This window comes from Pleurodeles waltl, chromosome 1_2 (genome assembly GCF_031143425.1).
Source record: "Pleurodeles waltl isolate 20211129_DDA chromosome 1_2, aPleWal1.hap1.20221129, whole genome shotgun sequence".
In the NCBI taxonomy this organism is placed as follows: domain Eukaryota; kingdom Metazoa; phylum Chordata; class Amphibia; order Caudata; family Salamandridae; genus Pleurodeles; species Pleurodeles waltl.
Window position 1 is genome coordinate 1,070,715,043 of NC_090437.1, and position 144,179 is coordinate 1,070,859,221.

Sequence of the window (144,179 nt, forward strand, 5' to 3'; positions counted from 1 at the left end):
CACTCTACAGTGTTTGCACTACTTTTCTAACTGTTTACTTGCCTGCTCTTGGTTTGTGTGTATATTTTGTGTATTTTACTTACTTCCTAAGGGAGTATATCCCCTGAGATATTTTTGGCACATTGTCACTAAAATAAAGTACCTTTATTTTTGTTAACTCTGAGGATTGTGATTCTTATGATATAGTGCTATATGATACAAGTGGTATAGTAGGAGCTTTGCATGTCTCCTAGTTCAGCCTAAGCTGCTCTGCTATTGCTAGCTCTATCAGCCTAAGCTGATAGAACTCTACTAATCTACTAATAAGGGATAACTGGACCTGGCACAAGGTGTAAGTACCATCAGGTGCCCACTTTAAGCCAGGCCAGCTTCCTACACCGGGCCCTTTTGGCAGGTTCATCCCATGACTTTTTGCCTCCTTCCTCCTATTTTTTCCTACCTCTCGCTGTTGGCACTGGAACTCTGAGCACTTTATCACTGCTGATCAGTGCTAAAGTGGAGGTGCTCTCCCTTCTAAAGTTGGTATGATTGGCTTATACCTAATTGTCATATTTAATGTACCTGTAAGTCCCTGGCATAGTAGTATCTCTATACCCATGGCACGTAAATTAAATGCTACTAGTGGGCCTGCACCGCTGCATATGCAACCCACTGAAGTAGCCTTTCAAACCTCTCTCAGGGACCTGGCATCTAAATTTAGTTGCTTGGCCCAGAACTCCCATTTTACTACATTTAAGTCACCCCTAAGTTAGGCCCTAGCTAGCACTATGGGCAGGGTGCAATGTATGTAGAAGGCAGAACATGTGCCTAGTAGCGTGGCCTGTCCTGGTAGTGACAAACAGCCTAATTGGTTTCTCACTGCTGTGCGTGTTGCCTTCTCATCGGATTGCACTGGAAATGCCCTGCCTTATGTCTAGGGGATATTGTCTGATTTATGAGGGGTAGTGTAGGCATGTTTAGTATGGTTGTAATGGTTGTAAGAAATGCTGCTTACTGGTGTAGGTGGATTTTTTATTACTATTACAGAAATGTCACTTAGAAAGTGAGCACTTATCTGTGCTTATGACTCTGGTGTTTTGCAGCTTGACTCTAATCCACGTCTGGGCAGAGTGACATTTGGGCTTTGTGCATACTTTTCAGACTGCCTGTACACAGGGAGGGTGGAGGTGTCAGAGAGGTGCATCTGCATACTGAATAGTCTTCCTGGACTGAGAGAAGGGAGAGGCAGAGCACACTTGCATTTGTAAAGGCCTGGCCTCACACAAAAGGGTTGTTTACCCCAAACTGATGTTTAGCGCCTATGCTGGAGGAGAGAGGAGGCACTTCCAGAACCAGTTGTAACTGGTTGGAACCTCCTCCCCTTCTTTGTTAACACACTGTAAAACTGAGTAAAAGTACAGGGGATTTTTCCCCACAATTTGGTGACATCTTGGAACTGGACACAGAATGCTGCTGGAGGGACTCACCAGGAACCGCCTTGGCCTGCTGCTGCTGTGCTGACCTGTGACCTGCTTGATCACGTGGAAGAACTCCCAACTGCCTGCATTCACCTTCTGCTGGTCTGCCGCTGGGCCCTGCCACCCTGTTTTTCCTTTGTACTGTTGGCCCCTGGCCCCTGCAACTGCCTGTGGTGGCCCTGGATGAGTGCTGTTTGTGCTTTTTATGGATATGGGCATAGCGCCTGGAAAAGTGCTCTGCCTGCAGCCTGACCGCGTCCGAGACAAGCTTCATCTGGTGGCCCCAGGGCAAGGGGAGAAGGAGGAAGCAAATAAGGTATTGAGGTACCCCCAGGGGACTGAGTCGCTGTAAAAAGTGCCCCCAGGGTACAAGCAGGCAACCATTCCTGGTGCCTTGCACTCCTGCGGCTGAGCCGCTGCAGAAAAGGAGAAGGGCAGGAGAGAACTGTGTCTTCCTCCGGCCCGAAGGATCAGGCCGGATCAAGAATGGGTGCCGCCACGAGTGCAATTCAGGCATCTTCCCTTGGAAGGTGCTAAAGCCTCAGTTTGGCTTGCAGACTGGGGAGAGAGGCCTTATCGGAGGCCTCTTCCTTTTCCCATAGTGTTGTGCTGGCTTTGGCACCCCCTTCTGGAGGGCCAGTTGTGGGCAGGGGGCCCCCAGAGATCGTGGACCCCAAGAGGGGCCCATTTTAAAACAGGAGGGGGTGCGTGCCACTCCTCCTCCCCCCAAATTATCGCAAGTATCCCGTTTTGCACAGTGGAGCGTAGGTTGCCCCCTTTGTTACCTTCATGGCACTGTAGGAGCCTAGCACACCGGAACACAGGTACTTTTTTATGGACGTACTTGTTTCTTATGTTCCTGATAAGGATATCGTGGAGTGATATGTTTTCCTGGTTCTCTGATGATGTGCCATATATGATTGCAGATGTTTCTTTTATTGCCATTCCCTGCTGATATGACTTTCCATATGTTTTATAATGTTCCTGATATGGGCCTTTTTGATATTTCTACGACCAGTGCATTTATTTAGTAATGTGATTCCTGAATACTACTTAGGTTACAGAATAATAAGTAACCTGTGTGTTATGTGTGACTACTGCTGGTTCTGCAGAATAACTATTGGGTGATGTTCTGACAACTGCTTGAGTAGCAGGGTATTACTGACATGTGTTTGGTCTAATAATTGTGTTGTGTACAATACAGTTTAAGTTTATATAACTTGGTGTTGTGTTTCCTTTGTGGCGGGGATAGTGCATCAAGCGTGTTGTGTGTGTTGTGAAAATGCTTTACACATTGCCTCTGGAATAGGCTTGTGCCAAGCTACCAAGGCGGGTGAGCAGGAGTTATCATGGACTTGTAACTCCCTTGCCCTAACTAGAGTGGGTGGGTTCTGCCTGGCTTAGGTGCATACCATAGCCAACCAGAAATCCCATTTCTAACAGGGGGTGTATATGTTGCAGCAGGTTATCTGAGTGTTCCATATAAATGTTGCTGTCTTAGCAACCTTGAACCTAACCCTTTTGAAATAGGCAAAATTAAAATATCTAAGTAATGCACCACCAAGAGCCGATCCGGAGTTCATCTGGCACATTTGCAGGTATCAACACTTCCTTCCATATGTGTTGGCACAGGTGTGTACATTTTGATCAAATAATTCCAAAATGTATATATATGCATGACATATTTGTAAAAGTTCTTCGTACAAGTACCATTCCATTGCTGGAGTCTTGGCAATGTACATCCAGTCCATTCAGTGGCAGAAAATACAAAAGGAACTTATAGTTTTTTTATCTTTATTTTTGGGGTGGAGTTGTTGATATGAATGGGATGCCATGGACGAAGTGGTCCATGTTTAAGGCTGAAGTGAAAAGAAGGGAGTGGGGTAGCTAGAATCCCATTTTCTTCTATTCTACCATCTCAAAGCAGGCGGTCTCCCCACCACAGTCAGCTCAACAAGATAGTACGGGCCAGATGTATGAAAGCTTTTTGCATTCACAAACGGTGCGAATGACCGTTTGCGAATGCAAAAAGCCATTTCAGAATGTATGAAAGGAATTCTAAACGCAATTTTCAGGACTCGCTAAAATAGCGATTCCTTAAAATTGCGACCCTGTTAAGAGAGTCGCAAATTGCCACTCTCTAAATAAGAAATCACAAATAAGGACTCCTTATTTTGATTTCTAAGCACATGTAAGAAGCAATTCCTAAATGCGATTTGGGCATTTAGGAATCGCTATTTACCACCAGGTTGAACCTGGTGGTAACCATGTGCAAATTTTAAAAATGCAGTTAAAATGCATTTTTTAAATTTACATCTAAAACACACATGTCCTTTTGGCATGTGTGCACCTTACATGTTGCAAAAAATTATTTTGGGGTGCAGCAGAGGGGGTCTTAGGCCCCCAGCACCCTGGGGTTTTGCATTTCCCAAATTGCGAGCTTTTGGTTAAGAAATCGCAATTTTGGAAATGCAAAAAATTCACAGATATGGGCCTACAGGCCCATAGGTGCGAATGGGGCTGGTATCGCAATTTGCGATTCGATAATAGCATTTGCGATTTTTAAGAAATCGCTATTACTGATTCGCATTTTGCGAATCAGAAATAGCGATTTCTTAAAAATCGCTATTTCCGACTCGCAAAAGGCCTCCTTGATACATTTGGCCCTATATCTTTATGTGGAATGTGGTTCTCTTGTCTGCTCCACCCTCTGACAGCTGCTATTCCCCAGCCTCCATCAAGGCAGTTGGCAAAAAGTTGGTAGTGTTGGCGAGATTCTGGCAGCCTTTAGTTCAGCAAACCGCCAACATTGTAATTTGTCTGGCAGACCACCTAGTCATCGGTCGTGGTTTCTGATGCCGCCGTGGTGGCAAGACTGCCAAACTCGTAATTAGGCCATATGCATCTGACTATATGTTGCTACATAACTGCCCCGTATTATGATTTGAAGTTGGGGATAGACCAAACCCCTCTGTCTTATGTAGTTTAAAAAAATCTGATCACTTTGCATGGTTTCTGGTAATTCCATTTAAGATGACTGATTACAGATTCTACCTTTTTTGAAAAATTCCTTGGGAACCAGTAACAGAATTGATAGAAACTGATACAAAAACTTGCCCAATATAAATATTTTTACAATGTTACATTTATCTACCATTGTTAAGGGTAGTCTCTCCCAGTTAGTCAACTTCTAAATACCTTCTTTAAACAGACATCCATAGTTCATAATTTATTCCTTTTAGTTTTTCAACCTTTTTAGTTATTCTTATACTTAAACAAGCTATTTCCTTGACAATGCAAAATAAATTCTTATATTCAGCGAAAATAATAATACTTTGAGTTTTATAAGCATTTAGTTTGGGCCTTGATGCATAGCCAAGTTACTCTGTGATGTTTTGAAATATTTTAACAGTTTTCAAAACTTTTGAGGAGTATATTGCTACATCATCTACATAAGCAGAAACCTTAAAATGTACCCCTTTTAGTACCACAGATTCTGGATTTTGATTGCTTTTTCATATATCTTATACAGTATTCAGCTACAACTAAAGAACAAATAGAAGTGGAGAAATCAGACACTCCTGCTGAGTACGATGAGTAATATTTTTATGTTGTGAGATCACGATCATCTCTATAATTCTAGCCTTAGATATTATTTATAATACCTGTACATGCTATATAACTTTTGGAGAATTGTATGTGATCCCTAACAGCCCATAGGAATCTCTAAGAAACATGATCAAATGATTTCTCAGCAGGTAATAAAATCATGGCAACAAGATATTGAAGGCAATGTCAATGTCAAGCATAACTAATGCCTTGCTGATATGTTCTGTGGTGTCCTGCTATATTTTTGCATCTGCAATGATCAAAGAATTTAGTTTATATGGGAAACGTTAATTTGCCAGACAGTTTTTCATTAAAAATATTGCTTTCCATAAAGATGGTATTCCATGTGCCTTCATTTATCCAGGCAGCAATCTTGACAGTTAAGGGGGCTAGATTATGTGACAATGTTTTATAAAATTCCAGGTGTAAACCATCTTCCCAAGCAGCTTTTCCCAGATGGTAGTGACTTCATCAATGGTCACCCATTATTCAATTCTTTCTACATATAACTATGTAACTTTGGCAATTGGCTCTCTCACATGTTTAGATAAAGAGTATTATGTTAGCATTGATGGTCATAATTTTAATTATTTTTCGTAGCCTATCTTAAAGAGCACAGGTGTCTTATCAGGTTCTTTATTCATACTGCTCTGTTCACCCTTTATTTCCAGTATCATGCTTGAATACTTTTCTAATCTGATTTTATGTGAAAGAAGTTGACCTATAGACTCCCCATATTCTAGATAATTTCCTATCTGTAATAGAGCTGCTGAATTTTTTCAAATTTCCCCTCACAATTCTTCTCTTAATAGGATATACTGTTGATGGATCATTTCTATACATTTGTAGTTTTTTCCTCTGTATGTCCTGCTGTATTTTATAGCAGCACTTTGGATAGGTCAAATTTTAATGTAGGCCATTTAGGTGCCCCAAACTATATTTAGAGCAGCAGTGTGGTTTTTAATATCCCAAAGTTCTATTATGAAGTGTGGCATGATTCCTTGGTACACAAGATCACTCAAAGGTGATCGTTTAAATGACAATGAAAAAGGTCTGATGGACTAATTTTAATTCTTGACTCCTAAGGGACCCCTCCTCCTTTGTGAATGTGGGTGTAAACACTTTTTAAACACAGGCAACGGTTTCATTTTTGTTTTCGTAATGCATCCTATTTTCCTTTATTGAAAAAGCAATCACAGCACCATGGTCTGTTGACCCAAGAAGGCCACCATCCCTGTGATTGTTGCAATTCACAATGGGTCACAAATTGTGACCTATCTCATCAATATTGATGGAGCAGGTCCAGTTGCAACCCACTGCAAATCTCTAAATGTACCTGAGGGACATTAGTACATCGCAGTTCATGATTTCATAATTAAGAATCAAAAAGATTCACAATTATGAAATCATAAACCAGAATTTTTGTACATTGGCCCCAAATATCTACCAAGCTGAATACTATACATATCGTTTTAACTGTTTTTTTCTCTATTCATTTGCTGAGGTGAATTGGTTTTTGCAGTATTTATTTTGCATTCCATAATACAGATGAAATTAGCCAATGAAATGACATCCCACCAACCTAATTAATGCCAATGTGCGGTCATCTCGTACACTGAAGTCATCATTATTGGCCCTTCCATCGAACAAATATTTATTATTGTATGTTTTATTTGGATTTGGTTGACTGCCCACCTACCATGTACATCTGCTTTAGACCGCAGTACAGTATATTAACCATTGTACCAATCCTTCACAAGGGTAAACTTACACCTCTTTGGAAGTTTACTAGTTTTTTTCTAATCACAAACTACAAATTAGTAGGAAGTTTAAGACTGCGGACACTCTGCAGTTTGGGTGCAGGACTCAGCACATAAAACAATAGGACTAAAAAAAGTGTATGTTACTAAAAAAGTGCAGTTTGTGTCGAGCACTTCATGTTTGCAACTGAGAAATGTGTTTCTTTCATAGTGCTTTCATATTGTGTCCCTTTATTATCTCTTTAATGCATGGTCACGGTCAAACCATACTACTAATAGAGTGAATGTGTACCATCAGTTACAAATTCATACTACTACTCTTAGAAAGCGCACAGTTAATTTTCAAGTTGTGCCGTTTACACCATTAATATGTTCTCATTTTCAATACGCGCTGGGTAGTAAGTGAGTAGAGCAACATTCAGTCCTTTTGTTGTATGGACAGTTACTGTCATGTCCTCTGTCTTTATAATTGCTTTTCTAAAGATGTCTAGGAAGACAAAATAGGAAACAAATGGTCCACAATTAACACAAATACCATTTGTCTAGATAATAATTGGGTTCAGATATTATTTTTACACGGTTGTGTCTGCATCAAGCACTGTCACAAGAGTCTAAACTACATTGTTATTGTACATCAGGTATTTTCAATTGCAATTTTTTGCCCCTGCAGGTGCAATCAGTGGTGGCCACCACAAATCTCAATGGGAAGGTGCGGGGGGCCAAGGGGACGGTAGAAAGAACAAAAAAATAAGACACCTACCTTCCGGCGCTGCCGGCTCCTGCCACTTCACTCGTCGCTCCTCTTGTGTGGTTCCAGCATTCACTGTGACACCAGCACAGGCTCCTCAGCAATCCTGCCACTGCTTTAATGCTAAAGCTAGCTTGAGAGCAGCATCAGGATTGGTCTAAGTGGCAGTGACTGACACTCAGCCCTGGGGTCTGTGCTGTTTCTGCAGCCTGGAGATGGAGAAACCTAAGTGCGCATATGTGTTTGAGTGGCCTGAGACAGCAGTCTGTACTCTGTACTCCTTCCCCTTCCCACCTCCCGTGACCCTGGCCGGCCCCTCCCTGTATTGCTGGCTGAACCAGCAGATGAAAAATGAAACAATAGTGGATTTAGCGTTTCATTTTTCATCTCCTGGCTCTTGGACAGAGTGGTGGTGTTCCTCCACCATTGCGGAGGAGCAGTCCCTGGGTTCAATGCCATCTTGGATATAAGGGGCCCCCAGAAGGCAGTAATTTCATTGTCAATATTTCACTGCTCTACAGATTCAAGATGTTGACGCAATTTTCTTTAGAAAAAAGAATAAGTCAAGGATGTTGCTTCATCTTGCCAAGAATAAAAACAAACACTGCATATATTTTTAGGAGTTTGACACCGTTAAAAGTTGCAGCAGTAGGTGTTAGATCCTTAACTACTGTAGCCCATGCAATAGCATAGCACTGCTTTGCCAGGTCTTGTCACTTAACAGTAATCTCTTAGCGAACCATAACATAATATGCAGTATTTAATCTAAGGATCAGACTCAATGCTGTAGGTGTGCTATAATGATAATTTCTAAAAATTCTGCAGATTGTAATATAGCAGATAATGGTTACAGCTAAGCGATACCCGTAGTTTGTGCTTAGAAAAAACATAGCAAATTACGGAGAAACTCATGTTAGGGGCCTTCAAATTATATGTTTTAGATTGAGTTCTATTTATGACGCCTAGCTCATAGCAAAACCCGTTTGCGTATGCTCAGTTTGCACCTCTGAACATGCATGAACATGCATAAAGATAAACAAACTCGTCTCAATGTCAGGAACAAAAACAGACCACACTTCTAGAACGAAATAATAACCGTGGATGACAAACACTTCTTCTGGATATATGCTCTTAGGCCATGCAAATATTGTGTAAAGGGAATTGTTTGGTGCTAACACTCAATTATATGTTTGAAATTCAAAACGATGAAAACGAATGGTGCCCACTGTAGTGCAGCCGAAAACTTGTTTTGCAATAATATTCAGCGGAAAGTTAATTTGTTTTCATCCATTACCTGAGGTATTGTAAATTAAATGGATGCAGTATTGAACCATAGCCACATTAACTTAAGTAAATCATTCTGGCTGCATTAGAAACAAAGAACTAAGCCATAAATGAGTGTGCATGAAATGCGTTCGTTTTGATGTAGATGTTTCTTAAGAGCTTCAATTTTTTTTTGCTAATTGAGAATTCCAAGATGTGAAAAGTCGATAGTGTTGATAAAGCGAAAGCACATTCTTTGCTATTATGCTTTTAGTATTCTCGGTAATTTCCTAAATCAACATTTAAAGCGACCTACTCATCATAATTGAGCAAATTAGCTTTCACTAAATGATAATCTGTCCAGAGACAGAAATAGCATTTAGTGCACTACAGGGCTTTCTGCTCTTAGCTGTTGTTTCTGAGATGCTCTCTGATAATACACTGCAGCCTCTTGAAAATTAATTCAGTACGTTCTTACATTAAGAGTTTGCGCACAGGAAAAACTCTACCTCGTGCTATATTTATTATACCGAGAAATACCAGTATTCTAAAAACGAAAGTGTGTGAGCAAATCTATTTCAATAGTCAGTAAACTCGCATGCTGAAGAATAGTATGAGTGGAACAAGGGCTGGCAGTGTAGTTATGCGTGTCCTTTTTTATGGGAAAAGCAAGGCTCAACTGTTCATCCTTAAAAGTATGTATTGTTGCACATTACACACTAATCAGATTCTGGATACTGTCTATCGATTGTTAAGGCACTCGGGGGCTGATCTAGAGTTTGGCAGAGCGAGTACTCCATCGAAAGGAAACATAGCATCCTCTCCTTTCAACTCATGGTCTAATTAAGAGGCAGGTAAACCAGAAGTACATCAAGCCCGAACCTGCTCTGGCTCCTTCTCTGGCATACTCGCCGTCAGACATCAGTGATCTGACTACCAATCTACATTGGACTTTCCATGGTGAGGAGGTCATTCGACCCACATTTGTTTTTCAAAAACAAATTCTTGATTTGCCTGTTTTAGAAAAAAACAAAAACTGTACTACATTTTAAAGGATGGCCATCATGTTTGATGGAGCTGTCTGTAAAACTATATTGAACCTATGAACGTTGGGTGTTGGCAGAGAACTGCAGGTTTGGCGAGTGAAGGTCTCTCACGATGAGAGGGCATGTCTCCCGCCATCTTGATGGAGTACCGCATGTCTGCCAAACATAAAATCAGCACCATAGTTCGTTCCACAGCAACTCAACAATTGACTTGGTGGTTATTTACAGACCTGTATCATAAAATCAGATTGTCATACCACAGGTCTATGTTGGCATCAAAATACTAAGTGTGATTTGGTGAGCATTTTTGAAGTTCTATGGAAATGCGAAGAGAGAAGAACTTAATTGTACATTGTTACTTATTACATAGTCAACTATCATTTGGAGCATTTGTACTTTGCCTACTGCATTATATTAACTCCATAGCCTTTTCACAGTCTTTCTTTTAACCGACGTGTACAAGGGACATTTGGCCATCCCTGCTCTCCCATCTTGATTATAGAGTCCTTTACTGCGCCCTCTACTTCACAACAATGAAGGGCATCACTCAATGTTGACTTGAGGGGCTTGTTTTGTCGTTTTCCTTACTCATGATTGATCTTTTATTGCTAAATACAATTTGGGAATTTATCATCTTGGAATTCATTTTGCATTCTAGAGTATTTCATAACCCTCCGCAGGCAAGCTTTGGCAGAAACACAATCAAGATCAGACAGGGGCAGAAAATAGGCTTGGGCACCAAGATAAGCTCGCCCTTATTAGTAAAGTAGATATATAAGCATGCAACAATTTTTGCACATTGGAGTAGTTTTGAACGTCTAAAGACATGCTGTATAAATGTTTTGCAAGGTGATGACAACTTCATGCAATTGTATTTTAAATATAGTGGAAATCAACAGAAAATAATGGCACAGAAGACATAAAGGCCCACAAACAGCCAGAATCCTGGTTCACACACTGAACTTAGAGCAGCCCATAGGGTACTGCATGATTGCCAACAGTCCAGTCTGACCCTGACCGCAATTCATGAGATTAGGCAATCCAATTTAGATCAAAATATCTAGACTCACTCTGTCCTTTGATCTCCCATAAGTAGAGGTGTGGCCATCTCTTCTTTTCAGGCAGACTAACTGTGGCTGGACTCAAACCAGTGACAAGGATATTTGGCTGTTTACTTCAGCTGAGTCCTGGCACCCATGAGTTGATTAGGGTCTGAGAGTAGGCTTACATGCAACACATTTTATTTTTACCCAATCCTTGGTCTGTAGTAGTTCATGCTATACAAGATTATAGACACAGACGATGATTTGCAACAGGATTTTGGTCACAGAACACTGATGTATGTCAAACCAAATTGGTACTCGATAGGGGTGCCTATGATACCACTTTCCAATTATCAAATCTGTATGGTGTTGGAACCCCATTTTTGAGTGAATAAACGTTTACTGACTTCTAAAATGAGATTAGTATATTCACAAAGGCCTTTTTGCAGTCCCAAACTATGAATAGGAGTGTTTGTGAATGTAAAATGCTTTGTGACCACATATTTCTTTCATGCAACTATTGATTCACATGTGCATATATTGGACTCAAAATTATAGTGAAGCAGAGCAAGCTTTAAAGCTTTACATTTTTAGTGGCTGTTTTGTAAGAGCCTTTTCTGCAAGGCAAATTCTCATTTATTGAGCCTCTGCAATACCCTGGCATTAACATACAAAATATATAGCAAACCAGCATTATTGACTTTCAGGGACCATGTTATGCCATATTATGCATGATGCCCTTGGGGCTCAATGGCATGAGTGCACAAATCTGGAAATGGATCTCTCTTCCCTCTTCAGAGTGGATTTCGGTTGCTGCCTGCAGAGAGAAACACAGGGCAGCTTCTGAGCAACCATTCTATATTTCACCAAGTGCAGTGCACCAGGGCAGAGCAGGTTTGCGGCTGCCCTTAAGGCAATGCATTAATCATATTACAGCACACTTTCTCTTTTTGCGGTCGGTGCCCCCACATAACCCCTTAACTGCTGAGATGCCCCCCCCCCCAGTGCTCAGCCCTCTTTGGGGTAGGTCACACTTAGGACTCTATAACTTTGATTCCACATGAGGTATCCACTTGAAATTTGTGTCTTTTTTCCAACATCCTTGGGATTGTAATGGTACCCAGGATATGTGAGTTCCCTTTTGGCAGACCAAGAAGATAGGCAAAACATAACTACATTTTGAGTTTTTAGGTAACAGTAGGGAAAAAGTGCTTCATACAAAAGTGTTTGTTTTTTTCCTTAAAATGGCATCGATGAAGGGTTTGCTGTCCTAAACTTACCATCCTCCCAGCTTTCAGGAACATGCAGAGCATTTTTCAAAGAGGTAGTTAATTTTTCCTATATTTTTTGTGCTCTCAACCTACTTGCAGTTTGTAGTGGAAACCAATGTGAATCCATGGGTGAACGTTCAAAGCTGTAGATTTCTTAAACGTACACAAAAAGCACAAATTCAGCAGGAGAACATATTTGTAGATCATCAAAGTTTTCCCAAAGAAGCTAAGAGTCAGATTAATTGGTTGTGTCGCTTTTGCATCACACAATACAGTGCAAGCATGATGTAATGCTTAAATGTGATTTATAAAGCCATGCATGACCACCTTGCATTGCCCTGCGTGGCTTGATAAATCCAGAGTAATGCAATACAGCACAAATAGCTGCATTGCTTTACTCTGCCCCAGGGAGGCATTCCATGTGTGGTGCATTGTCGCTCCTCCACAACACTCATGGATTTTTATGTATTCCCAGATTTACCATAAGTGGTAGAGCTAGGAATACACCAAAATGGCTACACCTCCCGTGGTGAGGAGTAACAAGGAGAAATATGTATTTGTAGGATCTCTAAGAACCCAAGGTAGCCAGAGCCAACAACTGAACTCCACTGTACAATTGTTTTTCATTGGTTACTGAGTGTAGGCCAATTAATAAGGTGAAATATGTAGAGTGAAAAATGGGTACCAAGGAACCCTATGCTCTTCTGAAACAGGCACAGAATATGGACTTTAGGAGCAGTGGTTATTTGTACATCTTTGAATTTGTTGGTAACTATAGTAGCATATGGTTTAGGATGTATTTTTAAAAATGTTATCTTTCTTACTTACTCTCTTACATTTAGAAGGCACAAATGCAATGAGATCCAATTGGTGATAACAAATGTTCTACTATACTATGCTCCCACAAGTATTCTGTTAAAAATGTACGCTTACTTGTGTGGGTGGGCCTAGTGCCCACCACAAAAAACATCCCATAGCACAACATGGATGCATCACATTTATGTACTGAAAATGTACCCTTTTTTAACAATGTGGGTAGCTGTGGATTTTGGGCCCTAGCTTGGCATGTAAAAAAAACCTAGCACATTTTCACAAATAAGGCACATGGGGTATCTAGGGTGGGGTAACTTGTGTGGCTCTCACCAGGTTTTATTTCCCAGAATCGTTTGCAAACCTCAAACTTTGACTAAAAACACATTTTCCTCACATTTCTGTGATGGAAAGTTATGGAATCTGTGGGGAGCCATAAACTTCCTTCTACTCAGCATTCCTCGAAGTCTCCCAAAAAAATGATACCTGACCTAACTGGGTAGGTTTAGGGATCCCAAAAAGAAATGTCCCAAAACGCAACTCGGATACATCAAATTTTTCCACTCAAAACTGGCTCTTTTTTGCAAAGTGGGTCACAGTGGATTTTAGGCCCTGGCTGAGCTGGCACATAGGAATACATTGTCCACTTACACTTATTGCAAACTGGACACCTAGGGGAATCCAGGGTGGAGTGACATGCGTGGCTGTCACCAGAATTTGTTTTACTCAGAATCCTTTGCAACCCTCAAACTTTTACAAAAACACATTTTCTCCACATTTCTGTGATGGTAAGTTCTGGAACTGTGGGGAGCCACAAACGTCCTTCCATCCAGTACTCCCTCAAGTCTTTAGATAAAAATAGTACCTCACTAGTGTGGGTTGGAACAGTGCCCACGACAGGAACTATCCCAAAAATGCAACATGGATACATCACATTTTCCCACTCAATACTGGCTCTTTTTTGCAAAGTGGGTTTCTATGGATTTTAGGCCATAGCTAAGACAACACCTAGCAACTTGCACATTTTTGAAAACTAGACACCTGGGAGAATCCAGCGTGAAATGACTTGCATTTCTCACACTAGGTTTTTGTTTTACCCAGAATCCCTTGCACACCCACACTTTGACAAAAAACTAATTTTCCTCACATTTCTGTGATGGAAACCCCTGGAATCTGCAAGCAGCCACACATTTCCTTCCACCCAGCATTCCCTAAGTCTCCTGATAAAAATGGTGTCTCAGTTGTCTGGGTAGGCATAGTGGCTGCAGCAGGAAAGGGCCCAAAACACAACTTGAGCACATCACATTTTTACACTGAAAATGGCCCTTTATTTTAATATGTGTAGCCGTGGATTTTGGACCGTAGCTCAGCCGGCCCCCAGGCAAACATAAACATGTTTTAAAACTAGACAAGCAGGGTAGTCAAGAGGTGTGTGACTTGTTTGGCTCTCACCAGGTAACTTTACCTATAAGCTTTTGCAAACATTTATCTCTTGATATTTATATCTTCACATTTTGCTTTAACATAGCGGCAGATAATTACTTCTGCTTATTTAAAGCTCACCAGGAAGGGGTGGCATCCAGATTGCTGTAGTGGTCCCACCTAAAAATATTTTTTGTCTACTTAATCATATCTGGATTTCTATGAGTAGTTATATTTACATGTGTTTTAAACCTTTAAATCACTGTCTCTTTGCTAAGATTGAGCTATATAAGTACATACATACATACGTATACATAAACTAAGAAAAATGACTCCTCTTTTTGGATCAAATCTGTTTATTGGTATTTAACATACATGAACCAAATACAAAGGTCTGTACCTACATCCAGTTCAGTCGGAAAAATATCACAGTATCCCTTGCCACATATGTCAGAGGGCGGCCCATCAGTGAATATTGGTTGACATAGTTAGACGTACTTCCTCCACCCAACCGCCCTCCCCTAGGGGCCTATAGCCGTGGCATAGATGACATGACAGTCCGGTCCAAGGCAGAGCTGAAAAACGAAAAACAGACAAGAACACAAATGCATAACTGTGCTTCCCTGTGACACCTCCCAGAGTACCACTCCCCCGTCCTGGCCCCTTTGTTTAAAACCTCCGGCCCCGGCCCTCTCCTCTCTTCACCGGCCAAACCCTTTCATCAGGTATCTTGAATCAGCCCCAGGACCTTTAAGTATGCCGGGCAAGTCAGTTTGTTAAATTCCGTGGACAAAATCTGAATGGACAGTCTCCATAGAGTACAGATGTCTCCCGCCCGCTGCCTGGACGCCAGAGTTAATTTCTCCATTGCCAGGATGAACCAAAGCTTGTGCAGCCAAAAGGTATAAGTCGGCAGCCTGTCTGAGCCCCAGAGAGCTAGGATCGCCTGCAGCGCAGCATTAAAGGCCAGGGCCATCTGCCGCCCTCTCTGCGAACGAAGAGGGAAGATGAGAGGGTTGGGAAAGCCCAAAATTACATATGACGGCAATCTAGGAATCTCTGTCTGGAATACTCTGTCTATATTGTCTAGGATGCCCTTCCAGTATCTCTTTAACTTGGTGCAGTGCCAAAGTAGGTGTATAAGTGTTGCTGCACCCCCTCCAGCAAAGGCCAGACTCAGAGGGGTCCCATGCATTCACGCTTGTCGGGGTATAGTACCAATAGGTAGCCAGCTTATATGCCGTCTCTGTCCCTGACGTGTTGTAAGCAGTGTGATGCGCTCTATAATGGATACTTTCCCATTCTTCCTCTGCCAGCTTCCTCCCCAACTCTACCTCCCATCCCCTCTGCCCCTTGGACTTAGTCGCCGCTCTACCCTCCAGCAGAAGTCTGTACAATTCCGATATCGCCCGCTTGTCATCTTTCTTTACCAGAAGCCATTTCTCAAACGGTGTAAGCGGTCTGTCTATCAAAGGCTGATTCACCAGCAGAAGGGCCCAATGCCGAACCTGATAGTACATCAGCCTATCTGCCTCCGTCAGCCCGTACGTCTCCCTCATCTGGTCAAAAGAGATTACTCCGCCGCATTGAATATGCTCCCTACCCTATTTCAGCCCCCTTCATGCCAGCAGCGAAAATGCTCCATCTGTAGACCTGGGACAAAGTCGGGATTCTCACAGATCGGTGACATAGGAGATGGGAATGTCGTCAGACCATGTTTCTTTGCAACCGCATCCCACACCCGGAGTGTCACGCCTGTAATCGGAGAAGAATAAAGCCCTGGTGCCTACGCCGAAGCCAGGGCTCCTTCCAAATATGAAACCCAGCGACCGCCTGGTCCATAAAACACCAGTGCTTTTCAGTGAGCGGTCGACTCCACTCCAGCAGAAAGCGCAGCTGAGCGGCTTGGAAATTCCTCAGCAGGCAAGGGACCGCCAGTCATCCCTCCTCCTTAGGACGGTACAAGGTGCTCCCCAGAATCTGCACTGGTTTCCCATCCCATATAAATTTCAGGATCGCTGACTAGAGTGTTGCTATAGTGTGTGGCGGGGGACTCAGAGGGAGCGTTTGAAACACATAAAGTATGCACGGCAATACTGTCATCTTCACCGCAGAGACTCTGCCGAACCAGGAGAGCTTCTGTTTCCCCCATTTCCCTAGGTCCTGCAAAATCTCCAGAGATGGGGAAGAATAGTTCAGGCTAGATGCCCTTGCCACGAAGTTGCCAATTCAATGACCAGGTAAGGTTCATGTGACGCTGACCAAATAAAGGGATAGCGAGACCTTAGACTCTCCTCATGCTCTGGGAGGATTGACAAACTTAACACTTGCGACTTCTGCATATTCACTTTAAACCCAGAGACCCCGCTAAAACGTGCTAAAGGCTTCCATGAGGGCCGGCAGCAAGACCATGGGATCCGCCAGAGTGAGAATCACATAATCCGCATACAAACTAATGAGGTGATAATCTCCCCCAAATTTGACACCGGAGATGTGGGGATCATCGCAAAGGCGCTGAGCGAGAGGCTCCATGTAAAGCGCAAACAACAGAGGGGAGAGCGGACACCCCTGTCGTGTCCCCCGACCTATTGGAAACGGCAATGACAGAGTCCCATTTACTCGGACAGCAGCCTTAGGTGCATGGTAGATGCATTGAATCAAGGACCTAAACTCCGGACCCACCCCAAAGCGCTCCAGTACCTGGAAAAGACAGGGCCAATGTACTCTATTAAACGCTGCCTCCGCGTCAATGGAGAGGAGGAGCGCCTCTCAATGAGATTTGTTCGTTTTATCAATTAAGTGTAAGAGCTGCTTCGTATTGTCCCCCCACTGTCGGTGGGTTATGAAGGCCGTCTGATCCGAGTCCAGACATAAAGGGATTAAGGCGCTGCGCCAGGATGCCTGTAAACACTTTGGGGTCTATATTTAGAAGCGAGATGGGCCGGTATGAGCCACATTCTTCCGGGTTCTTCCCCGGCTTATGAATGACCGTGATGGTGGCCTCCAACATGCTGGGCGTGAGGGTTCCGGTCACCAGAAAGGAGTTAAAGAGCCGTGCCAGGAGAGGAGCCATCTCTGGGCAGAAAGTTTTATAGAAAAGCACGGTGAAGCCGTCCGGGCCAGGCGACTTCCCAACCTTCAGGCAGGAAATCGCTGCGATCACCTCCTTTAACTTTATGGGCTGGTCCAGGGCAGTCGCATCCCGCTCACGGAGCGGGACGATATGACATTCCGCGAGATAGGTGGTAGGGTCCGCGTCATTCCCCGTGTCTGCTGCAGACAACTCTCTATAAAAATCAGCAAACACCTCAGCCATTTGTCTGTCCATTCGCACCTCACCCCGAGAAGGGGAGCGCACCATCTTTATAGCCGTGGCCGAGTGCTGGGCCCTCAGATGGTGGGCAAGGAGTTTCCCACAGCGATTACGCCCTATATAATATTTATGTTTAAGTCGAACTACTGCATACTCTGCCCTGTCCCAATCCAGCCGTTTCAGCTGATGACGCACCCTCTCCAACTCCCTCCACACTCTGGGAGCGCCAGTATGCTTATGGGAGCGTTCTAAAGCCACCACTTTCTGTTCTAACACCGCCCTCTGCTCTCTGCTAGCTTTATTTTCTTGGGCCGAGAGCAATATCAGCTCTCCACGGACTACTACTTTGAGTGCCTCCCAAAGTGTCTCTGGGCTAGTCCTCCCATTGTCATTCTGACTTAGGTAGTGAAGGATCGCGCATTGCAGCGTCTCCTCCGCCACCCGGTTCTGCAGTATAGTATCTCTAAAGGTCCTGCCCGGGGTCCCTACTTGCCCCCCCATCAAGACGGGCCACCAACGTAATGGGGGCATAATCTGTCAGAGCTCGGGGCTCAATTGCAGTCTCCCTGATTCGGGAAGTAAACTCTGAGGAGGCTAAGAAGAAGTCTATACACGTATACGTCTTGAAGGAGGCCGAATAGAATGAGTAGTCCCTGAGCGTCGGATGCGCCCTCCTCCAGACGTCCTCTAGTTCACAATCAGCCAGCCACTGTCACCCTGCCAGAGTCAGCGCCCCTGTCTGCCCATATCGGTGCCCAGAACAATCCAACTCATTGTCCATAACCAGATTGAAGTCCCCCCCCTACAAGAATAGCCATGTCCGGTGTAGTAAGCCTTGGGGATATGGCCTGCCTCATGAATGTTTCTTGCTGTGCGTTAGGGGCATATAATGTGGCAATAGTGAAGTGGAATGTTTCAACACGCACCCTAATGGCCAGGAACCTACCCTTGATCTCATGTATCTTAGTGACTACCTCCCCAGGAAAGGCCCTCGATATTAGTATTGCCACCCCAGCATGCTTCGTAGGAGCAGAGGACCAAAACTTGCAGGGGAACCACCTCAAGCGCATACGATATGTATCCTTAGACAATAAGTGTGTCTCCTGTAGGAGGCAGATATGGCTCTCAGACCTCTCGAGGGTGGAAAGGATCGCCAACCCCTTTGCTGGACTATTAAGCCCCCGGACATTAAGGCTTAGACATTTAAGCGACATGCGTAATTAAGCGGGTCGCGCCACCTAGGCAGTAACCCTCACCCAGGGACAGGAGACGAGGACGGTCCGGGGGTGGCCTGCACCCATAGTAACAGTGATCAAGACCGTAGCACATAGGAATTTCGGGGGAAGCACAACAAAATAAAACAAGGGCGCACAACAGGTGCATATCTAAACACACAAGTCCTCTATCACACGTCCAAAAAGAGGCAAAATCCAGACATGGGTCGGCAACACCTCACAAGGTCGTCACTTGGTATCCAGCTACCCCACCACCCGGGCCAGTCTCCAGCAGCTTCTCTACTTGTTCTAAGAATGACCCCAGACCACTGCAGCAACACTCGGGTGCTATCTGCTTTTAGGCACTGGTCCCAGCTGCAAGACTGCTCAGTACAAATTGTCTCTCCAGTGCTTGTTCGGTCGAGGATCGCCTCGGTTGCTTCCTCTTTCTTTCGCGGGCGGTCCTCGGCAGCGGCCTCTTCGCGCGGCCCAGCGCCCCTCTCCGTCTCCTCCAAATGTAGGATCCTGCGTGCCTCCTGCAATGATTTCACCTGATGCAGTTGGTCCCCCCAACGAAAAACAAGGCGGAAGGGGTGACCCCTGGTGTAAGCCGTCAAATTCGCCTGGAGGTGCTCCGTAATGGGCTTAAGTTCTCTTCGCCTCTGCAATGTCCTCAGCAAGAGGGCCTGGAATAGCTGAAGCATGTTCCCTCTGAACTGGACCTGAGAGATGTTTTGCTTTCTCTGCAGAATGCTTTCTTTAGTCATCTAGTTATGAACACACGCTAAGATATCAGGAGGGTGCTCCCTTGTTCTTCCCATCCGGCCCGCTCTGTGGACCCGATCCAAGGTGATCTCTTGCGTATCTTCTGGGCCCAGGATGGAGCGGAACAGAGGCGTAACAAACCCTCTAATATCCTCTCCTTCCACCCCGGTCAAAGCTCCCCTGATGCATATGTTATACCGTCTAGAAAGGTTTTCTAAGTCCTCTGTTGCCATCTGTAGGAGTTCCTGTTGCTCATGAAGACGTATGACCTCCTGTTGCAGTTGTTCTACTTCTTCCCCCTGGGAGATCTCTCTGTCCTCGACATTTGCCACCCTTTCCCCTAACAATGTAATGTCCGCACGTAGCTCCCTCATCTCCTGGGAGACATCTCTCCGAAGCTCCTGCAGGTCCATCCTAAGCAAGTCAAACAAGGAGGTGAAAAAACCCTTCTTGACTGGGGCCCCACCATCGTCCTCTGCCTCACCCCGGTCCTCAGGCCCCTTCGCCATAACGGCCCCCTCAGCAGGCTTGCCTTGCGCTGGGTGAGATCTTGTCAACATCTCCCTCACTGACTGGTCCCTTTTCGGCTTAGAGGACTCCATCAGAATTCAGCTCACCAGCCGGCACAGGGACCAGCCCAGCACCAATCACTGTCCACACTGCTGCCCAGCAATCCAGTTCTCACAGAATCAGTACCTCTCACTGGAGCAGCCCGCTCTCGCCCCCTCTGCACTCGTTCCAGCCCGGGAAGAACTACCGTTCCCCTTCCTCTTCTCCTTCGGGCCGAAATGGTAGGGCACTTTCTGTTGTAGGGCTCCACCAAGGCCCAGCTCCGTCGAGCACTGTGCCGGCCTGCTCTCCCCGTGGGCCGATTGTCCCGCCAAGCCGAGGGCCCACCCTCACTCCTGCACTCCGCGGGGCCCTCGCACCTCAGAGTCCAGGGGGGGCCAGGGGAACTCCGTCGCCCCCTCCATAGCTCACTGGGGGTCCCACTTTCGCCCCTTGGGCATCAGACGGCCTCCACAGGCCCAGGGAAGACCGAGGCCACGTGTTGCCTTTTTTGGTTGCGGCCCCCCTCGGCCCCGTACCTCCACGGCCGACAGCCGCCGCCGGCACCTGCTGGCCGCCATGCAGAGTTGAGCCTTAATGTGCTCCACACCCTGCCTCCGTCCATGAGGCCGCTCCGCGCCCGCTAACCGCGAGTGCACCCCGGGCCCAGAGAGGCTCCCGCCCGGCGCCCCCCGGGCCTCCGCATGCCCGTCCGCCCGCTCTTTTCAGCCCCCAAGTCTTCCTGGCGCTCCCCGATCCTCGGGGCGCCCTCGCTGGTGTTGGCCCGGGACCGCTGAGTAGCTGCAGAGGCCCGGTAGGCAGAGCTCGCAAACACGCGTCTGCTCACGCCACCATCTTGGCCACGCTCCCAAACTGACTCCTCTTTTGCATGGTGAACCCCATTTTTGTGGACTGATGCTGCTGGTTTTGGAACTCTGCTCTCTGGTATACTTCTTTAGAGTCCCTAGTGCATGTGTTCTGACCCCCAAAACATAGCAAAATTGGCCAATTCCCATTTAGCATATTTAACTTTCCAGTAACACCACAGAGCACAGTGTAAGAAAATACAGCAATGGCATAAAAATGTAAATGTCATGTGAAGTGCAGTATCTATTGCGCCCTTCAATAAGCTGATAAGGAAAATATGCCTTATGCCTACATATGTAGCCTGACTCTTTCAGCTTTAAACCTGCAGGCAGACATGTCAAAATATACTATTTGACAGACGGGTAGCCTTATTGGGAAATATTAGGAAAGTAATTCCTAAGTAGGTATCTAGCCCTCAAGGTAGGGTGATTTGTATTAAAACATTGAACAAGTCAGATTTTTATGTTAAATGAATCTACAGTGATTAGCCCCCAAAAACATGTTTCATTGTAAGGGTTGTACCCTGCTCTATAAATGAAAAAGCTGCCTTACAGTTTATATGTTAAATCTGTATTTTTGCGTTTGGAATAACCTACATAGACAGTTAAACATTGTATTGATATTAATAAAAAATCATATAATGGTGAAGTCAGGGCTTTGATAAATATACAGGAAAAGTAACCTTTAAAAAGTTACAGCTTCCCTGTCTGAAGTCCCTGCATTGACTTTTCCAAAGCTTAGCCTATCAGCGCTGCTTTGATTAAGATTGCTTTTAGCTCAGAGACAATAGCTTGGGTCTGCCAGGATGTCATGGTTGAGGAATATAACCAAGCTTGACCAAATCAGTTTACAATTGTCCAGGAACTTCACTAACTTAAAAGGGACTAGGAGAGACCTGCACTTTTAAACTTTTTGATAAGAGAAGACTCAAGGAGAGGGGTCTTTAAATCCGAAACAGACTGGAACCTTCTGGCTTTAGTTTCAGTAGTTGCAAGATCTAGCTCCAGATTTAGTTTACAGTGGTTGAGTGGAATAAGATGGCTGATTACCTTTAGCATATATCGAGGTTTGCCATAAGGTCCCTCTAGGGATGTTGAGATTTAGCCATGGTGGATTTTAGTGAAAACTTTGCACTGTGGGAGAATTTGTATTGAGGCAAACAGAATGTGCTGCAAAAAAGTGAGAAGGTTTGACCTTGGAAATATCGTGCCCATTAGCCAGGGAGTAACCAGGACTGGGCCTCACCCACTGGCTGGTGAATTGAACAAAAGTAGCACCTCATCCCCCGTGCCTCAGAACTCTTTTGAGATCTGTAGCATAAAAGAGGAAGACTGTACCTGCTATGTGTAACCCAAGAGGATACCAGAAGGGCTGGACCTGCTCCCATTTGATTGGGGACTAAGAAATGGCCTCCAAGGATCAGTTTGCTAACTTATTGTGGGTCTAGTGTTTTTTTTCCCCGAGAGACTAGTAGACCACTTACAACAATAACTGGACTGGACCTTGCTCATGCCTGCTGCTGATTTGTGTTCCTAGCCATTAAGGGGCATATTTAAGAGCTTCAAGTGCCACTTGAGTGTCAATGTAAGTGACACTCTAGTGTGCTAACCTCTGCTCCATATTTACAAAGAGGTGTAATGCCACTTTTTGTGCTTTGGTACTTCTATATGTGTTGAATTCTGCAGCACACACAGATATGCTAAATCGGCATTAGTGATTGTTTATGTGCAGAAAGGGACACCTTCCCACACATGAACAATCACACCCTTCAACACAGACATCCTTGCACGATGGTGCAGCTAAATTTAGCACCAGTGCAGGGGACAACACAGGGGTGCGCGGTATTCAATTAAATATGATGCACCCCTGCGTTGTGAAAATGAAAGAGCGCAGCGCTGCCAATTGTGACGCAGTGTCACACTCTCATTTTGCTATTAATTTCACTGAGGTCCTGGCAGACTTAAAAAAAACTGTTGGACTTCCAAGATCCAATATCTCTGGAACTTTAGCAACAACTCACATCAAAGGTGTCCAAGTGTTTTACAACTGTGTTGGACAAAGCTTCAGGTTTTGCCACTGGAGGATTTTGAATTTGAAGGTAACAAACTTGCCTGACAAGAGGACTTTGGCTGCGGTAAAACTGGGAATTCTCCTGCACTAATGTTTTCTGACAAAGCCAGAAACTTTAGCAGGATGTAATCCAGCAGCTACATTGCTTCAAGAGGCCTTTGGCAAAAACAGTCTTTAACCTTGCCCTGAAGGAGGGTTTTGACTTTCAGAAAAAAGATGGATTTCCCGTTTGCTGCATTATGATCACTGTAGGAAAGTGGGGCCAGATGTAGCAAACGTTTGCGACTCGCAAACGGGCCGATTCGCAATTTGCGACAGTGCAAATTCGGAAATGGGATGCAAAAAGCCCATTTCCGACTCGCAAAAAGCGATGGGACCCATTTGCGAGTCGCATCCGTTGCGACCCCGTTTTGCGACCCGCAAATTGCGACTCACATTTTGCGACTCGCAACCAATATGCAATTGCAAGTCGCAAATTGCGACTAGTCGCAAAAAGCCCAGTTTGCATGTCGCATTTACCACTAACTCAGAGCAGGTGGTAACCATTACCAAAGTATAAAAGGAGACCCAGAAGGCATCTGGGTTACTCAAGATGGCGGACATATACCTGATAGCAGTGAGGAGGAGAGTCTACGCAGCCCAGCAGAGGAGGAGGAGGGGCCACAGACAGGAGAAGATATATAGAACCAGGCAGACCCTTTTCCAGCAAACTGAAGAGGATATCTATGATAAATACCGCCTTAGCAGCGCAGCCATTCTAGAATTAATAGATTTACTAAAACCACAGCTAGAACACAAGACTCTGCGTGGCTGCGCCATCCCTACTCATGTGCAAGTACTATGTGCACTGCACCTCTTGGCCTCAGGGAGCTATCAGGGGGTCATTGCCGTGGCAGGTGGGGTATCCCAAAGTGCAGTGTCAAGGTTCCTCAGGGCCTTCCTAGATGCCTTAGTCACGCACAGGTCTCACTTCATATACTTACCAAGGAATGAGGCAGAAATTAACAGCACCAAGCTGGACTTTTACCGCATTGCCCACTTCCCCCATGTCATTGGATGTGTAGATGGGACACACATTCAAATATGCCCCCCTGCTAATCTGGAACATATTTTCCGCAACAGAAAGTGTACCCACTCACTCAACATACAGGTTGTTTGTGATGCCCATTACGTCATCACGGACATCGTTGCTAAGTTTCCAGGCAGTACCCATGACTCATACATTTTTAGGCATAGTGGGATACATCAACGCCTGGAACGTGGGGAATTTGGAGACGGATACCTCCTAGGTAGAGCCAGACACTTGCAGACATACACACAGGTCACTGTGCACGACTATCTGGACTTACTAACAGTGTACTTTTGTGCCCAACAGGTGACAGTGCATATGCTCTCAGGCCTTGGTTTATGACTCCGTTTTTAACACCAAGTAATGAATCTGAGAGGCAATACAACAGAGCGCATAAGAGGTACAGGAACCTGATAGAGCGGACCTTCGGACTCCTGAAGGCAAGATTCAGATGCCTCCACCGCAGTGTAGGCGCCCTCCAATACACCCCCATTACCGCATTCAAAATTGTGGTCGCATGCGCCATCCTCCACAACATTGCCACCCGACGTGGGCTACCTCTCACCCCTGCAGAGCCAGATCCTGATGAGGAAGAGCAAGAACAACCACATCGCCATCATGGGGATAGGAGTCTAGCTAATCAAGGCAGACTGAGACGGGAACACATTGCAACGCAATATTTTGGACGGTACGTGTAAACTCCCACCATACTCACCCATTAACCAAACACTCCTTTAGTTAAGTGGAAGAAAAATAACTGTTTTAATAATATAATGAATGAACTATATACAAGATGAATTTGTCCATGGGCAGGGAAATGCCAACCAGTCATGTGGCACATTAACGCCATGTGCCACATTTATTTCTCCGGGCTGTTCTCTAGCTTCTCCTGCCCCTCCTGCCAGCCTGGCTGGTCCCTGCTGCGTCCATGGTGCTCTGCCTCCCACTCCTTAGCACCCTACTGTCAGTAGCAGATACACTGCTCACTGTGGAGCCCTCCTCACTATCTTGGGGTGTTTCCCCTGTGGCCCTCGACATCTCCCGTGTCTCCATTAGTTCTATTATATGTGTGAGACGTCCCAGGCCCCTGGCAACATCCCCAGCAAAATGGCCCATCTCTATTTGCAGGCCAACTGTCCTCCTCGACAGGCCTGTTGTGTTGATGGCTAGCCTGCCGATCGATGTGGCCATCCTGTCCAGTCTTAGCATAATCTGGCGATCTCTGCGCCGCCCAGCCTCTGCCTGGCCCAGCAGTCCGGCCGCCAGTTCCCTGATGGCAGAGGCAATGTCCCCAATGTTATGGCACATCAGGTCCAGGCGTCTGTTGAGGTGCTGCATGCTTGCATGGTTGTGTCTTACAAAGCGGTGCAGCACCCCACTAATCCTGCCCAATATTGTGTTCTGCAGGCGCTGACCCCGCAGCAGATGTGCCTCAGTGCTGGTTGGAGGAAGTATCCGGGATCCAGACGCTCTTGCCCTGCGACGCCTGCGCTGTGGTGGCTGCCCTGTGCTCCCACCTGTATCCTCCCTGGCTGTTGCTGGGGCAGCTCCTGGCGTTGTTGTTGCAGCAGGCGTTACCACTGCAGGAATGCTGCTGACTGTGCATGTGGGGGTGCTGGCGGGTCCTGGGGTGTCCTCCTGGGCCTGGGTGCTTGGGGTGTAGGGGGTGTCTTGCTGGAGACCTGTGGGACATGGGGAACACACTGTCAGTGTCTAGTATCTATTGCACAATTCCTAATAAACATTTGCCTATGAACTGCCTATTGGACTACATTTCCCATAATGCATCATTCTGGCTTTTTCTACCCTGAAATGGAGCTATTTTGGTTGTGCATGCACCTGTGTACATGGTGGGTGGGGTATGACATTGATAGGGGTACAGGCATGTCACATGGTACTCACCGGTTGATGTGCTGGGCTCTGAGGTGTCCAGGTCCCCAAATCCACACACTGCCTCCGGCTCAAAGGTTTCCTCAATCATGTCTTCAAGGGGTGTGGGTGGTGGCACAGATGATGGTCCCCCTCCAGTGCCTCTCATCTCCCGGAGCCTTTCTGCCATCCTCTCCTTGGTCCGGGAGCGGAGGTCATACCACCTCTTCCTTATGTCCTCAATTGTCCTGTGGCTCACACCCAGGGAATTAATTTTCTCTTGCATTTCCTGCCAGATTTTCTTTTTGGTGGCCTCAGGAACAGTGTGGGCTGCTCTCCCAAAGAGCTCATCATGGTGCTGACAACATTCTTCGGTCAGCACCTCAAGCTCCCTCTCAGAGAATTTCATTTTCCTTTTTCGGGGGGTTCCCTCCATGGCTGCTGCTGCTTGTTCAGTGTGAAGACTGGCAGTTATAAAAGGGTGTGGTCCTGCCTCCTCCCAGGTGTATTTGTTAACTTCCTGGCTGTGATGTCATCATCATGTGCCAGGAAGTGTTTCCAGAGTGTTCTGGTGTGCTTTCTGGAGTGTTCTGCTGCACCTGCAAGCAATTTTGAGGGTACTCGCAATTTGCGACACCCACTCGCTAATTGCGAGTTCGTTTTTTGCACACTCGCAAACAGCGACCTCGCAATCTGCGGATTTGCACACAGCGTTGCGAGTCCGGCTGCGAGTCGCTAAATCGGACCGGTTATTTTCCTGGCATACCAAATTGCGAGTCGCATTTTGCGAGTCGCATTGACTCGCAAAATGCGACTCGCAATTTTTATTTTTCCTACATCTGGCCCGTGATCTTTTTGCCCTGGTCATCCCTAAATGTTTTGGACAGACACTGGTGGTTACTGACTCTTGGCTCTGCCCTGGGTACTGCTAACCGGTCCCTGGGCAAGTGCTCTGTGTAAAATGGATTATGCAAATTAGGCTAATTATAATTGGCTGTATCAACCTACCTATAAGTCCCTAGTATATGCTACGGCATGTAGGTTTAGGGACCCCAGCATAGATAGAACACCCATTGGTGCACTGCGCTGGTGTCCAGTGTCATTTTAAAGTCAGGCCTGCCTTGCTGGCTGCTTTTAAGTTAAAGTTAACCTCAAATTCACCTTTAGAATTAAAAGTCCTAAGCTACCTTATTTTTACATATACGTCACTCCTAAGTTGTGCCCTAGATGTCCCTAGTGTTAGACGCAGTGTAACTATAAGCAAGACTTTATAAAAGATGTGTTATAAGCCTTTTTTGGGGAAAAATAGCTAAATTTGTTTTTCCTCATTGTAGTGAATGGGCTCCATAAGCTAACATGGGGAGACTTTATTTTAAAATAATAAAGTCCTATTTTCCATAGAAAGGAGCTACATATGGCATGTTTATTATCAAATTAAAAGTTAAAAGTTATAATACATCCAACAACTTGCCGCTGTTGAATTTAATAGAACGTGTACCTAGAAAAAGTTTTAGAAGTTATCAGTTTCAGCTCTGTAGTGCCCTTCTCTGATTGATCAGCTTCCTTTATGAGGTGTGAAGTGGTCTGGGCTGACACAAAGGTAGCATCTTGTGAGAGGAGATCTGACTCAGCAGATGGTAAAACAGGATGGGGAGAGCAGCCAGACTGGTCTTTAAAGGAGGGAAGGACATTTGGGACTGCAACTATAGCTCCCCTTATTCCTGCAAACTTAGACAGCCATGTGCCCCTGATTAGATTGGGAGAGGGTTGGAAAGGGTTGTGCCAAGGGAAACGTAGTAGCCACACCAGTGTGTGGGCTCAGCCAGACTTAACCACTGAGATTGAATTTTTGCCATCTGGGATTTTTGGAGAATGCTGCTCCCTGGAATTGAGTTTTGCCACACTTCCGAGGAATTGGTCACTCAAGAGGGTGGTGGCCCACACTTGATTGGACAGAGGCCCCCGGCTTTCCACCCAGAAGGAAGAATAAAACTGGCAGAACTGCCCCCATCTCAGATCCTTATAATGAACAATACAAGAAGAAGGAGTGCCCTGCTGGACCCCTGTCCTTCACTTGAGCACTGCACTCTGAAGGACTGCTGCAGTTGCACACTTGGGTTTCACCACTATAAGGACTTTGTTTGTCTTCTACTGCTTCAAGAAGGGACTCCCTATTTGCTACAGGAAGAAAGTAGCTGATCAGAGTGCCCTGCATCAAGCCCTGAAGAAACTGACCAGCTGACCAATGGTCATTTTTGGATGTGAGCCAGGTGCATTCTGGGGGTCGGAGCCCTAACCCTCAAAGAACATTTTCTTGCTTCTTGAACCTTAGTGTGAGTTGTGGGCTCCTGAAGGACCTTTAATGACCTTCGGAAAGAAGAAACTGAAGTTTGAAGAAGTTTGCAGCAACTTTAGAAAAAAGCTCCATAAGTGGTCCGACCCGATGTCATGAGTCAAGCTGGCTTAGGTCGACCGCGACCCAGCCTGACTTGCACGTTCATCCCACTGAAAAGCTCCAGAGCCCCAGGCTTCCAGCATTTCACTGGGGGCTCGTAGGAAGGCAATCCGATGACATCAAATCGAAACCAGCTTGCTGTGGTGGGTCATCTGACTTCGTTGCGAAAAAGCTCCAAAACTGTTTCCAAGTCAGAATGTACAGTGTTGACAGAGATTTGGCTTCAATTTCAAGTTTGTCCCGGGTGAAGATTTCTGTCATGAAAAAGCAAACATGGAATCCTTTACCAAGGTCTCCTGCAACACGTATCTGAAGAGGGCTCCAAGGAGGTCAGATTCAACTTGTGACTTCATCCCAGTCCAGAAAAATCTTCAAGAAAGAGACTACTAAGTCTAAAGGTAAAAATTTAACCGAGGACTTCCGCTTAATGTAGGCAAGCAGAGCTCCATTGCGGTCTGCCTCAGATTTTTACTTTGCCCCGGTTGATTGCAACTAGATGTTCGGATTAGCGCTTTTAGTTTATATGCTCTAAAAAACAGTTAGGAGCATATTTATACTCAATTTGCATCTTTTTTGATGCAAATTCAGTGCAAATCTAACTCCATATTTATATTTTGGCGTTAGACCTGTTTAGCTTCAAAATATTGGAGTTTGGACCAGTTTTTAGACGCATGAACCTGCTGTGCAACAATGGGATGCAAGGTAGGTGTTCCTATTCAAAAAATGGTTCTAACCCCATAGCCCTATATTTATACCCCATGCTAAAATGACACACAAGTGGGAGGAAGGGCTAAATAATGGTGCAAAACTTGCTTTGCCTCATTATTTAACGCCGGGGTCAGACCTGGAGCTAGGGGATCTGTGGACCCATTTCTATGGTTGAACACCATGGAATGGATCCACAGGTACCCTCTTCAAGCCCCAGGAATACCCCACACACACCAGAGGGACACCGGAGGATGGGGGACCCCATCCCAGGTAAGTAGGGTAAGTATAGGTAAGTATTTTTTTTTTACTTCAAGTGCCATCGGGGGCCCAACTTGGGCCCCCTGCATGGCACAGGGTGCAATGGCCAATCCCAGGGGACACAGGTCCCCTGTGCTGACCATTGGGGTGGTGGGCAGGACAGGTCATGTGGTATGGATGGTTTTGCATCAAGAGATGACGCTAGGCTGGTTAGAGGCATTTTTTTTTGCCTCTAACCAGCCTAGCATCATTTTTTTGGTACAAAACCTGCTTCCTCCATTCCGCCACCCCAACCCCACCAAAAGTAATTTTCCCAGATGCTAGCCCACCCTTTGCGCTGGCTTACGGGATTCCATAAAGTTGGTGCCCAGCTGGCATCCTGGAATAACGCAAGCCGATGCTATACTTTTTGAGGCAAAACTGCATGTGTTCAGTTTTATGTAAAAAAGTATAAATATGGCCCTAATCTTTACAAATTCATATCTCCGGGTCCCTTTATCGATTTTTTGTCATTTTAGTGTCATTTTAAAGATAAGAATATGATCTGGATTTGGATTTTTATTGTGTTTTGTGTTTTAATTATTTACTGTTTTGTGATTTTTAAATGCTTTGCACAACTGTCTCCTAAGTTAAGCCTAGCTGCTCATTGCCAAACTACCAAGGGTTTAGCTGCCATTAATTTATTGAGAACTGACTGGACCTACTGGGGTGTTAGTGACCTATCGCCAAGTGTAGGTACTTACCTGCCCTTACCAATAATCCACTTTCCAATAATCCCAATATACCCTATGGGAATTTTAATACAGAGGACAGGATGCCTGTTACATTTGTGACATATGAACCCGTTTGCCAAACTCTAAATCAGGCCCTACAGTATCCATTCTGCACTACCTTGCAGTTGGCCTGAAATTGCGTCTAGGTCCAGAGAAATGTGATATCTGGTGGACGCCTTTTTTGTTCTTGCTGCTTTGTGCCTTTTACACTTTAAAAATTCAGATCTCCACCCCTGTTGGATTTTTGTCATTTTAATATCATTATTTATTATTTATTTTTCTCAATTTGTAGAAATTTGGTGTGTGTTTTTGTTGAGTTTTGTGTTGACCTTTTGACTATTTCACTCTGGCTAAATCCTTTGCAAATTTTCCTAAGCTAAGCCTGTCTACTCTGTGCAATAGTTACCAGGGACTGAGTGCAGGTTTAAGTTATTGAAACTGTCTTTAACCCCTTCGCTGCCAGGCCTTTTCCCCCTCCTGTGCCGGGCCTTTTTTTGCCTATTTGGGGCAGTTCGCGCTTAGGCCCTCATAACTTTTTGTCCACATAAGCTAACCAAGCCAAATTTGCGTCCTTTTTTCCCAACATCCTAGGGATTCTAGAGGTACCCAGACTTTGTGGGTTCCCTTGAAGGAGGCCAAGAAATTGGCCAAAATACAGTGAAAATTTCGTTTTTTTCAAAAAAATTGGAAAAAGTGGCTGCAGAAAAAGGCTTGTGGTTTTTCCCCTGAAAATGGCATCAACAAAGGGTTTGCGGTGCTAAACTCAGCAGCTTCCCAGCTTTCAGGAACAGGCAGACTTGAATCAGAAAACCCAATCAATTTTTCAACACAATTTTGGCATTTTACTGGGGCATACCCCATTTTTGCAGTTTTTTGTGCTTTCAGCCTCCTTCCAGTCAGTGACAGAAATGGGCATGAAACCAATGCTGGATCCCAGAAACCTAAACATTTCTGAAAAGTAGACAAAATTCTGAATTCAGCAAGGGGTCATTTGTGTAGATCCTACAAGGGTTTCCTACAGAAAATAACAACTGAAAAAGAAAAATATTGAAATTGAGGTGAAAAAAACATAAATGTTTCTCTACGTTTTACTCTGTAACTTTTCTCTGCAATGTCAGATTATCGAAAGCAATATACCGTTACGTCTGCTGGACTCCTCTGGTTGCGGGGATATATAGGGCTTGTAGGTTCATCAAGAACCCAAGGAACCCAGAGCCAATAAATGAGCTGCACCCTGACGTGCGTTTTCAATCTATACCGGGTATAAAGCAATTCATTTGCTGAAATATAAAGAGTAAAAAATTGCTATCAAGAAAAACTTTGTATTTCCAAAAAGGGCACAAGATAAGGTGTCGAGGAGCAGTGGTTATTTGCACATATCTGAATTCCGGGGTGACCAAACTAGCATGTGAATAACAGGGCATTTCTCAAATAGATGTCTTTTTTACACACTCTCCTATATTTGGAAGGAAAAAATGTAGAGAAAGACAAGGGGCAATAACACTTGTTTTGCTAATCTATGTTCCCCCAAGTCTCCCGATAAAAAAGATACCTCACTTGTGTGGGTAGGCCTAGCGCCCGCGACAGGAAACGCCCCAAAGCGCAACGTGGACACATCCAAATTTTTGGAAGAAAACAGAGGTGTTTTTTGCGAAGTGCCTACCTGTAGATTTTGGCCTCTAGCTCAGCCGGCACCTATGGAAACCTACCAAACCTGTGCATTTCTGAAAACTAAAGACCTAGGGGAATCCAAGGAGGGGTGACTTGCGGGGCTCGGACCAGGTTCTGTTACCCAGAATCCTTTGCAAACCTCAAAATTTGGCTAAAAAAACACATGTCCCTCACATTTCTGTGGCAGAAAGTTCTGGAATCTGAGAGGAGCTACAAATTTCCTTCCACCCAGCGTTCCCCCAAGTCTCCCGATAAAAATGATACCTCACTTGCGTGGGTAGGCCTAGCGCCGGCGACAGGAAACACCCCAAAGCGCAACGTGGACACATCCTAAATTTTGGAAAAAAACAGAGGTGTTTTTTGGGAAGTGCCTACCTGTAGATTTTGGCCTCTAGCTCAGCCGGCACCTAGGGAAACCTACCAAACCTGTGCATTTCTGAAAACTAGAGACCTAGGGGAATCCAAGGAGGGGTGACTTGCGGGGCTCGGACCAGGTTCTATTACCCAGAATCCTTTGCAAACCTCAAAATTTGGCTAAAAAAACACATGTCCCTCACACTTTTGTGGCAGAAAGTTCTGGAATCTGAGAGGAGCTACAAATTTCCTTCCACCCAGCGTTCCCCCAAGTCTCCCGATAAAAATGATACCTCACTTGCGTGGGTAGGCCTAGCGCCGGAGACAGGAAACACCCCAAAGCGCAACTTGGACACATCCTAAATTTTGGAAAAAAACAGAGGTGTTTTTTGCGAAGTGCCTACCTGTAGATTTTGGCCTCTAGCTCAGCCGGCACCTAGGGAAACCTACCAAACCTGTGCATTTCTGAAAACTAGAGACCTAGGGGAATCCAAGGAGGGGTGACTTGCGGGGCTCGGACCAGGTTCTGTTACCCAGAATCCTTTGCAAACCTCAAAATTTGGCTAAAAAAACACATGTCCCTCACATTTCTGTGGCAGAAAGTTCTGGAATCTGAGAGGAGCTACAAATTTCCTTCCACCCAGCGTTCCCCCAAGTCTCCCGATAAAAATGACACCTCACTTGCGTGGGTAGGCCTAGCGCCGGCGACAGGAAACACCCCAAAGCGCAACGTGGACACATCCTAAATTTTGGAAAAAAACAGAGGTGTTTTTAGCGAAGTGCCTACCTGTAGATTTTGGCCTCTAGCTCAGCCGGCACCTAGGGAAACCTACCACACCTGTGTATTTCTGAAAACTAGAGACCTAGGGGAATCCAAGGAGGGGTGACTTGCGGGGCTCGGACCAGGTTCTGTTACCCAGAATCCTTTGCAAACCTCAAAATTTGGCTAAAAAAACACATGTCCCTCACATTTCTGTGGCAGAAAGTTCTGGAATCTGAGAGGAGCTACAAATTTCCTTCCACCCAGCGTTCCCCCAAGTCTCCCGATAAAAATGATACCTCACTTGCGTGGGTAGGCCTAGCGCCGGCGACAGGAAACACCCCAAAGCGCAACGTGGACACATCCTAAATTTTGGAAAAAAACAGAGGTGTTTTTTGCGAAGTGCCTACCTGTAGATTTTGGCCTCTAGCTCAGCCGGCACCTAGGGAAACCTACCAAACCTGTGTATTTCTGAAAACTACAGACCTAGGGGAATCCAAGGAGGGGTGACTTGCGGGGCTCGGACCAGGTTCTATTACCCAGAATCCTTTGCAAACCTCAAAATTTGGCTAAAAAAACACATGTCCCTCACATTTTTGTGGCAGAAAGTTCTGGAATCTGAGAGGAGCTACAAATTTCCTTCCACCCAGCGTTCCCCCAAGTCTCTCGATAAAAATGATACCTCACTTGCATGGGTAGGCCTAGCGCCGGAGACAGGAAACACCCCAAAGCGCAACGTGGACACATCCTAAATTTTGGAAAAAAACAGAGGTGTTTTTTGCGAAGTGCCTACCTGTAGATTTTGGCCTCTAGCTCAGCCGGCACCTAGGGAAACCTACCAAACCTGCGCATTTCTGAAAACTAGAGACCTAGGGGAATCCAAGGAGGGGTGACTTGCGGGGCTCGGACCAGGTTCTGTTACCCAGAATCCTTTGCAAACCTCAAAATTTGGCTAAAAAAACACATGTCCCTCACATTTCTGTGGCAGAAAGTTCTGGAATCTGAGAGGAGCTACAAATTTCCTTCCACCCAGCGTTCCCCCAAGTCTCCCGATAAAAATGACACCTCACTTGCGTGGGTAGGCCTAGCGCCGGCGACAGGAAACACCCCAAAGCGCAACGTGGACACATCCTAAATTTTGGAAAAAAACAGAGGTGTTTTTTGCGAAGTGCCTACCTGTAGATTTTGGCCTCTAGCTCAGCCGGCACCTAGGGAAACCTACCAAACCTGTGCATTTCTGAAAACTAGAGACCTAGGGGAATCCAAGGAGGGGTGACTTGCGGGGCTCGGACCAGGTTCTATTACCCAGAATCCTTTGCAAACCTCAAAATTTGGCTAAAAAAACACATGTCCCTCACACTTTTGTGGCAGAAAGTTCTAAAATCTGAGAGGAGCTACAAATTTCCTTCCACCCAGCGTTCCCCCAAGTCTCCCGATAAAAATGATACCTCACTTGCATGGGTAGGCCTAGCGCCGGAGACAGGAAACACCCCAAAGCGCAACTTGGACACATCCTAAATTTTGGAAAAAAACAGAGGTGTTTTTTGCGAAGTGCCTACCTGTAGATTTTGGCCTCTAGCTCAGCCGGCACCTAGGGAAACCTACCAAACCTGTGCATTTCTGAAAACTAGAGACCTAGGGGAATCCAAGGAGGGGTGACTTGCGGGGCTCGGACCAGGTTCTGTTACCCAGAATCCTTTGCAAACCTCAAAATTTGGCTAAAAAAACACATGTCCCTCACATTTCTGTGGCAGAAAGTTCTGGAATCTGAGAGGAGCTACAAATTTCCTTCCACCCAGCGTTCCCCCAAGTCTCCCGATAAAAATGACACCTCACTTGCGTGGGTAGGCCTAGCGCCGGCGACAGGAAACACCCCAAAGCGCAACGTGGACACATCCTAAATTTTGGAAAAAAACTGAGGTGTTTTTTGCGAAGTGCCTACCTGTAGATTTTGGCCTCTAGCTCAGCCGGCACCTAGGGAAACCTACCAAACCTGTGCATTTCTGAAAACTAGAGACCTAGGGGAATCCAAGGAGGGGTGACTTGCGGGGCTCGGACCAGGTTCTGTTACCCAGAATCCTTTGCAAACCTAAAAATTTGGCTAAAAAAACACATGTCCCTCACATTTCTGTGGCAGAAAGTTCTGGAATCTGAGAGGAGCTACAAATTTCCTTCCACCCAGCGTTCCCCCAAGTCTCCCGATAAAAATGATACCTCACTTGTGTGGGTAGGCCTAGCGCCGGCGACAGGAAACACCCCAAAGCGCAACGTGGACACATCCTAAATTTTGGAAAAAAACAGAGGTGTTTTTTGCGAAGTGCCTACCTGTAGATTTTGGCCTCTAGCTCAGCCGGCACCTAGGGAAACCTACCAAACCTGTGCATTTCTGAAAACTAGAGACCTAGGGGAATCCAAGGAGGGGTGACTTGCGGGGCTCGGACCAGGTTCTGTTACCCAGAATCCTTTGCAAACCTCAAAATTTGGCTAAAAAAACACATGTCCCTCACATTTTTGTGGCAGAAAGTTCTGGAATCTGAGAGGAGCTACAAATTTCCTTCCACCCAGCGTTCCCCCACGTCTCCCGATAAAAATGATACCTCACTTGTGTGGGTAGGCCTAGCGCCCGCAACAGGAAACACCCCAAAGCGCAACGTGGACACATCACAGAAAACAGACCTGTTTTTAGCAAAGTGCCTACCTGTAGATTTTGGCCTGTAGCTCAGCCGCCACCTAGGGAAACCTACCAAACCTGTGCATTTCTGAAAACTAGAGACCTAGGGGAATCCAAGATGGGGTGACTTGTGTGGCTCGGACCAGGTTCTGTTACCCAGAATCCTTTGCAAACCTCAAAATTTGGCTAAAAAAACACATGTTCCTCACATTTCTGTGGCAGAAAGTTCTACAATCTGAGAGGAGCCACAAATTTCCTTCCACCCAGCGTTCCCCCACGTCTCCCGATAAAAATGATACCTCACTTGTGTGGGTAGGCCTAGCGCTCGCGACAGGAAATGGCCCAAAACACAACGTGGACACATCACATTTTTTCATAGAAAACAGTGCCTACGTGTGGATTTTGGCCTCTAGCTCAGCCGGCACCTGGGGAAACCTAGCAAACCAGCGCATTTTTGAAAACTAGAGACCTAGGGGAATCCAAGATGGGGTGATTTGCGGGGCTCTGACCAGGTTCTGTTACCCAGAATTCTTTGCAAACATCAAAATCTGGCTAAAAAACACTTTTTCCTCTCATTTCGGTGACAGAAAGTTCTGGAATCTGAGAGGAGCCACAAATTTCCTTCCACCCAGCGTTCCCCTAAGTCTCTCCATAAAAATGGTACCTCACTTGTGTGGGTAGGCCTAGCGCCCACAAAAGGAAATGGCCCAAAACACAACATATTTTTTCACAGAAAACAGAGGTGTTTTTTGCAAAGTGCCTACCTCGGGATTTTGGCCTCTAGCTCAGTCGGCCCCGGGGGGGGGGGGGGGGGGGGGGAAATGCCCTAAAATAAATTTGACCCCCCACCCCCCCAAACCCCCCCTGCCCAGGTGCGACCCTTGCCTACGGGGTCGCTACCCCTGCGTGACATTGGCGCCAAAAAACAAATTCCCGGTGCCTAGTGGTTTCTGCCCCCTTGGGGGCAGATTGACCTAAAATCGACCAATCTGCCCCCAAGGGGGGCAGAAATGGTCTAAACACAGTTTGCCCCCCAGGGGAGCGACCCTTGCCTGATGGGTCGCTCCCCATCTCTAAAAAAACAAACATACAAAAAAAAAAAACACACAAAAAAAATTTGCCCTGGCGCCTAGAGGTTTCTGCCCCCCCCTGGTGGCAGATCGGCCTAATAATAGGCTGATCTGCCACCAGGGGGGGCAGAAATGGCCTAAAATAAATTTGCCCCCTGAACATCCACCCCCACCCCCGGAGCGACCCTTGCCTACGGGGTCGCTCCCCCTGCGTGACATTGGCGCCAAAAAACAAATCCCCGGTGCCTAGTGGTTTCTGCCCCCTTGGGGCAGATTGACCTAAAATCTACCAATCTGCCCCCAAGGGGGGCAGAAATGGTCTAAACACAATTGCCCCCCAGGGGTGCGACCCTTGCCTGATGGGTCGCTCCCCATCTCTAAAAAAAACCAAACAAACAAAAAAAAAAACACAAAAAAAAAATTTGCCCTGGCAACAAGAGGTTTCTGCCCCCCCCGGGGGCAGATCGGCCTAATAATAGGCCGATCTGCCCCCAGGGGGGGCAGAAATGGCCTAAAATAAATTTCCCCCCCGAACACCCCCCCCCCGGAGCGACCCTTGCCTACGGGGTCGCTCCCCCTGCGTGACATTGGCGCCAAAAAACAAATCCCCGGTGCCTAGTGGTTTCTGCCCCCTTGGGGCAGATTGACCTAAAATCGACCAATCTGCCCCCAAGGGGGGCAGAAATGGTCTAAACACAATTTGCCCCCCAGGGGAGCGACCCTTGCCTGATGGGTCGCTCCCCATCTCTAACAAAAACCAAACAAACAAAAAAAAAAAAAAAATTTTTTTTTGCCCTGGCAACAAGAGGTTTCTGCCTCCCCAGGGGGCAGATCGGCCTAAAATAAATTTGCCCCCTGAACCCCCACCCCCCCCCCCCGGAGCTACCATTGCCTACGGGGTCGCTCCCCCTGCGTGACATTGGCGTCAAAAAACAAATCCCAGATTGTCCTAAAATCGACCAATCTGCCCCCAAGGGGGGCAGAAATGGGCTAAACACAATTTGCCCCACAGGGGAGCGACCCTTGCCTGATGGGTCGCTCCCCTTCTGTAAAAAAAACACCAAACCAATAAATAAAACACAAAAAAAAAATTTGCCCTGGCGTCTAGAGGTTTCTGCCCCCCCTGGGGGTAGACCGGCCTAATACCAATAGGCCGATCTGCCCCCAGGGGGGGCAGAGATGGCCTAAAATAATTTTGCCCCCCCACCCCTACCCCCCCCCCGGGGAGCGACCCTTGACTACAAGGTCGCTCCCCTTGTGTGACGGCGCAAAAAAAAGATCCCTGGTGCCTAGTGGTTTCTGCCCCCTTGGGGGCAGATTGACCTAAAATCGGCCGATCTGCCCCCAAAGCGGGCAGAAATGGCCTAAATACATTTTGCCCCTCCAGGGGAGCGACCCTTGTCCAAGGGGGTCGCTCCCCATCTGTAAAACAGAAAAACAAAAAAATCCCTGGTGCCTAGTGGTTTCTGCCCCCCTTGGGGGCAGATCAGCCGAATCAAAATAGGCTGATCTACCCCCCCCAGGGGGGCAGAAATGGCCTAAAATAACCCCCCCCAGGGAGGGACCCTTGCCTAAGGGGTCGCTCCCCTTGCGTGAAATTCACGCAAAAAAAAAAACTCTCTGGTGTCTAATGGTTTCTGCCCCCCTTGGGGGCAGATTGGCCTCATCAAAATAGGCAGAAATGGCCTAAATATAATTTGCCCCCTAGGGGAGCGACCCTTGCCTAAGGGGTCGCTCCCCACCTAAAAAAAAAAGAAAAAATAACAAAAAAAAAAAAAAAAAAAAAAAAGATCCCTGGTGCCTAGAGGTTTCTGCCCCCCCTGGGGGCAGAAAAGGCCTTCCCAAAAAATTGCCCCCCCTGGGAGCGACCCTTGCCAAAGGGGTCGCTTTGTTGCGTGACATTCGCGCGCAAAAACAAACTCCCTGGTGTCTAATGGTTTCTGCCCCCCTTGGGGGCAGATTGGCCTTATCAAAATAGGCCAATCTGCCCCCAAGGGGGGCAGAAATGGCCTAAAAATATATTGCCCCGTAGGGGAGCGACCCTTGCCTAAGGGATCGCTCCCCACCTAAAAAAAAGAAATCATCACAAAAAAAAAAAAAAAAAAAAAAGGTCCCTGGTGCCTAGAGGTTTCTGCCCCCCCTGGCAGATCGGCCTAATAATAGCCTAATAATAAAAGGCCTTCCTAAAAAAATGCCCCCCTGGGAGCGACCCTTGCCCAAGGGGTCGCTCCCTTTTGCCAATTTCAAGGAAAAAAAAAAAAATCCCTAGTGTCTAGTGGGGTTTCAAAAGCCGGATTGCAAGCAATCCGGCTTTTGAAACCTGTGAGAGACTTCAAAGAGAAGGAAATACATTTCCTTCCCTTTGAAGCCTCTCGGGGCCTCCCCCATGGGATTGAAAAAGAAATGCAAAAGCATTTCTTTTTCAATCGCGCTGGAAGCTCTGCTTCCAGCGCGATGGGGGAGACCCTGTGACTAATCAGCACGCGCTCGCGTGCTGACGTCACAGGGGGGGTTGGGGGGGTCGGGGGTGGGAGGGGAAGGGCTTCCCCTTCCATCCCTGACTTGGGGGGGTGGGGGGGAACCCCACAGAGGGAGCGAGAGCGCTCCCTCTGGGCTCTGTGCACAGGACGTAATGGTTACGTCCTGGGCACAGCAGCACTGTGCCTCAGGACGTAACCATTACGTCCTGGGCACAGAAGGGGTTAAATTACAGATTATTGGAACTTATTATTTGTAGCGGGCCCACATCCTCACCAGTGATTAACATGTTTTCTTATAAATCCCCTGCTTTTACTATTCTACCTGCCTTCTAGTCATTAGAGATTACATGACAAAAGTCGTCCCCTTTATCTATTGAGTCTTACACTGAACTCTCAGCGCAGCCCTGTCCCAGAATCCCCTGTAAATAACAAACAAACAAAGCAAGGGTTTAATTGCACATTTCTTCAACACAAATGTTATAGTTAAATCTATTTGGTATAATAAAATCTTGACATTTTGACACTTTTAAGGAGCTGATGTTCATCCCAAATTCTACAAACAAACAACAAAGTCAGTGGGTCCTGCCTTTTATATGGAGCCACAGACTGGTTGTCATTGCCAATGCTTGTTTGCTTTAGCACACTGAGTGGACAAATAAAGCTAGGGGTGGGAGAGGAATGATGAGAGAATAGAGAGGGAAAGAGAAAGATAAAAGTCATTCACTTCTATCTAGTGCTAAAGTAGATTGTAAATAGTCTCCTAATGTCAGCATTTGAAGGGTACACATAAACCAATCAGTAACTATGTAAAGAAATGCTCCTGAGCAGGAAAAACTGAAGAATAAGGAGTCAATCCACTGAATAAGCAGCAGGGAGGTGAGATGGAGAAGAATGCCATCTAATCATGATCAGGAGGTTGATCCAAAGCCCACTCTGTGTACTTTGTGTTTGGAACATTAGGTCTTGGACAACAAACTGCTAAGGCTGTGTCTGGGTAAGCCCTAAGCAGGAAAAAGTGCATACAACGTGGGAATGTGTGAAGGAAAAACACATGCTAGACCTTCAAAGCTATCTCATATCCTGCACAAGTGTATTGTACGAACCTTAAAGGCCTTCTGCAATCTACCATTCCATGAAAATGCAGTTCTAGACTTCTATAAACTACAATTAGCATATTCTAGTATTGCAATAATGCATGAAACCTACATTACAATGTATTAAAGAATATATGTTTAAACATCAAGATCCTATTACAAAGTTAGATACCCTCTCACTTAGCACATCAGGTTAAGAACAACTTTAAAGAAGCTACTTCCACTGGCTAGACGGAAAATGTGAGCAAAGGGAAAACAATAAAACAAAAAGAGCAAATCACGTGCTTTACTTCCTGTCTGGAATATAAGTGTTTTTGGCACTGCTGTACACATAGGACTTAGATTTCTGTAATGTTTGGTGGACAAAGTACTTCATCACAAACATGGAAGAGTACTGGTCCACCAAACTGACAGTCTGCGCCTTCTAATTACAGACAGTCAAACAATTATGCTGAAGAGTTTGTTACCTCTGCTATGAGAAAATGTAGATTCACAGCCCCACAGAAATTGGGTGGTCAGTTTAAGACCCTTAAATTGTCTGTCCTCTTTAGAGTACTATAGCTAACCAGTAGCAGTAGTGTAAAATGAGTCCCTGTATCCTCTGTGGTATGAGAGGGCCTTAAGCTCGAGGTGGCCCCACTCAGCATTGTACCTGGCCTGAGAGCAACTGACTGAGTTAGAGGGGGCCCTTCATGTACTTTGCACGGGTCCCCTCAAGTTTTATTACACCACTGACCATGGGTTTGAACCCCAGAATAGGGTTTGGTTTCTTTTAGTGGGTTATTTGGTGTGTAGCAGACAGGGTACTCCACCTCGAATGTTCTGCTTACTGATGGCCCACCCACTGTATTTCGAGTCTGGTGAGCCATCATGCTTCTGCCAATCGAGTCCCCTGTATCCTTTCCTGGACAGATAAAATTAAACAATTACCCCCACACCGTAGGAGAACATTTCCAGGGTGTTGGGGCCTTTAGTTTCCATTTAAAAATAACTACGACGTTGGGAGTTGGTTTAAATTTGCTCAGTAGCTGCATTAAAAAAAGCAGCCGATCAGAAAACTTACAGAGCCCCCCAAAGGCACAGTGATCTCCACCAGGCAAAATGTTTGCTAATTACATTTAATAACAGTGCATACCCAATAAGTGAATGATTCACTTGCTACAGAAAATGCTTTCATTTACTCATAGCCAGCAACTTGGAGTATTGGACATAATAAATCATCATTATATGCACTGGAAAAACCAGTAGGTCTTGGCAGTGAAACCTTGGCCAATGCTTTTTTTATGTTAGAGAAATGCCAGAAACATGTATGCATCTCTGGTGCCCATCGTGGAATGAGGTATAATAAGTTATTAGAAATATTGCAGTGGTAGATGCACAGGCATTCACAACATCCATCCATAAATTATCTGTTCAAACAATATAAACACTTTTCTAGTTGCCTACTGCACATATGTACACATGCACAACCACAGATGCCCATCGTGAAATGGTGAATATAACTCAGAAAATGTCCAAGTTGCAAATAAATGCTTTTCTCTCACACCTCAGACATTCAACAGTCTGCTCATATTACTTACAAAACCTAAACTTCCACCTCTGCACGCATAAATTATCCACAGCAAGAATTACTAAATAAAAAGTCCAAGAATGCATTTGCATCTTTAAACGTGCCTTAACTTTATCAGGCGTACTCTGTTTCACCAACATGAAGTGGACCTGAATAAACCGTCATTAGATAATTTACACACCAGTCCAGCCCTTGATAGATAATCAGAATGTACACAGACAACTATCTATGTTACATTCCATTATAACAAAAGCATTGTCTATTCATACCACACGATAGAAAACATAGTGGACCGCATCCTCATAGATTTGTTTTTGCTCTCAATTTTCCACATTCTAAGAAGCTGTACCAAACATGGGGGCATATTTAAGAGCTCCTAGCGCCATTGTAATGCCACATTAGGGTCCTTTTTTATGCTAATGTGGCATTAGGAGGCCCAAAACACTGTGCCATATTTACAAAGTGGTGCAATGCATGCATTGCACCACTTTATAACACTGTGTGCTACATTATGCCTGTGCCAGGCATAATGTATGTAAAGGGGGCATTCCGCAGTTAGGAGGGCCAAAAAATGGTCCTTTTTTATCGGCACAATTTGGCTGCATTTTTTTCAGCACTTTTAACGCCTGCTCAGAGCAGGAGTTAAAAGGGGGCATGCCATTCAATACAATGGGCCCCTATGTACTCTGCAGGAGTAGCGCCACAATTTTGGCACTACTCCTGCAGAGTATGGCAATAGCATCAAACAAAATGATGCTATTGTCCCCTAACCTGCCCCATGGTGTGTCATATTTTAAATATGGCAAACACATGGCGGCGGTTGGTGGTGCAAAAAAGGTGGCATTGCACTGTATGCAGCGCCACTTTCTTAAATATGCCCCATGGTCCCTTGCTATTTCCTCAGCCCTACCTAAATCTGAGTATTGCATGACTAAAAGCCATAGTTGATGCATCTCATATGACCAGTGACTTCTGAACATGGAAATCTAATTTAAGATCAGTAGAGTAATAAAATGGTTGATAGTTACTATGCTATTTTCTTACTTCATAAGTGTGGATCGGCAACAACATATAGACATATTATCTGATAAAATTATCATATTAAATTATTAAAAATAAGATAATACTAGCTTGATCTCATGAACCTGATTGAGGCATGTCTGTAGAAATTCTCTCAAATGGTCATGGATTTCTCTGTTCCCATTTATCATCTGCTCTGATTATGAAGGCAGGAGGTTGGTGGGCTAGCTATCTTGGCAAACACTTTATTAGTTGAGAATGTATGTAACAGAATATATTTCAACATCCAATTCTTGCCAATTGCACTTGGGTCTATAACATCCTCCCAAAGCAAAATATCCACCATTTGCTGTCAGTACTGTGGCAACATTCCAAATTATTTAGGAATGCATTGGATATATAACTGCATATTTGGTATAGACCCCCTAATTTATGCTGGAATGACTTAATGTACCAAATGGCTCCCACTTTAATACCTTTGTTTAAAATAGGTAGCTGATACAAGCTCTATGAAAAGAAGCCTCTGGATGAGATCTACCCATTTCTAAATATAGCTGGTTGAACATAAATAATCCAGCTATAAATGATCTATTTTAATAAATATAATTACACCAAAATGACAAAAACCCAATGAGTAGAGCTGGAGTTAAGGTTCACAATAGCTCTAAAAAGCATCCAGCATCAACTGTCATTTTCTGGGCGTGCTACACTTGGTCAAAGTCAAAGGTTAAGGCAGAAAGTGATGGAGTGCATGTCAGATACAGAGACCAGGTTGTTCTGATAAAAAGATTAGCCTTCTGACTTCTGAAAGCTCTGAGAAGGAATGTGAGAAATTGAGTTGTTGATTGACTGGGATGTGTCAGGGGAAGGCACAAGCAAGCCCCTTAACCTTTGCTCACCCTCTGGCAGATTAGCACAGATTAGTCAGGCTTAACTTGAAAGCAATGTGTAAAGTATTTGTAGAACATTTCAAACATTAACCAGTGACAACACCACACAAAAAGGATCCCACACCACGTTAGAAGAACATAACTTAATTTAATAAATAAAACAAGACCAAAATAGAAAAATCCAAGAAGTAGAACTTGAGTTATGAATTTCTAAAGAATAAACTGTAAAAGCAAGCTTAGAAGCAAGAAAGGCCAGTCATGGATATCTTGTTGTGCCGGACCGGGACAAATTCATAAGTTCAGGCCTACTGCAATGGAGCATGGGCCAGCCACGGGGATCCATTTGGGCTGGCTGGATCTCAGAACCTTAAGATCTGGTTTGCGGAGCATTGCATTTGTAATAGATCCCACTTAGTTTTATTTGGAATCAGGAGTTTGCTAAGCCTTTTGCCTTGCAGACCTGTGCCCCTGTCACCTAGTGACTTTTAACCTGCTTAGCCTGCTATGTTTTAGCACATTTATTTAATTATTTCTTTCAAGATGACTGTTATGTTTATAGTTAGGAAGACGTTTTGATTTAACGTTAGTACCACTCTGTGAAGACGTCACTATCAGCACCAAAGACAACTGACTTACATACGTATTCACATCAAGTTCCTTTCCCACTTATGTGTGCCAGGAACGTAATGTACTTTTGGAGGGAATTATTTATATAATTGTCACCCCAAGCATGCCTTCGTACCTATTGTTTGGGAACATACCTGTGTCAGGGGTCCTGCAAGATCTGTATAAATACATGTTATGTAGACAAGGGTATCAGAGGGATTGCTACCAGATGCCATCAATGCTTTCTATGGTACACGTCGCCTTAATGCAGACCCAGCCTGCGTGTCCCCGCGAAGTCTGATCTAGAGACCTCATTCCGAGGTAACAAAGGTTGAAGGGCTCTTCTCATGGACACGGTACTGGCAGATTAGGTTTAACACACTTAGCTCTCATTAGGATAGAGATTAGGTTTTCCATACTAGGGTATTAGGGTCTATTTTACATCTCATGTTATTGCAAGATGGTGGGTGTCTTTGTATTCACTTCTCTCTTCTTTACAATTTTGCTTCTTACATTGTTCACTATACTAATCATTACAGCGCAAGCATTTTACAGTAGATTGCAGTCTTGTTAATATACCCATTGAAAACTTTACTGCATCTCCTTTATTTCCTGTGTCTGCCTGAGACTTATTGTTCATGTGAGAAAGGGGTACTCTCCATTTAAAAACAACTCCCCTGAGATGTTGCACGCTTGAGTCTATGCGTAAGGCTGCCAGAAATCACCTTTTACTGTTTAGGTTTTTGGTGAGGTACTGCTTGTGAGCCGGAAGGATTGGGCCGACAGTTGCGACTTGTTGTAGGATTGGCCTAGTCACCTACAAACAAAAGTGCTGCCTTCCCTAAACCAGCAGTCTTGCCTAGAGCAAGATTCCAACTGTGACCCTTTGGTTCCAAACCATGAGGTAAAAGCAATGCGTCAGTTCTGCTCCAGGCAGCAGTGGCCATGCGTTGGTTCAGAGAAGCAGTGAGGCTACGGTGCAAGTTCCAGATGTGTCAATGTCGTGAATCCAGGTACCATGGCTTGCTCTGTGTAGACTGCTGTTGAGAATATGTTGTGCAGTCAAGGTGATGTGTCGTTCCCAATGAGAACAGTTGCTGTGATTTGTTGTCGTTGTTGAGGCTGCTGTCAACAGGAATGCTAAGACCTTGTGCTGAGAAAAGCTCTGCAGGGTCTTTTCCGAAGGCAATACACTAGTTCCAAGACGTGAGGTGCAGCAACAATGTAAATCTCATTGCGTAGGTGCCAACCTGCACAGTAGAGGGGATGCGTCATTTTTGTTCTTTGCAATGCAACAGCGGTGATGTGTTGACTCTGCTCCTGCAGCAGAGGATGCATTGGTTCTGCTGTAGCAAGAGTTGTACCTGAGACTACAGATCAGGAGGCCAGCCAACTAGCCCTTGCAGTCACACTGGGTTCTGGGTTGGAGCAATTAAGGCACAGTCCTTTTCATTCAAAGGCAACATGGCAGCAGGCACATGTCAGAGTAGCAAGGTAGGAGTCCAGCAGGCAGCAGTCTAGCAGAGTGGTAGGTCTTCAGCAGCACAACAGTGCTTCTCCTGTGGCAGAGTATATATAGATCCAGAAGTGTACTGAAGTAGTGGTGTCAGAGGTCCAATACTTATACTGAGTTGGACCTTTGAAGTGGTGGAGACTTCAAAGAAATGTCTCAGCCCTTCCTGCCCTGGATCCAGGCTCAGTACTGTGGTTATTCATCACTTTGTGTGTGGACATGACTCAGCCTTTTCAAATGTACGTGAGGCTAGTCCCAGCTCCTCCATCCCATCCTGCCCAGGATGGCCCATCAAGGCCCAACAGGTCACACCTAAATTCTAATTGTGTGTGGCTGCCTTAGAGGAATACACAACGCTCAGCTGTCACCTTGTTGTAATTTAGTAGCGATTAGATTAAGCATTAGCAGAAGACATCTTGTATTTAGCAACTATTGTGAACATTTTGCGGAATCCATTTGTATTCATGGCAGCCATTTTCTCTGCCACATGCTGCCATGTGCTTGCCATGTGCTCTGTCATACCTTCCTGTTAACTACTCTTGAAACTCTGTCTAGTGACAAGTTATATTTAGCATCTCCCACTTTTGCACATGCCCAGTAAGATCTGCAGCTGTTAGTAATTAGTAATAGACAGTAATGTGTCAACTAGTCCTTGAAAACTGTTAGCCTACCTGTCGACTGTGCATTTCCATATGACCTTATATGTATATAAGTCTTGCTTCTATAATTGTACCACCTTCTTTTAGCCGCTGTGTGGGTATAAAAGGACCATGCTCTCTTAGTTCAGTGTGCTACTTCAAACATAACCGAAGGGGGCTGTTTGAACTGTGGTACCACCTAATGAGGTTTAATAAACTTTGGGGCATATTTATACTCTGTTTGCACCGAATTAGTGTCATTTTTTTTAACTCTAATTCGGTGCAAAACTAACTCCATATTTATACTTTGGTGCTAGACCCCTCTAGCACCAAATTTATGGAGTTAAAGTCATTTTTTGAAAGTGGAGACCTACTTTGCCTTAATGAGATGCAAGGTAGGCGTTCCCATGCAAAAAATGACTCTATGGCCTTAACGCCATATTTAGGGGCATATTTATACTCTGCGGCATATTTATTCTCTGTTTGCACCGAATTAGTGTAATTTTTTTTAACTCTAATTCGGTGCAAAACTAACTCCATATTTATACTTTGGTGCTAGACCCATCTAGCACCAAGGCCCTGATTTAAACATTTTTTGCTCCTCATTAACGTCATTTTATGACGCAAAAGTGGCGCAAACTTACAAAATATTGGCCCTTATTTATACTTTTTGCTGCAAAACTGCACTAACTCAGTTTTGCACCAAAATGTTTAGCACCGACTTGCACCATTTCTGTGCACCAGCCGGGCACCATATTTATGGAAAGATGCAAGCCGGTGCAAAGGGTAGGCGAGAGTTTTAAAAAATGACTTTAGTCGGGTGGGGCTGGAAGTATAGAAGAAGAGGGTATAGCACCAAAAAATGGCTTTAGACAGGTTAGAGTAAAAAAAAATGACTCTAACCAGATTAGCGTCATTTTATGGTTCTAAACCTACCATGCCAGATGACTCCTGACTTAGAAAAGGCAGGAGTCATGCCCACCACCCCAGTGGCCAGCACAGAGGACAGGGGTCCACTGGGCATGGCCATTGCACCCTGTGCCATGTATGGGGGCCCATTTCATGGCCCCCTATGGCACTTTCAAAAATAAAATGCACTTACCTGTACTTACCTGGGATGGGGTCCCCCATCCTCGCAGTCCCTCTAGTGTGGGTGGGGGTGCCCCTAGGGCCTAGGGAGGGCACCTCTGGCCTTATTCCATGGTGTTCCACCATGGAAATAGGGCCACAGGTCCCCTAACGCCTGCCCTGAACCTGGTCATAAAAAATGGGGCAAAGCAAGCTTTGCCCCATTTTTTGACCCCTCCTCCCTCCCTTGCACCATTTTTACATGGGAGTATAAATATGGTGTTAAGGCCATAGAGTCATTTTCTTTAACGGGAACGCCTACCTTGCCTCTCATTAAGGCAAGGTAGGTTTCCACTTCTAAAAAATGACTTTAACTCCATAAATTTGGTGCTAGAGGGGTCTAGCACCAAAGTATAAATATGGAGTTAGTTTTGCACTGAATTAGAGTAAAAAAAAAATTATGCTAATTCAGTGCAAACAGAGTATAAATATGCCCCTTCGCGTCAAAAAAATTATGCTAATCTGGTCAGAATCATTTATTTTGACTCAAAACTGCCTAACGTCATATTTTTTTAAGCTAGCCTACCCTTTGCACCGGCTTGCACCATTCCATAAATATGGTGCCCAGCTGGTGCTAAAAAATGGTGCAAGCCGGTGTAAAACTTTTTGGGGCAAAACTGCCTTAGTGCAGTTTTGCACCAAAAAGTATAAATAAGGCCCTTTGTCTTTTATTTCAGTTTCTGTGCCAACTTCTTCCTATATGGTCTGAGGACTTTGTGCAGAGAAGGGCGAACCCCTTGCACTAGTAGGCCTTGCTGAGGCTTACTTTGACAACCTCACCCCAGACATGTGATATGAGATAGGCTGTGGGCACCAAATGGATAAAATAAAAAGGCCCACTTTCTAAAAGTGGCATTTTCAGAATTGCAATTTTAAGTTTGATTGTGATTCCAGGGACAGCAAACTTGGGGGGATTATCTCTTACCATTCAGAAATTATGCTTATAAAGTGTAATAAGGTAACTCCAATGTTATCCTATGGGAGAGAAAGGCCTTGCAGCAGTGTCCGCAAGATTAGGGATTACTTCATCCTTTAGGATCCTACATTAAAGGTGGCTTTATTCTCTAGTAGAATTGAGTTGTTTTCGTCTCCTATTTTGTTTGAGCTCAGCCGAATAAATTTAACAGTAAAGTTTTTACCGAGTACACCCAAGAAATATACTGGGCAGTATTATTGTGGGCCTAATTTCTCACCCTTTTTAAAAAAAAAATGTATGTTCCTCTTTTCTGAGAATCATGGATTTTGTGAGCTAGAGCTAATGCTTTATCAACTAATAGTAGCATGTACGTCCCCAACTCGCAGATAGCAAGGAAAATACCTGAATTTGTCCCATACAGACCCATCACCATCCCACCATTCATCTGAAATAAAGAATGGCTGGAAGCATGTCAAAAGTAGTTGCATTTTATAAATACCTAACATATGGAATTTAGCATTCCCAAATATGTTTGTATAGTAGCCCCCTCAGCTGCTGGCTTGTATCTACCATCCACCAAAATCGCTAACATTGTTTGCTACAAATGCATTTAAATGTATTATTAGCCATCCTTCATGAATTTTTCATGTATCTTTCACCCACCTTCTCTAAGCAGTAACTGCAACTTTAATGTCCGGCTTGGTCATCCTGATTGTGCATAATTAACCTTTTTCTCTCTGTATTGCTCTACCAATAAATCTTGAAATAAACTTATTCAGATCGACTTGCTTGAATCCTATCTTCTTTAATAGTTTCTCCCTTGAAAACTGGGAACTTTTACTCACCTATCGGAGTAATCACACCATCCCTTTTGCCATTTCATTTGCTTCTTCACATATTTCCTCTCCTGTTAGCCTTGTTGGTACCTGTTCTGTGCCCTGAAGGAAGCTCTTCTACCCTGCTTTATAAGATCTCCTCAAAACCACTACACCACTGCTCCATATTTTTACTTCCTAAGAACATGCAGTCAAATAGTTGACATATAGACCAGCTGTGATTCTATATTCATGCTTCAATTAATCTTAACTCTGAGACGTGATATCTCTATCCAGAGTTACAAACTGTGGAACTCACTTGCAGCTTGCATAAGGAATGTTTACAATCAAATTGCCTTTCACAGAATGCTTGACTTGTTTTTCCTAAACAAAAAACAATTGCTTTTACAGTGAGTCAGCCAGGCCAAAGAACAATGTCAAGTCTAAACAATGTTGCTTGCATACTATCAATTGATCCTTCCCAAGTAATATATCAATTGTGTATTTTGTTGGCTTTCATATACCTATACTTACACCTAACTCCCTCCCTTACACTCACCTACTCATACTCTGCAAGCTTCCCACACAAACTCCAATGCAGTATCTGAATGCCTCTGTTGTCAAGCCTTTTGCTCGAATATTTGTCTCAACACAGCTTTCCAAGCACCCAAAAAAGTTATTCTTTGTCAAACTTTTTGAGTGGAGCACTTTTTTGTTCTCACGCCATCCCCTAAGTGTATCTCAGAAGGCAAGGTAGTTGATCTTTTTGGTGATAGTAGATTTGTACGTTTTGCAGTTCTTGGATCTGAGATCGGCTGGGTGTGCAGCCACTGCAGTTGTATCTACACATGGAAGACATGTTCACATAATTGCTTTAATTTTTGGAAGGCTTATTTTAAAGAATAACTGCCTTTATCAGTAAGTTCCAGAATCAGGGTATATTGGATATGGAGGGGGCAAATGAAAAAGTGAAGAATTTTGACTGCGGTATCAGCCTAAAGGGCAGCTCAGTTAATATATTTTCATGAACTTAATCAGTGACTTATTTTCTAAACAAAGACAGGCATAATTTGTGCTCTCACTGCCCAATGAGAAAGTAATTTGAAATTATGTCCAAGTAGTTCTAGTAGTTTTACACAGTGTGAACCATTCCATGGGTCTACATAGCGCTTTACAAATAACACAATGATACAAAAGAGCTACATTTTTAAAGAAGCAATGCAATTGATCAATAATAAAAACATAATATAAGTAAATATACAATAAACACATTACTTCGTGAATTCAAAATGGTGTCATCAGTTCAAGAGGTTAGAATTAGAACAACGGGTCATATTGGATACAATTACATTGAGAGACATCAGGAACAGCAAAAATAGACTGCGAAACTAGACTTTACTGAAATATAACTTAGCCACATCTATATCTTCTTTGCATGCCCCTGGAAAAATTTAGATATGTGTGAGAAATTGGGTTGTTGGGTGAATGGGACGTGACTCTTGTTCAAGCAACAGCCACAATCCCTATTAGGACTAAACTAACCAGTGCTTAACATTCTGATAGTTAGGCACAAAATAGTCAGCCTAAACTTAGAGGTAATGTGTAAAATATTTACACAATGTGATATATTGAAAACAGAACACAAGAGAAATCCAGCACCAAGAAGCATAGAGTGAATGTTTATTTGATATCAAAATGACAAACTTCCAATCAGTGGAACTGGAGTTATGAATTTTTCAAATTTAAGATAAATAATTATCACCTAAAAGATCTGAGTGTCAACAGCAGATATCTAGTCACATGAGACCAGGTTAAAGTTGAAAAATACGGTCACCCGTGATGGAAGCAAGTCGGATACAAAAAGTTGATATGGCCATGTCAGTGCTTGCCTTAGAAGAAATTGTGAAGAAAAAAATCATAAGAAGGTAAAGTTCAGCAGGGCAAGGCTACAAGCAGTGTCCGAGGAGGGCATACCTCATCTTATATCAAAATTATCTACCCATCACCATATGTCATTTCTCTATCAATCTATCCTCCATTCCCACTCGGACTCATCCCAAATCCATTCTACTACTTTCATCTCCTAAATAACTCTGCCTAAGCTCTTCCTTCCGCTACCACATCTTACTCACCAAAACCTCATTTTACTACCATGATTTTACAAACAACCCTACTATATTCTCCCTCATTTATCGCACCCTGCTACTGAGATCTCCCTAACCCTTTCCACAGACTCTTACCTCCTCCATCTCCCCTTTACTCATCACAAGCCTAAATCCTATTACCATAAACTCCCAATTAACACTTCTGGATTCTTCCCTCCTCCACCGCTCCATTACTCCAGTCAATCTAACTAACAAACTCTCATATCCGTGGCTCAAATTAACTCATAATAATACTAAAACTATACTCACATTTCCATTTACTAATCCAACACTAATACTTTTTGGGTTCCTGGACTAGCATGCTACTTGCCCAAAAGCGCTTCAACTTCTCATCAGGGGTAGTAAGCGCTATATACTATTACAATACAATACAATACAATTTGATATGTAGGGAGCCACTGGATAAGGGCTTAGACTTTTTTTGGAGACAGATAATCTCAAGCTGGACAAGGCTGGAGTCTCTAGCCAATGAAGTTTCACAAGGCCAGGCACCCCTTTATTGAAGGATGAATGATCACGATTTGCTGCTGATGAGAAGAATGTAGTGGGAGCTACCTCTAAATTCGACCGACCTGTGATGTACTTTGGATGGAGAAATGAGCAGGTAGGTCCCAGTCTTCTCTATGTTCTCAGGACAGTTTTTAGCCAAAATCTTTTTGAGTCCTAAGTTTGGGATTTTGGCTCCATGGGCATCTCTAGCATCACCACCAGGATAAGAAGGGCCCAATTTAAGTGAATAGGCCTCACCCAGACTGGGCACAGGTTTCAGTTCTAGATGGTTGGAGAATTTTCTGTCCCTAAGGCTTATATTAAGAGGCCCGCCAACTAGCTGCTACATTCCCTTTGGTACTCTTGGGTTCAAGTAATGAAACAAGGCACAAGCAGCAGGGCAGGCCTCTGAGTGTTCAAGGCATTCTCCATACATTACAGTTTCTCAGACACCAAACCTGAAATGCAATATCCTAGACACCAAACCAGAAAGACACCTGTTCCCAATCAAAAGTTAGCACATATTAAATATAATAAGGCAACCCAATGTTATCCTGTGGGAGGAGTGGCAAACACATTTGGGATTGTTTCACTACCAGGACATGTAAAAATTAAAAGCACATGTCCAACCTTTTAATTACAGTGCACCCTGCTCTATGGGCTACCTAAGACCTACCAGAGTGGTGACGTACATGCAATAAAAGGGGAGTTTAAGGCTAGGCAAGGAGATATATTGCAAATAAAATTGGCTGTTTAAAACTGCTTTCAGGTTGCAATAGCAGGCTTGGGACATGTTTTGAGGAGCTACTTCAGTGAGTGGCACGATAAGTGCTGCAGGCCAACTAGTAGCATTTAATTTACAGGCCCTGGATATATATGGAAGATCACTCTACAAGGGACTTATATGCAAATTATATATGTAAATTAGGTATAAGGCAATGTTACCATGTTTAAGGAAGAGAACACAAGCATTTTAGCACTGGTTAGCAGTGGTAAAGTACAGAGGCCTAAAGTCAACAAAAACATGTATGCAAAAAAGTGGAGGCAAAGACAAAAGGTTTGGGGGGAGACCACCCTTAAGCTGACAGATCTCATAATAAGCACTATTTAATGAACACAATTTAAGGCACATAAATATATTTGTAGGCAGATGGGTATGTTACATATACATTTGCCAGGCTATATTTTGAAGTCAACAGTATTTTTTAGTAAAAATATGTTTTGCAGTCTATGATAGTGCTTGAATCCATTTAGAATATTTGAAGATACTGTTTCCTTTGTTACAGCGATTCAGTCAACTTCCGCTGCCTACTTTTTGCTGCAATCCGCTTTCTTTTTCCTCCTTGCATATATTATGTTGAATTGACCACTGTGGCAAAATGCACGTAAATGCAGATGACGAATGCTGGCTTTATCTTTATGGCGCAATTGATTGGTCGAAGCACACTGCACATGCGACGATGGGTTTGCTGAGTTAGAAGTTCTACTTGTATTGAGTGAAATAAATATGGATTTTTGAAGCTATTGGATAAAAGCTCAAACATAGGGTGAATGGATAATTCATGTTACAGGGTCTCCAAGCTCCCTGCCTTGCTCCTGAGGCAGCGTGTCAATGTGAGTGTGTAAACATTAGATTATGCAAAGAGAAAGCACCTGCTTTCATCGTGAGATCAAGGGTGGAGGTAAAGTAAAGCGAACACTTAAAACAATGCAGCATCAGCACATTAGCGCGCACATGGCTAGGAAGTGTAAGCGACTGAAATAGAACGTGACTTGCATAAATCATGAGTTTGTCACTCAGCTTTCAAAGGGAGTGAGGCTACGATGCTGAAATCAATAAATGTACGGATAAACTTTAAGGAAAAATACAACATTCATTTGCACGCATTTTGGAAACAGAGCTAGAGTTTCCTTTTGCTCTTTCAGGAGGATCGGAGAGTAGCCACGCCATAAAGCTAGTCCGATGGCAATACAAAAAATCCGACCTGCGCGTAGTTGATAAATATAATAGTAATAGTAATCAAAATTCGACTGGATAGTAAAAGCTCCATTCATGATCAAAGTGGATTTTCACAGTGAGCTGTAAAGTGTGTTGGACAGGGTCAAAATGCTCGTTTCCAACCGCATTATCTTCCCGATGTAAAAATACATCACAACATTTATTTTGTATAAATGTATATTTCCTATGAAACTGTGAGCAATTCTGAAACTTAGCCAATGCTGAGTTTCTTTCTTAATTTGTTTAAACCATGTGGTGTCTGCTGCTTTCTGTGTCACACTTCACTTCTATTTGGTGTGTCATTTCCACTATAAATCATTATTATTTTAATTGTTGTTGTTATTATTAAGATTACTTCTGCTAATAATAATAATAATAATATGATGATGATATAGCACTTCATATCGCTCCTTTGCTGTTTTCACATGCTGTACATAAAGTGGTCTTGATAGGATTCAAATTCAGAAATTGTGAGTAGTAAGGAGGGATACCATCTGCCATCATACAAAAAGTCACAGCTGTCTCACCCCACGGGAGTGATGTCACATCCGTTACCGGTTGTCTCACGTGTGTTGTGACATCACCCTGGTCACACGCTAGGCAGGTGCTCATTGTTCTACCACGTGGTTAGGATGCTGTTATAGCAGGTGCGGGCCCTATTGCCCTGTGTCTAGGGCTTTATCACAGGCAAAATTACACCACTTTCTGGGGTGTAAAATATGTGCGTCTCAATCAACGCATGCTGGGGTATTTGGGACTGCCAAAGTCGTGAAATCTTGATGAGAATACTGGAGGGCTCCCCCAGCGAGAGGCCCGGGGAAATACAGACACAGAACCCCACAAAGCCCCTCTGTCTCCGTAAGTCCATCTGTCTTATCTTGGACAGTTCATATTTGACTTAAAAAAGGTCTATTGTTAGCAATGGATACACAAATTCATAATTGAATCAAGACGGCTCTGAAATGCAAACCATAGGCAGATGACTGGTACTCTGAAAACTCCCCAAAGTGAGCCCATCTCAGAATTAGCAAAATTTACTGAGCATAAAATGTCACCCTAAGGCCGTACACAAACAATCAGAAAGATCCAACTGCTATGAAATGGAACCCATACAGAGATGGCTGGTACTCCTCAATGCCCCAACGTGGACCTATGTATAGTCAGAAAGATCTACTAAGTGTAAAATGCCGTCCCAAAAACACAGACACACAGTAAGATGCAGCAGGGAAATGCTGAGTGTAAGTCTGCTAACTGAGGGGCCCCAAGCAAGATGGAGCAAAGGTTTGAGCTGAATTGCGTGGAGCGATCGACAATACGAGACAAATTCTGCTACAGGTAAAAACAACAAAACCATATATCTGTTCCATTCAATGTGTTGCATAGGGAAACTCAGTTTCTGTTTTTACTGGTCTGAAAAATGTATACTTCTTTTATGGTTGAAAAACAAAAGTGTGTTAGCTTAACCTCATAGTGGCTTAGCTTTGGATGTTGCAGGTCACGTGGAAATCAGCATTTGCCAAAAATGTACAAATAAAATCTGTTGTTTAAAGCATGGGTTTTCCAGAGGTTAAAAGTCAACAACATGCTTTGAATGTATTTTCAAAAGTCCTGCACAACAGGCCCTAGGGGCAGGAGGTGGGAAAGAAAGAAATGTGTGTGTTAAATGCAAGCTTTGATTAGGAGTTGTTTCTAATATACTTTGAGCCATTGTTTAATATTGGAGGTAAGGCTCTAGTGCAACCCCTGTGCTTAGACGCCAGAAGTGTTTAGTGCTATTTTAAAACCCCTGCCTTAATTAGCCCTTTGTGCTACAAAGTTTGATAAGAGTGCACATTCCAGCAACTTTACAAGATTTATTATATTGTTAAACAACACAAGTCTATTTTTTAAAATGACTCAATCAAATATAATGTGCTGTTTATTGTTTTTAAATCATTAAAAATGACACAAAAAATGGCTCAGTGAAATGTTGTAAATTTCACTGAGCTATTTTTATGGTCCTCCCTGCTCTGGAACGTCCCCCTTGCATACATTATGCCTGACATAGGCATAATGTGGCCCAAGGGGTTACAAAGTGGTGCATTGCAAGCATTACACCACTTGTAACTATTACAAAGAGATAACATCACAATAGTGTCAACAAAAATGACGCTAGTGTAGCGCTAAGAGGTGCTATGGCCTTGTAAATCTCGCCCTTTGAGTGCTATAGTTCTGAGATCATTGCTAACCTTAACCTTATTGTCTCAATATCCTAGTTATTTTTTTAATCTATTCTTACATGTGTGTTTCTACAGGTTATGAGGCAGAGGTGCAGATAGCTATTGAAATTCTTAAACAAATCTTAGGGCCTGATTTAAGGAAAGTGGCGCTGCACCCAGTGCAGCGCCACTTTCCTTGCGCCCCTTAGCACCCCCCTAATTACACCATGTGCGCACCATATCTAAGACACAGCGCACCATGGCGGTAGTTAGGGAAACTAGCGTCAACATTGTTGATGCTAGTTCGGAGCTTTTCTGGACTAGCATCAAAAATTTTGACATTAATTCTGCAAAGTCCATTGAGGCCCATTGAAAACAATTGTGTGTCTGCTTTTAATGTATTTTCTGAGCAGGCATTAAAAGTGCCGAAAACAATGACACAAAGAAATCTCCTAGACATCTTTGCACCTTTTTAGGCACCCCTTATGGGGTAACACTCCCTTTGCATATGTTATGTATGTCACAGGCATAATGTAGCACAAAGGGTTATAAAGTGGTGCAATGCATGCATTGCACCACTTTGTAAATTTGGCGTAGCAATTTTGGCCTTGCTGGGCCACATTAGCGTGAACAAAAATGACACTAATGTGACGCAAGAAGGCGCTAGGGGGTCTTAAATCAACCCATAGAGTCTAAAGATGCATCTGACAACGTACATTATACTCCTTCTATTACAGGTGAATATAGAATGGGCTAGTATAAATGATGTGTCAAGACTACCCAGTGAGTCCTAGGAGTGGGGACAGTTTTGTACATTCCAAACCCCCCCAAGGCTCCATCGTGCCCTAATAGAGTGTGCAAAAGTGATGTATTATATTGGAAATGTGACAGTGATTTATTTTTCTTCACACTTATGCCAAACCTCAGCAAAAGGTGGACCCTCAAGTAAAAGTGTTGGCCGGAGCCTCAACGAGTCTTGGAAAGGTTGCAGCATTGTTAAAAAAAAGGATGTCTTCGGGACTATAGACAGACAGGCTAGAAAGAAAGGGGTTCCACATAGGGGCAAAGCAGGTATGTTTAACAGAATGTTGCACCAAAAGAACCCCAATGTTTTTATTTTTTGTCTCAAGCATCATCCTCCAGCAACTGTTAAGGTCTAGGAAAAATAAAGCCTTATTATTGTAACTGCCTGTCTAACTATTGCTTTACAATTTTTTTTTCTAATGTGTTTTTTTTATCTTTTCATCGTAGAGCCAACACAAAAGACCAGCACTGGAGTTCCACAAAAGGTTAAGCGTATTTCGATGCATGAAAATGAACCAACTTTAGAAACTGGTGACAGATGCCCAGTGAGTCATACCAAACCGTGCATGGACTCTGACAATGCAGGCCTTAGAGACACTGGTTCCTCTAACCCTTACACTACTTTACCAGGAAAACCCACAGCCAGTACAGTGAACTTGCATAAAGGTGAAGGCCCAGTTTTGGCAAGGGGTGTAGACCTCAAAGGGTGCGCATTTCGAGCTGCAGACATACAACAGGCAGGGTCATGTAAAATCAAGGGGTAGGTCTCAAACAATCCAAAATTGTGTTGTCTTTCCTTAAAGAAGAAGAAAAAACCCATGGTTTCTAACCTATAAACTGTCCTTTTAGATCTATACTTAAAAAACCCAGTTACAGCGCAACCAAGTTCCTATAATCTTCATCCATGTAAAGAGCTTCTCAGGGGGCTATCCATGAGCCACATCCCTACTTGATGAAAGGCTTGAAAAAGATAATTCCCAAATGGACACACCCTAGACCCACTCTCTCAGCTTTTCAGCCTATGACATGAAAATTACTTGGAGATTATTTGTTAAAAATACAATCAGGATCACCTTTGGACCCCGCCCCGCCATCTGTATTAGTTCAAGGTACAGATGTTATAGCACTGGTTCTAACTAATATTCCAATGACTCTCTCACAGCTAGTAAACAACCACAAACCCTGGAAACATGCTGTTATCAAACCTTTATTGAAAAAACCTATGCAGGATGTATCTTTACTAAGCAGTTATAGACCTATTGCTCTTCTTCCTATAGCATCCAAAACAGTTGAAAAACATGTCAATAAACAAGTTACAGGTTTCTTGAAGGAACATAAGCTTCTTCATTCCACCCAAATGGGCTTCAGACCTCAACATAGCATGGAAACTGCCCCTTTGACAGTGATAGAAGAAACTAGACAACGGTTAGATGCAGGTGGCTATGCAACAATCATTTTATTAAATTTGAGTGCAACATTTGACACAGTGGATCACAACATCCTTTTTCAAAGAATCACCCAAGCAGGATTTGAAGACACTGCTTTCAAGTGTCTCTCTTCTTTTTTTGGAAGATAGGTCTTTCCATGTTTTGGATAGGTCTTTTTTCTCCAACATCTATCCTCTTAATTGTGGGGTTCCTCAGTGCTCTTCCCTGAGCCCCACCCTTTTTAACATTTATATGTCTCCTCCAGCTAAGATTGTGGAGCCTTATGGTCTATCCTTAATATCTTATGCTGACGATACTCAGTTGGTTTACTCTTTTACCACCAATGTAAACTCTGAAGGAGCCGCTCTATCTTCCTGTCTCAGATGTCACCAGTGGGATGTCAGACAGCAAGCTTAAATTAAATGATGAAAAAACTGAAGTAATGTTGGTCTGTAGTCTTCCCCTACTTATATCCCCCAGTTCGATCCCAGAAGGAATGAATGAGCTTCCCCCTCCAAAGGAAACTATAAAAAGTTTAGGTGTCTGGCTGGACTCTCCCCTTACAATGGAACATCATGCAAAAAAAATGGTGGCCATCTGTTTCAATCTTCTAAGAATCCTTAGAAAAATGTTCAAATTTCTTCCTTTTCTTGCTAAAAGACTTATCATTCAGGCCCTTATATTATCTTGTTTGGACTATGGGAATGTCCTGTTTTTGAGCTCTCCTACTTGTGTACTAAGGATATTGCGGGTAGTTCAAAATGCAGCAGCCCGCCTACTCATGGACATCCCTAGACATGCACCTGCCAAACCAGCGTTAAGCTTCCTTCAGTGGCTCTATCCAGTAAAGGATCAATTTTAAAGCTATGTGTGTTGTGCACCAAGCTCTTCATGACAGGGGCCCGGCTTTTCTCAAGCAAATTATCACACCCTATATTCCTTGGAGATCCCTTAGATCCTCATCTGCTACTCTAATTACCACCTGTTGTGTTATGAAAGCAAGATGGAAGGTAGATCCTTTGTGTTTAGAGCAGCTAATATATCGAACTCCCTCCCCCTGGCACTCCGACTGGACAACTCTGAACTATCCGTTCATGGAAAACTGAATACGCTTGGAGGCCTTCGGTAGCCATGTGCTTTATAAATCTACCAAACTAAACTAAACTAAAGTCATGTAGGTTCTGGGTTTCTCAAGGATGTGACAGGGGAGCCAGCGAGTTCTGTGACACCATCCGCAGTGGTTAACAGTGTTCCATCTAATGTACACCCTCAAGGGAAGCAATCATTCGTTCCTAGACTCGGCGTTTCCGACTCCTCTACTGTGCACAGTTATTATGACCAACATTTAAATTCACTATATCCTATGTCACTGGTTACACCTCCAGGCATGTACGATCCCACCAGCCCTGCATCAATTGTAAATCCTCCATCACCCTCCTCAACACACCTTGACAGTACTACAGGATGAAGTGGATGTCATAATCAGAGCTATGAAACAGAGTAAGGCGACAAGGCCATTCGATATTCCACTCAGTGTTATCCCAAGAGCAGTGCTCAGGAAGATTCAGGGTAACATATGCCCCACCCCTAGTGTCACAGATAATGCCCTGGAAAATGGGTTTTTAGCCCAAAACCTATACTAGGGTCACATGTGAAAGCCAAGCACCAGGTTGTCAGAAAACTAAAACCCAATCTGAACTCTAAGGCCTGTGGAAGACAAAAAACAAGAGCCGACCCTTGAGGGACCTACAGAGGGAGATAATTCAGAGAGTACAAAGGTGTAGAAAAGAGGTGTCACAATCTTGCGAATCAGCCATTGCAGACATTAAGGTTATTTTATCTTGACGAGGTTTGCAGCACTCCCTAAAGAGAGGGAGTTCTAGTGTTTTTAATAACTCAGGCCAAAGTTTCAAATTTAAAAAGAAGTTACAAGACATCCTTACTAAAGCATGACAGTTCTTACAAGTCTGTATGGCCACAAAGAATTTAGAACCAAGTAGACAAGTCCTAAAAGTTCCAAATACCAAGGTCTCTCAGAGCATTTCAGAATTTGGATTGTGAAGTGATCTGCCCCCAGTGTGGGTAGAAACTTCTAGGCACCAGGGATTGTTATTTTTTTTTTTTTTTTTTTTTATTTTTTTAGAGGTGGGGAGAGACCCCTTAGGCAAGGGGCACTCCCCTATTTCTATGAGGCAAATCTGCACTCAAGGGGGACAGAAACCACTTGACACCAAGGAGTTTTCTTTTAAGGTGAATTCACTCAATGGGAGTGACCCCTTAGGCAAGGGGGGGATTTTATTTTGGGCCATTTCTGCCCCCATGGGGGCGATCGGCCTATTGTTATTAGAATCCTCTAGGTGTCAGGGATCTTTTTTTTTTGTCTGTTTTTTAGAGGTGAGGAGCGACCCCTTAGGAAAGGTTCGCTCCCCTGGTGACCAAATTGTATTTAGACCAATTCTGCCCCCCTTGGGGGCAGATCGGCCTATTTTTGTTAGGCCAATCTGCCCCCAAGGGGGGCAGCAACCACTAGACACCAGGGATCTTACTTTTTTGTGTCAATTTCACGCAAGGAGAGCAACCCCTTAGGCAAGGGTCGTTCTCCTGGGCGGGCAAATTTATTTTAGGCCCTTTATGTCCCCCTTGGGGGCAGAAACCACTAGGCACTGGGGATTTTTTTTTGCGCCAACTTCACTCAAGGGGAGCGACCCCTTAGGCAAGGGTTGCTCCCCTGGGGGGGGGGAGGATTTATATTAGGCCATTTCCGCTCCCCTTGGGGGCAGATTGGGGTATTTCTATTAGGCCGATCTCCCCCTGGGGGGCAGAAACCACTTAGGCACCAGGGATTGGTGTGTGTATATGTGTGTGTTTTCTTTAGGGGAGCAGCCCCTTGGGTAAGGGTCGCTCCCCATGGGGTCACATTACCGTTGGCCATATCTGCCCACCGTTGGGGGCAGATTAGCCTATTTTTGGAAGGCCCATTTGCCCCCATGGGGGGCAGAAAGCCCACCAGAGACCAGGGAAGATCTTTTTTCCAAAATAAGAGTGTGGGGGTATGACCATACCCCATCCCTAAATAAATGGGCCTAAGTTGTTCTGCCCTCCAGTGGGCAGATGGGGCAATTACCCCTGATCCACACGCCGGGGGGGGGGGCGAAAGTCTACCAGATGCCAGGGAATTAAAAAAGAAACAAAAAATAATTGGGTGGTGGCTACCAATCAGTATTTTCAAACTGCCCTTTAGGCCCACCTACACAAAAGAGGTATAATTTTTACCGGGAGACTGAGTGACCATTGGGTGGTATGAAATTTGTCCCGGTGCGGTGATCCCACACAGAAATGTGGGGAAAATGTGATGTTTTAGCTAAATGTGAGGTTTGTAAGAAAACATTGGGGGATCCACGCAAGTCACACCTCCCTGGACTCCCTTGGGTGTCTATTTTTCAGAAATGTCTGGGTTTGGTAGGTTTCCCTATATGACTGCTGATCCCAGGACCAAAAACGCAGGTGCAGCTGGCGAAAACAGGTAGTTTTGTATTTGATAATTTTGATGTGTCCAGATAGTGTTTTGGGGCATTTCTTTTTGCGGGCAGTAGGCCTACCCACAAAAGTGAGGTACCATTTTTATCAGGAGACTTGGGGGAATGCTAGGTGGAAGGACATTTTTGGCTCCTCTCAGATTCCAGAACTTTCTGTCACCAAAATGAGAGGAAAAAGTGTTTTTTTTGCCAATATTGAGGTTTGCAAAGGATTCTGGGTAACAGAACCTGGTCAGAGCCCTACAAGTCAACTCACCATGGATTCCCCTAGGTGTCTAGTTTTCAAAACTGTGCAGGTTTGCTAGGTTTCCCTAGGTGCCGGCTGAGCTACAGGCCAAAATCCACAGCCAGGTACTTTGCAAAAAACAGCTCCGTTTTCTTTGTGAAAATGTGATGTGTTCATGTTGTGTTTTGGGGCATTTCCTGTTGCCGGCGCCAGGCCTACTCACACAAGTAAGGTACCATTTTTATCACGAGACTTGGAGGAACGCTGGGTGGAAGGAAATTTGTGGCTCCTCTCAGATTCCAGAACTTTCTGTCACCGAAATGAGTGGAAAAAGTTTTTTTGTTGGCCAAATTTAGAGGTTTGCAAAGGAGTCAGGGTAACAGAACCTGGTCAGAACCCCACACGTCACCTCATCTTGGATTTCCCTAGGTGTCTAGTTTTCAAAACTGCGCAGGTTTGTTAGGTTTCCCTAGGTGCCAGCTGAGCTAGAGGCCAAAATCTACAGTTAGGCACTTTGCAAAGAACATGTCATTTTTCAATGTAAAAATGTGATGTGTACATTTTGTGTTTCCTGTCGCGAGCATTAGGCCTACCCATGCAAGTGAGGTACCATTTTTATCAGGAGACTTGGGGGAATATAGAATAGCAAAACAGTGTTATTGACCCTTGTCTTTCCCCAGATTTTTTCCTTCCAAATGTAAGACAGTGTATAAAAAAGACGTCTATTTGAGAAAAGCCCTGTAATTCACATGCTAGTATGGGCACCCTGGAATTCAGAGATGTGCAAATAATCATTGCTTCTCAACACCTTATCTTGTGCCCATTTTGTAAATGTAAATACAAAGGTTTTCTTGATACCTATTTTTCACTTTTTATATTTCAGAAAATTAATTGCTGCATACCAGGTAGAGAATGAAAACCCATTGCAAGGTGCAGCTCATTTATTGTCTCTGGGTACCTAGGGTTCTTGAGGAACCTACAAGCCCTATATATTCCCACATCCAGAAGAGTCCAGCAGACGTAACAGTATATAGCTTTCAAAAATCTGACATCGCAGGAAAAAGTTACAAAGTAAAATGTAGAGAAAAATACCTCAATTTCAGTATTCTTTTATTTCAGCTGTTATGTTCTATAGGAAACACTTGTTGGATCTACAGAAATGACCCCTTGCTGAATCCTGAATTGTATCTACTTTTCAGAAATGTTTAGCTTTCTGGGATCCTGCATTGGTTTCTCACCCAATTCTGTCACTAACTGGAAAGAGGCTGAAAGCACAAACATTTTTAAAAATAGGGTATGTCCCAGTACAATGTCAAAACTGTGTTGAAAAATGTGTTTTTCTAATTCAAGTCTGCCTGTTTCTGGACGCTTGGAAGATGGTGATTTTACCACCGCAAACCTTTTGTTGATGCCATTTTCAGGGAAAAAAACACAAGCCTTCTTCTGCAGCCCTTTTTTCCCATTTAAAAAAAATAAAATGATTTTTTCGCTGTATTTTGGCTAATTTCTTGGTCTCCTTAGGGGAAGCCCACAAAAGACTGGGTACCTCTAGAATCCCTAGGATTTTGGGAAAAAAAGGACACCATGTTGGCATGGGTAGCTTATGTGGAGAAAAGGTAATGAGGGCCTAAGCGCGAACTGCCCCAAATAGCCAAAAAAAAGGCTTGCCACAGGAGGGGAAAAGGCCTGGCAGCGAAGGCGTTAATGGTGTGCTAATGGCCTTTGAATACACTGGTTGATTTTACCATGGTTGTCGCCACTGCTGTAAACCTGATGAGTTTAATAAGCTGTTGGGTACCAAATTTGAACATTTTCACAGGCATATTCTGTTAAAGGTGTAATATGTTGAAAACTGTGGTTTTGTTCTGAGATCCCTCTGCGAGCATGAGAAGCTAGATATAATAACATCAGACAAACTCAGCTACTTCATTAAGGGCAATGAGTCACCGGAGCATTTGGAATCCCACAATACCATATTTGGGGTCATACAAGCTATACACAGTTATAGAAGGCCGTGGGAGAGATTGAGAAAATACATTACTATGATTTCACAAGTCTTTATCCATTTGTTAACAAGATTATGTTATACTCTTTAGGTCACCCTAGGTTCGCATATAGTTACTTTAAAGCTACAGACACATATTTTGGGTTATTTAAATGTCAAGTATACCCACCCCAGAGGCTTTACTTTCCAATACTACCATATAGAGTTGATGGTAAGCTAATGTTCCCCTGTGTTAAACATGCACTAAAAGTAAAGAATCTAGTGAGTGCTGATACACTAAGGAGAAAAGGGTGCTCACCAGGACCTCATGTAGCATTGAGGTACAGGCATCCCTACAGAGAGGATACCGGTGTGGGAAAATACATATCATTTGGCACTTTGAGAGGACTATGTTAGAAATGTGGTCTTTGGTTGACAGTCAGGTTATCCCCTGTTCAAGTAAGGACCCTCACTCTAGTCAGGGTAAAAGAGAATCACCCTCAGCTAACCCCTGCTTACCCCCTTGGTAGCTTGGCAGAGCAGTAGGCTTAACTTCAGAGTGCTAGGTATAAAGTATTTGTACCAACACACACAGTAACTTAATGAAAACACTACGAAATGACACAAAACCAGTTTAGAAAAATAGGAAATATTTATCTAAACAAAACAAAACCAAAACAACAAAAATCCATCATACACAAGTCAAGTTATGAATTTTTAAAGATTAAACAAAAAAATAGTGCTTACAAACAAAAAATGCGTCAATGAGGTGTTAACACGGCGTCGTAACAGAGTCGTTCCCAACAATCTGACACCAGCGGCGCCGGACACGGAGTCGCGTAGACCCCCAGGTACAGTACCGGGCCTGGGAAGGCCGTCGCGTTCCAGCGAAGATCACGGAGTTGGGTGCAGGTGGCGCCACTGGATTCAGCAGCGGCGTCGCTCAGAAGTCATCCGAAGTCGATTTCCTTGGATTTTTACTAGCTTTCCTTTCAAGGGCCCAGGGACTCGATAGGGTGCCACTTATCAGAGCAGGAGTCTCTCCATAGACACCAGGTGCTGGTAGAGAGAAGTCTTTGCTGTCCCTGAGACTTCAAAAAACATGAGGCAAGCTCTACATCAAGCCCTTGTAGATTTCTTCACAAGATGGATGGCACACAAAGTCCAGTCTTTGCCCTCCTACTCTGGCAGAAGCAGCAACTGCAGGATAGCTCCACAAAGCACAGTCACAGGCAGGGCAGCTCTTCTTCCTCAGCTCCTCAGCTCTTCTTCAGGCAGAGGTTCCTCTTGTTTCCAGAAGTGTTCTAAAGTCTGTGGGTTTGGGTGCCCTTCTTATACCCAATTTCTCCTTTGAAGTAGACCTACTTCAAAGTAAAGTCTCTTGTGAATGTGAAATCCTGCCTTGTCCAGGCCAGGCCCCAGACATTCACCAAGGGTTCGGAGACTGCATTGTGTGAGAACAGGCACAGCCCTTTCAGGTGTAAGTGACCACTCCTCCCCTCACTCCTAGCACAAATGGATCATCAGGAAATGCAGACTACACCCCAACTCCCTTTGTGTCACTGTCTAGTGTGAGGTGCAACCAGCCCAACTGTCAAACTGACCCAGACAGGGAATCCACAAACAGGCAGAGTCACAGAGACGGTATAAGCAAGAAAATGGCCAATTTCTAAAAGTGGCATTTTCAAACATACAATCTTAAAATCAACTTTACTAAAAGATGTATTTTTAAATTGTGAGCTCAGAGACCCCAAACTCCACATGCCCATCCGCTCCCAAAGGGAATCTACACTTTAATCAGATTCAAAGGTGGCCCCCTTGTCAACCTATGAGAGGGACAGGCCTTGCAACAGTGAAAAACAAATGTAGCAATATTTCACTTTCAGGACATATAAAACAGATTACTATATGTCCTACCTTAACCATACGCTGCACCCTGCCCCTGAGGCTACCTAGGGCCTACCTTAGGGGTGTCTGACATATAAGAAAAGGGAAGGTTTATGCCTGGCAAGTGAGTACACTTGCCAAGTCGAATTAACAGTTAAAACTGCACACACAGACACTGCAATGGCAGGTCTGAGACATGATTACAGAGCTACTTATGTGGGTGGCACAACCCGTGCTGTAGGCCCACTAGTAGCATTTGATTTACAGGCCCTGGCACCTCCAGTGCACTTTACTAGGGACTTACTAGTAAATCAAATATGCCAATCATGGATAAACCAATCAATAATACAATTTACACAGATCGCATATGCACTTTAGCACTGGTAGCAGTGGGAAAGTGCTCGGAGTTCAAAAGCCAACAGAAAGAGATCAGAAAAAATAGGAGGCAGGAGGCAAAAATATTGGGGATGACCCTGCATAAGCAAAATAGTCCAACAGACTGCAACCCAATTTTCTGAGACGAGCAGAAGACATCGGGGCTTCCAGAATAGTGCAATAACAAGGCCTCAAATTAAAAATAAATAAAATTACTGCACACACACAGGTTTATGCTTGAGAACCGAGTTTATCAATGTCAACCCTGCCAGTTGACAGTTAGCCAAGCTGTGCCTCAATTAGTTATGAGTAAAATTCGCACTGCGTACAAACTTGTCAAACACGACCATCATCACAGATCCAGAAGAACTATTTAAATATCTTTTTGTGCCATGTTACGACGTGTCCAGCTTCAAGTTTATCGATGATGAAACTGATGCGCTGTGTTGGAAATAAACAATACAGTTCCAAACAAGTTGAAACAATATAAACATTGTCATAGCCTGTTTCACACTCTCTCACGCTTGTGTAGAGCTTTATAATGTGATGGATAAACTTCAGGAACAGTGTCTATATCACAATACTGACTCTGATATTTTTGTGAGCAAATTAGGGGTGAAGATCCCCAACTCGGTGATTATATAGGCAATTTGACTAGTAAGCTAGAAAAAGATAAGTACATAGTCTGGTTCACTTCTTCTGGGCCCAAGACCTATCCTTACAGAACGTCTAACAATGCAGTATTTATGAAAGTCAAAGACATCACCTGCATCGAAACAAAAGCATCAAACTACATTTTGACAGTATAAAGGATCTGGTGAATGAATACTCTACCTTGAGCTACTTTGAAAATGATAATACAATTATAAAACTATAGTTGTAAAACAACCTAGCATAGCCCATTCCAACAAATGGTGGGAAATTACAACCCTTGCATAAAACCTTGTGCATATTGTTTGATGAAAGGGTACTGAGTGAACACTACAAAACCCTTCCATATGGTTATTGAAGGTACATTAGAGTCTTGCAACCCTGACTATGGATACCAGGTTTCGGCACCTATTTTCCTATGTTTAACACGCCCCTTAAATGACGGTAAAAGCTATTTTATATGGAAAGTATTAGAAAATGCTCCCTGTGTTTTATCCCAAACCCCTCACATTATTGTTTTGCTTTATTTGAGCTGGCAAGATCTTTATACTGAGATCTCCTTAAGGTACCCACATATCAAATTCATGGGAAGCATACTGAATAATCTCACGAGGATGCATTTCTACCTATAGATATTGTAAACATGAGTGAAGGTGGGGATCAGCCCGAGATAGAGAAAGCTTTTATTCAATATTCACACCATCACAATCTAATCATATGTTACATCATGTAGAACTTGTGTTACAAGAGTAAGAGCAGTCGTTCTATAGCTCTTAATGTCCGTTATAGCTAAACAGATGTATCCCAGAAACACCCAGTTTTTCTTTGAAGCCTTTAATGACACTACTGAGAAACCCCATGGTTACTTAATGGTAGACTTAAAACACAATAGTCTATAAGACTAGAGACCTTGTGCCGGTATTTTCCTACCCAATGTCCTTATCGCTTACAACAGAAGAGTCGTTAAAGAGACTCCCATAACATTTATACTCTAGACCTTAAAATACCCAGTATTGACCATGTTAGTGTGTCTACGCCATAATCTAGCCCTCCTAAAAATGCTAGTCGCAGGTAACCCTCAGCAAAGAAAAGCCATCCTTTGTGCAGCCTCAGACGATTACGTTGCTGCCATTTCAGAAATCACCCTAAACACCATAAAAGTTAGGCCCATATTCATACTTTTTTAGTGCCACATTTGCGTAATTTTTTTACGCAAAAGCGGCGCAAAGTGGCAAAATACAATTGTATTTTGTAAGTTTGCACCGTTTTTGCATCAAAAAGCGACACAAACGCGGCGCTAAAAAGTATAAATATGGGCCTTAATGTCCCTATATTAGAGTGGCAGTTCTGTGCCACCTTATCAAGAAGCTCAGTAATAAAAAGGTTTCTCTCATCTCTAAGAATAAACTGGTAACACAGTTGGGAGGTTTTATAGGTTCTTTGTTGGGCATAGTTATATCGATCATTACCAGCCTCTTCACTGGGAACTAAAGGGTCATGCCCAAAAGATGTACTTAGTACCATGACAGCAGCTGGAACAGTTGGGCACAACTACAGATAACGTCTGGGATATCTGGAAAAAGTAGACACAGCGCCTGGATGCCGAGATTAAAGACATTTTGAACCGTTCTCATTTAAAACCTTATGATAAAGTAGGTCTTTACTCCAGCGCTCCTCTAAACTTTGTAAAATATTACAGGCAATTGAATGCTGAATAAACAGATTGACTCTATTTGCCCATGTCTCCACATCTCCCTTCAGTTCCCCAAGAATCACCACTATCCTCAGACATCGTTGCTTAAGAACTTAAAAAACATTCAAGTCAAAGGTACACAGGGGCCGTGCAAATGTTACTAAGTAAAATGCCAGCATCTAAAGGCCTGTCCTCATCAAATGAGAGATGTGAATTCCTCTGCAAAGGTGAACCAATTGTTGGATCCAACATGCACAACCTAGTCAAAGGTCTCACGCACCCCAAAAAACACTTTCACTCCAGAGAGCACCTACAGGTTGGGAAGAGTTTCTGTGAGTCTCTGCGGAACGCAACATTCCTTCAGCGATTGCCAGAATACTGAACACAGACGACTACTTGAAAGTTTGAAAGATCTGACTCAGAGTCCCCCATGTGCTCCAAACCCCTTCTTTAGGGTGCCCGCATCACCTTTCTTTCCCCAGCTATCCCCCGTTTGTAGCACTGTGGCTCCGCCTCTGGAATCTAAAAAAGAGACATTGCGCAAAATGAACACATGGTTGAAAATCAGATGTATCGTCTGACTTATGAACCTAAGTATATGTGTGTATGGGTTTGCCATAGTTAACATTTTGACATTTTTCTTTCTTTAGTAAGATTGTCAGTGTGATGCTTGTACTGCGAAAAAACAGTTTTGTGAATGAACCTTTTAACTTTTTCTAAGTGTTTCTGTCCTCTTTAAAAAAAAAACATTTTAAGAGTCTGTTCTTCGTCAGAATCAAGATACTGAGTTTGGGGGGGCGTGGTCTAGCTATGTAGAGAGATGGCCGCTTGATCCGAGTGCTCCGCAGGATGGCTGGACCGTGGACAAGGGTGGTGCGGGGGTGCGAACACCCCCCCGGGGGCACATACCAGACCGGAAGGTGCCGCGCGGGGGGAGTCACGGAGCAGGAGCTCTGAAGAAATCGGCATTACAGTGAGGTGGCCTGAGAAGGAACTCAGAGCCGCTGAGGGAAACCACAGGGCTCAGGAGCAGAGGGAGCACCCCTGAGCCTACCATTTTCTAAACCCTCTGCCAGCCCCACCCCCGCCAACACACCGCTCAGCCCTCTAACTTGCAGCTGGGGTGCTACGCGAGGCGGGGGCAGAGAGCTCTGCGAGGCCAGAGCCCCGGAGCCACATCACCCTGGATGCTGGGGCCAGCCTCCAGGAACAGGCAAGATGACGCCATCCCAGAGGGGGGCAAAGAAAACTAGTAGGAGCCCCGTGGGGAGCTGGGGGCCCTGGAAAAATTAAGAGGAAAGGAAAGGGAGGAAAAAAAGGAAGAAAAAACAAAAAAGTGAAAGAGAAGGGGGAGAAGAGACTTTGCCTTTATCTCCCACTGGGGGCCTCCCTTCTCCCCCCGCGCATGCCTGCCCCCTCCCCCCTCCCCACGCATCCGGATGAAAAAGAGGGAGTACAGCGAACAAACGACCCAGTGAACCAGGGAAACGCCAGGGGCAGCGACGGAGTACGGTGGGACAGGTCAGACTACCTTTTACTTCTTATGCCTAACTGCTGGGAACATTGCAACACCTGCTGGACATAGCCTGCCTACACCCCCCACACTGCGCACCCTGAGATGAAGGAGAATCCTGGAGGAACTATCAGCACTAGCAAGCCAACGCCTACCACCACAATTTTACTGACATCCCCACTGGGCTGCTAACTGAACTTCGCCCCGCCCCGTTACCATGGACGTGGTCTGGTGGACTCATTGTGCTTCAATGTGATGTGGGTGCCAGCGCTACGCCTATTGCGGAGACCAACGAAGAGCAGCCCACACCATTACGAAAAAAGGATCCGGTACCCCTCCCCTACCCACCGGAGTACCCTGGCTCCGGCACACTGAACCTGCAGTTCGTGGCCAGCCGCCCCCCTCACTTTGCCATCGCACCAGACACCTCCCCTTCCTCCGGATTGCGACCTCCTTCCATTACCGGAACACAGGTGATGCAACAGCCCCCGTGGGGGCGGAATTATCCACCGGCTAAGCCACGGTGAGACCGGGAACCCTTTAGTTTCTCCCCCCTCCTATCCCCCAATCACCTACCCGCCCACCCCGGAGCGGGACCAGCTACAGCCCCAGGAGGGGGCCTCTGAAACTCCAGATCACCCCCCCTATGCTATTGCCACCAAGCCCTATGACGAAGGCCAGAGATGCCAGACGGACGGTCATCTCACAAGAACACGGGCAAGCCGGCACAGCAGTTACTCTTCTCTGAGGCTTTACTACAGGCAAAGGGGGTCCCTCCACCGACGAAGGCACTGACCTCTGCCGCACACCAAGAGATGGCAGACCTAGCCCAGGAGCCCACAATGGACCATATCCTTCAGGAAATTTTTGAGGTTTGCCGTAGATTGGAGGGGATGGATAGCGCAATGGTCTCAATGGCGGCGGAAACGAAATCCATCTGTACGGAAATTGCAAGCTTTCAGACACGCCTCGTGGGACTGGAACAACAAGTGTCAAAAGTGGAGGCCCATGCCTCTTCTTTCCAGGACAGAGATCAGGAACTCCTCTAACTTCATACCAAGTTGACGGACTTGGAAGACAGGAGCCGAAGAGACAACGTCCGTTTCATAGGATTTCCTGAAAACATGGAGGGTGAAGACCTTCACAGATTCCTGCGAGACACGCTGCCTAGACTGACTGGCACTACCTTTGAGCCACCCCTGGAGTTCCAAAGAGCCCATAGACTGGGCCCCCGGAGAACCGGTACGGACGCTCGCCCCGACCGATTATAGCTTGTCTCCTTCATCATACACAGGCCCATCAACTGATACAGAAAGCACGTACTCCAGGTCCCTTCCAACTATACAGACACACAATTCGAATATCAGCAGTTTTCTCCAAAGAAACCAGTGACTGGCAGAAGGCATTCCTGGCCCTCCGTCCGCTACTACGCCAGCTGGAAGTGAAATATGGCCTGTTTGAGCCGGCAAGAATGTGGGTAACAAAAAACGGCGCATCCAAAGACTTCTACGTTGCGGAAGACTTGCGCTGTTTCTTGGATAGTCTGTCTCTCACAGACTCTTCCACCTCAACGTCACACCGAGACGCAATGGCTACAGACCAGAACTTTCCCTCTCAAGACCTTGCCCCAGGATGGTCAGGGTCTGCCCACCAACTTCCTCCCCCCTGCCCCAGGGGATGGGAACGGGAGAGACACCTTCACAGCCACGACGACAGGGGACAGGTACTACACGCGGTGGCACTCCACACGCAGATGGCAGGCAGAGACAAATCCCGCTCCCCCTTAAAACCCCTAGCGGAGTCCCCTTGAACCTGCCTTATCCTCTGGGATAGTTGAAACCGAGAACATCGTGGCCATGGCCCCTCTTTGATCTGGAAACAGCAGACCCTCTACTGACCCGTCGGCTGGCTGAGTACAGTTCTTTTCACTCCTACATACTTTTCAAGGTTTTCCCCTTTTTTTTTTTTATTATATTTTCGCTATTTCTGTCAGGCAAAGTTTTCTTACATTCATCAAAGGGGGGTCAAGCTGCATAGACTTAGGAAGATTGTTCATACTCCACTGGGTTTGATGTAATGTGGGTCAATTCATGCTTCTTAAGCCATATAGCCCTGTAATGGCTTTAGTGACATAGCTGTTAACATAGTGAAGAGTGCAGTGCAAGTTGATTATTTTTCATTGTTATGTTTCCATTTTTGTAGACCCTGTGCTGCTCTCTCCATCCTCTCCTCCCTTTAAGTTGATGTTTAGGTTGAGGTTTAGCCACTTCTATTCTGCCCTGCCACTTCCCCCCACCCCCCCCACTCTGGGTGGGCCTATCCCTTGGCGGTGTGACGCTGCGTAGCCTTGCCCTCCCCCCCTTGTTCAAGGACACCAAGCCAAACTATCCCTTATCATGACACGCCCCTACCGGGGGGAACGCAGCACCAGGATTATGGGAAGCTGGTCTCAAGGGATAATGGAGGCCCTGCTGCGCCCCCGTCCCTGGCCGTGGCCCGGCCGGCCTCGCCCCGCACTGGGACTAATATAGTCTGGGTATAGACCCGCAGATTAAAGCTTAGGTTCCATGGGGCTTCAGTTAGCTCCATCTTCCTGCTCCTCCCTCCTCCTTCCTTCTTTCTTAATCTTATCTCCCCTTCTATTTTCGATTTTCTTTTTCCAATTTTCTATTCTCTCTTCTTTCCTCCTTTCCCTCCACACACTTATTCTACATTATTATCTCCTGCCTCCCACCCGTTCCACCTCCTCCCCTCCCTGGTGTCTTTCTCTATTTCGCCTATCTCTCCTCCTATTCCCCCCTCCACACCCCATCTCCCCAATCGCAAGCCACTTAGCCCTAAATTCAACAGCACCCTGCACCTTCCCTACCCCGACACCTCTCCACCCCTTAAACCTCTCGCTCCACTGCCTCTAATAGTCTTCCTCTATCGCTGGACATGCGCATGCCTCGTCTGCCCCATTACGGGTTATCTCCTGGAACATCAACAGTCTTACCCACTTCATCAAACGGAAGAAAATACTCTCATACCTTAATACCAAACGAGTCCCTCCTCCAGGAAACCCACTTGACTAGACTTGAATCTGATAAACTACGGAGGGACTGGGTAGGGACGGTGCTATCCAGCTGTAGCACCGCCCTGCTGGATGATCAGAAAGCAGTGCCGCAGAAATATGGGACTACGATATTGCTGTGAAAAAGTCTGCCCTTCACCGTTACCAAATCATGGGCCGACCCGGAGGGAAGATATGTATTTGCCAAATTGAAGTTGGGAGGAGCCTCGCTATACGTGGGATCCGTCTATGCCCCAACAGGACCCAAGAGACAATTTTTTCTCCATATCAATTGTCTCCTGACAGAAATTGGAGCTACCCGGTACATTATTTTTGGCGGGGACTGGAACCTAACCTGAGATACCGTATTAGGCAGGACAGGGCCTTTGTACACCACCAATAACGGAGACAGAGCCTTACAGTCTGACGTAATGCATTATAACGGTCTGGTGGAACCATGGAGGCTGACGCACCCGAGTGATAGGGAGTATACTTTCTTATCCCCAGTCCACGGCACCCAATCTCGACTGGACTACTTCCTTATCTCGCACAACCTCGTAACACAAATGCAGGACTCTCATACACTGAGGGAGGGCTTGCCAGACCATTCCCCGATCTTGCTAGCCCTTCAGCTGGGCATTGTGTCCCCAGGCCGCAAACCATGGCGCTTCACTGCCCAACGCTACCGACCACCTCAGGGGAAGGCTCAACTACAGGCACATACATCCACATATATCCGGGACAAGCTTGGTTCAGTGACATGCAAAAGGATGATCTGGGCTGCGGCCAAAGCAACGATACGGGGACAGATGATGCGTGATGCCGCACTGGCAAATAAAGATAGGGAGGAGCACCAAAACGGCCCTAGAGGCTGACATAACACGCCTAACGCAACGCTACACAACCCACCCCTCCCTTTCCACCAGAAGGGACTTGGAGAGAGCCTGCATGGCTTTGAACAAACTCTTTACCTTCCAGGCTGAATACGCTCTGTAACGCTTACAGGGAAGGCACTATGAACAAGGGGAGAGGGCTGGCCGTTGTCTGGCCTCACAGTCCTCTCCCTCTCAAATAGAGACTTTTCTCAGTACTATCACCTTGCCCTCCCTATCCGATGAAGGCCGGGAACTGCTGGGGGGGGGACATCACCCACCAAGAAATTCTACAGGTTGTCTCCGGTCTCCTGTACCACGTCACCAGGTGAAGACGGATTCCCTGAGGAATTCTATAAATGGGCAGGGGAGGAGACGCTTGATGTTCTACACAAGGGGCTGGACGAAGCCTGTCAGATGAATTTGTTGGGCGCAATATTCAGCTCCGCTGTCATTGCTGTCATACCAAAACCGGGTCCGGACCCGTTGCTCTGCGGCAGCTATCAGCCAATATCTCTCTTGAACGGGGATATTAAAATATTGGCCAGCATCTTAGCGGCCTGTGGTGCTATTAATTGTGTTTGACCAATGAGTTTGTGTTTCACCACTGCGCATATTAGTTGCTCAATGTTCACCAGTAGCACATTGTGGGGGTGATTTTGATCCCGCCGCCCGCCAAGCGGGAACCGCCAGAAGACCGTACCGCGGTCGAAAGACCGCGGCGGTCATTCTGGGTTTCCCACTGGGCTGGCGGGCGACCGCCAAAAGGCCGCCCGCCAGCCCAGTGGGAAACAGCCTTCCCACGAGGACGCCGGCTCAGAATTGAGCCGGCGGAGTGGGAAGGTGCGACAATGCAGTGGCACCCGTCGCGTATTTCAGTGTCTGCATAGCAGACACTGAAATACTTTGTGGGGCCCTCTTACGGGGGCCCCTGCAGTGCCCATGTCATGGGAGACCCGCCAGGAACAGGATGGCGGTAGGGGGTGTCAGAATCCCCATGGCGGCGGAGCGCGCTCCTCCGCCATGGAGGATTCTCAAGGGCAGCGGAAAGTCGGCGGTACACCGCCGACTTTCCGTTTCTGGCCGCGGCTGAACCGCCGCGGTCAGAATGCCCAGCGGTGCACCGCCAGCCTGTTGGCGGTGCTACAGCGGTCATTCGCCCTGGCGGTTTTTACCGCCAGGGTTAGAATGACCACCTGTATGTTTTGTTCAGCCTAGCCGCTTATTGGCCTTGACATTGCATTAGCCATTCCATTCTGTATTCTGCCTATTGGCTTTGACATGCTGTATTCAGTTCAGCTGCCTATTGGCATTGACAATTCAGTTTAGCTGCCTATTGGCTTTGACATGATATTAGACATTACATTTGATATTCAGCTCAGCTGCCTATTGGCTTTGACATGACATTAGACATTACATTTGATATTTAGGTTAGCTGCCTATTGCCTTTAACGTGGAGTTAGACATTGCAGTTGAGAATCCAAGCTGTATTTTTCCAAGCTGTGTTTTAACACAAGATGAACCAAGCTGTTTTCTTCAGACTAGACCTGATAAGAGAGAGTACATTTGGGGGGTGATTCTGATATTGGCGGGCGTCAGGAGCCGCCCGCCAAGCGGGAACCGCCAAAAGACCGTACCGCGGTCGAAAGACCGCGGCGGTCATTCTGGGTTTCCCAATGGGCTGGCGGGTGACCGCCAAAAGGCCGCCCGCCAGCCCAGTGGGAAACAGACTTCCCACGAGGACGCCGGCGCACAATTGAGCCGGCGGAGTGGGAAGATGCAACGGGTGCAGTGGCACCCGTCGCGTATTTCAGTGTCTGCATAGCAGACACTGAAATACTTTGTGGGGCCCCCAGGGGCCCCGCGGCACCCCATACCGCCATCCTGTTCCTGGCGGGAGACCCGCCAGGAACAGGATGGCGGTAGGGGGTGTCAGAATCCCCATGGCGGCGGAGCGCGCTCCGCCGCCATGGAGGATTCTCAAGGGCAGCGGAAAGTCGGCGGTACACCGCCGACTTTCCGTTTCTGGCCAAGGCTGAACCGCCGCGGTCAGAATGCCCAGCGGTGCACCGCCAGCCTGTTGGCGGTGCTACCGCGGTCATTCTCCCTGGCGGTTTTTACCGCCAGGGTTAGAATGACCACCTTGGTGTTTTCCTTTCTGCTCAGGCTTGGGAAGAGGAGAAGTCTAGGAGATCTGGCCAGTCTCCAAAGGCTTGCGTAGTTTTCCCGAGTCTGAGAGGAAGGGGCACGCTTTTGTATGGATGACTCAGTGCTTCAGAGATTTAGATTCAAATCTGCTTGACTTCGGACTGGAACTTGGCGCCAGTCTCCCGTGTGGGTAGATAATCTCTTTCTCGCAGTTGACCGAAGTCATCAACTTGCAAACCCCAGAAAGATGAAGCTGTATATAGGCCTTACACGGTGAAGATTTTTTTTTTTTTTGCTTTGCATTGAATATCTTATATATATAACCTGCTGTGTACATTGCAACTGAGAAGTACTTTGATATATTTTGTTTTCATTGCTGCAATACTTTTGCTCATTTGAACGTGTGCTTTAAATCTATTAATTTGTCTCTCAAGAACTTGTGGGTGGGGAAGAATTAACAACAATAAAGGTCTTCTTTGAACTCAGAAGTGCATTCCAGAGATGTTCTGTAAGCTCTGAGATGAGATAAGTAGGAAGGCAGAACATTTTGGTACCAGGAGTGGGCTAGGGTCGAATTATAGATTTCTACGTGCACAATTTAAAAGTGTAATTGTTTTTTTGTTGTTTGGAGAATTACAGAAGCACGGCAGACCATGTTTGAAAATGCATGTGTAGTTAAACTGCCTGATGGTGCTGTGAGAAACATGTTTTCTTGTTGTGATGAAGCATATTTAGAAAATGTGCCTTTTGGAAGAAATTATGTTCCTTTTGTTTTTGACAGAAGGGTTTGGATACTTTTATCTGCTTACAGAGAAATGCAGGAGAAATGTAGGCAGTTGGAACATGAACACGAGAATTTACGTGAGCAAATAAGCCAGAATAAATTAATGCAAGATAATGCTGAAATGTATAAAAATGCTGTTTTAGAAGAATCTGTCTTTTCCCATTCCAGCAATGAGGGGGTTAAGACAGCTGTGGGCCACTCTGAGCCTCTGGGTGAGCCAGGTTTTTTGGCAGTCAAAGTGCATTCCTTAACTGATAACATGGAGAACGACGGAGCTCAGAATGTGATTTACAAGTTACCGTTGCAAAATGAAGTAAAACGAAAGATTTTAAAGTTTCTTACTGTTTGCACTAAGCAAGAGACACCGAGTTTCATTAGCTTGTTTGATTTTTGGAAACAGAATAGCCCTCATCTGAGTGAAATCGTAACACTTTGGTATATGGTCACTGGGAAAAATTATATGCAGCTGCGCGCTTGTGATTTGGCAAATGAAATAATGCAGACTTTAGGTTTTTGCGCAGTGCAAGAGGGAAACACTGATTTACATGTGAATCAGGAACAGGGGAAGAAAAGAGTGCCCTAGCTGGGATCATGCACTGGATTTGGTACATGCAAGACAGGGCTAGAGTACCACAGGTAAAAGAGTCACTAGTGAAATTGAGTGCACCATTTGAATACGTGTCCCCTGAAGATAAAAAGCATTTTTGTTTTACTAAGGATTTATTGACTGAAATGTTGTTTTCTGGCCCAAGAGACAGAACAGTGTTGTACAATGTGTGTCAGATTTTAAAGCAAGAGCTACTTGAGATGTGTCATTTTTACACTGATTCTTGGTTCATTGCCAATGGTTTAGCCGTTTGGTTTTCCACATGGCTTGCACTTAAGTGGTTCAATTTTCTTGCAGATGTTAATGAGAAAAATTCAGAGAGAGAAGTGTTCACCCAGAATTTTGACTTAGTGGGGATGGCTAAGTGGGTGCACCAGAAATGTGAACAGCTGGGAGAAAAAGCCACTTACAGGTGGGCAGAGATGAGTGAGATGCACATTCCCCTAGATTTGATAAAAACTGTGCAGCACGCACAAAAGCAATCTGTCCCACAAGCAGTCACAGAGAAGTTGGGGAGAGGAAAGTTACCAGGACAGTATGGCAAATTGATCAGGTTTTAGGGGGAGTGATTGCTGCAGATTACGAAGGAGAAATCAAAATTATGCTGATAACTAGAAAATAATCTGATTCATTGATACAAATTAGAGACAGAATGGCCCAACTTGTCCAAAGTGCAGTGAATGGAGGTTTGGTAAAGAAGGAGTCTGCCCCAGTCCTTCAGACAGTGCAAGAAAAGGGAAGCTGTGGTGCAGCAGATAAAAACTTCAGTGCTGAGGTGTGGGTTAAAGCCCCAAGTGACCCTCCAGAACCTGCAGAAAATATAACAAAGGGCCCCCAAAACGTCCTGCTGATTAAAAAACAGGGAAAGGAAGAGGAAGGGTACATTTCAAATGACAAATGTTATTTGCAAGAAAAGTCATACTTTTTTCTTTTGCAGATCCTACCACGTTTCGCCACTGTCCCTTAGTGCGCTGTGTGGTCCCCCTTCGGGTGTGTGCGTGTGGGGTTGGGGAAGGGACCGAACCCCCAACCTGAACCTGACTGAGTAAAGTACAAGCACCATGGATCCATTTTGCGCAAATGGCGCCTTCAGTTCAAGTTCAACTTGTTTGATTGCATTCTTCCACTGGAACTAAGCAACCTTAACAGTTAACTGTCTGTGTTTTTTCGTGTGGAACTCTGACTTTCACTTACCTTCCAGCAAACCTTTCAGGTGGACCGTGCACCTTTACATGAGTAGAACTCATGCTACATCAAATTGCTATTTTAGAGACACTATAATCTCATTCAGGGTATAAAAGTTTCAGTCTTTTCTGTGTAGATGTATCTGATGTGAAAGGTTATGAGATCAATATGTTAATCCACTTCCATTGCTTTACAGTGATTGCTTTGATCATTCAAATCTGATTTGCTGATAATGTTTTTTTTTTTGTGCTGATTTTTATTTTTATTTTTTTTAAACAAGAGATATGTGAAACAAAAATTCATTGGTCATAGGGTGGAATGTGATGCCATTAATTGTGTTTGACCAATGACTTTGTGTTTCACCACTGCGCATATTAGTTGCTCAATGTTCACCAGTAGCACATTGTATGTTTTGTTCAGCCTAGACTCCTATTGGCTTTGACATTGCATTAGCCATTACATTCTGTATTCTGCCTATTGGCTTTGACCTGCCGTATTCAGTTCAGCTGCCTATTGGCTTTGACAATTCAGTTTAGCTGCCTATTGGCTTTGACATGATATTAGACATTACATTTGATATTCAGCTCAGCTGCCTATTGGCTTTGACATGACATTAGACATTACATTTGATATTTAGGTTAGCTGCCTATTGCCTTTAACGTGGAGTTAGACATTGCAGTGGAGAATCCAAGCTGTATTTTTCCAAGCTGTGTTTTAACACAAGATGAACCAAGCTGTTTTCTTCAGACTAGACCTGATAAGGGAGAGTACATTTGGTGTTTTCCTTTCTGCTCAGGCTTGGGAAGAGGAGAAGTCTAGGAGATCTGGCCAGTCTCCAAAGGCTTGCGTACTTTTCCCGAGTCTGAGAGGAGGGGGCACGCTTTTGTAAGGATGACTCAGTGCTTCAGAGATTTAGATTTGAATCTGCTTGACTTCGGACTGGAACTTGGCGCCAGTTGCCAGTCTCCCATGTGGGTAGATAATCTCTTTCTCGCAGTTGACCGGAGTCATCAACTTGCAGACCCCAGAAAGATGAAGCTGTATATAGGCCTTACACGGTGAAGAATTTAATTTGTTTTGCTTTGCATTGAATATCTTATATATATAACCTGCTGTGTACATTGCAACTGAGAAGTACTTTGATATATTTTGTTTTCATTGCTGCAATACTTTTGCTCATTTGAACGTGTGCTTGAAATCTATTAATTCGTCTCTCAAGAACTTGTGGGTGGGGAAGAATTAACAACAATAAAGGTCTTCTTTGAACTCAGAAGTGCATTCCATAGATGTTCTGTAATCTCTGATACGAGATAAGTAGGAAGGCAGAACACGGCCCGACTGCGTAGGGTCATACCGTCCCTTATATATCAGTCACAGGTCGTGCTTTGTGGAAGGCCGCAGCTCATGGAATCATCTTCGTACATTATGCCATGCCCTCTGGTGTTCCGGAATACACCTGAGTCCGCTTTAGCACTGTCCCTGAACGCCGAAAAAGCAGTTGACCAAATAGAATGGCTATACCTTTTCGCAACATTAACAAAACGTGGTCTGGGCGATCAATTTATTTCAAAAATACATCTGCTATACGATCAACCCACTGCACGGGTCAACTGTGGAGGCTCCCTTTCAGACCCTTTCCCTATCTGCAGGGAGGAATGAGGCAGGGCTGCCCACTCTCCTCCCTTTTGTTTCTATGGGCACTAGAGCCACTGGCGGCTGAGATTCGCATATCCCCTGTGATAACGGGCATCCCACTGCCGGGCAGCGTCACCTCTAAACTATACCTGTATGCTGATGACATCCTGCTTACTTTAACTGACTTAGATCGCTCACTGCCTGACCTTATGGCAATTATAGATGACTTTGCCCCCCTCTCGGGATATTGGGTGAACTGGGATGAGAGCGACGCCCTCCCTCTGTCGCTGGAAATGACTAAATCAGCGATTCTGGTCTTCCACTGGACCCTGAAACGCCTCAAATACTTGGGGATCCTTGTCAACCGCGGCCTAGAACGCATGACGGCGGATAATCTAGACCCTCTCATTGCCCGTATGAAACTTGACTTTGATAAATGGGCACAGCTTGGCCTCTCCGTGTGGGGCAGGCTGCAGGCGGTGTGCATGGTCACAGTACCGCGTTTCATGTATGTGATGGGACTTCTCCCTCTTCAGATACTTCTATCCACGCTGAGGTCGGTGTATGCCGCAATTAGGGCTTTTGTGTGGGGAACCACGCGCCCCCGCCTCGCAGCGGCCAAACTCATAGCACCTAGGTCACATGGCGGAATGGGACTCCCTTCGGTGGAACATTACGCCCTAGCCCTCCATCTATCACCATTGGCTGCCACACTGCATAGTCCTGCAGAATCGCCACAATGGGTGTCAGTGGAAAGGGAGTTGCTCTCCCATAGTGGAGGCCTTAATGGACTGTACCGCAGGACCACCGTTCCCTCCGATGATCCAAAGCCGATCCTGAAGGTGATGGGTGTAGCGTGGAAGAGGGCCCATCGCCTTTTAGGGGTTCACCCCTCCCTCCACGCTCAGGGTCCCTTATGGCATAACGATAGTATACGTGTGGGGGGGTGCAGCCCTGAATTGGCCGCAATTGAGCGATGCCGGTATAACTAACCTAGACCAGGTATTGGAGACCAACAGGCTCAAACCCTTTCCTAGACTGATAGAGGAATTTCATCTACACCCTACACAGAAGAGGAAATATTTGCAACTCCAGAATTATATGCGTCCAAATCCTGACATTATTCATTGGGGACTGCAACCCTCACCCATAATAGCCTATCTGAAGACATGGGGGAAACATAAGGATGTTATGGCTTGCCTGTACGAAGTCCTTGTCAGCCATCTATTCTCTCGACCTGTCTTAGATAAGTTACATTTGCAATGGCAAGACCACCTCCAGCTGACTATCGAGGAGGAGGATTGGGCAGACACAGTGGAAGCGTTGGACAGAGGGTCTCGCCTAAAGCTTTGCCTCTTCAAGATACAACATGATTGGTACTGGAACCTGATGAAGCTACATAAGGCCGGCCTCCTCCCACATGCGTCGTGCTGACGCTGCACGGAAATGCGCTGTAATCTACTTCTCGTGCTCAGCAGCTGCCCATTGGTGCACCCTTTATAGAAGGCAGTAGAACATGCCCTGGTGGATTCCATGCTGCTTCCAACCCCCTTGCCCCCTTCATTGCTCATCCTACATGACATGACCTCTCTCCCGGCTTTCTCACAACCACAAAAAAGACTCCTACACACAGCCCTGGCAACTGCAAAAATATGTATCCTGCGACACTGGAGATCTGCGACGCCACCCATGTCCGCAGATTGGACTGTGACTATGTTCAACATCGCCATGCATGAGAGGGTCAACTACAACCTTCAGGATCAGGCTGCCATCTTTGCTCAAGTATGGGCTCCCTTCCTCCCTGATGTCTAACCGATGTCACAGTCACTAATGCTGCTCACAAGCCGATCCCACGCATGTGTCCTCTGCTCTCTTTTTCTTCCCCCGTTACCCTTACCTTCTCTCTCTCCCTCCTTTTCTTACCCACATCCTCCCCTCCTACTCTCCCATTTTCTATCATCCCCTTCCTCCCCTTCTCCTTCATTTTCCTAGCCCTGGGACCAATACACTTGGCCGACTGGTTCTCAGACCCCACCTCTCACGTCCCCTCTATATCCCTCCCCTCCCGTCTATTTATTTCTTCTTTGCTGCCCCTTCTCCCCCTCCCTCTCCTCTCTCCGACACCAGGTCTCTCCCCTTACGCTTTCCCAGCCCTTCCTTCTTTTTCTTCTTCTTCATCTTTTCCTCTTTCTTCTTCCTTCTTATTTTCTCTCTCACTCTCTTTCCTTTTTCTTTCTTCTTTCTTCCTCTTTGTCTCCACCTTTCTCCCTCCTCCTCGCTTTTTCTTCTCTTTATCGTCTCTTATCCTCCTCTTTCCTCTTCCCTTCTCTACCCCCTCCTGCCTAACACTATAAGACCTGGACATGCCGCTCTCCTACCATCCTTGCCACCGCAACTTTTGCTATTACACTATCCGACTATCATGGAGCAGCTTTTATTATTACAACTTATGCAGTCTCGGATAGCTCCTGCTATTCTTGGACGGATCCCACCCGAGATAGATGCAAGCCTATCTATTTACTTCAATCATAAGTCAGGGAGAAGACGACAAACAGAGACGTTAGATTCACAAACGGCAGACAAACTCTGGAAAACAGTTGATCTCCACTATCCCCTCTCCCCCCTTTTTTTCTTTTAAGAAAGCAGATACTTGAACGACTTGCATTCTTCGCCCATCCCCACCCCACCCTTCCTCCACTTCCCATCCCCCTCCCCTATCATTCCCCCCCTCCTCTTAGTATAGATTAGTATTCTCTGATCTGTTATCTACTGACGATTGCCTCCGATGTCATCATTATTATTACTATTATTACAAGCACCATCTTTGCTATCATCATTACTACTAGTGTTTATTACCCCTCATTGCTGGCCCCTTCTGTTACCTCTCTATCTTTTTCCTTCTCCTTTTTCTCTCCCCCGCCCCAAAAATTTTTTAGGTCTCACAACCACAGATATACGCGCCATGTACCTACAGATGTACATTTAGCGACGCTCATGTGCTCTCGCTAGAACATGTTACCCACAAATTGTTGTTCTATAGTATAACTCATGTGGACTAACTGCCTTTTTCACCATGTAGGGTTGTATTATGGCATATTGTAATGGTTGGCATGTTATATACTGTTAAACGCAGTAAAAAATCTGAACAAAAAAAGAGATACTGAGTTTGCATTCAGATTTTTTTTTTATTTCAGACAGCCACCATTACACATAAGAGGTGTTTCACTACCTACACTTTTGACAAACTGCCTATTCTCTTTTAACAGTTTTCTTTAACATATTTCATAACAATGCTGTTATTGTTAAATAGGTCATTAAAATATAGGCTCACAAAAATTCTAAATGTCATAACCTCGGACATTTTACTAATAAAATACATACAATGCTCCCTGCATGTGATGGTGAGGGAATCCTGCACCTGTATCTTGTTATACTCCAATTTCTCAGCATTTTTTTTTACATACTAGAATACAGAATTGATATAGATACTATGCTTGGGGAATGCCGCTGCACTGTTGAATGCTGTAATTTTGTCTTTATCTAAAAACAGGGCCACCCAGGGAATTTCTTCCATGTAGTGCAGATCTGTGTTAAAGATGAGGGTGCATGGTCTTTCGGACCCTATTTCACCATGTAGAGTGTCACTTGGAAAAACACCTAAAAAGTATTTCTAAGCATAATTATGATGGCTTAAGAAATCCTGAATCTGAACAGTGTCCATTTTACAATATTTTAAAGACAGTCAAACAAAGTCTGCTGGGTGTGTTTCCCCTGAATGACGTTGTTGAATACAGAGGATAAAATCATATTCACATTTGTAGCCAAAAGCTGACTAAACTTATTTCTCCTTTTAGATTTCCATTGTTGATCAAGCTGTAGTGGTTGCCATCTTCCATGTCAGGGGTTAGATCAAAAGCAAACAGGCTTGTAGCCCGTCCCATATCCTTCTCGTGACACGATGACGCTTGTATGGTTTTGCAAGAATCACAGCCCCTTTGTGGAACAGCGATGAGTAGTTGATGTTGTAGTTTTGAAATTGAAAGGGTTTGAGGTATAGCAATCACTAAAAGCAGTGTAGTCAATAAAATCTATGATAATAAGTTTTGATAGTTGCCCCAAAAATAAATGTTGCTGTTGTGTTAATCTGGTTCTGGCTGGGATGCTGAATATCTTCAGAGCTAATCTTTCAATGGTGTACTTGGCGTTCAGTAGCTGTACGGTTTCAGTGTGAGCCAGTCTGATGTTTGGGAATACTTTCACTCTCTTTACAAACAAACTGGCAGACAGTATGACAAGGTTATACTGTTTCACATTCCTGCTGAAGAGACAGAAGGACTCCTTTTTGTGGTTACTGCCAGCGACAAAGCGTGCTCTTTTTACAAAACCTTGATTGTTACTGTCCAGCTCCTTGTCTTCAAAATGTGCAGAAGTGTCCTTGTATAAAAGCCCTGCTGAAAACTGTGTGTCCAGGGAGTGGCAGCTATAATTTCGAATTTTGAGTATTAAGAATACTCTTGATGTGGGCTCTGTAGGCATACATGTTATCACTTCTGTGATGAGTCAATCGCCAAGGGTAATGTCCGCCTGATTAAGCATAGTCACGATGGGGTACGAGATTGTCACCACTTTAGCGGCAGCCGATATGTTAGCACCATCTGCTTTTAGGATTTTACAAACAATATGCAGCACAATATTGTTGAAATTCAGATACATATCTATGGACCCTAACACAAAAAACTCTATCAGCACCAATGGCGTCAAAGCAGCTAGAGGCGATACTTCCATGAGAAAACAGTTTTTGATACTGGTCTTATTGGGCTTTAGAGAAAAGAAGACTAACTCTCATTTGGCGCATTTTCCTGATGTGCAATGTACAAAAGCCATGTTTCAGGTTGTTGCGTTTTTAAAGATATTTACCGTATCAGGTGTATTCTTGTTCTTTGAGGCTCTCTTCCAATCTTACGGATCTTGTTTTGTGTGTCTCCCTCCACCGGCGCTGAAGGTGTCAATGCAGGCATCCTTGCACCATAGTGTAAGGGTACCTGTGTCGAGCAGATACATTGTTTAGGTGCAGGAAGGTGTCCTTCCTGGGCATAAACAATCATTCAGGGCCTTTTGCTCCTTCTATGTGTGTTGCAGAAAGAGCAAAAAAAGGAGGAATAAAAGTATTCCTATTTATTACACCGTCTTGTAAATCTGGGGCAGCGTCAAAAGCAATTAGTGTTGCTGTGGAATGCCCATAAGAACACTCATTGCATGCCCCTCTGATGCAAAAAACTGCATCAAAGGGTCATATTTACAAAGGGATGATCAGCCACAAAAAGTGACTTAATGCCTCCTTGTAAATATGGTGCAGTGAAAAGTGCCAACCGAGCATCACTGAAAGTGACCCTCAGGTGGCGCTAGGCCCTTGTAGATCTGGCCCTTAGAGTATACAGAACACTCCGTTAATATCTGGGCACGTAGGGTCTGGCTCTACTTGACTTTTTATATGTTGTACTGTGCATACAACCCTACCTAATTTACACATGCAGCTAAACTCTGTTTCGCGATTTGGAGCTTTAAGAAACACCTTCCTTTTAAAATTATCTAATACAAGTAAAAATTCAAATAAGATTCAATGCTGACTATGGATTTGTTGATGGCTTTGACCACCGCAGCAGCAGTGGGGTAATAGCTGTGAGGAAAGCCAGTGTGGATGATCAATGGGTCCTGATCACGTTTTATAGTAAATTTTGCCTCGAGCATTGTAAATGTATTCCATATTTTAGGGTATTGGATTTTGGTTAGGGCTACCTCCTAGTGCCCTTTTAGGTCCACAACCAGTTTTGCAATATAATTAGAAATTTGATTGTCAGGGAACATGTCCTTCGAGGCTTTGGATGGCAAGGTAAAATAAAATGACATCCATATTGCACCTGTCAGAGAGCCCCCTGTACTTACACACCCTGCTCTGAGCTATCCAGCACCCAACTATTAAACATTTGCCAGGCCACCCACTCCATTTGACAAAGACCTGTCTGTTGGCCCCATTACCTTTCCATTTCAGAATCTTTTCAACCCTGTACACCCTGTGTGAATCGTCTGGTACCTTTTGCAACTCTTCGTTGTAAAAGGCATCAGACATTGTTATGCCATCATAGCCCTTTAACCTGTAAATAAATATACCTTCTTTAAGCTTCACGCTCTCTAATATAAATATCTGCTGGTAGCCCTTTGTAAAGACCCCTTTCAACTTTGAAACCCTAAGATGATCACCTTCTTTTAAAAGAAGCTTCTTTTCCATGGCACCAAATAGCACCCTTAGGCCATTTTCCACACTGCTAAGGAATTATGGGGGTCATTCCAACCCTGGCGGTCGGTGTTAAAGCGGCAGAAAAACCGCTAACAGGCTGGCGGTAAAAAAAATGCAATTCGGACCCTGGCGGAAACCGCCAACAGAGACCGCCACTTCAACACACCGCCCGCCACGGCAGAACAAACAAACAGTGCGGCGGTCACTGCCAACAGACAGGCGGGAGACAATGTACCGCCCACCCTATCACAACCCACCAATCTGCCACCTTTTCCGGGGCGGTAGCCCCACCGATAAAAACACGGCAGAAACAGCCATTTCAAATGGAAAACGCTCACCTCCTTACACCCCACGAGGAATCTGGACAGCATGGAACCCGAACTCCACATCCTCCCAGCGATTGTCTTCCTGCTCCTCTACCAGGAGCACGAACGCCGGCGCAGAAAACAACGGTGAGTACTGCACCTACGACACAGGGGATGGGGGAGGCAAAAAATTACGGGTACACACATATGCGACACACCCACCCTCACCCTCACCCACTACAACACACACATCAATCCATAGCAACACATCACAGTTACCCCCCCCTAAACCCCCTGGAAGAATGCAAACACAAAAGGAAATGATTATAAACATTGGAATATATTGTATTACTGGCTTTAAAATATATCACACATCTAAAACTTTATATACATAAATTGTCCAGTCCGATATGTGTATCAGGCATTGTCCGTGGACCACTGGGCCCAAATCACATTGGCAAAGCCCACACAGGATACCTGACTCCAACGGAGAGAACACCTCCGGGGCATCAGATCCCAAAACTACAGGCACCTCAGGGTGAAGGGAAGGGGGGGCACCTCAGCCAGATGAGTCCACAACGCCAGATCCACGAGGGGCCTCCATGGCTACTGTTCCATCCTGGGGAGTGCAAAGCCACAGTCTCTCAAGTGTACACAGTGGGTGGGTTGCCCACTGTTCCATCCTGGGGAGTGCAAAGCCACATTCTCTCAAGTCTCTACAGTGGGTGGCTTGCCCACTGTTACATCCTGGGGAGTGCAAAGCCACAGTCTCTCAAGTCTCTACAGTGGGTGGCTTGCCCACTGTTACATCCTAGGGAGTGCAAAGCCACAGTCTCTCAAGTCTCTACAGTGGGTGGCTTGCCCACTGTTTAATCTTGGGGAGTGCAAAGCCACAGTCTCTCAAGTCTATACAGTGGGTGGCTTGCCCACTGTTCCATCCTGGGGAGTGCAAAGCCACAGTCTCTCAAGTCAATATCAGTCTCCACTGGTACTGGAGGGGGACTAGTGCCCAGAGTGCTTCGTGAAGCCCTGCCCGACACAGATGCGGGCCTGCCCCTTCCGCCAATGGGCCAGCGGTGCTTGAGATGAAGGGCCCAGTTCAGCGGTGCTTGAGACGGCGGTGCCCAGCGGAGCGGTGCTTGAGATGAAGGGCCCAGCGGAGCGGTGCTTGAGATGAAGGGTCCAGCGGAGCAGTGCTTGAGATGAAGGGCCCAGTTCAGCGGTGCTTGAGACGTCGGTGCCCAACGGAGCGGTGCTTGAGATGAAGGGCCCAGCGCAGTGGTGCTTGAGATTAAGGGCCCAGCGGAGCAGTGCTTGAGATGAAGGGCCCAGTTCAGCGGTGCTTGAGACGCGGTGCCCAGCGGAGCGGTGCTTGAGATGAAGGGCCCAGCGTAGCGGTGCTTGAGACGGCGGTGCCCGGCGGTGCCCAGCGGAGCGGTGCTTGAGATGAAGGGCCCAGTTCAGCGGTGCTTGAGACGGCGGTGCCCAGCGGAGCGGTGCTTGAGATGAAGGGCCCAGCGCAGCGGTGCTTGAGACGGCGGTGCCCAGTGGAGCGGTGCTTGAGATGAAGGGCCCAGCATAGCGGTGCTTGAGACGGCGGTGCCCAGCGGAGCGGTGCTTGAGATGAAGGGCCCAACGCAGCAGTGCTTAAGATGAAGGGCCCAGTTCAGCGGTGCTTGAGACGGCGGTGCCCAGCGGAGCGGTGCTTGAGATGAATGGCCCAGTACAGCGGTGCTTGAGACGGCGGTGCCCAGCGGAGCGGTGCTTAAGATGAAGTGCCCAGCGCAGCGGTGCTTGAGACGGCAGTGCCCAGCCGAACGGTGCTTGAGATGAAGGGCCCAGCGCAGCGGTGCTTGAGACAGCGGTGCCCAGCGGAGCAGTGCTTGAGATGAAGGGCCCAGTTCAGCGGTGCTTCGGATGAGTGCCCAGTTCAGCGGATCAGCCCATGGCGTGGAGGTCATTCGCCACCTGACCTATGGCTGGCTGCGCCTTCCTGCCCACCTGGGATGGGCCTGGTGGGGCCCTCCTGGGCTGCAGTACCGGGCCTGTTGGTGTCCTCCTGCCCACCTGGGATGGGGCATGCGGGGCCCTCCTGCACAGCTGAGCTGCTGGCGGTCTTGTCGGACGTGCTGCCCTTCCCAGCCTTCCCTGGTTGCCTGTGGCCCTTCCCCACCTTTGGCGGTGTGCCAGGTGGCACCACACTCCCTGCCGGAGCCATGGTAGGGATTTTGGTCCCAGGTGTTTTAGGCCTCTCGCGCCGGGCACTGACAATCTTTGCATGTTTTTGCGGCGGTGGGCTGCCCGTGCCTTGGCTCTCTACTGAGCTGGCTGCCCTTGAGGGTGGGGGACTCCACAGTCCATGGCAGACTGTCTTCACAGGGCCCGCTTTTGTGGTGGCTGAGGTGCTGACTGGAGTCTTTTTAGATGGACGGGGTGGGGGAGTTGTTGGGAAGAGGTCAAGTTTGGAAAGGAAAATAAGTTTAGGAAGAGAGGGACGGGAAGGTGTAGTAGGTATGGGAGTGGAGGAAGAGGTTGTGGTTGTAGGAGTTTGAAGTCTGGTGTCGTTGGGTGCAGGTGCTTGGGCTGGAGGCTGTCGTGAGGTGGATGGCTGTTGGGTGGGTGGCTGCCTGCGTTTGTGTAGCTTGGAAGAGGGGGTGACAGACGCACTGGGAGAGGACACAGGGGACGTGTGAATGGTAGTAGGGGTGGTGACTGTACATGTGCGGGGGGTTCTGGTGGGTGTGCTGGTGATGGACGTAGTGGCTGAAGATGTTGTGTATGCAGGTGTGAGTGGAGACGTGACAGGGAGGGAGGAGGGAGATGAGGAGGAGGAGGACACAGTGGAGGCAGTGGGTGTTGGTATGTCTGCATGTGGATGTTGCTTGTGTGATGTGTGGTGCTTATGTCTGGATGAGCTTCCCTTGGGTGTTGAGGTGTGTGCAGGCTGGTCTGATGGTATGTCTGGGATAGGCAGAGGTACAGGGGATTGTGTATGGGTGGAGGAAGTTGGAGGGGGAGGCTAGAGACAGGGACAATTGCTGCCATCAGTGCTGAGGCCAGAGTGTTGAACGATCGCTGATGGGCAGCCTGACCCGAATGGTTGCCCTCCAGGTATGCATTACTCTGGTGCACCTCCCTTTCTACACCCTGGATGGCATTCAAAAGGGTAGACTGCCCAACAATGAGCGTCCTCAGGAGGTCAATGACCTCCTCACTGAGGGCAGCAGGGTTGACAGGGGCAGGGCCTGAGGTGCCTGGGGCGAAGGAGATGCCCACCTTCCTGGGTGAGTGGGCACGGGGCAAACGCTGAGGGGCTGCTGGGAGGGCGGTGCTGGTGCGCTGGGAGCTCCCTTCAGAGGACGAGTCGCTGTCACTGACATTTGCACGAGTCCCCGCTGTGGAGCTCCCCTCGCCCTCCGTCTCACTGGTGAAATCCGAGTCAGTTGCATGGCCCGCCATGGCCATGTGAGATGCAGCTCCCTCGTGCTCCGATGCCACTTCTCCTCCGCCTGATGATGCTAATGCACATATGAACAGGAAGACAACAAAAAAGGGGGGTGGGGAAAAATAAAGAAATGTTGAGTGCATGCATTGGCGACACCGTTGGCGGACAGGACAGACACAGAAGCCCCTTGCACTACGCCGCACACTTGGGGTCGACTATGCAATCCGTGGGACATGGCCTACAAGCCTATGGGCGACCTCTGCTCACATACATGACACAGGGCAATGAATAGCTGTACTTGGCACCCTACAGAGGTGGGGGTGGGGGCACAGGGCCATGCCTTACGGAGGGGCCTAGCCTACAGATATCGCCCTGGCCTAGGGATACCCACAGCCCTCCTCCCCCACCGAGACACCTCCACTGCGTGTAAAGTCACCAGGATTTGAGTGTGCTCACCCCCTTGTGTCTGCTGTGATGTCCTCACACGCCCATCCAAATCGGGGTAGGCCACCGCCAGGATCCGGGACATCAGGGGGGTCAAAGTACGACTGGCACCCCTCCCACGTTGGGAGGCCATCCCCAGCTGAACCTCCGCCGTCTTCCTGCTCCAGCGTCGGATGTCCTCCCATCTCTTCCTGCAGTGGGTGCCCCGTCTCTGGTGGACCCCCAGGGTCCGGACGTCCTTGGCGATGGCACGCCAAATACTGATTTTCTGGTGGGCGCTGACCTATGTGACATGTACAGGGAGAGAAGAATAATCATCACCTTCTGCATGCTCGATGTGAGTGACCCCCCCATCCCCACCCTTGCCATGTGGCACATGCTCTCATCTGTCGTTTGATGCATGCCTCAATCGCTCCCCTCACCACCATCTTTCATCCACCCGACTCAACACAGGCATTGGCCACAAAGCATGGTCCCAGTGTACTTACCTGTTGGTCTGGAGGACCGTAGAGTAGCGCATACTGGGGGAGGACCCCATCCACGAGTTTCTCCAACTCCTGAGCAGTGAAGGCAGGGGCCCTTTCCCCAGTCGCATGAGCCATTGTCTCTTCCAGACCGTGGTCACAGCAGCACTTGCAGTGTTGGTCCTCTCCTGTGGAAGATCAGGTATCGAGTGATTAAGCAGATAGAAAATGGCGGTCACGCCCGCGGCAGTGCGTACCGCGGCGGTGTGTACCACGACCGCCGGCACACATCGTCATTGGCTCCTGAGACCCATAGGGTTCAATGTTAACCAATGCAGCTTTGCGCCGCTGTCTTCGACCGCCTACCACCACGGTCTGCCACGCCAGCGCATTGACCTCACATCCCATTGTCGCACTTCACAGGTCAGGCAGCTGCCATTTCAAGGGCCCACATGCCTTATTTTCTACTGCGTCACACATACCTAGGCCTTGCATCGACACTCATACAAGCCATTCAATGCATTGGGAATCGTGTTATGGGCAAGCTGTGGTTACGTACCTGTGGGTTGATTGACTCTGTGCTTGCTGTTGTCCTTCATAGGCACCGTCCGCTGGGACATGCGAGGAGATGGAGAAATCTTCCCGTGTACAGACCGGTCCTGTCGACAATGGAGGAAAGACATGTCATACTGACATACAGGCTTGACCGAGCCACTATACAGGAACTGTGTGCCCAGCTGGAGCCAGACCTGATGTCACTAATCCGCCAACCCACAGGGATTCCCCCTCTAGTACAGGTGCTGTCAGTACTCCATTTCCTAGCAAGTGGGTCATTTCAAACAACAGTGGCCATATCATCAGGGATGTCCCAGCCCATGTTTTCCAAGGTGTTGTCCAGAGTGTTGTCTGCCCTGCTCAAACACATGCGGAGCTACATCGTCTTCCCTGAGGTGGGGGATTTGGCTACAGTGAAGGCTGATTTCTATGCCCTTGGACATATACCCAACATCATTGGTGCCATTGATGGGACACATGTTGCTTTGGTCCCCCCCAGCAGGAGTGAACAGGTGTACAGGAACAGGAAGAGTTATCATTCCATGAATGTCCAGATGGTGTGTTTGGCTGACCAGTACATCTCCCATGTTAATGCCAAGTTCCCTGGCTCAGTGCATGACGCGTACATCATGCGGAATAGCAGCATCCCTTACGTAATGGGTCAACTCCAGAGGCACTGTGTGTGGCTATTAGGAGACTCTGGTTACCCCAACCTGTCCTGGCTACTGACCCCAGTGAGGAATCCCAGGACAAGGGCAGAGGAACGGTACAATGAGGCCCATGGGAGAACTAGGAGGGTGATCGAACGGACCTTCGGCCTCCTGAAGGCCAGGTTTAGGTGCCTCCATATGACTGGTGGATCCCTAATGTACTCACCAAAGAAGGTGTGCCAGATCATCGTGGCCTGCTGTATGCTTCACAACCTGGCTTTGCGACGCCAGGTGCCTTTTCTGCAGGAGGATGGTCCAGATGGTGGTGTTGTAGCAGTTGTGGAGCCTGTGGAGAGTGAAGAGGAGGAAGGCGAAGAGGACGACATAGAGAACAGGAACACATAAATACAGCAGTATTTTCAATGACACACAGGTAAGAATCCACACCAGCATATTACATATACTTAACCCCTACTACCTCTCTACTGTCTGACCTTTTCCCCCAGTGTATGGTAACTGAGTTGTAACTTTCCCTTCCGATTTCAGAGATGTGGGCCCCACTGCGTGACATCTGCTTTATTTCCCCATGGACTACAGCTGTGTGACATTGGTATGTTGGCATCACAATGTGAATATGCCATTTGGCACGGTAATGTCTAATACATTTGTACAAAATCACAGCCAGACTCCAGATTAGTTTAAGCAATAAGTGTGTTTATTACAGTGCTCTAAATTGGTGTGTGGTTGCAAATCGTTGAGGTGTGATGGTGGAGGATTGTCCATGGCAGAGTCCAGACTATCAGTATCACAGGTGCATTGTCCAGATGCTTGTGGAAAGTGGAGCAGGGGCAGTGTAAGGTTGGACAGGGTGTCAATGTGAGACAGTGGGATGACAATCAGGGAGGTATCCTTTGCTGGCGGGGGTCTTGGCATCTTACTCTGTCTTCTTCCTGGATCTCAGGGCCCGCTTGCGGGGTGGTTCTCCTTCTGCAGGGGGTGGGGTTCTGGTGGCCTGTTGGTCTTGTGTCGGGGACTCCTGTCCACTAGTGCCGGCGGAGGGGGTAGGCAGCTCTTGGTCCATGCTAGTGTCAGGGGCCCTTTGTGGTGCAACAGTGTCCCGCAATGTGGTGACTACCTGATTCAGAGCCACTACGATGGTGCCCGTGGCGGTACTGATGTTTCTTAGTTCTTCCCTGAACCCCATATACTGTTGCTCCTGCAGAAGCTGGATCTCCTGAAACCTGGCCAGGACCGTCGCCATCGTCTCCTGGGAGTGGTGGTATGCTCCCATGATGGAGGAGAGGGCCTCGTGGAGAGTGGGTTCCCTGGGCCTGTCGCCCCCCTGTCGCACAGCAGCCCTCACAGTTCCCCTGCTTCCCTGTGCCTCTGTCCCCTGGACCGTGTGCCCACTACCACTGCCCCCAGGTCCCTGTTGTTGTTGGGGTGGTGGGTTAACCTGGGTGCCCTGTAGTGGTGGACACACCGCTGATTGACGTGTCCTGGGGACTGAGATATGGGCCCGCTGTGTGGGTGCTGTGCTGGTGTTCCCAGAGGGGGGAAGGTCTGCTGTGGCCTGTGGCTGTCTGAGGGGAACCGACTGTCCAGAGGTCCCCGATGGGCCGGGCTGGTCATCTAGATCCAGGGAGACAGAGGTGCTGTCATCACTGTGGGCCTCTTCTGGGGGTGGAGTGGACATTTGTGGACCCTCCTGCGCGGTGACGTGGCGTTCGGGTCCTGCAGGGGTATAAAAGTATGATTATTGCTTCTGTGTGTGCCATAGCGTGCAATGGGTGGGTGCCCGTGTACCCCTGTGCTTGCATTCCTGTGTGGGGGCTTTTGTGACGGTGGTTTGAGGGGGGGATGGGTATGTGCAGTGGGCATGCTTAGGTGATGGGTGTCCATGCTTTGTGGTCGCATGCAGGGCTTGGTGTTGGGATGGGTGGGTTGTGAGGGTGAGACATTTGCAAGGAGTAGGTGTGATGGGGGTGGGGGTGAGGGTGGGGGTATGAGTTGGCATGCTGGTGGGGTGGGGGGGATGAAGTAGTTAAGATTTGACTTACCAGAGTCCATTCCTCCGCCTACTCCTGCGAGGCCCTCGGGATGCAGGATCGCCAAGACCTGCTCCTCCCATGTTGTAAATTCTGGGGGAGGAGGTGGGGGTCCGCCGCCAGTCCGCTGCACCGCGATGTTGTGCCTGGATAACATGGAACGCACCTTCCCCCGTAGGTTGTTCCACCGCTTCCTGATGTCGTCCCGATTTCTTGGGTGCTGTCCCATAGCGTTGACCCTGTCCACTATTCTGCTACATAGCTCCATCTTCCTGGCAATGGTGGTGTGCTGCACCTGTGTCCCGAAGAGCTGTGGCTCTACCCGTACAATTTCCTCCACCATGACCCTGAATTCAGCCTCAGAAAACCTGGGGTGTCTTTGCGGTGCCATGGGGTGGTTTGGGTGATGTGTGGGGTGGATTGTGTGGTGATGTGTATTGGTGTGTAGTTTGAAGTGCGTGGTAATATTGCTGGGTGACCGTTAATTGCACGTCTGGGTGCTCGGGTCTCTTATCTCTGTGCGTGTTCACGAATCTCTAGGAGTGGGGGTTTGTGGGTGATGTGGGTGTGTGTTTTATATTGTGTTGGGTGTGTGGGAGTATTGTTTGTATGTGTCTCAGGTGTGTGTATTTCGAATTATCCAATGTGGCTGTGTTTTGTAAGTGTGTGTGTATTTTGAGCGTGGCGATGTGTACCGCCAATGGAATACCGCGGTTGAAAGACCACCGCGTGGATTCGTGTGTCGTGATAGTGTGGGTGTATTTCTGTTGGCGTGACGGTGGAGGTTTGGTCTACGCCAGTTTCTCGCTGGCCTTTGGTGCGGCGGACTTTTGTGGATATCTGTATTTTGGCGGTTTGCCTGTTGTGGGTCAGAATGACCGTGGCGGTTTAGCGCGGCCGCTGCGGTGTTATGGCGGTCTTCTGCACGGCGGTAACCGCCTTTTACCGCCGAGGTTGGAATGACCCTCTATCTGTTTTACCCCTACGGGAGATGTTTTGATGGTTCTGTGATAACAGGTGTTATAAACAGCTATAAATGCATGTAAAACATCCACATATTGGTAGATATTGTAGACTGTGAAATATCTCCCCATCTTAGATTTTAAAGTTATGTTAAAATACTCTATAACAGCAGCTTTTACCTTTGTGTGTATTACAAAATGAGGAACAGCATGCTGTTTTAATAATTTCTGAAACAACTTGTTCTTTTCTGGTGTCTCTTTGCAGTTTTAGAGGGGATCGCCCTTTCCTGAAGATGGCTTTTAAGGCTGTGGTGATGCTGATACCAGTTTTATTGCTTAGTGCTTTAGCAAAGGCATACTTGGACAACACATCTATTACTGTTAATATATATTGAGCTCCTTTGTTATGCTTGGCTACACCTTGAAGACTGATTATGTCTGCCTGCCATTAATAATCTAGCTGAGCTTGTAGAGTGAATATGTCTCTTCCCCAGATAACAAGGTATTCACCTGCAATCTGTTTACTGGCTAATTTTCAAATAGAGCCCTTATAAACAAAGCTTTGGTACTTCCAAAGCTTCCAACCCACTTGTATCATATTAAAGCTTCTTTAACTGGTTCCCGACATGTTATCAGCCCCTGCATTCCGTGAAATGAAAGACAATGGTTTTGTGTAAGAGCATTTTATTAAAAATAAAGAATAAAGAAAATAAAGAATGTTAGCAAAACACAAACAGGGTATACTTAACAGTTTCATGGTACACGTCTTGACATTGTTGTTGGACAGTTTACTGACTTTTCACTACATATACATTATATGACACATGCTACATTCATTACTCGGGGTTATAATCTCAATGGCTCTAGACAGTACTTCCTCTCACTCCTCCTATAACTTTGTATACTCAGGGGACTGAAAGCATTCAAAAGATCGTACAATTCTCTATCGTATAATACAAAACCTTTTTTTGAAATAATCTTTGGTCTGAAGCTCCAAGGCAATATGTAAGTTGGATGTCGATGAAAGTATTAACTTCCTCATACAGCCTATGCACACGTTCCAGTACGTATCCATTGTAGGTAGCCACTCATTTATACACCAGTTGGCTATGCACTTAGGACTGTCACACTACATCACTGTGGGCAGCTTACCAAGTTCCAGATATACCAGAGTTACAGGTTGTATTTCAGCCATTCTTTCTTTAAGCAACACATATACCAATCTGGCAATACATATGTATCCTGCACATAACTCAGAAACATCTTGTGCAACAACATTCTTTTGCTTGGCCTAAAAGTGAGTAAGTATGTAACATTAAATAATATAAGAAAATGACATGATACCGTGGGGACTAATCATTTTTTAAAACAGTTTTATTGGGGCCAAGGACCCAACTTGTCTATTTTTAAAATAAATATCGCACATCCAGCTATCTTAAGCCTTTTCTGCCATCCATCTAACAGAATACACACACAAACCATGCATGTGAAGGAGTTTTAAGTGTAGCTCACTCCAACATTGGATCTCTTTGAGCACGGTCGACAAGACCTTAATCATATCAGGGTGGACATTTTTCTTTCCCTCAGACAAACCATACACCAATCATAACATTTTATATACTTTGTTCGGGTCTAGCAAGCTACATATATGACAGAATGTTCTTGAATTCTAAGAGTAGTATAGACACGTGTGAGCCTCCTGCTGTCCATCATTATTTTTATGGCCATATTTGGCACACATACTCAGAATGATCGTAGCAAAACCTCTAACATGTCTTATGAGGGTCTTTGCACTGGATTGTGGAACTTTCAGTCTCTTTGAACAGTATAAGCAGTAAAACTTCACAGAGTTATATTTGGTGATGTCCTCTCCACCACATTTCTGTTTGCTGATCCTTTCTACTGTTCCAAAAGAAAAGAAGGACATAATAAAATATAGTTGCATATAGAGTGTAAGTAAGTGTCTATAACGATTCATACTAACCTTTTCATTTTCATGGGCCCAGCGTGGGCACTGAAACCTTAAAAGTCTCTGAGGTCCATCGAAGCATAACTGGCATTGGAGTTTGCACACAGCTGTTTCATGACAATAGCCTCTGGAGGAACTTCCTCAAAAACCACAAATCTTCATAGACAAGAGCTGTTATAGATTCTTCACCATCTTCCATGTCAATGAAACTGTCTCCAGAATTTGCTTCATTATTCAAAGCTTCGCTGCCACTTCTGAAGCCCTTAATAGGGGATGTTAGTTGTGGCAAATCGTGAGGCTGAGCATTTCCATCTGCCAGCAGAGCTCCTCGTCAAAACCGGTGATGTCATGACCACCCTCTTTAGAGTCGCTCTGCTGCATGCTCTGCTCCATTTTTGATGAAGTGGCTATATCTTTTCCTAATGACCTAGTCATCTCTTTCTGGAGGGCAGCTTCTGGGTTAGGCATAGGCTGCCTAGGAGCTCCTTATTTGTTGTCTAAGCATTAAAAAAAATGAGGCATAATCCTCTAAAACACATCATGGTCACCTGATCTCCAGGGGCTCTGATTCATGGAGGGCTGCCACATAGCCCTAGCCACGTTTTAGAACCATGAGCACATGACTAGCACATGACCAGGGTAATGTCACAACACATGTGACCCAATGAGGTCATGTGACCACCCAGGACGTGACACCAATACCTGGGTAGGGCCCCAAGGACCGGGAAGTCCTGGTAACGGAAGTGACATCACTTCTGAGGGGCGGGACAGCTGTCACTTTTTGCATGATAGCAGAAGGGATCCCTCTTAGTACTACTGTGGGTCATAGTAGAAGTAGGAATAGATCATTTTATTCTGGACAGAAAAGGGTAGATTTACAATAATTGGAACAACGCAGCACAATAAGTCAAGCGTCTGAGCTGGTCTGTGTTGTACTAGGGAGGTTCTTTTCCACTACATTGGCACTCTTAAAGTCTGTCTAGCACCACACACACACGCTTGTACCATAATGCAAGGGTGTGAGAAAACAGGGCTGATTGCAGAGGCCCCCTAACTTTTTGCCCCCATTTTCCACTTTATGCTGGTGTTTTCCTGACTCTGATGGTGCCCTGGGTACTGCTAACCAGTCCCAGGGCCTGTGCTCTGTGTAAAATGGATATGCAAATTAGGCTAATTATAATTGGCTAAGTTAACCTACCTATAAGTCCCTAGTATATGGTAGGGCATGTAGGTTTAGGGACCACAGCATAGGTGGTGCACACCAAGGTGCACTGCTGAGGTGCCCAGTGTCATTTTAAAGGCAGGCCTGCCTTGCTGGCTGCTTTTAAATTAAAGTTATATGCAAATTCGACTTTGGAATTAAAAGTACTTCCAAAGTCTTAAACTACCTTATTTTTACATATAAGTCACCCCTAAGGTGTGCCCTATGTGCCCCTAGGGCTGGGTGCCATGTAACTATAAGCAGGGACTTTATAAAAATAGATTTAAAAGCCCTGGTGAGGTAAAAACAGCCAAATTTGTTTTTCCCTCATTGAAGTAAATGGCCTTCATAGGCTGGAATGGGGAGACTTTATTTTAAATTTTAAAGTCTCCTTAAATGTTGCATACCAAGAATTTGGTATCAAATTAATTGTTGTAATAAATCCCACAACTTCCAGTTGTGGGATTTAATATAACTTGTTCAGGTAAAAAGTTTAGACTTTACCTAAAATGTTGCCAATTTCAGCTCTGCATTGTTTTTGCTGCTGTGCTCTGATTGGCCAGCCTGCAGCAGCTTTTGCCAAGCTGCCTTGATGAGGTGTGAAGTGGCCTGGCTTCACACAAAGGAATGTGCTTGGGGGAGAGAATCTCCCCTCAGCAGATGGTGAGGCAGGAAGGGGGAGGGCTGCCAAACTGGTCTTCAAAGGCAGAGAAGGACATCTGGAGCACCCAGCAACACCCCCACATCCTGCAACCCCAGACAACTAGGTGCCCCCTTGATTGGATTAGGAGAGGGGTGTGTTTATGATTTTTAGCCACACCAGTGGGTGGGCTCAGCCAGATGTAACCTCCAAAAATCAGATTCAGCCATGTTGGATTTTTAGAGACTGTTGCCTTTTGGGATGGATTTTTGCCACACTTCCCAGGAAGTGGTCATCACAGGGGGACGACCCTGTACCTGATTGGAGGACCAGGACCCCCCTGCTTTTCACCCAGGAGCAAGGATAAAACTGGCAGACCTGCCCCCACACCTCAGATCCCTGCCAGATTTCAAGAAGAAAAGAACTAAAGGAGAAGAAGGACTGCCCTGCTGGACCCCTGGCCTGCACCTGGAACCTGCACTCAGAAGGACTGCACCAGCTGCACACTTGGGCTTCACCACAAGAAGGACTTTTCCTGGCTTCAACTGGTTCAAGGAGGGACTCCCTGTTTGCTACAGGTGAAAAATTGCTAACCAGAGTCCCCCTGCACCAACTCCTGAAAAGTGACCAGCTGACCACTGTCCAGTGGCCAAAAAGGAGTTTGCGCCAGGTGCATTCTGGGAGTTGAAGTCCGCACCCCCCAAGGACCATCACAGAACTTCTGGACCCTTGGGGTGAGCTGTGGACCCCAAAAGAACCTTAAAAGAACATCTGGGTGAAGCCCCAGAAGTTTGGAAAAGATTTGAGAATTTTTTTAAAAAAGCTCCAGAGAGGGACCGACCCGCCGCGGAAATTCTAGCCGGCTTGCCTCAACCGCGACCCGGCCTGACTTGGTGGTTCGTCCCAGTAAAGAAAAACCTCCGAAAAAGAGACTAAGTCCGAAGGTAAAAAGTTGACCGGGACCTCCCAGCCATCGTATCCGAGAAGGGCTCCACGGACGTCGGATCAAGATCCAGGTTTACCCCGGTCGAAGGATTTTCATCTCGAAAAAACGACTAAGTCCGAAGGTAAAAGTCTCCACCGAGGAAACCCACATCGCGTATCCGGACAAGGGCTCCAGGAGGTCGGATTCAACTGGCAGGTTCATCCCGGTGAAGAAAAACTTCAAAATAAAGACTAAGGGGGTCATTCTGACCCTGGCGGCCGGTGACCGCTAGGGTCACTGACCACGGGAGCACCGCCAACAGGCTGGCGGTGCTCCCGAGGGCATTCTGACCGCGGCGGTTCAGCCGCGGCCAGAAAGGGTAAACCGGCGGTCTCCCGCCGGTTTACCACTGCCCTTGTGAATCCTCCATGGCTGCGGAGCGCGCTCCGCAGCCATGGGGATTCTGACACCCCCTACCGCCATCCTGTTCCTGGCGGGTCTCCCGCCAGGAACAGGATGGCGGTAGGGGGTGCCGCGGGGCCCCTGGGGGCCCCTGCAGTGCCCATGCCCATGGCATGGGCACTGCAGGGGCCCCCGTAAGAGGGCCCCGCAAAGTATTTCAGTGTCTGCTAAGCAGACACTGAAATACGCGACGGGTGCAACTGCACCCGTCGCACCCCTGCAACTACGCCGGCTCAATTCTGAGCCGGCGTCCTCGTTGCAGGGGCATTTCCTCTGGGCCGGCGGGCGCTCTTTTGGAGAGCGCCCGCCGGCCCAGAGGAAATGTCTGAATGGCCGCCGCGGTCTTTTGACCGCAGTGCGGTCATTCAGCGGCGGTACCTTGGCGGACGGCCTCCGCCGTCCGCCAAGGTCAAAATGACCCCCTAAGTCAGAAGGTAACTTTTTAACCGAGGCCTCCCGCGACTTGTAGCCGAGCAGGGCTCTATCGCGGTCGGCCTGAAACTTTGACTTTGCCCCGGTCCTGGTGCAACCAGAAGACCCGATTGGCGCTTTTTGTTTCTAAGCGCTAGAAAAATAATAATTCTTTAAAAATTCATATCTCCGGTTCCCTTTATCCGATTTTATTCGTTTTTGTGTCATTTTAAAGATAAAAATATAAACTATTTTTATAAATTGGTTTTGGATTTTTATACTGTTTCCTGTGTTTTATTTAATTACTGTTTTGTGATATTTGAATGCTTTACACACTGTCTCCTAAGTTAAGCCTTGACGCTCGTTGCCAAGCTACCAAGGGTTGAGCTGGGATTAATTTACTGAGACCTAACTGTACCTAGGTGGAGGTTAGTGGCTTGTTGCTAGGTGTAGGTACCTACCTGCCTTTACCAATAACCCATTTTCCAACAAAGGGTAAATGTGTGCTGCCTAGCATACGTTTTGTATGGGAAATTTACCCTTATAGGTCAAACTGCTGTGCTTAGAGATTTGTTTAACATTTCAGATTTTTGTGTGCTATAGAGTGCACTGTGCATGCAATGTTTTGAATGTAAGCAGAAATGTCTCCCACTTTACGTCTCCCCCAAGAAGATGCTATTTTTAACAGACATTTAGGTCTAACAATTTTTGTTGATCTAGTTTTGCATAAATATCCATTGATGATAGCACTGGAACCTTCAAGTGCCAACTGTAGTACGGCTCCGAAATGCACTGTAGCACAAAACACTGTTTGTGCTGCAAAAAGTGCAACTTAAAGCTGAAAATATGTTCAGCACTAGAAAGTATGTACCATACCAAGACCTTGCTCCATTATGGATGACTTTGCAGCAGTACAAATTCCTTGATAAATCTGTCCTGTGTGTGTCAGTAGTATCATTTGCTCTTTAGTACCCTGACCAATAACAAGAATCTTCATTTGAATGTTGCAAAAAATTGCTCTTTTTGCCTGATCACCACCATTTTTTAAATAAATGCTGTTCATTTACGGACTCTGTAAGCCCTTAGTATATGGTCCCCATGCACTCAGGGCCTGTACGTTTAATGTCATTAGTGGACTGCAACCTCTATTGTGTCACCACAAAAGTGACAATGCACAGCATTTCTCCAGGCCTAAGGTATGCCCTAATGCCCTTAGGGCATGGTGCATGATATTTAAAATGTAGGACATAGGTACTTAAGCCATGCTCGCTCCTGATAGTTAATAATCCCAAAAGTAGTTTTCATTGTGGTAAGACTATCTCTCACATAAAAAGCACTGGGGTGCATTATAACATTTTATAATGCATACCTTCAGTTTAGGACTTGCTAGAACTATGATTTAAGAATGAAATTATTAGTGATTTTTAATCTAATGATTAAGTCAGAATACAAATTACCCTTTTGAAAATGCCACTTCCTGAATTTTCCTGGCTAAGCCAAATGTGCCCTTCTGCCATTATTCAGTGATATCTTATTCTGAAACAGGGCTTTTTGAAGATGTCCCCTCACTTTTTGCCACCATTTGTGACTGATGCTGGTGTTTTCAGAAACTGACTGTACCCCAGGTACTGCTAACCAGATGCAGGATCAATGGTCTATTAAAAGGTTTATGGTAATTAGGCATAATCACAATTGCTAATGACAACCTATTTGTAAGTCCCTATTATATGATAGGGCATGTAGGTTTAGATGACCAGTAGATTTAATCCACCTAAGTATGCTCTGCTGTGGTGCCTGCTGTTATGATGAAAGTCAACCCTGCCTTGCAGACTGCTTTTAAAATGAAATGAAACCTTAATTTTACATTTGGAATTAAAAGTACTTCCAAAATCTTATACTACTTTATTTTTACATAAGCAACCTGTAAGGTCTACCCTAGGTGCCTCAAGGGTAGGGTGCATTGTAATAATAAGCAGGGACACTATACAAGTGTTTTATATGCCCTGATGAGGGAAAACTGCCAATTTTGTTCTTACCAATACAGCAGTAGTAGCTGTATAGATATGCTAGAATGGGAAGGTTTAATTACAGTTTAATAAAGTCTACATTTTGGCAAGAATGGTCTAGAACAGTGATTGACAGTGTCAAAGTAATAGTTCAAATCAATCCAACAACTTGCCAAGGTGAGATTTATTACAACTATTATAGGGAAAGAGTTTTAGAATCCGTTCCTGATAGTACCTAAAATCAGCTCTGAAGTAGCCTCTTCCGATTGGTCAGCCTTTGACAGGATGAGCTGCTCTGATGAGGTGTGAAGTGGCCTGAGCTGAATAACAGGAGACATCTGGTGGTAGGAGATCTAGAGCAGTAGATGGCAGGACAGGAAAGGGGCTGCTTAGCAAAGCTTAGGACAGAATCCAGGTCCACCCCCACTTCCTGCAACCCCAGTCATATGGGAACCCTGTAATTGAATTAGGAGAGGGCCTAGAAGGGGAGTATAGAGGATAAATAGCCACAACTGTTGGTTTACTTAGCCAGACTTGAACCTCCAGGAAAGATTTTGTTCATATTGGATCTTTGAAAAACTGTGTTTTCTGCCACAAACATGTGCCACACTTGTAAAGAAGTGGTCACCACAGTAATTTACACTCTGTACCCCATAGGCCAGGGGTGCCCCATTGCTGGCCAGCCCATAAACATGGATAAATATGGAAGGGCTGCCCATCAACTCAGACCCCATCCTGGAAACAAGAAGAAGAATGACTGCCCTTCTGGACCCCTAGTCTGCACCATGAAGGACTGCACTCATAAGGACTGCACTTGCTGAACACTTTGGGCTTCACAAAAGAGAACTTTGCCTTGATTTAAAGGATTCAGGAGTAGACTCACTGTCAGCAACAGGTACACAAGAGCTACCAAGACTCCCCTGCATCAACTGCTGCAAGAAGATCCAAGCTGACCAGCATCCAGTCGACTTTTAAGGATTTGTCCAGGTGCATTGTGGCAGTTGTAGTTTCAAAACTCCAAGGAGCAACTCATAGCTTTTGAAACCATGGATGATGTTGTAGACACTTCAAGAACCCAAAAAGAACTTCCCCAGGAGCCCAAATGACCAGCATGCGGAGGACCTTTAAGGATTTGACCAGGTGCATTGTGGGAATTGTAGTCCCAACTCTCCAAAGAACAACTCACAGCTTCTGGAACATTGGATGATGTTATGGACACTTCAAGACCCCAGAAATATGTTGTGGAAGAAGATGTAGAAGTTTGGAGACATTTGGAGTAATTTTGTAATAAAGCTTCATAAGTTGACTGACCCATTGTTGAGAGTCATGCCATAGATGTCGATCCATGATTCGGCCTAGATGTCAGGTTTGTCCTGCTGAAAGCTCCATAGCCCCAGGACCTCCAGGACTTCACCAAGGTCTCATGCTGAAGCAAGTTTCCATTGTCAACTTGAAAGTCAGCCTGCTGAGAAGACCGGCTCAACATCAAGAAAAAAAGAAACAGAACAAAAGTGACTAGGGCCCTCATTACAACCCTGGCGGTCAGTAATAAAGTGGCAGTAATACCTCCAACAGGCAGGCAGTAAAAAAAATGTAATTATGACCACGGCGGAAACCATCCACACAGACAGACACTTTAACACACTGACCACCACAGCGGTAGCAACAAGCACCGAGGCGGTAACCCGCCAACAGCCAGACGGAAGACAATGTTCCGCCCACAGTAATATGATACACCTCTCCGCTACCTTTTCCGGGGTGGTACCAACGACATCAAAAGCACGGCAGAAACAGTACACAGAAGGCAAAGGACTCACCTCTGGAGATTCAAGGAAGAACCACAACACCATGGAGCCTGAGTTGCCCCATGCCGCTGCATTATGAACATCAACGTTGGCAAAGACGACCACAATTGAGTACTGCCGCCTAGCACACAAGGGAGGGGGAGGAAAAAGAGAGTGACACACACACGCAACACTCAACACCCCCACCCCCAACACCATACACACAAACATTACATACCCCTCAGGAATGATGCAAGGACAAAAATAATTAATTAGAGTGAGTGTAATAAGATAACTAAGTAGAAATACATGCTTCAAAATCAAAACAGTCTATACATATATACAAATGGAGGGACACTGCCCAGTCCTCAGTGTCGGTGGGCCACAGGGTCACATCACATAGGCCAAGGCCCCACCTCACTCCTGCAACAGCACGGAGAGAACACTGCAGGGGCATCATGTCGAAAATACACAGGCACTTTAGGGGGACAGGGAATGGGGAGGCACCTCAACCGGAAGATGGTACATCACCATTGGTCCTTGAGGGGGCTACATGCCCTGTGTGATGTCTTGGGGAGTGCAAGGCCATAGTCTCACAAGTCGGTGGTTTGCCCCCTGCTTGGTCCTGGGGGGTGCAAAGCCACAGTCTCTCAAGTGGGTGGTTTGCCCCATTCTTGGTCCTGGGGAGTGCAAAGCCATAGTCTCTCAAGTGGGTGGTTTGCCCACTTCTTGGTCCTGTGGAGTGCAAGGCCACAGTCTCTCAAGTGGGTGATTCGCCCACTGCTTGGTCCTGGGGAGTACAAGGCCACAGTCTCTCAAGGGGGTGGTTTGCCCACCGGCTCTGGAGGGGGACTTGTGCCCAGTGTGCTTCATCCTGGCAAAGAGGGGGTGAGTGGGTGGCTTCTTCCACTGGTTCTGGAGGGGGCCTTGTGCCTAGTGTACTTCATCCTGGAAAGGAGGGGGTGCGTGGATGGCTTTTCCACTGGTTCTGGAGGGGGGCCCTGTGCCCAGTGTGCTTTATTCTGGCAAGAAAGGGGTGAATCGATGGCTTCTCCACTGGTTCTGGAGGGGGCCTTGTGCCCAGTGTGCTTCATCCTGGCAAAGAGGGGGTGAGTATATGGCTTCTTCCACTGGTTCTTCTGAAGGGGGCTTGTACCCTGTCATGCAACACTTGGGGAGTGCAAGGTCACAGTCACTCACCTGGGTGTCACACATTCAGGATTTGCAGGGTGCAGGACGCACTACAGCCCATGGAGGCAGGACTATACACTACCCGCCAGCGGTGATGGCTGCTCAGTAGTGGTGGTGCTAGTGTTGGGGATGCCAGTGTTGGGTGGAGGCTCCAGCCTGTCTTCTCCAGCCTCAGACAGCTGCCCACTGGGGATGCTGCTGCTGGTGGCGGTGCAGACAGTGGTGGGGGGAGGCCCCAGCCCTTCCCTGCAGCCTTGGACAGCTGCCCACTGGGGCTGCTGCTGGTGCTGGTGGCAGTGTAGGCAGTGGTGGGAAGAGGCTCCAGCCCTTCCCCTACAGCCTCGGACAGCTGCCCACTGGGGCTGCTGCTGCTGGTGGCAGTGCAGGCAGTGGTGGGGGGAGGCTCCAGCTCTTCCCCTGCAGCCTCGGACAGCTGAACTGCCATGGTGGGTGGTGGGGGCTCAGAATCAGTTCCAGCACCAGGCCTCCTGTCCTTCCTGCCTGCAGGTGCAGGCCCCTTGCCCTTCCCTTTTGCAGCTTGTGGTACCTCCTTGCCCTTCACCTTGGCAGCTGGTTGTGCTCCTCACCCTTCCCCTTGGCAGCTGGTGGTGCCTTCTTGCCCTTCTGCTTGGCAGCTGGTGGTGCTTCATTGCCCTTCCCTTTGAAAGCTGGTGCAGGCACACTCTCAGTGCTGATAGCTGGTTCCCTGGAGCCTCTCCCACCTGCTGTAGGTGCCGACACTACTGTGGCTGTGGGCTGGGTGGCTGAGGTGGTCGTCTGGGTTCTGTCCACACTGGCCTGCCATGAAGGATGGGGGAAGAGTGAGGCAAGAGGTCAACACTGGAGAGGAAAAGCTTCTTAGGGACACTGGGGCTGGAAGAGGGAGAAGGTTTGGGAGTGGAGGAAGAGGAAGTGGTTGTAGGAGGTGTCTGTCTGCTGTGTTTGAGTCCAGGTGCATGGGCTGGATGGCATTTTCAGGTAGATGGTTGTTGGGTGTGTGAGTGCTTGCATTTGTGTATTTTGGGAGGAGGGGGCACAGACACAGTGGGAGAGGACACAGGGGATGTTTGCATGGATGTGGGGGGTGGTGACTACCAGTGAGGGGTGTGTAGTGATAGGCGTGATGGTGATTGAGGTAATGGATGAGGATGTAGTGCATGCTGGTGTGAATGGAGACGCTATTGGCAGGGTGGTGGACGAGCAGGAGGAGGGGCACACAGTGGAGGCAGTGGATGTCGGCATGTCTGCATCAAGATGGTGTTTGTTTGAGTGCATGTGGGATGATGTGTGGTGCTTGTGTTTGCCTGAGCCACTCCTGTGTGTTGTCTTGGGTGCATGCTGGTCTGAAGTGTTTGGGATAGGTTGGGGTTGAGGGGAATGGGACAGGGTAGAGGAAGTTGGAGGGGGAGGCTAGAAACAGGGACAATGGCTGTCATCAGGGAGGAGGCCAGAGCCTGGATTGATCTCTGTTGGGCCACCATGCCAGAGTGAATGCCCTCGAGGAATGCATTTGTTTGTTGCAAATGGGCTACCAGCCCCCTGGATGGCATTCACTATGGTTGACTGCCCAACAAGATGGATCTCAGGAGGTCAATAGCCTCCTCACTCAGGACAGCAGGGCTAACTGAGGCAGGGCCTGAGGTGCCTCAGGCGAAGGAGATGCCCACCCTCCTGGGTGAGCGGGCACGGGAAACACACTGAGGGGCTGCTGGGAGGGTGGTGGTGGTACAGGGTCGCGGCTGTACCTGTAGTTGGGGTGGGCGCAGAGGTGTCCGCCACCACAAAGGAGCTTCCTTCGGAAGAGGTATTACTGTCAGAACTGTCCCCTCCACTCTCTGCCGTGGTGCTCCCCTCGCACTCCGTCCCACTGGTACCCTCACCATCGGTGGATTTGGCCTCCTGGGTCCTGTGGGATGCAGCTTCCTCCGTCGACGGTGCCTCTGCTCCTCCGCCAGATGATGCTAATGCACATAAGGACAGGGTGACAAAACAAAAAGTGTGGTGATAGTCAAAGGATACACTTGGTCAATGGCAGCAACACCACCACACGCACAGACATGACCAAACATACATGCAGCACGCTGTCCAGAACCCTTCCACTCCATGCATTCATGCCCCTTGCATTGTGCTAACAGTGTACTCACTTGTTGGTCTGGAGGGCACATACAGCATTCTCTGCATCAGTGAAAGCAGGGGACCTTTCCCCGGTGACACAAGCCATGGTCAGTTCCAGACACAGGTCACAGCAGATCTTGCAGTACAAGTCCTCTCCTGTTGAAGGTCAGGAAGCAAGTGAGTGAACAGATAGAAAATGGCCACTGTAACCCATAGGGCCCATTGTGAACTAATGAGGAGTTACACGGTGATATTCGACCACCTCCTGCAACGGCGCACAACATCAGCAGCATTACCTCATTTCCACATGTCCATTCACACAGGACAGGCGGATGCCATTTCAGGGGGGGCAGGCCATGACAAGCTGCTCACCATTTTGCCCCCTAGGTTACAACCGCTGCAGATGAATAGGAGATGGAAACATCCCCCCGTGTACAGACCCCTGGTGTACTTGGCAACAATGGAGGACAGACACATTCTCCTCACTTATAGACTGGACAGGGCCACAATCACAGAGCTGTGTACCCAATTGGAGCCAGACCTGATATCTGCCATCCATCAACCCACCGGGATCCCCCCTATTGTGCAAGTTCTATCTGTGCTCCCTCGCTTGGCAACTGGCTCCTACCAGGTGACAGTGGGCTTGGCAGCAGGAATGTCTCAGCCAATGTTCTCAATAGTGCGGACCAGAGTGTTGACTGCCCTGATTAAACACATGTACAGCTACATTGTTTTCCCCCAGGCGTAGGATTTGGCCACAGTGAATGCTGACTTCTATGTAATGGGACATATCCCCAACAGAAATGGGGCTATTTATGGTACACATATTACATTTGTACCTCCTCCCCCTGGAGAAATGAACAGGTGTTCAGAAATCGAAAGAGCTTTCACTCGATGAATATGCAGACAGTATGCCTGGCAGAGCAGTGCATCTCCCATGTCAATGCTAAGTATCCTGGGTCTGTGCATGATGCCTATATCCTCAGGAATAGCAACATCCCATATGTGATGGCTCAACTCCAGAGGCACCGGGTGTGGCTAATAGGTAAGCCCATGGTTCACACCCAGTTGGTGTTGGTGTGAGGGTATGGTGTTGGCCATAAGGGTTAGCTAACAGGTATCCCTTGATATTTGCAGGTGACTCTGGTTGCCCCAACCTCTCATGGCTACTGACCCCTGTGAGGAATCCCAGGACAAGGGCAGAGGAATGTTACAGTGAGGCATATGGGCGAACAAGAAGAATCATAGAAAGGACATTCGGCCTCCTGATGGCCAGGTTTTGTTGCCTTCATCTAACTGGTGGATCCCTGTACTACTCACCCAAGATGGTGTGCCAGATAAACGTGTCATGCTGCATGTTGCATAACCTTGCCTTACGTCACCAGGTGCCTTTTCTGCAAGAAGATGAGGCTGGAGATGGGTGTGTGGCAGCGGTGGACCCTGTGGACAGTGAAGATGAGGAGGCAGAGGATGAGGATGAGGACAACTGTACAGCTATTATACAACAGTACTTCTAGTGACACACAGGTAAGACTCTGTAACTTCACTTTGTATAAACAATTTTGTATTTGACATTGTACATGGCAGGCAGAATCTCCCACTTCTTTGACCACTTACTGTACCCTTTGGCATCTCTGTTTTCAGATATCTGTGCCCCACTCTGGCACCTGGTGTGCTGACTGCGGCCAACTACAGGTCATTCCTATGTATACATTACTGTACAGTTGTAATGCAGTGTTTAAACCTTGTTGAACAATTACATAGTTAAATCATTGGACTTATTCCATACTTGTTTTTTTTTAAAGGGTGTTTATTTAAGTGCTAATAAGTTGAGGTGTATGTTTAATGGGCTGAGGTGATGGTGGAGGAAAGTCCAGGATAGAGTCCAGTCTATTTGTATCATAGGTGCATTGTCCAAGGGGGCATAGTAAGGAGATCAATGGCAGTTCAAGGTGGACAGGGATGACACAAGGGTGACAATCATGAGAGTCCTATCTCCTGGCGGGGGTCTTGGTAATAGTCTCTGGCTTCTGTCTGGATCACAGGGACCGTTTGCGGGGTGGTTCTCCTTCTGCAGGGTGAGGGGTGTTGGTGGCCTGTTGTTCCTGTGGCGGGTCCTCCTGTCCACTAGCGGCAGCAGAGGAAGAGGGCTGTTCACAGGTGTTGCTATTGTCAGGGGCCCGGTGGTGTGCCACTGCCTCCCTCATGGTTGGCCATGTCTACCAGCACCCCTGCAATGGTGACCAGGGTGGTGTTAATGTCCTTCAGGTCCTCCCTGATGCCCAGGTACTGTCCCTCCTTCAGCCTCTGGGTCTCCTGAAACGTGTCCAGTATCTGGCCCATCGTCTCCTGGGAATGGTGGTATGCTCCCAGGATGTTGATGAGTGCCTCCTGGAGAGTCGGTTCCCTGGGTCTGTCCTCCCCCTGTTGCACAGCAGTCCTCCCAGCTTCCGTGTTGTCCTGTGCCTCTGTCCCATGAACCGTGTGTCCACTACCACTGACCCTATGTCCCTGATCAGCCTGTGTTTGTGGGGTTGCCTGGGGTCACTGTAGTGGTAGACACACCTTTGATTGATGTGTCCTGGGGTCAGAAGTATGGGCCCGCTGGGTGGGTGCTGTGCTGGTATTTCCTGAAGGGGAAGGCTCTGTGGTGGTATGGGACTGTGCCTGGGTAACCAACTGTCCGGAGATCCCTGATGGGCCAGGTTGGTCATCCAGATCCAGGTGTCCAGAGCTGCTTTCATCACTGTGGGCATCTTCTGTGGGGGGACTGGATGTTGCTGGCACATCCTCTCTGGTGACGTTGGGTTGGGGACCTGTGGGGATGTAAATGCAGAGTTATTGTTTCTGCGTGTGACATATTGTACATGGGTGTATTGCCCTATATGGTTGTGAATGCCCTGTCAGCTTTGCCTTGTGTGAGTAGTGATTTTGTGGGCTAGGTGATTCTCTCTAATATGCATGCTTTAGTGATGGGTGTCCATGCAGGGCTGTGAGTGATGTCCATGCATTGGTGGTGCATGCAGGGCTTGGAATTGGGATGGGTGAGTTGCGATGGTGGGGTGTATGTGAGGTGGTGAGGTGATGGGGTGAATATAGGGGTGGGGGTATGTGATGGTATGTAGGTAGGGGGGGGTGAAAGTAGTAAAGAGTTGACTTACCAGAGTCCAGTCCTCCTGCTACTCCTGCCAGGCCCTCAGGATGCAGTTTTGCCAAGACTTGCTCTTCCCATGTTGTGGGGGAGGAGGTGGGGGTCCACTGCCAGTCCTCTGTACAGCTATCTGGTGTCTTGCTACCATGGAACGTACCTTCTCCTGTAGGTCGTTCCACCTCTTCCTGATGTCATCCCTTGTTCTGGGGTGCTGCCCCACTGCGTTGACACTGTCCACGATTCTCCACCAATGTAGGAGGCTGGACTGGCTTGTAGTGAGTACCAAGGGGTACTTGCACCTTGCACCAGGCCCAGTTATCCCTTATTAGTGTATAGGGTGTCTAGCAGCTTAGGCTGATAGATAATGGTAGCTTAGCAGAGCAGCTTAGGCTGAACTAGGAGACGTGTGAAGCTACTACAGTACCACCTAGTGTCATATGCACAATATCATAAGAAAACACAATACACAGTTACACTAAAAATAAAGGTACTTTATTTTTATGACAATATGCCAAAGTATCTTAGAGTGTACCCTCAGTGAGAGGATAGGAAATATACACAAGATATATATACACAATAGCAAAAATATGCAGTATAGTCTTAGAAAACAGTGCAAACAATGTATAGTTACAATAGGATGCAATGGGGAAACATAGGGATAGGGGCAACACAAACCATATACTCCAAAAGTGGAATGCGAACCACGAATGGACCCCAAACCTATGTGACCTTGTAGAGGGTCGCTGGGACTATTAGAAAATAGTGAGAGTTAGAAAAATAACCCTCCCCAAGACCCTAAAAAGTGAGTGCAAAGTGCACCAAAGTTCCCCTAAGGACAAAATAGTCGTGTTAGAGGGAAAATGCAAGGAAAACACAAATCAGCAGTGCAACAACGATGGATTCCTGACTGAGGGTACCTGTGGAACAAGGGGACCAAGTCCAAAAGTCACAAGCAGCTCGGAGATGGGCAGATGCCCAAGAAATGCCAGCGGTTGGTGCAAAGAAGCTCTTACTAGGCTGAAGAACTGTGAATACTGCAGGAACCACAAGGGCTAGAGACTTCCCCTTTGGAGGATGGATCCCCCACGCCTTGGAGAGTCGTGCAGAAGTGTTTTCCCGCCGGATGGACGCCAACAAGCCTTGCTACATGCAAGTCTTGCGTTTGGCGTTTTTGGACGCTGCTGGGGCCCAGGAGGGACCAGGAGGTCGCAAATTGGACCTGCAGAGAGAGGGGACGTCGAGCAAGACAAAGAGCCCCCACTGAAGCAGGTAGCACCGGAGAAGTGCCAGAAACAGGCACTACGAGGATGCGTGAAACGGTGCTTGCCGAAGTTGCACAAAGGAGTCCCACGTCGCCGGAGACCAACTTAGAAAGTCGTGCAATGCAGGTTAGAGTGCCGTGGACCCAGGCTTGGCTGTGCACGAAGGATTTCCGCCGGAAGTGCACAGGGGCCGGAGTAGCTTGCAAAGTTGCGGTTCCCAGCAATGCAGCCCAGCGAGGTGAGGCAAGGACTTACCTCCACCAAACTTGGGCTGAAGAGTCACTGGACTGTGGGGGTCACTTGGACGGTGTCGCTGGATTCGAGGGACCTCGCTCGTCGTGCTGAGAGGAGACCCAAGGGACCGGAGATGCAGCTTTTTGGTGCCTGCGGTTGCAGGGGGAAGATTCCATCGACCCACGGGAGATTTCTTCGGAGCTTCTGGTGCAGAGAGGAGGCAGACTACCCCCACAGCATGCACAAGCAGGAAAACAGTCGAGAAGGCGGCAGGATCAGCGTTACAGAGTTGCAGTAGTCGTCTTTGCTACTATGTTGCAGGTTTGCAGGCTTCCAGCGCGGTCAGCGGTCGATTCCTTATCAGAAGGTGAAGAGGGAGATGCAGAGGAACTCGGCTGAGCTCATGCATTCGTTATCTAAAGTTTCCCCAGAGACAGAGACCCTAAATAGCCAGAAAAGAGGGTTTGGCTACCTAGGAGAGAGGAAAGGCTACTAACACCTGAAGGAGCCTATCACAAGGAGTCTCTGACGTCACCTGGTGGCACTGGCCACTCAGAGCAGTCCAGTGTGCCAGCAGCACCTCTGTTTCCAAGATGGCAGAGGTCTGGAGCACACTGGAGGAGCTCTGGACACCTCCCAGGGGAGGTGCAGGTCAGGGGAGTGGTCACTCCCCTTTCCTTTGTCCAGTTTTGCGCCAGAGCAGGGGCTAAGGGGTCCCTGAACCGGTGTAGACTGGCTTATGCAGAATTGGGCACATCTGTGCCCAACAAAGCATTTCCAGAGGCTGGGGGAGGCTACTCCTCCCCTGCCTTCACACCATTTTCCAAAGGGAGAGGGTGTCACACCCTCTCTCAGAGGAAGTTCTTTGTTCTGCCATCCTGGGCCAGGCCTGGCTGGACCCCAGGAGGGCAGCTGCCTGTCTGAGGGGTTGGCAGCAGCAGCAGCTGCAGAGAAACCCCAGGAAGGGCAGTCTGGCAGTACCAGGGTCTGTGCTACAGACCACTGGGATCATGGAATTGTACCAACAATGCCAGGATGGCATAGAGGGGGCAATTCCATGATCATAGACATGTTACATGGCCATATTCGGAGTTACCATGGTGAAGCTACATATAGGTAGTGACCTATATGTAGTGCACGCGTGTAATGGTGTCCCCGCACTCACAAAGTTCAGTGAATTGGCTCTGAACAATGTGGGGGCACCTTGGCTAGTGCCAGGGTGCCCTCACACTAAGTAACTTTGCACCTAACCTTTACCAGGTAAAGGTTAGACATATAGGTGACTTATAAGTTACTTAAGTGCAGTGTAAAATGGCTGTGAAATAACGTGGACGTTATTTCACTCAGGCTGCAGTGGCAGGCCTGTGTAAGATTTGTCAGAGCTCCCTATGGGTGGCAAAAGAAATGCTGCAGCCCATAGGGATCTCCTGGAACCCCAATACCCTGGGTACCTCAGTACCATATACTAGGGAATTATAAGGGTGTTCCAGTAAGCCAATGTAAATTGGTAAAAATGGTCACTAGCCTGTCAGTGACAATTTGGAAAGAAATGAGAGAGCATAACCACTGAGGTTGTGATTAGCAGAGCCTCAGTGAGACAGTTAGGCACCACACAGGGAACATATACATGCACACCTATGAGCACTGGGGCCCTGTGTGACAGGGTCCCAGTGACACATACATATAGGCCACAAACCTATGAGCACTGGGGTCCTGACTAGCAGGATCCCAGTGACACATAACAACCATACTGAAAACATGGTGTTTTCACTATGAGCACCGAGGCCTGGCTATCAGGATCCCAGTGAGACAGTGAAAACAGTGACAAACACCCTGACATACACTCACAAACAGGCCAAAAGTGGGGGTAACAAGGCTAGAAAGAGGCTACCTTCTCACAACCATAGCTCCATCTTCCTAGCAATGCTTGTCTGCTGCACCTGTGACCGAATAGGTGTGGCTGTACAGGGATGATTTCTTCCACCATGACCCTTAGGTCCGCCTCAGAGAACCTGGGGTGTCTTTGTGGTGCCATGGGTTTAGTGTGTGTCGTGTGTGTGAGGGTGTGTGGCGTGATGTGTTGGGTTGTGTGCTGTAAGGTGCGTGGATGGTGTATGGGTGATGGTGTTCTGTGGCTCTGGTTCTGTGGGTGGTCTTGGTGTCTCTCTCTCTATTGTCAATTTTTTTGAGTCAAAAAGGGTTGTGGGTAGTGTGTGTGTGTGTTTTATAGTGGTGTGGGTGTGTGGTGTGTATGTGTGGCAGGTGTGTGTAGTTTGAATTGTCCAATGTAATGTTGTTTTGTATGTGTGTGTGCATTTTGAGCACGCCGGTATGTACCGCCAATGGTTTACTGCGGTTGAATGTCCGCTGCAGTGATTCAGGGGTCATAATGATGTGGGCATAGTTCTGTTGGCGTAACAGTGTGGGTTTTGGTACCACCAGTTTATCACTTACCTTTGGGCTGGCAGACTTGTGTGTGTGGCTGTATAGTGACAGATTGCTATGTGTGGGTCATAATATGGGTAGCTGTAAACCACCACTGCAGTGTTATATTGGTAGTAGTCAGCATGGCGGTAAGCGGAGCTTACCACCAATGTCATGTATAACTGACCCATGAGCCATCCGGTTGGCCTCAAACTTTGACTTAGACCTGGTCAGGAGCGACAAGGGGGGGCGTGGTTGGCGCTTTTCATTTTTAAGCACTACAAAAACACATTTTATCAGTGTATCTTTAAAAATTCATAACTTCAGTCCCCTAATTTGGATTCTGGTATTTCTTTGTGCCATTTTAATCATACAAATATTTCCTATCTTTATAAATTGGAGTTTGATTTTTATTGTGTGTTGTGTTTCACATATTTACTATTTTGTTGATATTAAATGCTTTAAAAACCTGTCCCCTACATTGAGCCTGCTTGCTCATGAGCCAAACTACCAAGGGTTGAGCAAGGGTCAATTTATTGAGACCTTGACTGGACTTTATTTCTGATTGTGGTGCTATAATTAAGTGTATGTACCTAACCGCCCTTACTAAAAAAAAAAAAAAAAAAAAAAAAAACACTTGCCAACAATTTCTGTTAATGGCATTCCTGTGGTGAGTTGTGTATTTCTCCCAGACTGTAGAAAAAAGATTGGTACAAAGATCTGGGCCACACATTCCATTCCATTGTAAAAAGTCACTTTGCCATCAGTTGTTTGGTTCAAATTCTTCAAGAAAATATTAATTTCTGCTTAATATGGCACCCATCCATTATTATGTATAAGCATCTTACACCTTTTTGAATTGTAGTCGCTATTTTTAGCAGTGCACAGTCTTCTACCCTTATGATTTTTACTTTATGATTCTCTAGCTCAAAATATCACAATGAAACATGAATGGCCTGATTTATTGCTTAGATGGAAACTAGCTCAGGACGAGTCATTGTTATCTTTATTTTAATATTTACTAAATGTCAGCCTGCACTAATTGTCTGCAACGTCCAGAAATTCTAAAGTGAATTACATTAGGATGTTGTTCTACCTAAATTCACTATATGTGCAGAAGCAGAAAGTATATGTACAATTTGCTGACTTCCCTAATAAATGTTGCTAACATTCAAATAATTACTTGAGTCACTAGTCTCCAAACAGAGACGCAGATTCCATCGTCCCCTATAACAATGCAAATTGCCATGAGACGGGAATTACAACTTCCCATGTAACAATGCAAATTGCTACTTATATATGGCCAAGGTTGCCCAATGTATAAAAAGGTGGAATTATACTGAAAACTGGATTATGTATGATACCTGATCAAAATTTGCTCAGTAAATAAAGTTATTTACAAAGCTATTCACGTTTAGGGTTTCAACCAGTTGACATGCTTACAAAATCAAAGTTTTACACAATAACTTTTGGATATGCACCCCTAAAACCTATAGAAGTTGATTATGCTAATGGTAAAACAGTACTTCTAGCTCATGATTGCTCTTTTGCATATAACAGGGATTACCATCCATATGAGGCTGGAAATTCCACCCTACATCCATATACTTGTACTGGGAACTCTAGAATGGAAAGAAAGTTCTGCATTGAAACATCTGCCCCATTTTCGAATTAGTTGTACCCTTAGACCTTCTTTGGTGTTCCAACCTCCCAGTGCTTTTGTATTGAGATAAATCTTATATTGTGACTCTCTTTGTCTCATTTTCAGTGATCTCAGTTTCAACACTCTGGCCCTCATTATGACCTTGGCAGTCCTTTCAGAAGACAACCGAAGCCACAGTGCCAGAAGACCATCAGTGCTGGTGGTCTTCTGACCACCATTTTACGAGTACTGAAGGATTTCCATCACAATTTGGGCAGAAATCCTCCAGTAGTTGTGCTGGCAGTCGAAGGCACATGGGTGGTTCAACAATGGGCTCCACCCTGCCAAAAGGACTCTGCCAGCCATAATATGACCTGTAAAATGGCCTGATGGTGTCCTGCTGGCAGGGCGCTGCCAGCAGTGAAAGAGCCTGTTACCATTCTTGCCCAGTGACCTCCTCGGCGGACAAGGTAAGTCGACCCTTCTGAGAGGGGAAGGGGTTAGGAGGGTGCGGGTGCTGTGTCGGCGTGTCTGAATGGGTGTTTTCTGCGTGTATGAATGTAAAGTAAGTGTGTATGCATGTGTGTATGCCTGTGTGTATCCATGTGTGTATGGGTGTTTAAATGTGTGTATAATTGTTAAAGTGAGTGCGTGTTGTTATGTTTGTGTGAATGCGAGCATGGATGCATGTGAGTGAATGAGAGTACGGATGTGTGTGAGTAAGTGCGTGTATGCAAGCGTCAGTGAATGAGTGTATGCGGGGTGCATGTTGCTGTGTGGGTGCGTGTATGTGTATGCAGGGAGTGGGAGCAGGGTGCAGTTCTGGAAGGGGGGGTTGGTCGAGTCGTCAGCTGGTGACAGGAAATAAATTTCCTTTCACCTGTAGCATTTCCAACAGGGTTTTCCTGTCGGTGCTACTGCCACGGAAACCCTGGTGGAAAGCCGACTCGTTTTACCGCCAGCAGTCTTCAGTGGACTACCGGGTCAAAGATGCTAATCTCTGGGCTGGCTGTCCAACCGCCCTGGTGGTATAAGTGGGGATGTGGCGGGTTGGCAGAGGCTGCCACCATGGCCCTGGTGGTCTTCCAACCCCCAGGGTCAAAATGAGGGCCTCTGTCTCCCCCATCTGTCTGTATAGATATGTTCAATTGTATGATATAATAACTTGCTCCTATCCTTATGATGGGCTTCCACAAAATGCCTGGCCATCGGATGGTGAAAGTACCCTTTGTTGATGGCCCTCATGTAGTCCGATATTCTCTCTTAAACTAAGTGAATGGTACGTCCCATGTATCACTTAGCAGATGGGTGTTCTAAGATGTAGATTACAAAGGGAGTGTTGCATTTCAGAAATTGGTTAATGGTCTTAGGGCCTTATTTAGAGTTTGTCAGACGGGTTACTCCAGATGTCGATTTTACAGTATCACCATCTCCATGTGATATTACAGGATTGTAATACGATGTACAGGATAACCGTGACGGAATAACCCCTTAACCCAAACTCTAAATCAGCTTCTTAGTCCCTTTCCCATATGAAATAGTGAACTCCTTCTTGACCTTTCTCTGCCTACATGCTTTGCAGTTCTTGTATTGATGAAAGCCTCTAAAGGGATTCTCAGGCATATCACTGACTATGATGTCACTTTTAACAAGCATGCATCTGAGATTTATACTTCTCTTTAGGGTGAAACTGGGTTCTTTTTTACTCTCAGGCCTAATACTGGATCAGTTAATATTTCCTAAAGTTTCTTAATAATATTTGTAACCCTTCTGGCCCTTCCATTGAATTTAGCTATCAATCTGAGGGTATTCTATTCAGTAGCTTCAGTAGTGTGCATTTTAACTATTGTGAGTGTCAATTTGGGATATCCCCTCTACCTGAATATTTTAACCATGATCTTCTCTTCCTTGACAAAGTCCTCCTTACTACTGCAGTTTCTTTTTAGCCCAAGCAGTTCCCTATACAGTATGAGATGTTCCATTTTGTGGCATGCGGGAAGCTACTCAGGCACAAACAATACTGTTCCCTGCTGTGTTTTTTCTGCAGGAGGGAAGTGATGAATTTGCCCGCTCTGATCTCTACTATAGTATCTAAATATTCCACTCAGTCTTTGCTGATGTACATGTCAAATCTACAATCAGTTTATTACCTTGTGTTTAGCAGCAAAGTCCCTAGCCCTTCTCTCCATGCCTTTCCATATTATGAAAATATTATCAATGTAAATTAGTCAAATTATTGCCTGTTACATTCCACCAGTCACCACTGAAAAGAAAGATGTTATTTTTTGGACATATACTGATCATATTGAGTAACATGTTGGTATGGGAGTACAGGTATTTAGGGCTAGCTCACAGAAAATGGAGACAGGCCTCAATCTCTTGTCCATGATCTATGAAAGCATGTAGTGAGCAAACATCCAGAGTCATGAGAAGGAAATCAGTGCTCCACCCGATACCCTTTAACCTACCCAAGAAATCTTTTGTATCCCTGATGTACAAGGGAAGAGTAGTAACATGTTCTATCAGGTAGTAGTCAATGTACCTGTTCTCTAACATAATGAAACAATTGGATCTTCCTGGTGGATTTGTTTTATTTTTATGTATCTTAGGTAAAAGATACAGTACTGGTATTTTGGGCTATTGTGTTTTTAGGTACAAATATTCAACTTTTCAATGCGAGCCCAGAATTCAAATACCATGGTAGAGCATGCCTCGTTTTTGATCTTTTTATAGAACCTATCCTCCCTGAGCTGTCTTTCAGCTTCTTATATGTGTGCATGTCTGGGCAGCACCACAATACTTCTGCCTTTGTCTGCCAGATGTATGGCAATATCAGGGTCTCTGAGCTGTCTTTCAGCTTCTTATATGTATGCATCTCTGGGCAGGACCACAATACTCCTGCCTTTGTCTGCTGGATGTATGGCAATATCAGGGTCTCTGGCAAGATTGCAAAAGGCATTCTTTTAATTTCTTAATTCATTCCAATTCATCCTACATTTATCCTGCAATATTGTCTTCAAATCCAGTAGAACACTATCTTGGAAATACATCAATGGCATCTGAGGGTATTTGTGGTACAAACACAGATTTAGGCTGGAGCGTACTGGGTGCATTGGAATCGTATATGATGCCTACTTCATCTAGAAAGTTTTCAATGTTATTCACAGGAGTACCCCGTAAACTGGCTTTTTCAAATTTTAATAGAGCCACAACCATATCTAAATCACCGACAGTGAGGTTACATTTAATCTCAGATCCGGCCATTGTCTCTCTAGACCTGTTGCTGTCTGATTTCAACATATGCCATATTTTAATTTAAATTTTCTCATAAGTTTAAACGGATAGATATGAGTCTGTTTGCCACTGATTATTCCTTTATTTGTCATTTTATCCACCCTTCATGCCACATTCCACAAGGGCTTGTATCCCCTGTATTTTAATTTCCAATTTTTCTCCTTTGCCACAAATTCTTTTGGCATCACCTTGTCCTCTTGAACCTTTTTCTCTGCCTCCCTCTCTGTTTGTAGGAATCTGTTGACTCACTATCTGTCCCTCCTTAGACTGTGGTTCTCCTCTAAAAAAGGTGATGGTTTTAAGTGGAACTTGTTAATGTTAAGCTGGTTTCACCTGTCTCTGAAACATCTGCTTCATCCCCTGTCATTGATCCTCTCCCTGAAAGGGTTGTATCATACTGTAAAGGCGTAGATTTATTGCTGTTTATTCAAGGTTCATCATATTCCAATTGAATGTTAAGATTCAGCCTCTCTCATAGTCTTCACTATCTCTTGTGAATTTGCATTGTGTTCTTATTTGGATATCATCTTCTAGGTCGTCTATTGTATTCTTAATCTCTTCAAGGAATTTCTCAATGAACACTTTTCCTTTATATAATTTAAGTTTTTTCTTAATTGCCTTAATCTCTTTCATTGCTTATTCTCAGTCTAACCAGGCATATTTTAATAAATATTTCAGCATTGTTTATGAGCTTTTTACTGAGTTCTCGGCCCATTCCTCAAGTATTGTGGGATCAGGTGATTCATAGGTCCAAACGTGGTGAATCCTTAAGCCCTGTGAATCATTTTGTTCTCTAAATGATTTCTAAGTGAAGTGCATTCCAACCATTTATTTAACAAGGTTTTTGACAATTTCTCCAGTCTTCTTAACTTCCATTAAATTCTGATATTTTTTTTATCAGTCAGTATATTCCCCTTTATATTGCTTTTAGATAATCATAGTCTAGTATCCTTTGCCTTGTGTTTTTTTTACCACTTTCAGCTATGCTCCTGGCTATCCAGATTATCATATCTTGAGAGAGGAAAAGACCTCCTGTTGAATGTTTCACTCAGTGACTCCCTGGATAATACCAGGTTCCCCAGGTCTCAGTATAATATAGTACTTTGCTGCTTTTTCTCCTGTGCTTAGTATCTGTGTATTTGTACGCCTGGAACACCAGAGGCATTCCCAGGAAACATCCCTCGCCCTCCTTCTATTAGACCACACAATGCCTCACGACCCTTGGGGAAGGAGCATAGCACCCCCAGTTACTCACCTCTGACTCCCGATCTCCTGGCATGCTTTTGGAGTTATGAACAACAAGCACCGTCTCCAAAGCATTCAGAAGACAGTGCTGTCTGTTCTGGCACCACAGTTACTCCTCTTGCATTTGAGCAGAGTGTCTTCTGTGCCGGCAGTCCAGCCCCTGTCATGTGGCATGTGGGTGAAAAGAAGCTCCCGCTTCACTCCCTGAGAGGAGTACACCTCTTCTTAAATTGAAATCCCTGAGACAGGACAGGCACTGTCCTAGCAATACTCCAAATAAAAACTTCTTTAATGATCCCTGTCCATCTTGGAGGTGAAATGGCTACCAAGGAAGCCACAACTCAGTGAAATTATCTCAGTCCATAATGCCACTGAAGCCATTCTATAAGTCAGAAAAGTGGTGCAGCAAATAGTTTATTCAGACATCCGTGTCACGTTTGAGCCTCATGGCCTTGTTCACATGACCCCAGTAACCAAGCAATGCAATACATATCATTAAGTGAAAAACAACAAAGGACCAGCCTAAAAGGTGACTCTTTCAAAGAATAAACATAAACGGGAAACTTTACTCTAAAAGAGTACAAAACAGGTGCCATATTGAAATGTACGACCAAATATGAAAGATAATGGACACTGTGAAAAATTCTAACTGTTGAAAAGTAGATTATTAGTAAGGACAGGTAGGTACCTATCCTTAGTAAGAGAGAACAATCTCACTCTAGATCCAGTCAAAGTCTCAATAAATGAATCCTTGCTGATCATTTGGTAGCTTGGTCCACAAGCAGTTAGGCTTAGTTTTAGAGACAGGCTTCTAAAGCATTTAAGATCAACCAAACAGTAAATAAGTATAACACAAACAAAATAGAAATCCAACGCCAATTTATAAAAATTGTTTATATTTTTATCTTAAAGTTATACACAAATGACAAAAATCCAATAGATCGAAGCGGAGATATGATTTTTTTAAGATTAAGGCCCTCATTATGATATTGGCAGTAAAAACGTCCTACCGCTGCAGCGACGGCCAGCAAAAGATCCTCGCTGCGGCTACCAGATGTCCGCCATACTATGACTACAGCTGGATTTCTGCCAGAAGGATGGTGGAAATCCAGCTGTGGCCATGCCGGTGGATGGCGGTAAGGTGGTGCCAGTTGACCGCCGCCAGATGTATTATGACCCATAATACAGCCTAGCGGTGTTCTGCTGGCGGACGCTGCTGGTGGCAGCAGCGCCCCGTCCTGTCTCCTGCCGGAGGACCTCCTAAACACAGGTAAGTGGGTGCTCCGACCAGGGTGGGGGGTGGTGTGTGTGTGTGTGTGGGGGGATTTGGGTGTGTGTCTATGCGTGCCTGTAAGCAGATGTGTGTTGCGTGTGGTATGTGTGTGCATGTATGGAGGTGTGAGTGTGATGTGTTGTGTGAATGTATGAAAGTGTGTGCGGATGTGTGTGTGAATGGATGTATGCATGTGGGAATGGGAGTGTGAATGTGTGTGTGTGTAGGGGCGTGAATGTAGGGGGGTTTTGGAGAGTAATGGGGTTGGGGGTGTCTGGAGAGGGGGTGAGGGAGACCTCTATCAGTGATAGTGCCTGCCGCCATAGTTTTTGTGGCAATAAGGAAGCCACGGAAATCACGGCGGTAGGCAGGGTCATTATCCCGTAGGTGGTAGAGTGCAGGCCGCCGGGCTAGAGATTGATATCTTCAGCCCGGCAGCTGTTACTGCTGCGGTGGGCGGTCTGGTACATTGGGGGGTTTGGCTTCAGCCAAACTGCCAATGTCATAATATAGTGGAAAGTACCACCAGCCTGTTGGCAATACTTTCCACCATATTACCACCGTCCACCAAGGTCATAATGGGGCCCTAAACGTTTTCTAGTGCTTAGAAATCAAAAGCGCCACTCTGGACATCTGGTCGTAGTTGATCGAGCCAAATGCAAAAGTTGATGATGACTCCGATGGAGCCCTGCTTAGCTACAGTGAGTGGGAGGCCTTGGTTAAAGTTTTACCTTCACACATAGGCCCAGATTTATGGTGGCCTAGCGCCATTCCAATGCCATATTAGCGTCATTTTTTTACGCTAATGTGGCGTTGGGTGGACAAAACTGCCACACCATATTTACAAAGGGGTGCAATGCTTGCATTGAGCCACTTTGTAAACCCTTGGCCTACATTATACCTGTGCCGGGCATAATGTATGCAAAGGGGCCATTTCGGAGCTAGGGGTGCCGTAAAGATGGCACAAGGGAATCTATGAGATTCCTTTGTGCCATTATATCGCCATTTTTTAATGCCTGCTAAGTACAGGCATTAAAAAGAGGCTTCCATTGTGTTCAATAGGGCTCTGGGTGCTTTGAAGGATTAGCGTAAACATTTTTTACAATAGTCCTGCAAAGCACCAAACTAGAATCAATGCTAGTCCCCCTGACTACTGCCATGGTGCGCATATTTTAAAAACACACAAGCATGGTGGCTTTAGGTTTAGGGGTTAGCTAAGGGGCGCAAGAAATGCGGCGATTCACTATGTGCACTGCCACTTTTCATAAATCTGGGCCTTAGTCTTTTTCTTGAAGATTTTTCCACGACCACGGAGAAGTCACAAGTTGAGGCTGACCTCACTGGAGCCTTATTCTGATACGCTGAGCGGGAGGCCTCGGACAAGTCTTCTACGTTTGGATTTAGAAACATTTTTGGGACTGAAATATTTGTCCGAGACCAATTTGAAAGTCAAGCCGACCTCGCTGGAGCCCTCCTTGCATACACTGCGTGGGAGGCCTCAGTCATACTTTTACCTTTGGACTTTTCTGGAGCTTTTCTTCCCAGACACCAGACGACTCTCCTCAGCAAGCCGATTCCGATGCAATGTTGTTGGAGTGCCTTTCCACCAGCCCCCGGTCAGCTCCTGGAAGTCTTGCAATCCAGAGCTTTTCAGTGGGATGAACCCGCAAGTCTGGCCAAGTCACGGTCGACATGTCAGGTTGGTCCACTTATGGAGCTTTTTTTCCAAAGTTGCTCCAACCTTCTCCAAACTCCTGGATATTCTTCCAGAAGTACTTTTAAGATCCTTTAGGTGTCCACAACTCACCCTAAGGTTGCAGAAGCTCTGAGTTGCTCATTGGGGATTAGGACTACAACTTTTACAATGCACCTGGTTCAAATCCAAATGTGACCACTGGTCACTGGCCAGCTGGGCTATTGTTTCAGGACTTAATGCAGTGGACTCTGGTCAGCTCATTGTTATCTGTAGCTCACAGGGAATCCCTTCTTGAGGTTATAAAAGTAAAGCCAAGTCCTTTTCTTGGTGAAGTCCAAAGTGTGCAGATGGTGCAGTCCTTCTGAGTGCAGTGTTAAGGTGCAGGCCAGGGGTCCAACAGGGCAGTCCTTCTTCTTCTTGTCTTGTTCCAGGAGGGATCTGAAGTGTGGGGCAGCTCTGCCATATTTACCCTTGTTCCTGGGGTGACAAGCTGAGGGTGCTCCTGTCTAATCATATGCAGGCCACCACTCTCTTGTGTGACTCCCTCCTGGGTAGTGTGGCAAAAATTAATCCCAGGGAGCAACATTCCTCCAAAATCCAAGATGACAAAAATTCGATCTTAGAGTTTAGATCTGGCTGAGTCCACCCACTGGTGTAGCTACGTTTCCCTTAAGACACCCCTTTGGAGCCCTCTCTTCATCAAATCAGGGGACACCTAGTTGTCTGGGGCTGCAGGAAATGGGGGTGGAGGGGTTCTGTTGCTGTCCCAAATGTCCGTCCCCCCCTTTGAAGTCTAGTTTGGCTACTCTCCCCCCATCCTGTTATACCATCTGCTGAGGCGGATTGCCTCCGCCCAGATGCTTCCTTTGTTTCAGCCTAGGCCACTTCACATCTCATCAGCGCTGCCTGGCTCCAGAGGCTGGCCAATCAGAGAAGGACACTGCGGAGATTAAACTGGTAACTTTTAGAAAGAGTTCTAAAACTCTTTCCAGGTGCATATTATATTAAATGAAACAATGGCAAGTTGTTGGATTTATTATAACTTTTGATTTGATACTAAACGTGCCATATTGTGCTCCTTTCAAGACTTCATTATTTTAAAATAATGTCTCCCTACGCTAGCCTATGGAGCCCTTTCACTACAGTGGGGAAAAACAAATTTAGCTATTCTTCCCGCACCATGGCTTATAAAACATATTTTATAAAGTCCCTGCTTATAGTTACAAGGGGGGCAGTTATGGCTTACATTAGGGGTGACTTATATGTAAAAATAAGGTAGCGTAGGACTTTGGAAGTACTTTTAATTCCAAAGACAAATTTGGGGTTAACATTAACTTAAAAACAGCCAGCACAGCAGGACGGCTTTTCAAATGGCACTGGGTACCACAGCAGTGCAACTATGGGTGTACTACCTAAGCTGGGCTCCTAAACCCGGGACCACTAAACGTACATGCCCTACCATATACTATGTACTCATTGGTAGGTGGGTCAGCCAATTATACGTAATCTAATTGGCGTGCACCATTATATTTAGAGCACAGGCCCTGGGACTGTTGAGTAGCGCACAGGGTAGCACTAGAGTCGGAAAAACACCAGTAGGAGTGTAATATGAGGGGAAAAAGTGAGGTGGATTCTGCAATCAGCCCAGTTTTCCAACAGGAATCATTTTTTAAACACAAGGAAGGCTGATTGTTTTGAACACAGTATTGTGATATTGAAAATGTTATCTATAGTTCGCTCCTAGATTTACTTTCTACTTAGGGAATGCTAATTTCACCAGTTACTGCACTGAGCTCCACGTTTTCTTTTACTGCAACCTCTTTATGGACTGTTTTAAGCAGCCACAAGACTGGGGCCAATATTCCTCCCCCCTGGATGAACTACATTGTCTTCTGGGGGTGGTGTATTGATGACATCATTGTGCTATTGTGTGGGTCTGAGGAACAATTATATGAGTATTTGAGGAAATCCAATGATAATCCTTTTAATACCACACTAACTATGCATCATAGCATTGAAAGAATACTTTTCTTGGCTCTTCAATTGTATGTGGATGGGGTACAATATAGAGCACTTTCTTTTGAAAAACTACGGCATGCAGTGGTATTTTGCATGCAGCAGTTGCTCACCCGAGATTGGCTGTTAAAACCATACCACATGGAGAGAGGATCTGCATCAGTCAGAATTGTAGGAAATCTGAAGCGCCTTTGTCTAATTTCAAGTATATGAAAAGGTGAGGGGGATATTACTGGGAGACTTTTAATCATGCTGAAAGTAAAATCCATAGGGTCACTTGGAATGAGACATAAAAACAAAAAATGTTCCTGGTGACTAAATTTGGTGAGTTACCATGTACAGTAGGGGCATTCACAGGATCTTTTTTAAAAGGCATTGACCCTTATCATTGGAGGTACCACGAGAAAGGGAGAACATTCCAGTTAATCCTGAAATAATTTTCAGGAAGGGTGAATGTTAATTAAATTTGCTCTGTTCCAATTACGTAACTCCTTCTCAGAGCTTAAAATCAGTGGTTATATGAACATCCACTAAGCTTCTTCACTTCTAATAATTGCAATCTATGTCAATACAGAAGAAACAAGATCAAATCTTTCACCATGAATATAAGATAAGGGGGCATATTTATACTCCGTTTGCGCCGAATTTGCGTCGTTTTTTTCGACGCAAATTCGACGCAAAACTAACTCCATATTTATACTTTGGCGTTAGACGCGTCTAGCGCCAAAGTTCACGGAGTTAGCATCATTTTTTTGCGTGAACACCTTCCTTGCGTTAATGATATGCAAGGTAGGCGTTCCCGTCTTAAAAAATGACTCCGATGCATATGCGTCGTATTTATACTCCTGGGCAAAAATGACGCCCGGGAGTGGGCGGGTCTAAAAAACCCGCATTAGCGCCGGATTTTAGCGCCTGGGTCAGGGCAGGCGTTAAGGGACCTGTGGGCTCAGAATGAGCCCAGAGGTGCCCTCCCCTGCCCCCAGGGACACCCCCTGCCACCCTTGCCCACCCCAGGAGGACACCCAAGGATGGAGGGACCCACCCCAGGGACATTAAGGTAAGTTCAGGTAAGTATTTTTTGTAAAAAAAATTGTGGCATAGGGGGGCCTGATTTGTGCCCCCCTACATGCCACTATGCCCAATGACCATGCCCAGGGGACAGAAGTCCCCAGGGCATGGCCATTGGGCAAGGGGGCATGACTCCTGTCTCTTGCATATTATATGAGACAAATGTAAAGTGAATCTGAAATTGATATTTTGCCTGCTATTTTTTAACCTAACCCCTACGTTCAGGGGTCAGTGGTTTTTACAACATTCAGCCTCCTCGAAATGAGGTCTTAGGTGTTAGGTGACTCTTGCTATAGATACGGAAACATTGTTAATGGCAAACTTGTGAATTAATAATTGTGAGTTTGTTTATAGGTAGAGCGACTAGCAAACACAGTCACAAGGAACACCTAACATGCTAGGAGGAAGGGACATTAGGTAGGCAGTGATTGAGCACACTTCTAAGTATTTAAGTCATCTTGTTAGTTCCTATCCATTAAGGTTCCGATATTTGTCTTTCTAGAAGCTGGATACTCCTTTGATATTGTTAGGTGGAGGCTGAAGTCTTCCAGAGCAAGCTTCGTCCGTTCGTCTTGCTGGGCCAAGCCTGACCATTGTACTTGTCTGTTTGATTCATAGAGAAGTAGGGAACTACAGCATGTCCATTTTACTCCTGTGAAAAGGAAGGCCTGACAGAACGACAAGCCCACTTGAAGTTTTTGCCCGAGTGAAATGGAGAAATGTGAAGTCACCCTGGCTGATCTAGCACACATGATTGGCAATCTGCAAAAAAGAAACTCAGGCACTCACACAGCATGCCGATGCCTTACAAGTGGCAGCTAATGTTACCCTGTTAGACCTGGCATCCTTGGCGTGGTATCCACTGTATTTTCTCCTCTGCTTCCCATCAATCAATCAGTCAATCAATTATTGCATTTGTAGAGCACACTACACACCTGTGAGGGTCTCAAGGTGCTAGAGGGGGGGCCTGCTACTACTTGAACAGCCAGGTCTTGAGGAGTCTCCTGAAGGTCAGTAAGTCTTTGGTCTGATGTAGGTGTATGCGGAGGTTGTTTCAGGTCTTGGCAGCGAGGTAGGAGAATGATCTGCTGCCAGTCGTTGACCTGTGGATGCGTGGGAACGTGGCAAGGGTGAGGTCGGTGGAACGGAGCTGATGGTTCGGGGTATAGAACGTGAGACATTCGTTGAGGTATGCTGGTCCGGGGTTGTGGAGTGCTTTTTGGGCTTGGGTTAGGAGTTTGAATGTGATCCTTTTGTTGATGGGGAGCTGGTGTAGGTCTCTCAGGTAGGCTGTGATGTGGCTGTGGTGGGGATGTCAAGGATGAGGCCTGCGGAGGCGTTCTGTAACCGTTGCAGTCTTTTTTGGAGAGTGGCCATGGTTCCCACGTAAAGAGTAATGCCGTAGTCTAGATTCAGTAGGGATCCACCTGTAGATTTTGCATAGCATGCGGAGGGTGTTGAAGCAGGAGGATGTAACGGTGTTGACTTGTTGCGTCATGGAGAGCCATGAGTCAAGGATAAAACCCAGGTTGCGGGCGTGGTTGGTGGGCGTTGGTGCAGCTCCCAGCGTGGGCAGCCACCAGGAGGCATCCCAGGCAGAGGGGGTGGGGCTGAGGATGAGGACCTCTGTCTTATCTGAGTTCAGCTTTAGGTGACTGTGCTTCATCCAGTTGGCGACAGCCTTCATACCTTCATGGAGGTTGGTTTTGGCAGTGGCGGGGTCTTTGGTGAGGGAGAGGATCAGCTGGTTGTCATCGGCGTATGAGACGATGCTGAGGTTGTGAGATTGGACGATTTTGGTGAGCGGTGCCATGTAGACGTTGAAGCGTGTCGGGCTGAGGGAGGATCCCTGTGGTAAGCCCAAGATGGTCTTGGTGGCTTCAGATCAAATGGAGGGAGGAGGACTCTCTTTGTTCTGTCGGAGAGGAAGGAGGTGATCCAGTCCAGGGCTTTGTCACGGATCCCTGCATCATGGAGGCGTGTGCGCAGGGTGAGGCAGACAGTGTCAAAGGTGGCTGAGAGGTCAGGGATGATGAGGGCTGTGGTTTCGCCTTTGTCCAGGAAATTCCTGATGTCGTCAGTGGTAGCGATGAGGGTGGTCTCGGTGCTGCGATTGCTGCAAAAGCCGGATTGGGACAGGCCCAGAGTGTTGTTTTCCTCCAGATGGTGGGTCAGTTGCCTGTAGATTATCTTCTCGATAACCTTCACCGGGAACAGAAGCAGGGAGATGGGTGGTAGTTCTTAGGGTCCGCCTTCGGTTTCATGAGTAAGGTGTTGATATTGGGGTGCTTCTAGCTTTCAGGGAAGGTGGTGGTCTCGAAGGAGCCATTGATGATCATATGGAGTTAGGGTGCGATGATAGAGCTCACTCTGTTGTAGATGTAGTGCGGGCATAGGGTCAGATGGAGAGCCGGAATTAATGGTGTTCATTACTTTGGTGGTGTCAGCGTCGGTGTTGTGTGTCAGGGAGAGCAGGAGGTTGGTGTGGGTGGGGGGCTGTGAGTTGGAGGTGTTGACAACTGCTGATGGGGTCTTGGTGTTGAAGCTGTTGTGGATGCCTGCGATCTTGCATTGAAAGAAGGTGGCAAGGGAGTTGCAGAGGTCTTGCGAAGGTGGGATGTCGTTGGTGCTGGAGCTGGGGTTGGAGAGTTCCTTCACGATGTTGAAGAGCTCCTTGCTATTGTGCGTATTGTTGTTGATGCATTCCATGAAGGAGGATCTCTTGGTGGTCCGGATGAACTGGTGGTGCTTGCGGATGGTGTTTTTGAGGGCCATGTGGGTGGCTGGTGTCTGTTCCTGGCGCCACTTCCTCTCGGGTTTTTGGCAGGCCTGTTTGGAGGTTGGTGTTGAACCAGGTGGCCTTTCTGATGGCGCGGTTGTAAGAGGGTTTCTTGATCGGGGCGAGAGCGTTGGCACAGTCATCGATCCATTGCCTGAGGTTGCGGGCAGCTGTGTTGGCGTCAGGGGTGTCAGCTGGTGGGGCTTGGGTGGAGTTCAGCTGGTCATTGGAGACCTTGTTCCATCTGTGGCGGGGTCCAGGTGCGGATGGGCGCAGACGGGCGCAGACGGGCTTGCACAAAGGCCGCCATTAAGAGGGGGAGGTGGGAGGGAGGAGCAGTGCGAATGGGCGTACGAGGGGGGAGGAGTGGGCACTTACACCTGAATGGGCTGCACCTGCCCTCACACAGAGTGGGCACTTAAACCTGAATGGGCTGCACCTTCTCTCACACAATGCAGTCTTCAACCCCCTGGTGTGTGTCTGGGGCCAGGCCTGGGCAAGGCAGGATCCTGTGAGCAATATAGACTCTCCTTTGAAAGTTTGCCTACTTCAAGGGGAGAAATATGTATAAGTAGTAGACCCAAATCCCCAGATCTTTTAGATTACCTCTGAGGCTAAGATGAACCTCTGTCAATGGGGAAGAGCTGAGGAGCTTGAGGAGGAGTACTTCCCCTTTGCCTGTGACTGTGCTTTGCTGGGTTGGCCTGCAGTTGCTGCTTCTGCCTGAAAGATTACAAAGACTGGACTTGTGAAAAATCTCCAGGGGCTTGAACTGAGCGTGCCTCATGTTTTGATGTCTCAGGATCATCAAAGACTTCATCTGCCAGCACCTGGACTCTCTGCTGAGACTCCTGCCCTGCAAGTGGTGCCCTGTCCAGTCTCTGGGCACTTGAAAGGTGAAGTTGGTAGAACAAGGACTGAAATCCAAGCACAGTACAGTAAAGATTTGATGCAACACCTGCAATGAGGCTGAAAAACAACATGCCACCCACTTTGCGGCAAAGATCGATGCTCTACTTGTATCGCGGCTGGAGAACCCACTTGCGGCTGCTGATAACGAAGCAAACCCCACACAGCACAGTTTTCTAACACAGTGCAACCAGATTTCTCATGCATCATCACTGGGTGTCAACATCATTATGAACCTGTGCGGATCCAAGGTGCCCAGTATGGAAATTGACGCATCGCTCTGTTGCAGGAGAGAAAAATGATGCCCCACTGACCTGACCGGAGAAGAAATTACGCACGGCCTCACTTGCGAGTAAGGAATCGACACATCGCTGACTTTTCAGATGCACGCTCGCCCGTGCATCTTTATTTTTTTACACAAACCAGGTATTTTGTGAAAAAGCAACGTTTAAATTGTTTTCTATGGAGTAAGACTCATTATTTTGAAAATTCATATCTTGACTTGTATATGCTGGATTTTTGTCGCTTTGGTCTTGCCTGATTTAGATAAATATTGCCTACTTTTCTGAACTGGTGAGTGGAGGTAAAGCAAGCGTGTTTTTCCTTTGCCCTGACTAGAGTGAGGGTCCTTGCTTGGACAGCCTGACTGCCAGCCAAGGACCCCATTTCTCACATACTCCCACTTCTTCATGATTGGAGCAAGGAGTAAGGTCTTCAGAACAGTCTTTTGTGCAGTTTGGGGACCTAGTCAGGATTTAGGTACAAAGGAAAAGACATGGCAACAAAGACTACAAGCAGGCCGCACATCCAAGAAACAGTTCAGTGGTAAGATATTGGCTTAGTGGTGCTCAATAACACTATAACACATCCATTGCCACCATGTGTAAGCTGGAAATATCAGTTAATAGGAACATTAGATAATAGTGGAACACTCAAATTTAAGTAATAAATCCTTAGTACAGTACCTAATAGGACCATCTAGGAAAGTTAATTCAAATGAGTAAAAGATGAAAGGAAACAGACAATCAAGAAAGTAAAATAATATGGGTGTTCAAATTCAATCAAATCATTTATAACTTTAATAATAATACATTTATATATACGAAGAAAATGTCAACAAATGCTTCTCACTCCTTTGAGACCACAATAAAAAAAGCTAATGTCCATTCACGGTAGATTCCATTAAAAAAATGAGACTCAGAATGTCCACTTTCTATAAGACATCAGCCAATAAGCTATGCTGTATATCCAGTTGTCCAATCTCTACAGATCGTCCTTTGATGGTGATGGACATCAGCCAATTTAATGCTTATAGCCAATCTCTATAGGTCTCCCATTAATGGTGATAGACATCAGCCCATGTAATACTTATAGCCGATATGTGTTTCTTCAAAATCCGGGACATTATCAAGTCTGGCAGTATGTTGACAACAGAAAAAAAAAAATCTTTTATCATCTGTATCATTTATCTGTTAGCGTATTCATATTAACAATCCCAAATTAGTGAGTGCTGAGTGACAGACATCAAAAATATTTTATAGTCCACTGTACCACATGATCAATTAAAAAAAAAAAAAAAATCCTTGAACCTAAAGTTATAGTGCCATATTACCATAAGAAGAAAAGTGATTAAAATATGGTACATCACCCATATGCTCAAATAGAATAGGTAACATGCAGAACAACTCATCAGTGGTCCCTTATACTGTGACACTTGCCGTATTAGTAAAGATTAAGGATCTGAGATAGACAGGTATCACAATACCAAGTAGGATGTCAATTATACCTTCAATTTCATTCTCACTATACTCCAAAATCCAATATTCTTAGAATGCCACTCTGTAAGTTAGTACTGCAAAAATGTAAAAAGATATGTTACCTTCATTTATAGATTCTCTAGTTAGTACCCAATCTATATCCACATATGCCACGTATTCAGAATATATTGTTGGTAAATCATTTGATTGTTAGTCTACTGTTGAGACGCCTCATCCTCATTTAATCACTCATATACACATTTTGAAAGCAGAAGAATATGGTAATTGATCCAAATATCTTCAAATACTTCACATAACACATTGAAACGAATAAAGAGCAAATATAGGTTCCACTATGTTCAAATGAGAATGTATAATTCATCCTCAGGAAAAGTATATTCATTATTGTGTAAATAGCTATTGCCACAATCCAGAAGAAACGTGTTGTGTATATAATCAACTTGCTCAAAAGCAGGGACATATAACCAACAAAAAAAGGAGCTGTATTGTATTTCGGTACTAATATTGCTAAAGAACTCCAATTTGTTTAACGGTAGGAATGCATGTGTATGCCGCGCAGCTCGCAATCACGGTTTGTAAAAACAATCCCACCTCTTGTGCCAGTTCTTCATTAGAAATGTCTCGTATATAAAAGAGACCCGGTCCAGTTCTCCATGAGAAGTGTCTCATGTGTATAACATGCTGGACGAATGGGTCGTCGCGAAAGTTCAAAGAAAGCTGGAAGAATACAATGTTTTCCTTGGATGAACATGATGCAAATTGCTCCACAACTTTATTTGCGCTGGACCATAGGTCTATGTGTTCCTAGGAAGCTCGTTCTCTAATTTAGGACGGGCGACAGTTAGGAATTATTGATTCCATATTTATGTAAGTGACGGTTATTTCTCCCAGATACTCTCTGGCCTCTGGTAATCTGTACACTTGAATAAGGAAACATATGTGGCCCATATAATTTGGAGATACACGTAGTCATCTAGGTCCTGATGAAGCATCACTGGATCCGTATGGACCACCAGGATGAGAAACATGTTGACCCATGATAGGGTTGGCTTTGGAAAATCCCCAATTCCTCCCTTTACTATTTTTATTATAGAGTGATTGATCATTATCTCTGGTTCACTCTTATGACTATATACATTTTTTAACCTTGGTCCTGAACGTCCATCTGGTCTGATAAAACTATTGATCCAGTGGCGGTTTTGTGAGCCAATTTTAATCACAATTTTTTCCGATCTCCTCTGTCACTCATTCACCTTTGGGGTCACGGCACCATCATTGAAAAAGATCTCCGGCAAAGAGCCCCCCCACCAGGGGTGGTGCCCGTCAGACATTGCAGTGCCGGTCTGACGAGGAGCAGTTCCGATGATGAAGCATGACATCCTATGGATGTGTGAGGTTTCTTGCTCCTAGAATTTAGGACCCCCGCCATTAGTTTCCGTTTTTTTTGGTTGGAACAGTGTATTACCTATTTTTTGATGTTTCCACTGGGAGGATATACACTGGACCATAATCCCTCCTAATTCCCTCCATTTTTTGAATATATAAAAACCTGATCGTTGGACGCGAGTGGATTTAAAAAGGGGCTAGCTAGTAGGTGATCAGTAGGTTGACAGGTGTACAGAGAGAACCAAATAGTATCCTTAACAACCCGGAAGCCATTTTATAATGGCAAGAGTCGCAGTCCATATTTCAGAAACACAACAATAAATAAAGATCTTCGTCCAAAGGAAGTTTAGATTGTTCCCCACATTGTTTCTTGCTCAAAAATATTTAATGATATATGGGTTAGTAACCAAAAAATGTTTGTGACATCGCGTCGGTAAATTCCAAAGTAACCATTAGTACTTGAAAAACCTAGTTCTCCAAAGCAATATTCAATGTTGTTAAAACAAACTTATCAAGAGACCTCATCGGCACTACTAGTAATGAACGGTATGAGCTACCTTTATTAGGCTCACATCTATACCACATAAAGGGCACTGAAGTATATGCCAACTATCCCCTAAAAAATAAGGAACAAAGTTGGTAAGTACCCTATAAGTTAACTGGCTGGTCTATCTGTGGAAAAATTGATATTCAATGTTAAAGGAAGCACATAATTTATGATATCCATTAACAAACCTGTTATCAAAAGATAACAGCTACAGATGAATTAAATGGCCTGTTTAAGTCTACAAGTTTCCACACCCTGCTGAAAAATCCAACAATAGTATGAGTTTACCAAATCATATTACACCAAACTTAATCTCAGAATTTACCAAATGAGTTCCTGTTTTATCGTCCAATCTATGTAATAAAGGATATGAAAATTCCACACATACAGCATTAACCATATCTATGTAATAAAGGATATGAAAATTCCACACATACAGCATTAACCATATCAAGTCAGTTCATCCTCCATTGGTACTTTAACCCACAACACCTGAGTGTGTCGATAGAAAGGTGTAAAATAGGGGTCAGACCAGTGTATCACAAATTCATACAAAGATATTAACCAATACATTTGTGTTATCATTTATACAACATTTAAAAATGGAATGTGTTGTAACTTATTTGCCGTGTTTTCTAATTTGCAAAACGTAAAACATCTATGTTATTAAATAGATGAGCATTTAGACTGAATACAAATATTAGTCCTCATATTTCTATATACTTATCAGTGTACACATCATAGTTTATTCAGCCTGATATTTATGTAAGCTATTGATTTAATAGACAATGGTGCATTTCATCATCTATGTTGGGACCCTTTTCAATAGATTGCATTCTAATAATCCATCTAGCCTCATTTCTCCTGAGATCCATCATTCTGTCACCTCCTCTAGGATGTAATGAGGTGTGACTGATACCCATATATTTGAATACTGGGTTTTCCAATGCACCATGCTTCTGACTCATATGACGTAATAAGGGTGATGTAGGATCATGACCGCAAATGTTCCTATATTCTCTCCTTGAGGGGTCTGATGGTACTACCTACATATATTTCACCACATTCACATACTAGTAAATAAACAACATATTTGGTGTTGCAATTTATAAAAGTCTTTATCTTGTATCTATTGATCACATTAAAACTAAAATCCATGCTTTTATTTAATGCTATATTATACATATTGCAGTGACCACATTTATAAAACCCACAGATCTTATTGGGAAGCCAAGTTTCAATCGTATCCTTCACTGGGGGTAGATAACTCTAACATGTCAAATCTCTGATTGTTTTCCCCCTTTGGTACACCTGTAATCCAAGTCACCACTCCCCCTCCTATTTTTTTGCCACACCTGAGCATTTTCCTGGGTATCCCACTAAATTTGCCACCTTCATAAACCAGTGTTAATTACATTAAATTTGCAAATCAGCCTGTTATCCTTATGACCATCTTAAGGTAGCCTTTCTTTTGTCCTATTAGGGGGGTACAGCTGCAATGTGGCCAATACATATCTTAGAAAGAGATTCTCCACTGTTATGTAACTATCCAGCCTTTAAAGCAGAACTGAGAAAATGTTTGATAGTCACACGTTCATTCAATCAGTGGATACTGAACTATTGAACTTACAACAAAGTGGCAAAGATTTGTTCATGTATATAACTATATTACATCAATAAGTGACAGACTTTGAAAGTAAAAGGAGTTCATCGTTTTATAAAGGGTTACATGATGAATTGAAAAATATGTTGGCACAAGTGGTTGACCCCCAGAAAACTGTGGTGACTTAATAGACCTAGTTGTGAAGTTGGATCACCTCTTGGTAGAGTGGAGGGACAACCTAAAACTAATTTGGCAACACTAAGCAACAGTACCAATGCACATTTCCTAATTGCCCAAGTATAAATGCTGTTAGGTAGTGCTCATAGACTAATGCACATCGTTGCCCTGATGTGCTTTTCGTTTTTTCAAAGAAAAGACCATAACAATAGAACCAAACAAAATGTACTAGCGGAGCACAACATTTTTTTTCTTTCTTTCTTTCTTTTTTCTAAAGTATTGATAATCAAAAAGTCAAAAAAGTCAAATATGACTATATAATTAGTAAATTGTGATAGACTGTCCCCAATCCATATACATTCATATATTATTAACCTCAAGTAATGTAGGTTCTCATAATTTTATATAATGAAAATATTTATTTCAAAAATTTGTGACAATAATAAATAACATACAACACTAAGGGACAGATGTAGCAAAAAAGTAAATTGCGACTTGCAATTTGCGAGCCCGTGCGACTCGCAAATTGCAAGTCACAATTTGCTATGCAGAAAGGTGTCTCAGACACCTTCTGCAACTCGTAATGGGGTCGCAAAGACCCACCTCATTAATACTAATGAGGTGGGTCACAGTTTGCGACCCCATTGCGAGTATGGGCACTCACGGGGATGGTGGCCTGCTGGAGACAGCAGACCACCATGTCCATGACTGCTTTTTAATAAAGCATTTTTTTTTTTTCTATCTGCAGCCCGTTTTCCTTAAAGGAAAATGAGCTGCACTTAGAAAAAAAAATGAAACCTTTTGTTTCGGTATTTTTCAGAGCAGGCAGTGGTCCATAGGACCACTAACTGCTCTGAAAAATTATTTTTGTTTCCATTCACAAAGGGGAAGGGGTCCCATAGGGACCCCTTCCCGTTTGCGCCTGGGTTACCATCCACTTCAAGAGGATGGTAACTGCGATTTCATTTGCGACCGCTTTTGCGGTCGCAAATGAAATTGCATAGCATTGCGAGTCGCAAATAGGAAGAGAACACCCCTTCCGATTTGCGAGTCGGAAATGCATTTTGCGAGTCGGATCTGACTCACAAAATGCATTTATGCAGACCGGAGAGGCTTTTGCGCCTCGCAAATGGCGTTTCTCGCCGTTTGCAAGTCGCAAAACCCTAATCCCCTACAGTAGACAACAAATCAACATAAAAGACATAATGTAAATAGATACAATAAAAGTCCATAATCTAACACAGAAATAAACTATGAGTCAAAGGACTGGATGATATTTTGTCGAATCCACAGGTAACTTCAGCCGACACATGTTTCGTTCACACATTGGACTTCTTCAAGGCTGATAAATCATAATTCAAAAATATTACATTAATAATTAAAAAATACAAAATCTGAAAAACAACTCCAAAGACTAAAGAAAGGATCACAGTTAGTCAACCTGCACCAAAAGTGTGTTGAAAATAGAAAAAGTGCCATGGAGAACCTACATCTCAAATTAGTTTTTGAGATTAATAAAATGATATAGTAAGTATGAGTGATAGGGATGAAATTTGATATGAATGTGAAGGTGAGTCACTATTTTAAGTATAAAAGAGAGACCTATGTAACCCCCAAAAAGAGTTTTGAAGGGAAAGTACCTTAATCTCTCCATTTACCACTTGTATCTCCACTCCAAATGATATTCAAATCTCTAAATGACAGAGAAACGGGGAAGAGATCCAATCATCAATTGTCAAAATGTAAACCATATGTGTTACCTATATTCAAAATCTGGTACCCCACTAACCTTTGTATTTTCCGCACTAAGCTTGTTCATTGTACAAAAAAAACGCAACTGATTTTAATTTTTTTGATAATATCATTTTAGTTCATCAGCTTATAGTTGGTCCTACAAATAAATGAAAAGAACATGTATGCACATATTAGTAGCTGATACAGGCCATGTTATGGCCTTTATTTATCATATCCTTCTTATCAAAGGAACCGTAATCCAATCTAAACAAAATATCCAAACCGTCACGATAAAATGAAACCTCGTTCCCTACAAAGTACAATTTAACTCCATATAGATACATCACGTCACAAATGAAAATAACCTTTGTATGTTGTTCAGAGTGCTTGGCCATAACCATGTCAGGCCACAAATAGAAAGTCACATAAGAAAATTTATCGCTGATATTAAATAAAGTCATGACATGAGAGAGAATATTCAAACCTGAATCAATATCAAAGGTATAATAAAGTCAGAAAACCATATCCAAAAGAATATGTCTTGTCCATGATAGTATAAAACAGGAATGTCCCACATAACTATGTGGCCAATGAGTAATGAAAATCAATAGGGCATCCCCAAGGCAAGCTAGCCATAATGCTTTCAAAACTAACCTGTATCCTCGTAACGTCCACATAATAGCAATCCACGTCCCGTGTTGCTTTGTTGCAATACCAACGAAGGTGTGTGCATTGAAGAGAGCACGGATGTCTTCTTAAATCTGGTTGGTGTCGGCAATTTAGCAAATGCCGACCCTGAGTTTCAAACCCACAATTAGAATATTCTTATAGTAGAAAGAGAAAAGGGCCCACTACAAACATCGCAAACATGGCGTCCATCTTAGAATAGTTCGTTTTCATATTACTCAGACCTGTTGTCCTAGTGTCAGAGAACCTAATTGATACATACTAATCATCAGGCGGAATATATATAAGTATATTGGGCCAACGAGTGAAGCTCTTATCAAATACTCTGATCTTTAGACTTAAATAAACCTAAATTGAAAAATCTTCTGTGTAGGTAATAAACCAACCTCAATGTATGGACAGAATAAGGTAACCAATGAGACTCCGAATGATAGGAAGGAGAAAGGAGGAACTGGAAGAAAGAGCCTATACATATTAGTCCAATATGTGCACATTATCATAGAAAGTTATATATGATAAAAAGTGATTGGACAGACAGGAGATATCCAATATCGCTCAAAGAGAGGCATCCATCACCATAGTATGTGAGTATACATCAGTTAAACATATAGGCACAACAAACCACTGATCCCAATGTATTATCAGCCTGTAAAGAGATGTATTGGTAATAAAAAGAAGACATATCTTAAAATCCACAATCATGTATACATTATTGTATAAAATAATATAGTTCATCATCAATATTCATCCCTATTTCTATAGTTCTTAACCTGATAATCCATTTCGCCTCATTTTTTCTTAGCTCCAATGTTCTATTACCTCCTCTAGGGTTAACAGGGTTATGATAAATTCCAATGTACTTAATCAAAGGAATTTCTCTCCCTGGATATTTGGTATCAGACTACTGGTGAGATTGTGTCATTGTTTCGCAGGGCACGGATGTGTTCCTGAATGCGTTCTTTCAAGGGACTGATAGTACTTCCCACGACTTATCTGGCCACATTCGCATTCCTAAATATACACAGTGAATTTGGTGTTACAATTTATAAAGGTGGTAATTTTATGTGGTCCGCTTTCATTGTACTCAAATTCCAGGGTTTTCTGCATTGTGAAACCACACATATTACAATGACCACATTTGTAAAAACCATTGATTTTGCCTGGTAACCATGTCGGTGTTTATTCCCTTAAAGGTGGCAAATAACTTTTACGTATTACATTTCTAATTGTTTTGCCCCTTTTGTCGATCATTCTCGGTCTTTTAGGTAATATTTTTGCTAGTGTATTGTCCGTTTGTAATATGTTCCAATGTTTTTGTAGAATACGATGTATATTACGGCTATTCTGACTATACTCCGTACAGAAACTCACCATTGTGCCCTGGGACCTTTTCGGAGATGTGCTATGCCTATTCAGCAAGTTTGTCCTACATGTCCTATTGATTTTGTTTCTTGCTACATCAATAGTTTGTTTGGAATATCCCCTTTGTAGGAATCTTTTTCCAAAATGTCTAATTCCATATTGCATGTATTTGGCTCACTACAGTTCCTCTTGAGTCTAGTCATTTCCCCAAGAGGAATAGCTGAGATCTGAGTTTTAGGATGAGCACTCTCCGCATGCAATATTGCATTGCAAGCTGTTGGTTTACGGTAAATTTTGGTGTGTATCATGTTATCTTTGATGAATATGTTCAAATCCAGGAAACATACATTTTCCTTACTATATTCATAAGTCATTTGTATATTGTACATATTCAAATTCAAATGATTAAAAAATTCCACTAGTTGTTGTTCCGATCCAGTCCAAATCATGATAACATCATCAATATACCTCCCCCAAAAAATATATTTTCCGTCCGATGTGGGGGACCGTTCTTCCAAATATGGATTTGTTCAAACCAACCCATATACAAGTTTGCATACGATGGGGAAAATCTAGACCCCATGGCAACTCCTTGCGCTTGTATGAACCACTGTCCTTCATGTATGAAGACATTATTGTCTAGTGTGAATTCTATCATATGTAATAGCACCTCTGTATGTTCATAGTGTGATGCTGATCTTCCTGATAAAAAATGACGTACTGCTTGCAATCCCTTATCCTTAGGTATACAAGTATATAGTGAGGTAACATGTAGTGTAACCCAGATCATTCCTGTTGTCCACACTATGGTGGTCATTACAACCTCGGCGGTCTTTTAAGAAGACCGCCAAGGGACCGCCGTGCGGAAGACCGCCAGTAGTGGCGGTTTGCCGCTCAGCGTATTATGTCCGTTGGCTGCCCTCCGTCGTTTTTCCGACGGAGAGCCGCCAACAGCCATACTTGCGGGCGGCGGGGAAGTGGAGGTTGCTCCACCTCCACCGCCACGCCAACAGAACACCGCCGAGCTAATCACGTCCTGTGATTCTGCGCGGCGGTGTTCTGTTGGCGGTGTGGTGTTGGCGGAGCTGCCCCCATGGCTCCCGTCCCCTCCTGGAGGATCGACGGAACAGGTAAGTCGATCGTTTGTCAGGGGGAGGGGGTGGGGGTGTTGTGTGTTGTGTGGGTGCATGGGGGTGTGCGTCTGTGTATGTAGGGGGGGTGTGAGTGCGTGTATGCTTGCGGGGGTGTTGAGTGTTTCGGAAATGCGTGAATGTGTGAATGTGGGTGTAAGTGTCTGAGTGTGTGTGTGGATGTTGGCATGTGTGTCTGTGTGTTGGTGGTGCCTGCGTGCGTGGCGGGTGTGTATGTGTAAGGTAGTGTCGGGGTTGGGGTGGGGAGGGGGGCCATGCCACCTTTGGGGTGTGGCAGGGGTGGTGGGAGGTGTAGAGGAGGGAGTCGGGGTGGAGGTAGGGGGTGGGGGAGACCCCTATCAGTGCCAGGGAAGGAATTCCCTGGCACTGATAGTGCTTACCACCATGGATTTCATGGCGGTTCCTACCGCTGGAAATCCACGGCGGTAAGCCGGGTCACAATACCGGCGGCGGTATTGTCACGGCCGCCGGGATGGAGACCCAGGTCTCCAGCCCAGCGGTCGTCTCCGCCCTGGCGGGTGGAACGGGGAAGCGGCGGATGACCATGGCGGTAACCGCCATGGTCATAATACTAAAAAAAAGACCGCCAGCCTGTTGGCGGTCTTACCACCGCTTTAACACCGTCCGCCAGGGTTGTAATGACCCCCTATAGCCTCTAATTTTGCAAGAACATCTTTTGTATCTTGTAGATACGAGGGTATATTCTCAACAACAGGTTGCAAGTAACTATCGATAAATTCGGAAAGTCTTTCAGTAGGTGCCCCTATTCCTGATATGATGGGTCTACCGGGAGGTGACGTTCTACTTTTATGTAGTTTCGGTAAGATGTAAATACATGGTGATGTGGAGTGTGGGTTAAATATGTATTTGAATTCCGAATCAGAAATCAAACCCTTCTCCCTCCACACTCGTAACCATCTTTCTAAGTTTATTATGATCCTTTGTAAGGGATTGGTCTGTAGTTTAGTATATGCAACACTATCCATAAGCTGTCTGTCTATTTCCTTAAAATAATCTGTCCTATTAAGGATAACAATATTGCCTCCTTTATCCGCCTCTTTGATAACTATGTTTTGATTATCGCTAAGTTCTTTTAAAGCTGATTTTTGTTTAAGAGTCAGATTATGTGATTTGTGACATTGACCTTTCTTAATTTGATTTTCCAATCTATATAGATCCTCTTTGACCATTTTGCCAAAGGTGTCTATCACGTTGTTACTTGGTAGACTGGGAATGAACAAAGACTTTGGCTTGAGGCCACTATTTAGTGTCAAATCTTGTGCAACTTTGAGATCTTCTAATAGTTTCTTTCTATTGAAAATATCTTGATTCATGTTGTCCAAAGTTAGTAAAAGTTCAATATCCATAATATCTATTATGGAATAGGAACTGACAGTAGTGTGAGATGTATCTGTAGTCTGTATGCCAGTTTTGTCTGCAAAATATTGTTTGAGTTTGAGTTGTCGTAAAAATTTGAACAAATCTATATGTATTTGTGTCATATTGCAAAAACTGGACACACAGAAACCTAATCCTTTACGTAATACTTTTATTTGTTCATCAGTCAATATACCGTCAGAAAGATTCACAATAGAGATATCATTGCAATTATGATTGTCAATAACTGTCGACAATTCTGTTAGACTCAGTTGTTTTTGATTTTGTTCCTGGCTGCCCTGATTTGCACACCTGAGCCTGTTTGTCCCTTGTTGTCTCCCTCTCCTTTTTCCTCTACAAGTTCTCTTCTTTGATTGGGACGTGGTTGTTGTGAAAATTCCTTTTGTTGCCTAATCTGTATCTTTTTGCCTCCCGTAAAAAACTAGTGGAAGCCATCTGATCTTCATTAGATATTCTACTTGAATTTTCACTTGATATATTCGTTGTACCAGATTCCTCCGATGTAATAGAGAAATCTGAGCCATTAGTTGTTGTCACTGCCTGCCCCTGTATATTGGTGACATGTACTTTATTGGCAAAATCATCACATTGTTTTGCAAAAGTATAGACTCTATTATTTTCATAGTCCCTGTCTTCCCTCTGCATTTTTGACAACTTTTTGTTTTTAATGTAAAGTTGGTGTTTATCCAACATGTCTTTTAGAAACGGGACGCGAATTGCTATTAT